Source organism: Anarhichas minor, unplaced genomic scaffold (assembly GCF_050575085.1).
Source record: "Anarhichas minor isolate MPS153535 unplaced genomic scaffold, ASM5057508v1 ptg000030l, whole genome shotgun sequence".
NCBI classification, from domain to species: Eukaryota; Metazoa; Chordata; class Actinopteri; order Perciformes; family Anarhichadidae; genus Anarhichas; species Anarhichas minor.
This window is the reverse complement of record NW_027466476.1, coordinates 8,725,031-8,855,663: the sequence shown is the minus strand read 5'-3', so window position 1 is coordinate 8,855,663 and position 130,633 is coordinate 8,725,031. Positions and strand designations below refer to the sequence as shown.

The 130,633-nt window shown below is 41.9% G+C and overlaps 5 protein-coding genes across 5 annotated transcripts; 2 read left to right on the top strand and 3 right to left on the bottom strand.

The window, feature by feature from the left end:
- Positions 1–9,110: 9,110 nt before the first annotated feature.
- cabp7a (calcium binding protein 7a) lies at positions 9,111–26,731 on the top strand. The gene is made up of 5 exons (XM_076104862.1): positions 9,111–9,216; positions 23,471–23,614; positions 23,736–23,848; positions 25,522–25,672; positions 26,601–26,731. The coding sequence occupies exons 1-5, from the start codon at positions 9,111–9,113 to the stop codon at positions 26,729–26,731; spliced, it is 645 nt and encodes a 214-aa protein (XP_075960977.1).
- A 16,967-nt stretch (positions 26,732–43,698) lies between these two features.
- LOC142964618 (transmembrane protein 17A) lies at positions 43,699–46,191 on the bottom strand. Its single transcript, XM_076105017.1, has 4 exons — positions 46,065–46,191; positions 45,513–45,619; positions 44,325–44,438; positions 43,699–44,019 (listed from the first exon to the last, which is right to left on the bottom strand). Exons 1-4 carry the CDS (start codon positions 46,189–46,191, stop codon positions 43,699–43,701), a joined length of 669 nt encoding a protein of 222 aa, XP_075961132.1.
- A 949-nt stretch (positions 46,192–47,140) lies between these two features.
- selenoe (selenoprotein e) lies at positions 47,141–49,186 on the bottom strand. The gene is made up of 4 exons (XM_076104925.1): positions 49,079–49,186; positions 48,780–48,856; positions 48,425–48,503; positions 47,141–47,412 (listed from the first exon to the last, which is right to left on the bottom strand). The coding sequence occupies exons 1-4, from the start codon at positions 49,184–49,186 to the stop codon at positions 47,269–47,271; spliced, it is 408 nt and encodes a 135-aa protein (XP_075961040.1). The 3' UTR covers positions 47,141–47,268.
- Positions 49,187–61,975: 12,789 nt separating this feature from the next.
- On the bottom strand, positions 61,976–79,669 carry scarf2 (scavenger receptor class F, member 2). The gene is made up of 11 exons (XM_076104789.1): positions 78,957–79,669; positions 76,652–76,710; positions 76,463–76,564; positions 74,797–75,316; positions 74,058–74,276; positions 73,229–73,357; positions 72,797–72,885; positions 71,304–71,418; positions 70,864–70,961; positions 64,424–64,579; positions 61,976–63,192 (listed from the first exon to the last, which is right to left on the bottom strand). Exons 1-11 carry the CDS (start codon positions 79,064–79,066, stop codon positions 61,976–61,978), a joined length of 2,814 nt encoding a protein of 937 aa, XP_075960904.1. The 5' UTR covers positions 79,067–79,669.
- A 2,627-nt stretch (positions 79,670–82,296) lies between these two features.
- prodhb (proline dehydrogenase (oxidase) 1b) lies at positions 82,297–93,542 on the top strand. Its single transcript, XM_076104786.1, is given in 15 exon segments — positions 82,297–82,502; positions 84,855–84,889; positions 84,978–85,127; positions 86,147–86,211; positions 86,305–86,421; positions 86,537–86,610; positions 87,099–87,180; positions 87,732–87,824; positions 88,703–88,769; positions 88,772–88,845; positions 90,331–90,408; positions 90,410–90,498; positions 91,447–91,545; positions 91,644–91,732; positions 92,722–93,542. Coding segments are annotated over 15 exon segments (1,509 nt in total). The 3' UTR covers positions 92,913–93,542.
- The last annotated feature ends 37,091 nt before the right edge of the window (positions 93,543–130,633 follow it).

The window sequence follows — 130,633 nt, the reverse complement described above, 5'->3', positions numbered from 1 at the left end:
GCAACACTTTGGAAAAGTTAGAGAAAGTATAATTTGTAGGTCTACGATGTGTCCCTAAGGATGTAGGGAAATATTACCAAGTTTTTATTGAGAAATCTGAGCATAACTGCATGATTCTTTTCTGCACAGGTTGATTTGGATGTACACATTTAAAGTAACATGGAGCTACAACCTCCCATGCACTATGCTTAATGACATTCCCCCCGAACCCCTTAAGAAACTTGAGCGTTTTCATCTTTAAGCACTTCCGCCGGGATACTTTCTGCCCGCAGGAGCACTGGTGCAAAGAACATTTTCACCAGTGTCACAGTTATCTAATCAGATTTCACCTCACGCTCACTGAACTTGGAGTTTACTTAACTTTTTTCAAAAGGGCTAAATTCCCTCGTGGTTTCGCTTTTTCCACTGCCTTCAGTGTTGTCTTTCATTTCTGGGTCATGAGACTGAAAAACAGACTCGGGCGTTTTTTGATGTGTCGAAACGGTTCCTGTAGAAAAGGTGTGTAAACACTCGGCAGCTCACTCAGGAGGTAAACATGACGAGGCTTTCTTACCCTAGTTTCCTCAACTTTGATGTTTGGGAGATGGCATTAACATTCTGGAGGGAGAGCGAGCTCGGTGCTTGTGTTCATCAGATATCCCTCAAACTAGGGGCTTAAAGCAGTAAAGTCTACCAGGAGTACTGCTGTAAGTCCTGAGTGTTTCTCGTGTTATTCCGTTGCTGTTGCGACGCCTCAAGCTGTTGGTAACACGGTCAGTCTGACATCACAGGGATTTGTGGGAGAAGCTGGGGGCGAATGTGTGACAGCTTTTTAAAGGACGATGTCTCCTGCGTGTGTTCATTATAAGCGGTCTCAGTATTGTGACTCTGGAAGGACTAACGAGCATCCAAATTATTAAAAATTTGATGAATGCACTCATAATGGAACAATACGTTTTATAAAATGGCTGGGGGATAACCATGCACTGGCCAGAAGCACATGGGTTTTCTCATTTTGATGAATAGTGTCCTGCATGATATATGCACAGTTTTATGTTGCAGTTAGCTTGGGCTCATTTGCCCCCAACTCAGCTGCAGCGCTGAGGTGCCATTTGTCCAATAACCGATAATTAGTAAAAGGTTGATCAAATACTGGAAACTTCAGCTGTTTTCATGTTCGAGTCGAGGAGACTTTAGTCAAACCGCAGAAACCTTTCTCGAGGCAGTGGAATGATTTGGCCTCCTTGGATCACGCGATACACAGTAACACCGCTGATTATTGCACGCCCGAGGTGTCTTATTTCTTTAACAAACCTGCCAAGAACAAGAACGTCAATATTGACTGATTCTGCAAAACTGGATGATGTTCAGTTCAACACTTGTCTTATGTCCGATGCCAATGTTTTTTTGCAGTTTCTGTGCATGGTATAGGTTATTGTTGTTAAGGTTAGGGAAAGATCATGGTCATGGCAAATAAGCTATGGTTAGGGTCTGGATACTAAGTTTGGGGAACTTTGAACCTAATAAAAGTCTCAACTAGGAAGTAAACACCCAACAAATGGTCATTTTTTTGGACATCTGTTTGTGTTCCCACTGCATACAAATTAAGAGCAAGATATTTCCAGTCGAAATGCAGGCAACATTCCTAAGATCCTGAAATTGTTGCTTGGCCCATTGACATGAACCTGCAACGGAACCAGACTCTGGGTTAGAGAGAACTTAGGGTTTTACAGAAGTCAGACGTGCTCAATGTTGATGTGCCACCTTTATTTCCTGCCTCTCTACACACAGGGCATAGACCGCCTTGAACGTGGGATTTATTCCCGTTTTTGTGATGCACATTTAATTATTTCATCTGGCAGATTCTTAACAATCTTCCTGCCTGTCAATAACTGTCAAGTCTGTCAGTGTTGTAATATGGGCTTTGTTGAATCCCTCTGGTGACTTTTATCATCCTCACTTACAAGTCAGGGTTCATGATTGTGCCCAGGAACAGTACCTGAACAAAAGTCAAACATTTTGTAAATAGAACATTTAGTATTTTGCAAAAACATTTAATTTTCAGAAAAGGTTGTTCATCTTTTCATCAAATGGATGTGCTTCATGTGTTGCAAAGGCTGTATGTCTAATAAGAGAATACATACTTTGCCAGAAATACATATCAAGGTAAAATAGTAGACATGACATATTTGGAATGAGGCCATTCTGCCAATCTCTCTTTTTTCTTCCCTCACAACAGTACCTCAAATATCCTCAGAGTCTCAGGTTCCTACAAAGGCTTGCATGATTTTTATTTGGAAGATCAAGGGCCTATTACTGCAGGGACCAACCAGCCTGCATCTGCTTGCCACCAGGGGTTGCTATTTTGTTTCTTCCCCAAATAACGAGGTTTTCTTTGCTTCCAAATCCAATATTTTTTTCCTCCTACACCTCCTCCCTGCGGTAGATCCCCAAATAGCAAAGCAGCACTTCAAACAGGCATCCTCTTAAAAACCATCAACGGGGTCCAGCTCTGGACTGCCCAGCAAAAGGAGGAGGAAGGAAAGAGAGGGGGGGGGGGGGGGGGGGGGGGGGTATAAACAAGCCAAATCACCTAGAGAGTACATGTTTGGGCCTGCAGTGCAGCTTATGTTGATCCTGCAGCTTCATTCAGCGCAGGTGCCCACTGGCATATCCATAATTCCCCTCACTGACTGGAACTCCTCTTCCCACAGACAGAAAAGCCATTTAAGAATGGCGGCACCAGGCCAGCCATGTCCGGTAGAGGAGAGAGGCTTTCAATTTTGGGGTGGCCAAAAATAATTTCAGCTGGGTCTTTTAATTACAGAAGTTAATACTGTTGGCCTTACTTTGACGGTTTCCAAGTGGAAGTTTTGCGAAAACAGAAATGACCGATTTCATGGTGTCGAGTGTCTGGTTGATTGTGACACTTTTAAAATACAAGCAACACTTTGTATTGTATTATAAGTGGCACATGCGGATATGGGCCTATTGCTCAAATTGTGCAAAGTTGAAACGTGATATCCTGTGTATCATGTTTATTTATTGCTGTGGATTTTGCATTAATTTAGAACACTGACCTTTATTTATAATTCTATTTTAGGAAATACCATCTTGTTTGGAAGATTCGTTTGGATTATTATTTATTTCATTTCATTTCAGGGAGAGTGAGAGATCAACTGCTGGGTGCGCTGACGCAAAATATATTGTGAGAGAAGGCAAAACATATAGCAAGGTAACTCAAAAGGTATTCCTCAAAACAATGATCGCCATCCTGCCGTCATAGTTTAGGTTCTTCAAGTCTCAATAGCAAATGCATTTTTCACATCTGGAAACGGATGTGCAACTATCCAACAAAGAATGCTGTGTGAAAGCCTGAATAGTGACATATTTATTAATAGTTCTCATAGACACATAAACGTAATTCTTTGGCTTTTGGTATGTTGTTTTATTAGATATATTATCAAGAATAAAATCAGTACCAGGCTCTGTATAGCCTAGCTAACCACACCCACATGCTCAAAAAACCCAACCCAGCATAATAAAAGTTGTCTTTTACTTTTTTAGACATAACTTTCTTAGTCTTTATTGTGCATCAAAATGTTATTTTTAATGATAACAAATGAAAATAAAAGAGTCATTTAGGATGTGCCAGTCGTACAAGTGGGCAGGCCAACTCGCAATGCAGCGCAATCGGGCAAAGTGACGCACATTTCCTCATACGGCGGTTCATGATATCTCATGAGAAGCTATTTTTTGTGCGTTCTCCTACGAATGTCAACACGACCGGTCAATGTGCCTGTGAAAGCCCCTGCAGTGCAAAACTTCTTTAGACAACAATACTGTTCTGGTTTAGGAAAAGATTGTGGTTTGGTTTAAAATAGGTATGCTTGCTACGTAACTTACCTCCCTTTGTTTGACAGTCCACCCCGACCTCATCTCTACGCAGACATTGTCGTCCTCTGTACTACATTACTTGACTTCCGTAGAGGCAGACCTGCACATGGCTCACGATTACGTGGGATAGATATACCTACGAAATGTAATGCACTAAGTACAAACGACGAATGAGGACAGCCTGAGTGACGCAAAGCAGAGCAGTAATGGCAGACATTTGTCAGCATTTCAGACTCCCAAAAGATCCTTCTTGTGATGCAGACATTTTGTAAATGCATCACCTAACAACATTACCTAGTTCAAGTGCCGAGCTTTAATGACATGTCTGTTCAGGGGATTGTGAAATGACCACATTTGTCTTTCCTGCTTCTCCCAAACAGAAAGGGAAAGCTTTTTCCTCCCTCTATCCCCTTCAGTCTGCAGCTCTCTGTGGCTCCATGCTTATAATCCTGGAGCCGCTCAATGGGCTCCCAGTATGGGCCATTATTCACTCCAATACTTTCTCTCTGTGCTGGTCAATAGCCAAGCAAGTAGTCAGAAATGAAAAGGTTTATTTGTTCCATGGGGCAGACGGATCTGACCGCAGGGGCAGCACCACACCTTATGGAATCTATAGCGTCCTTTTCAGAGGAATGACGATGGAAATATCCTCGTATTTTTTTCCCATATTGCTTTGTTTATTTATTTGTTGTCATCCAGGCAATTTGGCGGAAGCTATTTGTTTTGAAATATGGTAAATCTTCAGAAGTAATAACTTCTGGTAGGTAGCCTGACATGGAATTGCAGTCTTTTTCTCCCTTTTTATCTGCGACAATTCAATCAGGCAGCTCGACTGTGAACCTGGGCTCATCTCTGTACTGCGTCCTTGTTACAATCTCGTCGACCCTTTTCTCTTTGCTTATCTGAGGATGAGAGTTGGGCTAATGATGAAGCAATAGGGTGAGCTATTCACATACAAAATGACTCGCATGATTCTAGTTGCAGTTACCATTCAGGGACTATAAGCACTTAAATAAACAATAAGTTTTAGGCTTAAATTTGCAACTTTAAATCTTGGAAAGAGAAACTTATGAGCAGATGAAGGCAGCAAGACTTCTGCCAGACTGCTGTAGGGGGACGCATAGTGAATGAGAGAAATCTAGGACTTAATGAGAGAAAGATTGGACTCTTGAATCCGCAGTGCAATCATTTGGCTTCAGAACACTTGGATTAGATTATGCCTCTGAACTGTTTGGAGAAATATGCAGGTCTCAAAAAGAGCTTGTTCAGGTACTTCAGCTAATTGAGACTCGTACCTGCTGAGTTAACACTGGAATTAGCTTTTTAGATTTACTTGAGGGCGAGTAGAAAACGACAACATGTTTATTTCTGGATGATTTTTTGTATATCTATATATATATATATATATATATATATCTATATATATATATATATATATATATATATATATATATATATATATATATATATATATATATCTATATATATATATATATATATATATATATATATATATATATATATATATATATATATATATATATATATATCTATATATATATATATATATATATATATATATATATATATATATATATATATATATATATATATATATATATATATATATATATATATATATATATATATATATATATATATATATATAACCAGAACCTGATAGACCTTAGCCTAGCAGGGGGCAATCATTCAACATTTTCAGTGACAAAAGATCCATGTGACGTATTGGAGTTTGAACACTGCAGCTCCCGGATTCTGAAAGTGGTCTGACCTTCAGAGTTTCATCGTGTTGAGAGGGCTTTAGGTAGCCTGTTTTTTTGCGGAAACAAAAGGTGCCACATGTCACCCGAGGATACAAAGTTGCTGGTGCCCTTTTGCGTCCAGCCAGCGGTTGTTGGACACTGCTGACTGTCACACTGACACCGTTGAGCATTAGGAAAAGCCAGCCAACACAGTGGATGGTTTTATGTGTGGAGAATGTTGCAACTCAGTAAAGGTGTTTCAAGTTTAAGTTTCAAGTTTATTTCAAAGGTTATATAACCAATTTAGACATTGCAGCTTATAGCTAATCAGGTTCCTCCCCATGACAGAGGTTTACAAGCCAATTTCCTGCACTAGGCACCGACCTAAAGCTGCTTTCACACCCCCGCATGGCAACCGCCCTGACTACCGCCTACCTGCAAGAGCGTCCCCCCCCAAATTTATTTTTTAATATTTCCCCAAGAAAATATGCTTCTGGTTGTCCTTACAAGTCGCTAGCACCGTGTTGTACAACTCCGGTTGTTCAGACACAGGATTACCAGCTCCTCCACGAGGCGCTGTCTTCTTCCACCCTCTTCTATTTCCACAATAACCGCCCCCTTCTAATTCATTGGCAGAAGCCAGGGTGGCAAACGCTTCATATGCCTACTGCCGTCTTCAAAACCGCTTCTCCTCTTTGAAATTACTGGAGGCGGTTAGTTACTGCTCGGCAGTGTGAAAGATCCTTTTACCTGGATGCTTCTAAAACCTTTCTTATAGACAGCTTGGTTGTATTTTTGGGATGTCAACCTTGTTCAAGTGTGAAGAGAATGGAGAGATCCTCTTATCCTAAATGTAGCTATAGTTAAGGGAAAACAAACACAGGACTTTCACCCAGGTGTTGCACAATTTTAAGTTTCACTCAGAGTTTCACTTTACAGTTATTTTAACCCAAACCACATTCTTTTTCCAAAACTTAACCGAGTGGTTTTCTTGCCGAAACCTAAGGAAAAGTTTTTGTTTGAATTTGCAACGTTAATCACGTGTTTACTACCACCGTAGTGAAGCGTGAAAGTCTGACGTGCTACCCAGTGCGTGCCTCGGTTACGCTTTCCGCATGGACGGTTGCACTGACATGAGCTGAAGCAGAATTGTGACGAGAAAACATTTCTCCTCGGGGCAAACCAGTATTTCTCACTTCTACCACCAGCAGCTCCTCAAAGTTCTTTATCTTCGCCACCTGTCCGCGTAGTAGACAGGCAAAACCCGCAGCATGGACCCCCACACGCAGGGTCGTGTCTGATGGTGTGGTTCACCATAAATTGGGCAGAAAGTAACGTGAAGGGGTCTTGACCAAGCGTCAATATGTGACCAGTTGGGAATGAGAACAAGTTGCATATTATCACCTAGTAAGTGAGCAAACTTGTTGGGAAAGTGGCTTATTTTCACAAGCAGCAGTAACAAAGCAACAGTACCGTTCATTTGGAGTCGTGTTTGTGGCCACATACAAACATTCCCTCTAATGGCTGTTTTTGGTCTGTGACAACTCATGAGGGAAATAACAAGCCTTTTAGCTGCACAATGTTCTATTGTGTTCACCAACTAGAACTTAACTGTGCCTGCTGTTTGGTTATGAGCAGGTAGTGTCCTATGGGTTTCTAGAGTGTTTTCACTGAAAACAGCTGCCAGCTGCGGCTGAAAACAAAGCTGTGAGAGCAGTCAGAGTGAACCAAAAACAAAAAAACTGCGAGTTGGACAGCTAAACATTGAGCTGTAAATGCAGGTGATAATAATAAATGCCTTTTACTGCTACGTTCCTCAAAAAACAGATCCATAGACCCGTCAAATAACATGTTATGGCAAGATACCGTCAGGACACTGTGGTCAATGGTTGTTTTTCTCCATAAGAACACTGTAGAAATCATGAAAGATACTTAGTGTATTGCCCCAAAAGCAAAATCCCACCGCAGGTCCCCCAATAGCCATGGCTGGCCCTGAAACCGGAATGAAAGACAGAGAAAAAGAAAGATCTTTTTGAAACCAGCCTGACATGCAGCCTCCTTCCACAAGAGAGATTTCAGGGGGTTACGAAAAAGACAGCTATCAAAAATTCAAGTGGCTCCATTCAACATCGGCCTATTACATCTCACCCCCAACTGGTCAGCCAACCATGTCACTTGCAATGTACAACAGTTCATTTCAAAAGGTCGCTCTGCACAGACAGTGGTGCAGCAAAGCACAACTGGAGATGATGTGTGACAGGAAGACATATTTAATTTTTAACTCTGTTCTCCCCTTTATTCTTTTTTTCTCTTACAATATGAGACACCTCATTCTAGCCAACTAAATCAACAGTAGATGCAGTTTTTCGTCACAGCAAAACTTAATTCGTCTGTAGCTTTATGGATTAAGCAAGTGGCGTTCAATTGAGTTTTATTATAGCCTCGGCGCAGTAGGCGGAAATCAACCCTATACACCTACAACACATGATCATCAAACACACTTTATGCTTTCAGTCTAGCGTCGGTGACTAACCGGAATGTGCACGAGGAGAGTATTTGAACAGAAAAAGAAAGAAAGAGAAACAGGAGGGGAGGTTTTGACTGAGGGGGTGTGCGTTTGTGCGTTATGCGGGAGGGTTTGCCTACACCCATATGTGCAGACGTATGCATGAGAGAGACGGGGGTGAGACGGGAGAGAAAGAGGAGACTGTCTAAATATCACAGCTCCCTTTCACGAAAAGCACTCCTTCATTCCTGCAACTGAGGATGGAACAACTGGATCGCAACGCGCCCCCGTACCCATGAGCAATTAAGAGCGAGCGAGCAATTGTTGTCTTTTAAGGTAACGAACGCGCGCGTACCTGACATCTCTTTAACGCTTAAGAGTGCACGTTTAGATACATTTGAGGCTTTTCCCCTCGTCTATCTTTTTAAGCGTGGCACACCGTTTCTGTGGATTATGTGAAGGTGGCTGCTCGATGCTGAGAACGGAGTGCGTCAAGTGAGCGCACGTATCCAACAAGTGGATGCATGGAATTGCTCGCAGCAAGCAAACGCTGGGACTAAAAACACAAACAACCAGTGCATTGATGAGCTACAAATCTGCGTACCGATTGATCGGTGTCTAATCTGCAGATGTGGAGCTTGTCTTGGTTGGTGGTGATGTATATATGTGCGCATTGTCTCGACCTGAGGTAGTTTTGTGTGACTTTGTGTATCAATCGGGACATTTTGTAAGACAAATAAAACTGCAATGAGGTAAGACATCCAACATTTTATTTCCTCAGTCATTGACCAAAAGCAAGATTTCAGCGGACACGCTGCGGTATCCACCGCCTCCCACCTCACCCCTCTCCCCCCATCCATGGACTTGCTTCTTCGTTCCCTCGGTGACCGTGGGGGGAAGTTGGGCACCTCTCTGTAGACATTTCTGTATGACGAGTGCGCAGGTGGCCACCAAAGGTCGCAGCCATGCCGATGCATCCAGTCACCTCCACGTTGATGTACCGGGGCATCTGCACCATCCCCGACATGCTCTACACCACCCCGGTGAACCTGCCCGAAGACGAAGTTGAAGGTGAGTTGTTTCCTGCTCGCGCATAACCCGGGGCTGTTCAGAGGTGTTTATTCATGACAGGCATATGTAGGCAGATGTAGTGTCGGTGTATGTGGCTGTGGTCAGCTCCCATCGGTGGAGCTCATTCATTCAGCACCTTGGACAGCGCTTGGAGAGAGAGATTATGTGAAAAGTAAGATTTACAGCTTAAATACAGGCCTGTTTTACGGTTTTAGATTTATTTTGAAAACCCCTGTTCTTTCTGATGTTGTAATATGAACGAGAGAGAGAGAGAGAGAGAGAGAGAGAGAGATAGATAGTGCAAAACTAATCACCCACTTTGTTATCAGTGTTACTCTCAGATCAGCTGTATTGTTTCAATTTTGATTGATTGGGAATATAGATTTGCAGCTCATTCAGAAGGTTGCTCACATGGTTGTGTGCTCCAGTGTGGAACTGATTTGGTTAGTGAAACAAGGCATCCCTGCACCCTTTCTGTCATTAAGTGTTGCTTCTTCAGGACAGCGGTGATGCATTGGCTCTAATTAGCAGAAGCTGTTGGTGGACATTTGGTTCACGTAAGCCCAGTTTCACTGGCTCATTAAGTCTTTCCACACATACTTTCTGATATTATACATTTTTTATTTAACAAAATTGTTGGTGGCGGGGGGATGCTAAATGATTCAACCAACATCTCTTGATTTACTTAAATCCTTAAAAAAACAATATAGAAAAATTCCAATTCTATAGCACGGTAGTGGCACCTGTGTGCCAAAGGAGCATCCTCCAACAAGCCTGCTGACACATGACAACCATTCTGAGCGATTCAATTATTTTTTTAAGGATCCTGAGAATATTCATGCCTGCAGCACTTGTGATGTGAACCTGCAACATCTGTACATTATCATCCCCGCAGCCACATTGTTCGAGTCCCAGAGCGAGTAAGTTCTTGCGTTGTTGCCGTGTCTTCAGTGCTGTGACACCGTGCGGCAGCAGATGTATCCCTGCTGAGTGATTTGATCACTGCGACTCTCATCCTTGTTACCTTAATAATGCAAACCTCATTAGGGAAACGATGCTGAGACACGTGGATCTGAATGGTCTGCGGTAAAGATTCAGAGAGCTGCTCTTTTTTGTGCATATGTGTGAATTACAGACAAGCTGGGCCTTGTGGGAAACTGTGTCAGTGGATGCTGGTGCAGAACTCCCCAGGGAGGAATCAGAAATTAACTGTAAAATGAACCAGGAATATACACACAATTACACAGCCACACACTCCTTTTTTTCCAGAAACACATGTATGGTAGAGGTTTACATCTGCAATACAGTTGGCAGGGAAATTCAGTGCAGTGATTAGACTCGTTGAGCGGAAGAGGCCAAATATGAATTGGTTTTAACTCCTGAAAAGGTGTTCAATGAACGGCCTCGGTATTTGTTACATGACACCTGTTTCAGAATGCACACAGCACCAGAAACAACAAGAATGGGTGCAAGATAGATCAAGCTGCTTTAAGGTGCCATTGTGCCTTCTGTATTTTGCCATTTTTTTTCTTTTCTTTGACAGCCATCAAACTGAGCCTGTGATAAAAAGAGAAGTGTCAACATGTCAGCGCCAAAAGCGATCTTTCCAAGATATCATGCCCACTATTATAGCATACCATCACTCAGCGCTTTATTGTCAAACTTGATTTCCAGTGTACAGAGACCTTGCATGGCAGAAATATATTAGATGCACAGAAAAAACAAAGATGGATGTCTCACATTTCAATCTTTTTTTTTATTGACTTGAAAAGATGCTTTTGGTTGTTGAGATTGAGGAATCTCAGTTTCCTCTTCACCCTCCCACTATAGTCTACAGTCAGCTGCGGGTGCAATAAACAGACAGCGCTTCATTTTGACTTCAGTTAGTGGAATCCACTTGTGCTGCCTTGCTGCAGTCACATTGTCGCAAGACAAAGTGATCCGTGTGGGCTTTATAGCTCAACTTATAGTGGCAGTTTGACTGGAGAAGCAATGGAGGCTTTGTGGGGTGAATAGGAAAGCCCGAGGTAATGCATGGTTAACAGCAGTGACAGTGCCTTCTTCAACTGTTGTCGAGCATTAGTGATCCCGCGGGAGGGATGTCTTACAGGTTGTGAGAGAGGCAGACTTTTTAAAGCAGTGTCACCGAGGAGATAGTTACACAACAACAACCTTCTGAGGATCACAGCTTTTGCTGCCAGATAGCAAACAATGGGAACAAAACAAATGAGAAAGTGACTATGAATATTTACATTGTGCCAAGATTTATGCTTTCTGGAACAATCCTGCCTTTACCTTTCTCGTATTTGTAGCTGCTTAAAGATGGACAGTGCTACAAGCAGGCAGCTGGCATCATAATGCATTTTTCTCCAAAGAAATTTCATGTTGCACGATACATTCACCTCCTTATTGTACGTCTTTTATTTCTGCTATGATTTAGAAACTTCCTAAAGTGGCCAAGGCCCCCTTTAATAGTTCAAAACATACTAAACATTTTAGGCTTGATACTTAATGATTCTAACTAACTTCATGATTTATAACATATTCCTCATGAATATGATTTTGAACTGAGAAGTCCGCTATTACTTCTGCTTTGGGTCAGCCGCAAACATGTTTAAATACACTAGATATTATATGCTCCATGATGTTGACAGTACTTTTTATGCACCACTTTTGGTTTAACACAGCGGCCTCCTGGGTGAAAGTCCTGTGTCTGTGTGACCTGGTAACTATAGTGGATTTTCTCCTTCTTTATAATTGTTATTATGGTTTGTAGAAACGTGCCATGCAAGCATTTCTTTTCTTGTCAACTGATCTGCGTAATAACAATGCTTTCTTTTGCTGCATACAAGGCCTGCGCATTTAATGAAGGTAACAAAATGTGGAAGGGTTACCACTTCAAATCTTTTGATATAATGGTATTTAATAAGGTCAGAAGAACAGAAGTAAACATTTAAAATGAGAACAATTTTGCAATTATTATTATTATTTTTACACATGCAGCAGCAGGATCTCTAAGAGCCAAAACCACGAGGAAGTAAAGCCAATTTCAACAGAACATACAATGTCCTTGTGCTTCCCGGATTGCAGATACAGTAAAGGTTGATCATTTTTAAATCATAATATCAATTGATCAATCTTGAGCGCAAGTCTGTGTCTCGTCACCGCTCGCATCTCTTGAGAGACGGACGGGAATTGCCTGGAAGTGTCACATACATCAGCTCGGCCGTCAAGGAGACAGTGCTTTGTCACGAAACGAAATAGCACATTAGTGAATATGTGGGTGCGAGTGCATGTATAGGGACTGGAGGCTCAAACCCTATTGGCACGCATAGACAGGGACGCAATTTTCAATTACTGGCTTGGACACCCAAGGGATTGGACCAGTGGCACCATACTTTGCGGCGGTAAAGGCTGTCAAAGCTATAATTGGATCAAAACGCTAGTTTTCTGATGCTCTTTAAGCCCGTGTGTATAAATTGAACACTCCATATTGGGCTCCACATTCTCCATTTCCCCTCCTACACAAGAGGGACGAATAGAATAACTGTTGGTCACATTACCGCAGCTTGATATAGTTTAGACCTCCTCCACCACTAAAACACACGCACACACAGCTCAGTGTCAATATCACTGCAGGTGAAATTAAGTGGGTTGCCATTTCCACACTGCCTAACAGCAGCCCTATTGGAAGCCGCCTCCAAATAGTCCCAGGGCCGAGCTTAAAGCATTTGTTGCAGGTCCCAGAGTGAGGCTCATGTAAGTACACGCCAGACGCCAGAGGTTTCCTGTAGAAACAAAGCAAAAAATAAGGCAGGATCAGAATGTTTACATCTTTCCGAGAAGGTCATGATCAGGGCATTTTATTTATCAATCCAGTTTTAATCTGCTCGCTTTCCTTTTATCCTTTCTAACTTTTGTTATTGGTAAAGTTGTAGAATCAAAGAAAAATAGAATGATACATATACCAATGTCTGCCTCTTGTTCAACCACTATGCCTTGTGTCCACGGGAATAAACTTCTTCAACAATTTATTTAAAGAGTTAGTTCCCATAGATTCCCAAGAGAGTTGTCTCGAAAACCTCAAAACACCTTTTTTCTTTTGTGACCAAGTGTGGAAACACAATATATTCATAAATAGTCTATAAATGCAGATATTAAGGTAAATGAATACATTCGACATACATGAGCGAACTGCTAGAAAAAGATGAACAAAAGGGGAATTTGCCTTTTGTCTAATAATACAAATGTTATGCTTTAAAACAGGAACATCATTTATTAGGGAAGTAGCAGAAGTCGCAAATGTGAATTCATCGTAAAAAGCTTAATATTATAACCAGCCCAATCTAAATGCTAGTTATTCTTGTTCACATTACACAAATGCAGCAGAAATAAAAACAGAAAAAGGGAAGCCAACAGTGGAATTGACTATATTTATATATGACGTGTGTCATATTTAACACATACCCTTTTTTCTGCAGAAGGAAACAGAATATCAACCATTCATCAAAATACAATGTCAATGTATGCCAAAATGATGGTTTTATATCCATAAATATGGTTAATGACACTTGTTTTTTTTCCACAGTCAGTTCCAGTTACATTGTGTTTGGTTGGGCATGAATGCCTTCTTTTAAATCACTGTCAGGGAAACATAAAAGTGATTCCCGCGCCAAACCTGTAACAGAACCCCAGCAGGGACAAATCTCTCAAGGAGCATTTCAAGCTCGAGTTGTAACTGTCTGCGGAAATCGAAATCAACGCCGCCTGCAAAGTTATCTCCATTTGTTCACGCTCGTGGCAAGATAAGGGGCTTTCCTCGTCTCCAGATCGAACACAGATTGGGTTGTCACTTCACCCCGGAGACAGGAAGCTAAGATGTTGGAAACAGGAAGTGATTGGATTAATGTAACCAAAGCAACTGAACCCCTAAAGATGGTGTTTACATTCTTTAATCTACTTTGTGATACAAGCAATGGTGGGAAGGTCTGCCTCATCTTATTACTGAATAGGAGACTATCAGCAAGTTTACGTTATTTCATTCATTTTGATATGGAGTCAAAAGATGGTTTGCAGTGGAGATGAAGTTCAAATGAATGGGGGAGTGGCAGTTTCGCCGCAACACCTAATTAAGAGTGAGTGCAGCCCATTACACAATTCCCTTTACAACTTCAGAGGAGAATGGGGCATAGGTGATTGAAATCTGTCCACCAAAGGGGACATTGAGTATATTTGTTTAGATCAATTTATCACAACAACATGGAGACCTCCTCAACAAATGTATTTGGATCACAGCTGATGGTGAATTTAAAGTGTGTTAGAAAAAGAAAAAGCTCAGGGGTGGCAGTAATGCAAGGTTGAATGTGAAACCTTCCAAAATATCAACCAGTTACACTATGATACTGTAGGAAAAGCCTGTATGCCTAAAGTCAGTGCCCTTGGTAAATGTACTGTACACTCAAAGAACTTTAACACTACATGTCATTCATACACTGATGTCAGGGGCTACCATGCAAGGTGTTACGGCCATACCCATTCATACACCGCAGGAACAGCCTGTGGGAGCAATTTGGGATTAAGTGAGCCACAGTTGCCCGAATACATAAATATAATTTACCTAATGTCCTTGAGTTGTAAATATGCCTTTAAGAATATTTCCTCAAGACATTCTGACTTTTTCAATTAAAAAAAATAAATAGTTGAAAAATGTAACACATGCCTCTTTTTCATCATTTTGAGTTGTTCCCTTGGCAGAGTTTTGGAGACATTGCAAATCGCTTTGACTGACAGCCGCTCCAAAAAAAATACCGACACCACTGTGTTCCTAATGGCGTAAACTGCCTGTGAGGCGATCTTGATGTTTCTGCTCGACTCCTACTGTAGCTGCAGCAGAAAACATTGACTCATCCCTTTCGCCCCGAGGTGGAGGATTGACTTCCATTCCTTTTGGAACTACTTACATGAATACAAATGAAGATATTTAAAGACACCGGCATCTGCATGGCAAGACAGAAATTATGCACATAACGTATTGCTGGTGCAGAATCAGTGGGCGTTGTGGGGGTGGGCTTCCAAGGGGTCAACTGCGACGTTTTAAAACATGTGCTGCTCAGATGATTTTTGATACGCCGGCTCATTTTCACGAGTGGGGAGTGTGCAAAGGATCCAGATGTGTTTGTTTACCAAAACCAAACACTTACTTCCCTCCCCTGTTCATTTCAGCTATTGACTGGTATTAGCAAGACTCTCTCCCTGGGAGCCAGAATTAGTTCAATTATTGTTCTCTTACAGAAACAAAAGCACCTTGTTCTACCCTTAAATTGGATCCCCGAAACAAACTGCTTCCTCTTGCATAGACGAGAGCTTTTGATACCTTCATACGGGACAAAAGAACAGCTTCTCATCAAAGCATTCTCTCTCTGAAATAATATTGAAACAAAAAAGCGAATCAGGCAAATAAATGAAGTGTCTTTTGACTGCCAAATCACATTACATTTCCACTTTCTGCCTTTCAAATCCATTTGATAATGTAATAAGTCTCGTAAACATCAGTTCATAACTCTTTTGTTAAATGATTAACAAAGAAGAAAGACGTGCGGCAACAACAGCAACTGCCTGCTGTAATTGTTCAATTACGCCAATGCCTATAAAGCCTGCAACATATTCAGAGGTCGTTGTCAGAATTTGACTTGGTGGTGTTGGATTTATGGATTTGTATTCTTCAAAACACTGAAGCATTATGGTGAAATAATGCTACATGTGTGTGGAGGGGAGGTGATGGATCTGTAGTGAAATATCAGTTTGTTCTGTTAAAGTCCCTGAAAAGCCTCTGAGGCTTTCCTGATTATCATGAGATAAAAACACCAAAAGGCATAAAAAAAAGGGACTCAAGCAAGACAGGAAGATTAACTTCATCCATTCTGGAAAAGGACGCAGTTCGTGCCGCCCATTAAAGCACCCTGGCTCGTATATATTCAGGATGAGAATAATAAATCTCACTTTGTACGTCTTCCCGTCACTCAGCTCAATCCTCAACTGTTCCCGCTCTACCTGCATGATGGAGAGTCGTTTTATACAATCTGCCAAACAGACGGACCGGCAGGAATGGATTTCAAAATGGCTCTCTCGGCTGCATCACCTGCCTGGATGAGACGGGTGGCATTTGAAGAAGCTCTGCTTGACATAGATGGTGATGAAAGTGTGAGAGCAGAGATGGCTGGTTTCTAAAGGGGTGAAGGGACCCAGCACCACAGCCGGTGAGCCAAAGGTTTTTATCCGTCTTGTGAAACCGTTCCTTAATTAAGGGTTTCAAAAATAAAAAAGTGTGATTTTGTGGAAATGTTGTGCAGTTATATTATTAGCTAAACCTAGAAATGAATGGTATTCTGGAAATAACCAGTGAAAATATGTTTCTCCATTTAGTTTAAATAACTTAAAAAGGTGCAATGTGTAAGATATGGCCAGAATGTTGGCAGAAAACATAAAATGAACATTAAGAGTTGTTTTAGTGTCTTATCCAACTCTCCGCCAAAAAGAAAACAATTGTACTATCCCAAAATGTCAAAAATGTTCCTCCAATATAAAAACTGGTTATATATATATATTTTTTAATTTGAAACAGATGCAGACTATAAAACAGAAAATCTGCTAAAAGGTTGAAGAGGGCATTTGATATTTTCCAGTGCGATTTTAATAGTGACCACCTTTTGTAGTTTCTCTGACATCCAGATCCTCAGTTAATCAGTTACTGTAATGTGGCATGAGATCCTACCTTGCAAAGCTGGGAGTTGATGGAAAACATGTGGTGTAGATTAGCGGAGAATATCATGAAGTGCTGTGATCACGGCTGTCGAGTAGGTTAAAGTTGAGTCATTTATTCCCATTTTGATCGATTGCCATGAAGGAGTGGATCCAGCAGACTTTATTACCTGTGAAATTACCTGTGATGAGTTATGGAAGGTGAAGCGCTCTTTCCCCTGGGTAATATTTCCTCCCTTTGATGAACAATACTGCGAAGTCTACACCAGACAATAACGAAATCCAGCGGTAGAAGAGCGAGATCCATAAGCGAGTGCGTATACGGTTAACGTGGTGGAACTGATGAGGGAGCGTTGGAGAAGCTGAGCGGAGGCTTTTGATTGTTCACTTCTGACCTTTGTTTGAGGTGCTTTTCATGGCTTTTCTCACTGTGGATATTGGCCTCGCCTCAGCATGGTATCGGCTGTGAGGATGACAACTTCCAGCTTTGAAAACATAAGAGCGAGGGAGGAAACAAAACAAAAAAATCAAAGACAGATCAATGATTCCCCCTCCGCGCTGAAAAAAAGAAGGAAAGCCTGAAATGAGCAACAGAGACCGGCTAAAATTTGACGGCCTTTCACTCACTTCAATCATTCAAGGTCAAGTGGGGTTTATGAGGTCGTCTCTGGGATTTTTTCACATTGAGAATAAAGCACCTCGACCTTTCCAACTTTTTGTCTCTTGCAGTTTGTCCCTGTGGTCGTGGCAGTGTTGCATTGGCGAGGTTTAAGCGCTTCACATTTCATAAAGGGAGGAGGTTCTATCCAAACCCAGATATGTTTTTTTTCCCTAAAGGCACAGATGACTTACACTCTGCCATATACCCCTTATGAATACTCCAGAGCCTTATTAGAAGCCTGTTATGGTCAAATTCAAATCTTCCGGGTGCCCAAGTCAGCCAATATCCAGCTAAAGATGGATTAAGCTTGCTATGGGTGTTTAAAAATAGTTGCCTAAGGTTCACACATACACCGACACACACAAACAGTATTTTTCTCACACTGATAAGGTCTTACATAAAGAGTGGTGAGCTGCAATTACCGATCCAAAGCAGATGCAGGTCTGACTGAGGCTAAGAGGATTTCTAGTCCTGAAAAACAGGCCCTGGATTACATTCACGGACACTTCACCACAACAAAAGCCCCGGTATTACCCCGTTCTGCTCAAAGTGCAACGCGTGTAATTAGCAAACGTTTTCACTGGTGCTAAATTTTGCCTGAAAAAGGGGTAAAGCTTTGCTCCAAGTGAACATTTCCCATGTGATGCGTAGCTGTTCTGTGAAGACGAGGAGAGTTCATTTCACCCATTTTCTAATGATTACTCTTTTCTTTATTAAAAAACACCCAGAGATGATGACATTCTTAAAATCTTCTTCACTCCATCTCTGCATCCTCGAGTGTCTAGTGGAAACTGTTGCAAAGAAAGTGGATGTCATGCCCTTTGTCATTGATGCTTCACCCTCGTCATGAATCCAAGCACCTTTCCATTGCTCCATTTCCAAGTGATTCCTGGCTTTGTCTAGTGCTGCGTCTCTGCGCTGCAGCAAGCATCCAATGCAGTTCAATGATGTATACAACAGTGTACGGGGAGAGCAGTGCGATTGGAGTACACGATGCACCTTTCTCTTGAGGGAGTTCAGCTTCAGATGCTTGCTCTCGCAGTACACGATCTTGACTTGGGCTTTTCATTCTCTGTCTGATCACACCACAGGGGACCGCGTGGCATCGCATCTTTGAAGGCCAACAAGCACCTCTCTACATCAAAGCAAATACCACATGCTTTCAACAAATATATTCACATTTCCCCAGTGGAGAGACTCAGTTTAAGATGCAACAACAGCATCTTCTAAAAATAATTTCATAAATTGTTATTGAAGCCGGAAGTGAGATTATTTTAGTAGGAAGACTGAAGCAATTATAAAATTTGCAGGAATTTAGTAGAAAAATAAAATGATGATTTAAATTAAAAGACAGGTTCATCACATGTCCTGCTGTTATGCCAGTTTAAATAGTTTAAAAATAGGTCAAATTTAATTTTAATAGACATGGAGAATTACTCGTTGCCGTTAGTATTTTGGTTGATTCTCACAGCTCTCATCAACCCATTTTCCAGCAGCAGCTGTTTTAAGCAAAAAAGAAAAAAAAAAAAAACTCGACAGACAGACGAAATTAGCAACTAGCTGGAGCTTAATTAAAATGAATCAAGATCGATTTTGATCAATTAATCATTTAAATCATAGATCAAATAAAAAACGACAACTTTTCTTCGGTTTCAGCCTCTCAAATGTGAGGATGGATGATTGTAGCAAAATAAGCAGACTTGGACCATGTCATCTTTTAAACTATGGTATAACCAAGAGGATTACTTTAACAGGTGTAATGGGAAAACGTTGTATACGACACAGTATGGGGACTCAGCCAGCAGTGTGTCATTGTGGCCAGCCCGAAAGATCTCTATCCACCGCTTTATTAGTTGTTTTTTTTACCTCTGATTTGTTTTGGGACAATGAAGGTGGATTATAGCTGACCCACTGTTGCTTTAATTATGTGTGCCGAGTATTCAGATCCATTTATTTCAAGGCTACATGACTAACTGGTGGTGAAATTTTTCCAACTGCCTCTCCTTGATTGGTCAGAATAATTCAGGCCTACACCAATATCAGAGCTATTCAGTTGTTTTTCACCAGAGCATTTATTCACAGTCAGGGCGTGAGAACATTATTGATTCTGACAGGGGAAGTTTTAAATTACAAAAGAGTGACTGTGGGGGCATTAGCGTGGATGTGGCCCATTTTTGGGCTCATCGAGTAAATTGAAAATGGAAGAATATCCTTGTCTCTCTGAGGACAATTAAGGCGGATAAACTGTGAAAGAGATAGCAGCACTCTGTCTGGATGGCGTGTGGTCAAAAGGAAGATGATTAGTCAGCCTTTTTGATTAATTGGAGTTGAGGTAATGTATAGTCTGCTTTACTTTAGAGACTTGTCAGTACATTCTAGTAGTACTCTGTCCTGATAAAGTGTTTTTGATAACATAATTGTCATGGCTATATTCCAGCTTTACGGTTGTATATCTCTCTGGACTTGATAAGCCATTCATAATCATTTCCGGCCCATGCTGCACTAAAGCGTTTGTATTCTGTAAATGGTTCTCGACAAAGTACACAATCCCCCTTCAACAAATTCTGCCCGTATTTCATGACAACCCAATACTAACTTTTAATATCAAATATACTATAAACCACTCACAAGTCGGGATGCTTTTGCTTCACCTTGGCCCTTGATCAATAAATAAAGCTTTCAGGGGAGACGGAGTACTTACTAAAACTGTGTTGGCACATTATTTAAGAGTGTGTTTTCCTCCTGTGTGACAGCAGCATGTTTTTCTTTTTTTTTACTAATGGAAAGCCCCCCTTCCTAAAGTAAACAGATGGAGCTGGGACCTCAGATGGATACTGAGGTATTGCTATTCTATAAACAATAGGATCACAATCCAGGGAAGGGAGGAAAAAAAACACAGCTGGAGGCTCTCAATGATTCAAACTAAGACATTTTGTTGGGAAAAAATGTGAAGAATAGCTGCTGCAATGTCATCTTGCTGGGTTTTATAAATTGCATGTCCAGATGTAATCCATTGTAATCCATGATTGCAAACTACCCCTCGTGTCCCTGTGGCACGGTTTCTATCCTGCGCTTGATTAAAACAAACCCGTTCCTGAAGCCCGGCAACCACATTATCCTTCGAATGACACGCCGTTTCCTGCCATCACTGAACGGCAGATATGTTTGTCTCGGACTGTCATGCTGCTGATTTTGGCCCCCGAGGCTCGGCCGCTCGTCGCCGTTCTGACACTCCGGTAAATCACCGGAGCAGCAATTCCCAGTTTCCACAAGGCGTTGGATTGATAAAGTTTGTTTAGTGGTGCACTTCCGTGACTTAACAACAGCTAATTGGCTGTCAACTAAGAAGGGAAAGTGATTTCAATTCAAATTTGAATTCCTGTCGCCTAGAAGGTTGTTATTTTGATTGTCAGTCAATTGTAAAGCAGAGACGTTGTGCATTGTTTAGCAACAACATTTAGCTCATTTGTTTTCATTATTCATTCAAAACCCACTACTTTTTTTCTTCATTTAAAAACTTGTCTTTAATTTGATCTGTTCTGTCTAACCTCTGGAAAATACCGTATTTCCCTGAACCATATCACACAGGCCAAACGTGACTCTTACATGACTAATGATGCAATTCAAGGCTTCTGATTCCAACAGATTAGAGAGATTACAGATTTAACATGTGATTTACACCGTGCATCATCCCCATCTTAAGATGCATCTCCTGCTCTGCTCTTTTGTGTGCTAATCAGGCATGTGACACGAAGATGTGGCAAGTCTAAAATTGTAGGCGACTCGGTTGTGGATGTTACTGCATATAAATGAAGGGATTCAGTCCCTCATGAAGAGTAAACAAGCAGAGGACGAGGGGAAATACGCAGTGTGGCTGAACTGAGGAATTAACTGCTCAAAGATTTCCTGTTGTGATCGTGGCTATGTGTTAGCAGGGGGGGGCATCTTCTGCTCTCGGAGTTAGAACCGTGTGTCCAGTACTCGTCTTTATGGGATTTTATTTTGCTGAGGTTTAACTTTCTTTGGTTACTCGGGTGTTGTAGCCCTCTTGTCTTTCTTCTGTTCATCTCAAACTATTCTGCTGTTACTGCTGCAAGTAACGCGACGCACATTCCTCCAGTTTTTCATCATCATGTTTTGTTAAAGAGGTACTTCAGTTGTTTAGCGTTGCACTTCCATAAAGTCACAAGAGACATGGTCAAATGGTCCATATCAGGGCAGCAGAGGGGGATATTTTGTAGTACATTCATGAGTCGAGGTAGCTCGTGTAAAGGCTGAGAAGCTTGGAAGGAGTATGGGAGTGTGACTAACGCATGAACTGGACAGTGGAGGTGAGATTCAACATGGCAGTGTGTTAGGAGACAGAGCAGCTAGCAGCTACAAAACACATGAATAAAAACTAAATCACTGATCAGCCCACACCCAGAATTCATCTGCTGCTCTAAACCCAGAACAGAATAATATCACACTTGGATGCTTTTGTTAACCACTATTATTACCGGCTACACAATTAACCATAATTGCCAAATTTGAACATGATGTTGATGATGTCATCGGGGTTAGTTCGTTAGACTTTAAAAAGTTCCCTCAAGAACCTCGGCAGACATTACACAACTGTTCTCACAGGTACTGTGTGCTCTTCATGACTACAAAGCTGATCTGTGGAAAACACAAGTGGAGTACACCTTCAACTGACAATGTACATGGGCATTTCTGAGACAATGGGCCCCTGCAAAGACATGCAAAAGGGCCCACCACGTCCCCTACATCCCAGCAAGACACACAGACTTAAATGTTGTTTTACATCTCTTCGTAATTTTGTGTCTTTGTAGTTTCTCTGTATCTCTTTGCAGCTGTTTTGCATTCTTTATAGTCTTTTTGTGTCCCTTTGTTGTTATTTTGTGAGTCTCCTCCTGGTTGGTACGTGTCTCTTTGAGTTGACATGTTCTAGGTGAAGGATAGGTGCGTCCCTAACACTTTGGGCCTGTGCCCGGTAGCCTCGTTCAGTGATCCATCCATGTATACAGCAGCAAAGCTGACACATTAACATATTAAAAAACACAGATCATTTACTTAAGATACTCATTTTTTGACCGACAGATTAGATATTCTAGAACACTTTGTTACATTCATAAAATATTATTCACCATCCACATTCTGTTATTTATTTTGGTCCATCTTAAAATCATCTGTTCAGTGGATGGTAGTATGAGTGATCCTTTCACATTTGATTTGTAGTGTCAACTCTTGGTTTCAGCAATCATTTTGAATTGACAGTAATTGTTTCAAATATTTGGTATCATCTAACCTTTTTGTGGTTCATTTGTCTTCCTTTCGAAGACATAGTACGGATGGGAATATAGGAAATGCAACCACCAGAATATTACACTTCCCACACCTTGTTTGAAGGCATTACATATTCTTGTAAGGTTATTTTTGGCACTGAATCTTTTTAGATTTTGGCAGTACAGAAAATAAGACTTTATAGGTTTGATCCATTCCCACAATACAGGGACATTAGAGAGCATTACTTTATAATGTATAAAACGTGTCCTGATCTCAGCTCTTTGTTCAAGGGTATTTATCTTATTTTGGCTCTTTCTTTTGTCATTTTACTGGTGGAATGTGTTCTTCTGAGCTGCCAACCCTCATATAACTATGACTCAAGCACTGATGCGGCATAACAAATGTCTTTGGTGCGTGGAACATTTCCCACTTTCATATCCTGCTCAGCCGTAAGACTTCAGCTCGTGTGTGTGTGTGTGTGTGTGTGTGTGTGTGTGTGTGTGTGTGTGTGTGTGTGTGTGTGTGTGTGTGTGTGTGTCTTCTCTGCAGAGATCCGCGAGGCTTTTAAAGTGTTTGACCGTGATGGGAATGGGTTCATCTCGAAGCAGGAGCTGGGAATGGCCATGCGCTCCCTGGGCTACATGCCAAACGAGGTGGAGCTAGAAGTCATCATTCAGAGACTGGACATGGACGGTGAGGCAAACAAACAGCTTGGATTTTATTTGCTTTGCTCTCTATTTGCCCACAAAACGGGACTGTAGTAGGCAGTTAAAAAACCAGCGGCAATAAACACCAAATGTTCCTCTTTTCGCAGGCGATGGCCAGGTGGACTTTGAGGAGTTTGTCACTCTTCTGGGCCCAAAGCTGACGGCAGCTGGGTTGCCAGATAAGTTCAACGGCACTGACTTTGACTCCGTTTTTTGGAAGGTGCTCATTATTCAGTCACTCATTTTCTGCCTATTAGTAAGAAGATAGACAGCAGCTGTAGCAAACCTCCAAGCGCAGTAACATTTAGCCTCTGCCACAGTGCGACTTTAAAGGAAAACCAGTTTTAATTGCCGCATGCACTGGGTTGTTAATGGCATGATTTATATCGTGGAGAAGTGTGGATTCCCTCATCAAGACTTTGAGTTGGTATCTCCGCCTCTTCGTGTGTGGCGACAGTCTTATTACTTAGAACATTAAAGTCAATTTTTATGTAAAACAGATATTAATTTATTTACGGACGCCTCATTAGATAATCGACTGCTCACTTTGACAGCGGGATGAAATTAATGGGATGGAGCTCGTGTCTAAGTCTCCTTTGTTGTAGTTACGTGATAACGGCGCCAGAGTGGCTGTCAGAAAGTGAGGCTCCAAATCGAATGTGAAAGAGAGGGGATTTGTGGGAATTCTTGGTGCAGTCAGTGAACGGAAAAAGAATCATAACCACAGACACCTGCTGGGAGAGTCAAGAAAACCCGAGGGACTGTTGCTAAGGCTGCATTGCCTCACATCACATTATATAACAGGATGGTAGTTTCAAGCATGTGCTGCTGGATTGATCGCACAGAGCCTCCGGTCAGACTGGTGAGCGGGGCTCAAGCGGAGCAGAAAATGAGAAACATAGATGAGCTTTCCAAACAGGCACAGACCCTGGATTGGCAGTTTTGGTGTTAGTCATTCACTGATTCTCTATTTTATTTAATTCTACTTTTACATAATGCCAGTGGTGGAATATACTTCAGTATGATTAGTTAGAAACTGAACTTCCATATTTTAATTCAGCTACTTTAAACTTTGATGCATTTTTTTTTACTCCACTGAATTCATGTAACAGCTATAGTACCTTTGCAGAAACTGATTTTATATACAAAACACAAGACAATGTATTAAATACAATGTATTGCTATTAATGTACCTAACATATATCATACACTAATGCATTGGTAATTACGGAGTAATCCAATTATATAATATATCGTATGATAATATGACACCAAAAGGAGCAATAAAAAATCGAATTGTGCCCTTTTACTTTGGATGTCTTACGTACACTTTGTTGATAATACTGCTGTCTGCATTCATGGTGAAATTTTGAATGCAGGACTGTTACTTGTAATGGAGTATTTTACCTTTACTTCAGTATTTCTTCCACCACTGCATAATGCATTAGCATTTGTAAAAAATGTAGTAAAAAGTAGTTTGATAATTAAATCCATCATATTCATGATCCAATATTTGCATTTTTAACATTACAAGTGAAAAAAACAAGCGAGTTAGATTTTCTACCATGTTGCAGGTTTGAATCAGAAGGTGGAGTTGGAACTCAGTCGTCCAGCATGAAAACCACGCCGCTTACTAGACTAATGGGAAATTCAACTGGGGGGGGGGTCTTGTACTTCGATTGGATGTCTAGTTGGTCAAAAGCTCCTTTTCCTTAATTTGTCTAAAAAATACATTTCGGATAAAGTAATATTTTCATAATCTGATTAAATGTACTGTATACACTGCTATTTAAGCTGTTATGTGTGTGTGCCGACATACTGTATGTGTTTGTAGATGTCGTGTCCACCAGCCTGTGTCTAAGTTAATGTTCAGTTATGTGTGTCCATCTCCAGTGTGACATGCAGAAGTTAACGGTGGAAGAGCTGAAGAGGCTCCTCTATGACACCTTCTGTGATCACCTTTCCATGAAAGACATCGAGAACATCATCATGACTGAGGAGAACCACATAGCGAACCCTGACGACTGCCAGGTGGATATAGACAGTAAGGAGCTCATATACTTTCAGAGGCTTCTGCTGTTCATGTGCTGCTGATGATGCTACAAACGTCAAGTTGGAATTAAACCGGGGACATTACAGCGATGTTGCACGCATCTTAAGATACGAGCAGCATCGCTCCGTGAAATTTGCATCAACCATGATATAGGTTTTATTGGTGTGTTTGAAAGATTATATGACCATCACAAGCCACCATATGTTACAAATATTATTTATGGAAGTGATGAAGGCCCGGTAAACACTCAGTTGCACTGTGTTGAGCAGAGCACGTCTAATCCTAGTGAACAGACATTGTGTGTAGTCTGTCACCACACAACATATTAATAATAATAATAATAATGTCTTTTCGATTGACACATTACAGATTTCCCCTTTTGAAAATTCCTCACATCGAGAACTTGATAGAGTGGAAATGACCTCTGGAGGAAACAGATAAATCAAAAGCTAAATCAATTTTACAGTTTTTTTTTCAGTATCTTGGACAAAAATACAAGGTATATACAAACACAAGGTACACTGGATATGAATGTTTCTATTTGTAAATGTTGTTTTGTCTTGGTTCCTATGGTGCATCAGACTATATTCTGCAGGTATACTTCACCTTTTCTCAGAGTGCTAGTGTTTTGAGCATCTTTTAATATGCCAGTCAGGTGCCAATCCATCTGTTTGTTGTTCCAAACCTGCAATCAACATTTCAATCTAGATGCAGTAATTCAGCGTACAGGTGTGAAAACTGATTTTCTTGGCAGTATTCCCCCTTTGTAATTGTACGTGTGTAATTGTCAAGGCTTTGTGATGAGTTCTGTCATTCGAATCGAGATATCTTTCGAGCATTAAATAACACCTGATTGAACAGACCTTCAGGTAATGTTTTTCCTCTTTTCCTCCCTCCTCTTCTTTTTTCCCCCTCCCAGCTTCCTGCCCGGCGCAGCATGTCAAGCAAACTTGTGTGCGCAAGAGCCTGATATGCGCCTTCGCTATTGCTTTCATCATCAGCGTCATGCTCATTGCAGCCAATCAGGTGCTGCGGAGCGGCATGAAATAGGAGCAGCGGTATCTTCAGCCTTGACCACCACCTAAAGGCTGCCTTACAGATAAATGACTGAAGAGATCATGCTTAAAAAAAACAACAACAATCACACAGCTGTAAAACAGGCCGGCATACGACTGCAAAATAACTGGAGTTACAGGACACTACATGTGGAGGAATTTGTCTTAGTCTGAGACACCGGTGGACAGATGACTATACATATCACTCTTCGTAATACAACATTTAGTATCCATTAGCTATGTGCATTTGAGCAGTGTTGCATTCAGTGTGGTGGCAGCTATAAAGAGAAGTGTAGTGACTGTCCAGTTCTGTATTTGTCTATTGTACCATGCGGTATATTATAAACGAGTAGAAAGAAATATGTGAAACATTGTGGGGACATTGGAGAAAATGTATTCCTGAGGCTGGAAGGTGTTGTTATGTGCGAGGTCTGGAGTGCACGGCGCTGTGGAGATATTGTATGCGGTGCAACTTTGTTCAAAAACCACTTGGGAATGACAACAGCTTGGTAAAAAGCAAATAATAGGGTTTGCGGGGAGGTGCATGCGATTGTGTGTGGATGGTTTCGCTCATTCACAGGCTGCAGGGCTTTAGTTTGAGCAGGGTGAAGCAGGTTAACAGCTCACAGGAAGGACGGTGTTGAGGTCTGAAAGGATAGGTAGGCCGGCTGGTAAGTGGCTGGACATGATGCAGCAAACACTCGACTCTCTCTCTCTCAACTGCAGGGCTTTTGGGGGCCTCAGAGGATGACCATCATCTATGCATGAAATGCATGGATTTAGTCGTCTTGACACATTTGTAAAAGTTCTTATCAATGTATTAATCATTATGACTGTGTAACAGCTGTTGTATTACTTAATGACAACTGTGAGCAATTGTGTGTGCGGAGCGGGGTATCGGCAATCACAACAAAAGCAAACCATACGACTGCATGAAAAAGAAGGGCTGCTTTAGAGTATGATCTTAAAAATAGAAAAAGATTTTCGGGATTACTAAACTGTGGACCTTTTGCCTCGCCGGCCGCCTGACGACCATCCACTGCCACCCAAGAGCAAACTACTTCAAGATGTGTGTCACTCAACCATTTAAAGAATATGCATCAAAACTGATCTGGTTGGTAGTGCGGATGCAAAATGTGCAGGAATGAATTGTGTTCCTTTTCTTTTGTTGTTTTTTTGTCTGGATGCATTGCTATTAGAGCAATAAATGTGTGCAAAATAGACATCTCTCAATGCTTTGGACGGACACGAATCTTGAAAAACTTGGACCTATTAACTGTCGAGGTCAGAAAAGTTTCTATAGCACTTTTCAAATTGAGGATTTGGCAATACAACAGAGACATTGAGGGAACCGCCCTCTTGTTCAGTGAGATGCCGACAGATGAGTGGGGGACGCGTGTGCCAGAAGCTGCCCAGTGCATTGAAATCTGACAGTGGCCAAATGGTGTAAACTCTTGCAATAAAACATACCTATCTGTGAAGCACCATGAATTTCATTGGGTGTAGTTTAGGTTGTGCATGCATCTGTGTTAGGTCTGTCATTATCAATGTGTATTGTATATAGAAACCAACTTCAACCAAAGCTTCGGAGGGTGGGGGTGGGGCGGGGGAGGGGGTGACGGCAGAACTGGGCCACATAACGAGAGCAAGCTCAGTAAACAACTGATGAAATTAACATTGGAATTATTGAGAAGGAAACCAGAAATCCTGCAAGTCCGACAGTCACTTGTCACGCGTGTTCTGATCAGTAGACCTTCATCAGGAAAGATTTAATCTTACATAAAACCAAATTTGAATTTTTGACCAAAATGTGTGGCCAAGACATCTTTGGAAAGCCAAAAGAGAAAGAAAGGCCCTTGGAAATGCCCTCAAAAACGAGATACTGCAATATAGGGATGTAAATAATTCACAGCTTATGAATATCCCTTTTTATCATCTCTATTGGCTCTATTGACGACTCTGTCGCCCAGAGCCAGGGCGGGACAACGATTATCTGATGTACCCGGGCAATTTATCAAAAGTGTCAACTCTGTGGGGAACACACTCAAAACAAAACAAAAAAACGTTTATTAAAAGATACCCGTTTCCATTTTTGTACTTTAACATGTGCTGCAGCGCACAACGGCAACTCACCGCCATGATTATTCATCCAGTTCCTGATATAGTTTGAAAAATTTATTTACCATAGATGTATCTATTTTTGTGATAAGAATATGATGGAATAGAATATTAACTGGCTGACAAATTATACTGTCTCATTCGTTTTCTATTATATGAGGGAGCATTTCATTTCAAGTTATAATCATAATTTGATTTGTTGCCTTATTCTTTGGCATTGTGCATAAGCATTAAATACACCAATCATAGATTTATTATTTATCACCAGAGCAAAATGTGCAAACCAATTTATTTTTACCGATGAAAAAAAAATGTATGAACATGTTGATAGTCTACTGAATGTTCTATTTCCATTGTACTGTACTTTGATACTTGTTTTTGAATCTTGCAAAAATGTTTATTGACGATGTGATATCTGTTCATCGACTCCACCCGACGTTCTTCTTCTATGTCTGTGGAATGGTAATTCAGACAAATAAAATAACGACCATCATATGTCCGGGAAATAGTTCTCCATTTGTCAAATCCTCAATCAGGGAGCTTGAGATGACTTTATGAAAAGCTGAGGGTGAGTTTGACTGTATCGATTGGCATGCTGACATTTCAGATTGAAATCCATGATGGGTTTTTTCAAGGTTAGCTGAATCCATGGATTGCTATATTCCATTTTCAGATACCCCTTTGGCTTAGCAAAGGGGTTTGGGCCCCATCTGTTGCATTTATCCCAACAAAATTGTCTCATATATCTCCTTTGTCCACTAGCGCTGGTCTATGGCAGTCTAAAAGTCTTTTGGCAGCCATCATTTAATCAAAATAAATGCTGCTTTATAAATACCGCATACAATTTTCCATTTAAGTACCGACTTTTTTCATCATGTCATTGCAAAAGGTACATTAAGTAAACAGCCACAACTCTACAGTTGTGCCTTTCCCATGAGCTACGGTGGCCTGTAAAGGCCAGTAAATCCAAAAGATACATCTTGTGAGGCAGTTCTCCATAAACATACACATATTGGAAACATAACACTGCATGTTCTGTACATTTGGAAGTAAACATCTCTGCCTTTTTAGTGGGTAAATGTTGTGACACCTGTCTCTTGCTCACAGCACCATGTTCCATCTTTGAGCTGCTGAAAATACACGTAGGTGGGTGAGAGGAGATTAGGAGAGTGTTAAATTGCCAGGAGGCAGAGAGTTTGTGTCCCCAAACTGAGTTTAAACCAAATCCAAACTCCCCTTGCATAAACGATTCCACAATTACATCAGAGCTTCGATAATTCTTACTTCGTATTTTGGGGAGATACAACACTGGGCAAAAAAATGTGGGTGGTCTCAACAGGTTTAAACAATTAAACCCTTCAAGCTCTAATTGTCACTCCAGTAAAAAGATGAGCTTCTCTCAATGTGTTGACATTTAGCTATTAATAGTAAGTACAAGGCTACCTTCAGACTGCAGGCAACATTTTGAACACTTTCAGATGTTTTATATTATTGACAGAGCATATTTAAAAAAAGGTATTTCAAAGTTGTCGGATATTTTATTTTTTGGTACACAGTTAGATCATATGTAATACATCCTGAAATAAACTAATCTAGAAAATATATTAAAACTCCATTATTAACATGTCACATGTCATTTTAACCGCCACTAATGTCCCAGACGTAAGCCATTCAAAAGGATCTTTAAAACCAGTTTTAAACAATACATCAAAACTCAAAATGGGCTCAGCCAAATGCAAAATCATGTAAATTTCTATCTCAAGCCATTTCTAAATAATTATCTACTCCTATCGGCTATAATGCACAACTTCAGCATATTTGCATTCCGATGTAATTTTTCCATCTTCGCCACAGACGCCGTTCAAATCTCCCAAGTGTCAATCCTGCATAGTAGATTAAAAAAGCAACTCCCATTGTTGAGAGTCAGCAACTGCAACATTCCCGCAAAATCAGACAACAGAATGACAATTGATGTTGCATGTTATTGATGCCTAAAATAGAAAAGGCTAACAAAGATACAACTGCAGCATCCTGTCCCTCTAGGGAAGTTATACATAAATGAATATATTAGGATGAAAACCTTATGTAAGAAATACATTTGTGAAGAAAATATTTGCAGTTGCGAAGACAACTGAAACACCTGGAGCGACATTTCTATAGCCGCTTCTAGAGAGCACTTTCATGCATTTTACCATTATGAAGAAGGTCACCATCAGAAAACAGATGACTGACAATGATTATTTTGTGTCCTTTACTAGATTTTTTTCCCGCCAGACATGCTCCACAAGGTTCCAAATGGCAGCACAAGCCGTTACCAGAATGATTAACGGTTTTGTCATTCCTAGAGGGAGAGGAAATAGGAAAAGTATTTCATTTATTTTGTCTCAACATTAATCAGTCACTGAATGCCTCAAGGTGAACACTGGTAATCAAAAGGAAACAACTGGCATGACATTCATCTTTTTTTTGTGTGCGGCGTAGAAACATTGGAGACACAAAAATAGAAAACCAAAAAAAAAATACTCGGCAAGCTGCCGTCATTGACCAGCAAACCATTACGTTGACCCGATGATCAATGGAGGTCAGAAAATGAAGTTCCACACAAACACATAAATCATAGCAGAAGAAGAGGAGGCGCTTGTTAGTTTCTACATGGTGGCAGAGAGCCAAAGCCAGGAGCCAGTTTTATCCCAGATTCCTCTGTGGGATCAGTGACTCATAGCAACTTTATTACTCAACTGCAGGGTTCAGAGAGAGCTCCATTGCATCAGTCTGTAAAGGGCTCTCACTAAAGTTCTGCATATTGCCAGTGCCTCCGTGCACCCAGGGACCATCTTCCTCCTTGGCAAGAGCTTAATGGCTTTATAATTCAAACTAGAAATACTACCTCGCAGTTGTATGACTCTGCCAACCAGTCAAGTTGCAGTTTACGTCATGTCAGTCCAAAATGTCATCATTTCATTATTTTATCTCATCAGACATCTATTAAATTGTCATAAAAACATGTTTTGTGATGTCAACCTGGTATAACCAAAATCATACCAGGTCATCCTTGAGTCCAAGTGGACGTCTGTGCCAAATTTGAAGAAATTTCCTGATGGCACACACAGATAATGGACCAGATGGATGGACGGACGACCCAAACACATAATGCCTCCGGCCCCTGCTTTTCGCCGGCGTGGACGCATACAATTTTCTTGATGCTGCTTCAAAAGAACAAGCCAAAGTTTGACATGGTTCTTAATACGACTTGAAACACAGATATGGCATGAGCCCAATGGGGTCAGACAGAGGACATGATAATGTTTCCAAACGTTTATACCCATGAGCTATGCAACCCCTTAGAGGAAGTTTGTTAATCTCATCACGGTGGCACAAACAAAATGGGCAATTGAGCATGTTTTCCTCTCTACCATACCTAAATAAGCACTAGAGCTTAGCCGATATGCTGCAGTACCAGTGATGATCAAATGTATTTCTGGAATGGAATGAATTAGAGAGCAAATAAAAGTTTGTTCTGGGGATCTCCGAATCTATAAAAAAACAAACATAATACGATGCATGGATAAGCAAATGTTCACATGGGAGGACAGCAATGTTCATGCTGGAAAACACTGAATGTTAAATAGCTGATTGCTTGATCGTTTGCCAGTCAGGTGCATAATGTGCATTTGTGTGCAGATAGTGAATGTGCATGCAAAGTAAATCTGAGATTCAGCGTCGCTGTGAACCATTAAAAGGCTGCAAGTTGTTGTTTCAGCCAGTTCTTTCAATCCTCCTCGCTCTCCTGGGCGTCTGAGCACAACAGATGATTATCATTTCCCAATAAAAGGTGCTAAACGCATTTGCACTATCCATCCAAGTAAATTGTCAAGGGACCGTCTGCGTTGTTTGTCAATCACCATCAATTTGCTGCCCAGGCTGCATAAAGAACACTGGTTTTTGATGGACACATGGAGCAAGCCCTCCATATCCGCGGTACCGAAATTTGTATCAGAACATATTGCAGTGGCAGATTTCAATGGAGACATTAACGGTGACATCAGGCCACACGATGATTTCCCACGAAGCGTGAGTGATTAAAAGGACTGATTCTCACAGAAGCAGCAGAAAAATTGAGACATTTCTCATCTATTACTGACGAGCTCGTTTAGCCTCCATAGCTGAAACCAGGGATCTGAGCACATGAATGATTTATTGTTTCAATCTCAGATTTCAGTGAGGGCAGAGTTAGAACTGTTTAAATGGGCTCTTTAAAGACATTGTATCACCCACGGTAATTAATAGCAAACACAAGGTGCAGAAAACTAAAACCATTTAGGGAAGTTCAGAGTGATCAATATTATCGACCCAAGTTATTGTGGGCCACAAATGAATACACAGCTCTGTAAATTAGATCCACTTTTCTTGCTCTATACTACAGACACAAGGCTTTGGTGTGCTTGCTCTACAAATCTAAAATGTACAGTAGCTATTGCTCAATCGCCCTCAAATAATTTTAGCATACTGTTACACCACGTTTTGTCTCTCAGCGTCTTGGAAAAAGAGCTGTTGGACTGAGAGACAAATGAGAGAATTCTACAAAGAAAACAACCAGTGGCGGTTGGTCAATAGAGGGCGCTAGCCACAACAACGGTATAAATAACAACTATACAAATTGTCAATATTTGTGTTTTTGAAATATGGAATCACCCAGTAATATGTGTAAAATATGATATCTGCGGTAAATATATGCTTTTCCTGCACGTCCTCTCCGTGTGTGCACGTCTCAGCAGCTCTGGGGCGCTGGAGAATCTTTTCTCTGATTATTTTTTGAACATTTGCACAAATTAAAGCCAAGGTGATTATAAGAAACACAGGAACATCAGCCTTATAACAATTCAACTAAAACTGTATGCTAACAAACAAGTTCCAATAGGCTTCCACTCAGCCAGACATAAAAGCAGCTCATCTCCAGACACTTTCCGCTTAGAAATCAACAATCATGTCTGTCCGGTTCAGGCTGCCACTCCCTCCCACCCTGTGCCCCCTTCCAGCACGGTCACACCTCGGGAGATGAAGAGTAATCAACAGACTTCCAGGAAATCAAACAATGTTATATTTCCTGCCCGGACAAGATGTCATTGAAGTTGACCCGTAGGTCAAGGCCAGTTTGCTTATGTGAGTGAGGATCCGTGAACCTATGTGATGCCATCAGTGCTGGGCGTGATGTCGGGCCAGCTGCAGATGTCAGGACTTTCAGCTCTTTTTTTCCCTCTTATTATTGGTTATTTATTTATGTTTTTATCTATTTTATGTTCGCTATTTTGTGACAAGAGGAAGAGTGTTGGTATTTGTGTTTGCCATTCAGAGGTGTCAGGCTGCGGTGCTGCAGGAGGCGGTCACACAAGGTACAAGATTAGAGAGCGACTAGAAATACAAGGCTTTGTACCGTGTGCTTCCTCCACAAATTCTAAATGTACTAGAGTTACTGCACAACCTCAGGTATTTATCTTATTCATATTTGAACAGAAAGCTCCTCTCTCTCAAACAGTGACACCACACCTTATAACATCCAGCAGCAAAGGAAGACACCTGTATTGATTAAATGTGAATAATGGGCTTGGTCTACAGGCTCCACAGATGCAGAGGATCCGGGTAATGTGATACTTGCAGCTCAAACTTTTTTGTTCTAATGCCACGAAGCAACTTTCATATAGGAATGAACGGGGCTCCGCCTCCAACGCTGTATCCAGTTCTCTTTATATGTACATGGTATACATACTGTAAAGGTTAGACCTGTCTAGGCTTATCTCATAACACACCCAAATCACTTTCTAGGAATGTTTATTTATGAAAATGTGTTCAACATAAGTTGTATAAACCATTTTCTTCTTTCACCAAATGTGGTGTGTTCAGAATGCAAGTTATGATGATTTTCTTCAACATCGTCCGACGATGATTTAGAGTTTTAAAATCAGCAAGTTCAGTGGCTGCTTGTGACAATCCGGTCTTAGACGTTGTCTCTGAAACTGAGTTTCACTCTGCTAATCGGACCGTAAACAACGTCTTGATCAGGATATTCGCTGGACTCACTCGAACCCCAGAAATAAAGTACCTCAAATTTGATTGAGGTATTGTTGCGGTTCTTTTCTCCATCTGCCTTTTGGAGCAGTACAGCACATAGTGCACCATTGGGGGTGGCTTTCCTTCCTCCCAAATATTTTATTATATTCAAACTGAAACATCATCATTGCAGTCTCTAGACATCTTGCAATCATGCCGTAATGACCTATATGAGTGGTTTCACTGTTTTCATAATCCATCTCAGTTCTTTAAAATGTCCATCACTGCCTGCCAGATACCAGCGTCTCATGTTTCTGTCCGTCTCTGCAATTGTCTTTAGTGGCATTATCATTCATGTCATGGTCATGGACCCCAGCCAAGAGCTCGATTGGATCAGGAGTCACCGAACTTCCAGTTTTAATTGAATTGTAGACGCTCTCTCCCCAGGAGTCTACCAGTGGCCCCCGGCTATAAAATACTAGGCAGAGCATTAAGAATATGCATGAGATGGTTAGGGTGCCTTAACTGGAGGCTTTAAAGCGGTTAATAGCCAGTGAATATCAATACATTATTTCTCAGACATTTTCCGTGGTCAGAATACAAGTGTCTTGGTTTCAGACTGAGGAAGAGCATATAAACAAACCATAAATATTTGGAATCTATACAGCTTGAATCAATATTTTATAAAACATATTCTGCCCATGAATTTTAATCTCTGTGTGAATGAATGAAAACAACCCACAACTGGGTAACCCCCCATCTAGACACTATAGTGGCCTGTAAGGCGTCTAAACTCAAAAACAAGGAGGAGTTGTATAAGACGTCATACAGTCTTGCCAAAAACAAAACCGAAGCTGTCTGCCTGCAAAGCAACGCCTGAGTTGCAGCGACGTACAGCAGTGTGTGTACTTTTTTGTTTCGTTAGCTGCTTGCCGAACATACTGCAAACTGTTTTCTTCCCGTTGCCTCTCCAGGCACAGAGTAGTGGATGAGGGAAGTCGGAAACGCACTGAGCTGTGTTATCACTAGTGGACCCTACCGGCCGGGAGCTGGTTAAGAGTGGTGAATGAGTTGTCAGCAAGCAGTCAATGCCAGTATAGAACAGGCAAAAAAGTCTTCTTGAGAAAGTGTTAGTCACCGCAACCACAAGAAGTCCGTGAGCATGCAGCGATAAAAGCATCTACATAAATTATAATGCAGTTTGCTGAGAACGCACATACACACGCAACCGATTGCATGATCCTCCTGGCGGAGATAATTATCAGGCTGCAAAATACTTATTAGGGTTTTTTTTGTCTTCAAAAGCCTGGCATCACTACTCTGCCATGTTTTCCCTCAACTGTTTGTCAGCTTGGAGTCAGTTCGATCAACCGACTAGCTATCACAGTTAAAACATGTTTTCCATTAGTGCCTGTGGAGAATTCTCAGAAGCTCAGCGGCTATCGCTCCTGCTGTTCCTGCCCCCGACACAAACACCAACACAGCAGAACATTTAGGTTCATATGAGAGTACTTCTTGGTGAGTTAGGGATTGTGAATCATATCATTATTCCAAAATGTATCAGAGTCCCGTCTGAATCAAATGCTTGGCAGGCCTGCGACTGCTTCCTCCCAGCTTGGATGTGGAACTCTGACATTAAATATAAGGGCCCAAATGAGCCTTCATAGTTATATTCATAGTAATTTCATCAATTTATTTTGAGAACAAAGAAAGTAAAAATCAAAAGACACAAATGGCAGGAGATTTGGACTTCCAAGTTCATACAGAATAAGCAATATGAGGTTTCAGAACTTGCTTCACAATGAGAGGAAAAATACATTTTTGATCGTTCAAACAAGTTGTCCATATCATACAGTAACAATTGATGCCACAAATACTGACAGATTATGTGATGCCACATCAGTGTACCTGTACTTCATAACTGACATATTTCTTATGACAAATTTAAGATTTTTGACCCTCCTTTTAACCTGCCTGAAGCAGGCCAATGGATATATTGAGGTGATGAAAGATGGATCATGTGCTTAGTCCTTGCAACAGAAGGTTACTGTATAGATCCATCAAGTGTCAGACTGGAGTGTCCTTGAGAGAGATGGTCAACCCCCACCTCCTCCCTCAATGCAAGACCCTTTGATCATCAGATACTATAAAAGGGCTAAACCAATTCACACCTGCTCAAGTACAATGTTCCGGTCATCCGTACTGTGATAACAAGTCTTTTCTCTCCGTATTGTAAATGTACTATGGTTATGTCCGTCTGACTCTTGAGATATGGTATGTATCGTCTCTTTTTTTCCTCTCATTAAAGAGGTTGTTTTGTCTGTGTTCTTCCTTAGTTATTCCTCATCCAAACTGTCTATTGTTAGACGATGTCATATGCTGTACAGATTGTGAAGCCCTCTGAGGCCAATTTGTTAGTTTCGAGATATATCATTAAATTGGCCTTGAACAAACTAATAAAAAATGGGGCGAAGGTGGCTAAGTGGAGAGCAGGGCCGCCCTTCAATCAGAGGATCGGCGGTTCGATCCTCTGCTAAAAGCGTCTGCTAAATGACTGTAATGTAAAACAGGCTTTCAAATGTAAACTTAACTGACCTTTGGGAAGAAAGTATGTGTCAACATATGTGTCAACATTTACATAGTGTCTCGAGTTTGCCAGACAGAACATAACAAACCTCCCTCTCATATAGAGAGCAAACTCAGGTAACATGCAAATGGCTCTATTCAAAACCCTCTCAAATTATAGAAGAAAAAACAAACAACCATAAACTGAATATAACAGCCTTAATGTGGTTTGCTCTGAAGCCAGTACATTCTCCTGTGTCATCAAGGTCTTCAGATTCAATACACTCGCTCCTTGATAAAATATTAATCTGAACTGTATGGTGAGTGGTCATTTAAACCATCGGGAGAAGTGAATTGCCCTGCCATTCCCCCTCACCCAGGTAATCAGACCCAAATTGAAAATATCCTGACACCAAATTGAAAATATTCCCTGCCTGCCAGTATGATGTCACATTTTCTACAGAGCCTGCTGGCTGTGAAATGTGGAGAAAATATAAGTGCTTTATGAATGAGATTTGAATTTCATCGCCCAATCTCATTTTGAGGCAGTAATTGGCCATTATATATTATGTACCTCTAAAAAGGCGCTTCGATTGGATCATAGGAATGGCGTCAAATAATTGAGCCATACAAATGTTCCCATCAACTACCATATTGCCATTTCCTTCAGCGATATATGGGGAAATGAGTAAGAAAAATTTAACTGGGAGGCTCACAGCTCGACACTCCCTGGAGGTCTGCGGAACGGAGGCTCACAGGAGGTTCTCGGAGGTATTTTCCTTCAGTTGCCAATGGAAACGTTTGGGCAGTTGTAAATGTGCGACTGGTTTAATGAGTTTCGTTACTGGCATAGCAGACTTAAAAAGGACCGGTTCACCCACAAATGCAATAACCACATTTTTCACCTGTAGTTTGTCTGCTCAATTAAAACACGAGAAATTGTACACAATGATAAATTAAATAGATGAGTTGAAATAGTATTGAGTATCCCTCGGAACTATTGTCAACGTTCTGACATACAGTGTATGAGAATGGCCATAGAGATGTATGAACTGGCCTCAATTAAATGCAATCGCTCCCACGTTCTGGTTAATTGGTATGCAATACGTGTATAAACTGAAAGCCATCAATGAAGACCAGCATTTCTCCAAGCATGAAGTTCAATGTACAAGCTTCAATTAGGCTACCGCTACCGTCCATTGCTAACCTTGAGGTTTTCCAGGGCCTTCCCATTGACCAATTAAGAGACTAGCTCTAAAGAACTTTATGCTGAAATCCACTGAAATCAAATATTTTTGCTCTGCTTGAATGTTCCGCAGGCGTGTTTAAGTTTTAAGAACTCAGAAAAATCGGTTTCCATAAATGATTTTATAAATTTACATGTGAATTTTTCAGATAAAAAACCATGCTTGCTCTGAAACGGATTTTATTCACCCACTCCCTTCATATAACTTGGGATTTGCCAACAAGGAGTTTGGGGTTGTCCCATATACCAGAAGAAAAACTTAAGTATTGGTTGATTTTGGTTACACAAAACACTTTCCTGGCAGATGATTGGGTGGATTTGAGCATTTTGCGGCACCATTCTTATTCTTTTTAAGTAAGAAAACATTTTCATGAGTGAATCAGTCCATTAAACAATCGTGGTGTGTAGCAACGTGTCATCCCATTTTATGAATGAAGCTGAACTACAATAGTTTTTGAGGGTTACAGCTCTTCACCACATGGGATTAAGGGGACGGGAACATTTCCAGGCTCTTGGCAGGGCGGGCGAGCTCTCCACCATGAGGGATTACCGAAATGAGCGATGAGGATGTCGCTGTGATGTCTTTGATATTTCCTCCTGCTGGCGCCAAGCACAGCCTCATCAGTCGCATTCTATGATTACCTCTGAGCTGCCTGCACCCAATCATAATTAAGGTGATGAAGCCCAGCTGACGAGACGCTGCGTTGCTGTATTGTAGAAAAGACGTGAAGAAGAATCAGAAGTTGCACATTTTCAAAAGGATGCCAAAGAAAGCATTGAGGGAAACAATATGTTTTGCAAGATAGAGAACATTATGTCCCCAGACTATAGGAGACTATTATTCACCACACTCCACCAAAGAAAGGCAATTTGATGAGGCGAAAAGTGCGAGGCCCTTCAGATGTGACCACTGTGCCTTCAGTTGGGAATTCCTATTCCATTTTCCACCACCAGCTGGTTAATCTTCTTCCTCTCCAACAGCTAATAGGAGTCCATACTTAATTAAAACCGGACACATGAGAAGCTGCATGGGTCACAGCATCCTCGTGAACACACAGCGCTCTCTGGGGAGCGGCGAGCGTGAAGGCCATGCTGGAACACAGAACAGACTTGTGTCATTTTGAGATAGAAGCTCGACATCGGGACCGTTATTTCTCTTCTCATACATGTTCAACGTATTTTAGTTGACCATGAATAACGTAAGTCTGAGGAGGGAAGAGACTAAATATCGAGCAATGTTCTGAGTGGCATTTAAAGCAAATCAGTAGATGACAATAAGATTAATTAGGATTCCTTGGTATAATTACTGCCAACTAATGAGAAGAAGAGCATCACTGCTCTGATTCCTGCAGCTTTCTAACAATTGCCTCCTTTTTTCCGGCGTCTGTCTGCATGTTTGTTTTCTCTTTGGCTTTGCTGAAGAGGATAAACATGTTGAAAGTGACTTCTCCCTGAGCTCCTCGCTTGTCTCAACGTCTGGCATGATGGGAAAGCTATAGGCTCTGTTTGCAGTGAAAGACTAGTCAAAACAAATGGTCAATTGACACTCTTTCCTATTGTGTGCTGTGAATCACATTTTGTGGAGTGTAAAGTAATCTTTAAAATCTGATCGGATTTAAAAAACGGCAGCATTTTCTCAACGTTAGAGAAACCTCTGCGATGGTTGCACCAAACCCAGCATCATTCTTTGATGTTGGTGATTATTAGAGTCGACACATGATAAGTGACCTGAGCAGACAACACAGGTACTGACAGACAACAAACAAACTGCAGTGGCTGAAAACCGCTCTCTCTATATAAACTGGGAAGAGCTAATGAGGGACAGGGTGCAGCTGGTCAGGCAGGTGAACAGAATCAGGTGATTAACGATGAGGGAGGAATATCAAAGAGCAGGAAAAATGACAGGGCCTAATGCTAAATGAATATATGTCAACTTTTAGATATACCTGAACAATATTCATGAACACCATTTATCTTAACTGCAAACAAAGGTTATAGTAGAAGTAGACTTCTCTCGAAGTCCTTTATACATATTGTTAAATTCCCAGTTGAACAATATGTATGTGATGTGTAGGCTGTATAGATAAATGTGTGTCTACATGGATATGGAATTATGTGTGTATATATATATGTAGGGGCACAAATTTATATGTGTATATACATGTTAGGTGTGTATCTGCATGATTTATTTTTAAGACTCAAACGTGTGCAGTCCGAGGAGATTACTGTCCTCCTTCATGGGACAACAAGACGTGCCTGACACTAATAAACACTGAGTAGACTGCTCATTGTCTCTTTCATTTCATATTTGTGCTAAAACACCAAACCGAGTTGCTTCATCATCAACACCCCACAAAAGGTAAACGGGTTAAATTCAAGACATTTGGAGCATTAATGATTGGGGTTAAAGGGTAATGTGTTCATCAAGACCACTCATGTGTTTGGTGCCACTTTACTTATGAAGTCATGGTACACTTGTTTCAACCACAGACAAGACAAGGACATAGTCACCGTGACATCGCCCATTGGGTCCATTTGGTGGACTCAAGTTTGGTGTTTTGGCCATTGCCATCTTAGTTTTTTGGAACCAGAAGTGACACGAGAGGGTGAAGCGGAGTACAACCCAAAGCTGAATGAGACATTTTTAGGTGACCAATATGTTACAATTATCATGAAAACTGAAAACACAATGTGAAAGGATTAATGTTCTAAGATGAAAACATGGAGAACTCCCAGACCGTTGAATCTGTCAATCACAAAGTAGCCACGCCCTAAAACATACCATGCTCTATCTTCCATTTTACTCTAAAAGACACTGTAATTTATTAGATGAACATCATGCTGTACTGAAGAAGACTTGATACTTGCGATTGTGACCATAAACTCATGTTTACAATATTTACTGAGGTAATAAATCAAGTGAGAAGTAGGATAATGTTCTCATAGACTTCTATACAATCAAACTTCTTTTTGCAACCAGATGAGTCATCCCCTGATGGCCATTAGAGAGAATGGAAGTTTCAGGCAGTTCTGCATTGGCTTCACTTTTCAGAGACGGAGGTTGCCGCCACCTAGTTTCAATCCTTTCATTGTTCAGGTTTTAACTGTAAGGACAACCACTACACAGATATAAGGAAAGTAAATAGGTTTTCCACGTTTCCTCATGTGCAGCAATATGTAAACTCACATTCAGGTTATCTTTTAAGTAACCACTTCCAAAAAAAGTGTCCAGCATGTTACATCCTCCACTGAGTGTTTTTCTGTTCTCAATGAACAGTGCAGCAGCCACTGCAGCTTGTTGTATCCTGAATGTAAAGTAGAGAGGGTAACTGTGACTCTTCCATAACCAGCTTGTTGACTATACTTAGTGCACCTCTCTGTAAATAATGTCTCACCAGCAAAGAAACAATAGAGCACCAAACAGTAGCTGTTAGCTTGCTGTGAAAACAAGTGTGACATCTGCAGTGTTTCCATCCAAAACAGGCGAAAGAGAGGTGCAGACAACGAGATATGAAATCGAGTTACAGATTATCAAATGAAACATCATATTCATGTGTGGACAGGCGTAACCTTTATTCTACAGCCAGAGGGTTTCCATGGATCAGCACATGTGGAGCATGATAATCTGTTCTTGTTGGACTTTGCAGCACTGCCAAACGCTCCCCCCATCCCTCCTCTGGTCGCTGACTGCCACTGTGTGGTCATAAATATTTAACACAATTCTGCTGCAGTCAGGTTTTAAAACTGTGTCAGAAATAAATTAGATTCTTGCATCCCACTCATCAGACTGTAATGGTAATACTACATACTAAAGGGACGCCTTAAAAATAGGTAGGGAGAGTTTAAAGTAAGTCTCACATTGTTCCTTCCAGAAACAAAAGAACAGGTTGTTCTATGTACCTGCTAATCTTGTCTCAGGGGTAAAAGTATTGAATCTAGCTTTGAAAAATGCAATTCTGTTCTACCAACACTTCAGAATCCATCATCCATCATCATTAAAGAAAAGAGAAAAATCTAAAAACACTTTTTTGATGACAGCAGCTACAGGCGATGTGCTACTTTGTGTTTCTGAGGCCCTTTTGTTGTTTGATGGTGTATTTTGCTGTGTTTCCATGTCGCTCCATGACAGCTTGGCTGACATGGTGTCAGGTTTTGACATTTAGAGTGCGACTGAAATGGTGTTTTTCATCTTTTTTTAAATATCAACAGCAAATGTCCCATTCCAATTGTACAAGCTTTTTTCCAGAGATATCGTTTAACACCAGCGATCAGAAGTCATACAGAAGATATGGCACATCGGTGGCCCAGAATGCAATGCTGTTACATTTTTACAAAATAGTTGGATAGTTGCATTTAAGTGTTCACAATGCCAAGTAACAATCTTGCATTACTTCTGTGACAGTTGCAGAGAGGTATTTTGGGAAACTTAAAGCACAAATCGCAGAATGCTTGTTTCCATCCACGACTGTACTTTTTAGGAGTTGGTTGATCGAGGTAAGCAGCAGGAGGCGCCAATTCTCCAAGAAAACCAATAAATAATAGAGTGCAGCAGGGCAATCCTGGAATGTTAGCATCACACTGGTTTCCCTCAACAAAATACAGATGGGAGTTTTCCATTGGAATTTAGATTATTCCAGAAGCCCGTTGTGTTGCGTTTTGTTCAGCAAGATAACATTTTTTGAAGCCTGAATGCAATCGGCAGAAGTAAGATGCTAACGTTAGGCTATAAGCAAACTACACTATGGTCGCATAAGCGTGAGTATGCTCAACGAGGCTGTGAGGCGGACTAGGAAGATTTTGAGGAAGATATATAGATATAGATATATAAGATATAGATTCAAATCTTTTTAAATTTTCGTCATTTCCGTTTAGGATTTTTTTATGTGCAAATTGAAAATCAAAACAAGTAGATGGAAACACACACAGAGAGTAAACAAAAAAATGACAATACCTAAAAGTGTGTCAGTAAATAAAAACAGCTTTTAACTTTAATGGTACATATCATGGGTGAGTGACATGGGCAGCACACTGCGGTGGTAGGGCAACCCGTAGGCGGGGCTCATCCCTGCGCGGTGGAAGCTCTCCACCTTGCCAAACTGGCGCAGGTGGAAGAGCAAGGTGAGCTTTCGGGTCATGGTCCTGAGCGCCAGGAAGGAGGCCAGGATCTGGGCGAGCAGGAAGAGGAGGTAGAAGGAGTGGACGGCTCTCTCTAGAGGCAAGATGATAATTCCCTCATCGGTCAGGAAGAACAGCAGCACTGGCAGCTGGAACATGAAAGACAGGAGCCAGAAGGCTGCCAGCTCTGGCACCTGATGACAGGGAGCGAGGAAGGGAGGGAGAATTTTGGATTGGTGCACGGAGGCGATGCAAAGATACAGTAGAGCAGTCAGGCATCGAGTGCTTCGGTTATATCCACATGAAAGCACAGACACACACACACAAACACCTGCACGCACGCACACAAACTCAATGGACAGTTGTTGCCAAGGGCTGATTGTTTACACACGCAGGCAGAATACTTAAGCAGCCACACTTCCTCTGCTGCGTTATCCAGGAGACAAGTCCACAAAAGAGCTTTGAGTTGTGGTTCACGGAGGATGTTGGTTTGAATTACCTTTTCTTCAAGGTTGCCAATGTAGCCCAGATGGAGTCGGACCAGCTCAATGACTGTGAGGAGGATCATCCCGGTTATGAGCAGAGCCTGGTAGTACCCGGGAAGATAATAAAACTGGAAATAAAGCACAGCAGGTATAGGTATGAACACATCTTTTTTACTTGCAGTTCACAGGACTTCACTGTGCAGACAAACATACCTAAAAATACTTTACCCTGGTTTGATCCAAGGAGGGTTAAAAGAGGAGTTGTCACGCCTCTACAACACACAAGCAGCCGAAAAAGGCTCAATAGCTGGCGCGCGATCACAGAACATGAGGACGATTGATTCGCTTCACTGACGCATCCTCGGGGAGGGTGTCATAGTAGTCTACTTTATAGGTGGTCAATTATTGAAAAGATATTGAATTAGAAAACATTCTGTTGTATATCGGCTGCCATCCATTTGAGTGCTACCGAGAAAGTTCTGTCGTTTAAGTGCTGCATGAATTGCTCTCCACCAGAATAAACCGTCTTTTGATTTGACTATGTTTGTCCATACGACACTAATGATGCAACATGACTGTCCTATAAATGAGCTACCGATCAATCCTTGAGATCAGATTTTGTACACCTCCTGGTTGTTGTATAATAAGTCAATGTGAACCCAGAACCAATAGGAAACAATTCATGTTTTTCTATCCCTTGGACCAAGACAACTGAACTGAGAACAACTAAAAATGAACACTCCTTTCCTGGCTCTAAAGTTGTCTTAGCATGTTAGCTCAATGCTGTTCCAACTGGCTGAGCATGCTGTAGTGCACCAGCATGCTGCACCTCCTGCTTGTAGCACACAGTATGCCTAGTGTGTCATAGACACCGAAATGTCTTGTAAATTGGATGCATCGTTTTGTACTGTTGTTTTTGTGTTTTTTGCTCTATTTATTTATTTTTCTTTTGTCATCATTGCATCATTAATACCTTCTTGTCTTATTTATTACCTCAGGCAATGTCTACCTCATTCTACAGAATGCTTTCTTTTATCTCATCTATTCATCACTCACCTGGATTTGGTGAGTGAAATTGAAGGATCTAAAAGATGTGAAAATGTTTGCATATATTGCCAGCAAGTTCAATGACTCCCTCTTTTAAAAGGATTCATCAGGGGTTTGTTTTATGATTGATATTGCTTCCCTACCACCCAACTAACCTTTACTTCCAACATGAAAATGGCCGAAAACCACCAGCAGGGAAAATAAAACATGTTGAAGTACAGAAGCATCTGGAGGGGAAGGTGAGAAACCAGCTCGTTCGCCACTGCAACACAAATAACAACAGCAGGCTGTATAAAGACTTGTATTCATTATATCTGTGATTCACTATTAATGTTTTCTTCAACTCATCAGACAGTTGCTTGGAATACAAGTTTCCACAATTTAGATTTCAGGGTTTCTGTATTGCAGACATCGTTTGCAGAGGGTAAACAAAGTAAAGTACACCGCTGATGAAAAGGGACCTCTATTATAACTAATCCACAATTACCGGCACTGCAAAGGTTGTTCATAGTAAGCAGTTAGGAGCCAGTAAGCAGCATTTTTCAGCTGTTGATGAGGTCAGGAAAATAAAACTTTGTCATATGACTTTTTAAAGTGACATACGACCAGTAATACATCTTCTTAATGTATTCTACAATGTTATTTGACATTGTACAGCAGTGTACTATGCTAATATTGTAAAACATTGTGTGGAAGCAGTGACCAACCAGAGGCGTCCTCCTGCTCCCTGGTGAAGTCGCTGTCTGCTGTCCTGTTGTTGGTGAACACAGAGCCTCCCATATAGGCCAGACCGATCTGCAGGTTCTCGGGAACAGGTGGGTAAAACACAGGCATTGTGGGTAAAGCCGTCGACCATGACCGAGCCGAGGAGTCAGGAAACGGTAACGGTCCACAACTGTGCTTGTGTTCCAGTGTCTGCTGCCAATCCTGCTCGTCTTAAGTCACACAAGAACACAAATGCACGGAGGATACAAATGGACACACAGAGACGCATGCTGGCAGACTCCGCTGCTAATCAGATTATAGCGAGGGAGGCGGGTTGAGGATTAGGGTGAGACAGCAGCATGCCAGTTTGTTAGGAAGTAAGTGGCCGTTCATAATGCACAGTCAATTTGTTTATCTCGAGAATTTTGTATCTGTTTAAAGGGACAGTTCACCCCAAAATCAAAAATATACATATCTGTAGTGGTATTTACCATATCAATCTCAATAGTTTAGGTGTGAGCTGCCTAATTGTTTGTCTGTGGAATGTCTTGAGTAACTGGGACAAGATTTCTGGAAAAAGTCATTTTTCAAATGTATTTTTTTGGCACTTTGAGCCCCACAAGCCGAGTGCCTAAAATATATATATGTATATATATATATATAGTCCCATTATTAAAGATGAGAAGGAGGAAATCTCTACTGCCGATATCTCCAAAAGGCAACTCACAACAAAGCAATCGACATTGATAAATAGTAGTACAGATAGGAGGAACATTTTCAAATATTGGGCTGGACTGTCCCAATTAAGCTTTACAGAAATATAATATAAAAAAATAGAATAATACAGTTTATTAAAAGAGGAAAGGAAAACTCTAATTTTACACAACAAATATCGTCTTCTTATCCCTAACCTCATATTTATGTTTTCAGTGTGTTAATACTCTGTGCTGTTTTAATACCATTCAAGGTTGATAGTATGGAAACGCCAGGCTCATTAAAAGCATCAATCCACTCATCGAGGTCTTTTACAGCCTTCTTTTTAATTTGTAAAGCATATAAAAAGAGTGACATTGAATAACACACTGCACGCTGCACCCAGCCAGCAAGTCCTCAGAATGGTGCCTGGCCTATCGTTTTGGCCTTGGGGCCCCACTCGTCATTAATGTGACCGCGGGTGCAGCGGCAGAGTTCGGCCACAAGGTGTCATCACAACTCGTCCCTGGGGGGGTGCAGGGGGAAGTGCTGGAACTCCTCTGGCACCTCTTCCCCTTTCTGGGACCTCTTGTAGAAACCCAATGAGTCCAACAGGCTGCTGATCTCCTCTGCCTTCATTTTCTCCACGGGAACAGTCTGACGTGTCGGGAGGGAAACACACACACACACACACACACACACACACACACACACACACACACACACACACACACACACGCATTTGGACGCATGGTTTGAGGCTTAAAGGCAGCAATGCAGCGTAAGTTACATGTTTGCAGAGCAGTAGGTGTTTGCAAACATACAGTATCTTCGGATTCACTTCAGTTTATTCTGATACATTAATTTGGTTTACAAAAATTTGATTTTTATTAAAACTTGTTCAGTCTCTGCTGATATATATAGTTCCCTCCTGCACATTTATTTTCATTTATTTGTTTTCAATCATTTTGTCTCTGGAATAAATCTTCATATAAAGTCAATTACAGTCTCAAAGGGCGCCCACATCATGAAACAATAAATGAAAACAAGAAACATTAGACCCTTAATGTGACAAAAGAAACTCCTTAAGGCTTTATGAGGGAAGATAAAAGGTGGAAACCTCAAGAAAGCAGTAAAGTTTGAGAATAGCTGACTTTAACACCACAGCAGGGGCTCTTTGTGCATGTAGAAGAGGCGGACGCCAAATCAATTAATCAGTATTAGTTTCAGTGGAGAGTTTTATTGTCTCACACTGGCCTTACTACAGATTCATGGGCTTTTTTTTTCCAACACTGACGAAGATTGAAAGTCAGTTGGAAACACTGAACAATTGTGATTTCAGGACATAAAAGTGCTGTAATGCATATCAGCATTCATACCAACTATGCTGTTTCAGTCCAAAAATATTGCTCATCTGTCAGAAACTTCAATTTATATACTTTCTTACTCTCCCCATCTGTTTGTTTTTAAATTATTATTATATCTTCTTTTGTAATTCTGTCTCGCTCTTTCAAACACACTCGGGTCTGTGTGACTTGGCATCTGACGGAGGATCTGAGATCAGATGCAGCAGTCCTATTACTGAATGTGTCTCGACATCCTGGAGCTCCCCAGATAAGCCCCATCACAAGGCGGATGTGCCCCAAAGACCCCCGAACTCACATCTCACCTTTACCACCTCGTCCTTTTCATTATAGAATATCAGACGGGGATTCTTCTCCTCCGATGAATCGTATTCCAAGTTGTGGCTACACAGGAAGGAGAGGATCAAGGGAAACAACAGGTATAGGCAGTGTGGTGAAGAATAAAGCGCATGCATCTGTTTTTGCTAGACTTTAAGGCTCACTCAACATGATTGCTACTTGGAAGCGTTTTGGGGAAAGCTCACAGAGCTGGCAACAGACTTGACAACTTGCTTGAAACATTGTTTTGCTCATGAAAGGTCATGAGAAAATCTGTGTTTTTTTTTTGTTTTTTTTTTGGGAAGATCAGGTTAACAAACAGCCTGAGGAACAGAAGGATACTATAAAGCCCAGCGCTCCATTAGAAAATGATGGAGCTCGGGCATTTTCTTTATGCCTCATCCGACCACACTGGGAGCCTGCAGGGACGACAGGAACGACGGTTGTTAAAACAAATAGCATTGTGCACGCTTCCTTCTATGTAAACAGGTTTCGTATCTCAGTAGGAAGCATACTGACATGACAGCACATGGTTTATCCCTCATCTTACTCATGCCCCCCTTCGTCCACTGTCCTCCTGTGTATAATTTGAGACATGGCAAGATATGCAGATGTAAGTTTGGATTTCTATCTGTACTCACCAGCAGTTTTCCTCTGGCAATATCAAGCTTCTCTTCAACCTCCGTGTCGTTGTTGCCGTCTGATGCGCTAACAGCGAGAGCAAAAGTGAGCAGCAAGAAGGCCCACATTTTATTTTTTACAAGTATCCTTAAGTGCTTTTGCCGAAGTTATAACCAACAATATGTAACCCGTTAATCCACATGGACAGTTTCTCAGGGTGGACTAGACCATGACACATTCCTGTAGGGGAGCAGTGCCCTCCTGTGTTAGATTCTTTAGTTTCTTTGTTGGCTTTCTATCACAGTCTTTATAATCTGAGAAGAAGGTCGCTGGTTAGCCGTATTGTTATTTTGGCTTTTTGTCGGAGAGTTATTAGGCTGTTTTTGATCTCGCAGTGGCCATGCAGAAGACCCCTGGCTTTATGGTTTATAGTTTCTTCCACATCAGATGTCATCGGGGGTCTAGAGAAACCACACAACATCTGTGCTCTTATCACTTTTTCCCATGCAGTTAAGTTGCAGGTGGTTGATGGCCACTAAGAACCAGCCACGCTCTCATAGCTGCTGCACAGGTGTCTGCACTGATCCTCATTCGTCCCTTCTGTTAGAAATATCATTTAGACTCATTCAACTCAAATCAGCACATCACTCCACACAACATGTATATTATATTCACAAATGTAGAACAAAAAATGTTCTCAACTTAACTGTAACAGCTAAGTAACACAAACTGCCACTCATATGAAACTCTGACATTTGAACATTGTGTGTTTAGTAGATTATATTAAGTTTAATATATTTTAACTTTCGATATAGTACGCTTACTCGTTTTTCTATCAAGATTATATGAAACCATTTGTATACAGTTATTCTTAATTCTGGTCATCGGGTACGATTCCCCGCGAAATAAGACCAAACTATTTACGGCACGCAGGTTCAGCAGGAACTCCAGCGGGGCCTCCGGCAGCGATCGGTTTCATTTCGCTGCTCTGCCGGTCCCCGCTGAGAGCAAACTCTGACACCACATTGCTGGAGAACCAGGCCATATTTCTGGGCCCACTGGAGAGAAGGGAGGCACGGGAGAACCAGAACCAGGACTGGGTAGACTGTTAGACCCTGCTGCAGTAAAACAAGAAGTTTTCCAAAAGAACTCTAGCTCTACTCAGAAACACTACCACTTTTGTCGACAGGGACCGCCAAAATCAACACAAAATGAATGTTCCTCGGCTAACATAAAGAAGGAAGGAAACAAGGGGAAAAGATCAAGCAAGTCTCAGTTCGAGCAGATACCAACACCTCTTAATCTCAGTAATCAACTTGTCTTATTGTTAAATTTATGCATTTTACGGGTTACACGTCTTAACTCTCTCTTGCCAAACAGAAACGCTACACAAAAATGCAGCGAGAAAGCAAATAAATGTATTTCCCCGAATATGAAATAATTTATTTAACTCAAAATTCTATGCAGATTAAATCAATGATATCATCATGTCCTGCGTAATTTAAGTTTCTGCCAAACTGTCTTCAAACACATTTGTTTGCACCAATGCATTCTGTATCCTGAAGCAGTTTTGCAGACCAAAACGTCAGCAACGGAAACGATGAAATAACATGACAGACCTCCAGTGCATTTCTTTCTCACTGTGTTGCATGAGAAGAAATGTATAATTCCTTTGTGCACTTGTGTATGAAATCAGACCTCATGACAGCACAGCACATTTGCACTGCGTTAACACCCTGAAGGGGGAAAACATCTCTGCCCTCCCAAGTTTACACAACTTCTGGGCTCCGACAAAAAAAGCAACTACATCAGGTCACCACAAGAGAGCAGCAACACCCACATGTACACTTTAAGGCAGTTTGGCGGGTAAAGTGTACTTGTGAAGACGTAGCCACAGACAATTATGTTTCCAACAAAAATAAACCATTCCTGCCTGGAATGCTGAAGCAAAACCATCACTCTGTCTCTATCTTTTCCAGACACAGAGCTCTGCAGCCCAGAGTCCTGCGCTCTGCATGTACTATTTGAGATTATGTGTCAAATGGCAGTAAAACAGTCCCCCTTTTTAACAGGGTTTCCTCCCCTTGGCAGCCATCGTAAATCCGTGGGCCTGTATGCTTCCCGAACTTATTGTTTCTTTACGTTTGCAGCTTTGTGTTTTAAAAGTTCCACTCCCGTTTCTCACAATGCATGGATCGGCCTGAAGGATTTTAAATAGTTGATTTAGAGAAAGAAAGGAAGAGTCGATGAGAGAGGGGAGAAAGCACAATGAGCAGTGGGGGTGGGGCTGACTCCTCGGTCTATATGTGTGGATGCACACCATATGTGCTCACATTCAGCATGTTTCAGCTTACATCATGTGGTGCATGCCAAAAAGGGGATGTTGTTACGATAAATTTGCTGACAAAGTGGAAAACACAGTCATTTATAACTAGAGGGTTATGGAGCAGAGACGTATAGACGACGAAGACATTTGCAAAATTCTTACTGAGCAACTATTTTTCAACACTTGCAGCTGGCAAAAGATCAAACGCTAAAACATGCACCTCACTGTAATCCTGCCTCCCTCGGAGAGCTTGTTACAAAGACGCACACACTTCCTGTTTCTCCAAAGCACCGGATGCTGCCTCCCAGCCAGCGGGATAGTAGTAGTAGTTTGTGTGTCTGCTGTCTAATGATGTGCTCGGCCATTTGTGAGAAATATTCGGCTCTGGTGTCTATTTCTCTGTGCTTTAAAGGGAGACATGCATTTATATATATTTAAGGATGACCAAGGGAGATGAATAAAAATATAACTGAGTATAAACAGTTATCTGTGTGTGTGTGTCTGTGTGTGTGTGTGCTTTTCTGTCTGGAGCCTCGGGGCAACATGGGGGGGAAGCCTGCTGTTTGTTTGCCTGCTGCGCTCCAGTCTGCTTATAAAGAAGAGAGGCAGTGTTGAAAGAAGTAAAGGCCATGTGGAGGGTTTCATTCACTAAAGATACAATGTGAGTGTGCTGCGCTGTATACTGTACAGGGTTCAAGGAGCAGAACATTATTTGCTTTACTTCGAAACTTAGTTTGTCCAGCACAATACATAAAATAGCATCACATCTGGTTAAGAAAACTAAAACGTTACTGTGTGGTCATTGTATTATTGCTTCGAGAGGATAATACTATCGCACATCAAGGACATCCTCCCAGCAGACCTGGACAGCCACCAGTTTGCGTACCGAGCAAACAGATCTACGGAGGACGCGGTCTCACCTGGAGCACCCTAACACATACGTCAGGATGCTCTTCATTGACTTCAGCTCTGCCTTCAACACCATCATCCCCCATAAACTGGTGCATAAACTCAAAAACCTTGGACTTTCTACATCACTCTGTTCATGGATTCTGGACTTTCTCTCAAACAGACCACAGAATGTCAGGATAGGGAACCTGACATCAACAACCACCATCCTGAACACTGGTGCACCGCAGGGCTGTGTGCTCAGCCCGGCCCTCTTCACCCTCTTCACCCAGGACTGCTCCGCCACATATTCCTCCAACACAATGGTGAAGTTTACTGACGAGACCACTGTGGTGGGACTCGTCTCATGACGAGACACACTACAGACAGGAGGTCCAACATCTGGCTGAGTGGTGCTCGGACAACAACCTGGTCCTGAACACCACCAAGACCAAAGAAGTCATAGTGGACTTCAGGAGATCCAGGAAGACCACACCCTCTCCACTCTACATAAGTGGGGAGGAGGTGGAGAGGGTGGACAGTATCAAATTCCTGGGGCTCCACATTACTAAAGACCTCACTTGGTCCCGGAACACATCACACCTGGTGAAGAAAGCCCAGCAGAGGCTCTTCTTCCTGAGGAAGATAAAACAAGCTGGCCTGTCCCCTGCACTTCTGGTTAACTTCTACAGAAGTGTGATCGAAAGCATCCTGTGTATGTGCTTTACTGTGTGGTACGCCAGTCCCCAGGAGGGACCTGGCCCGGGTGGTTAGAACAGCACAGAGGATTGTGGGAGTTACCCTGCCTGACCTGGACACTGTGTATGCTGGCCATCTCCAGAAGAAGGCCAGAAACATCTGCACAGACACCACTCACCCGGGTCACTCTCTGTTTGTTCCACTACCATCAGGAAGGAGATACAGGACCATCAAAACCCGGACTAACAGGCTGAGGAACAGCTTCTTCCCCAGAGCGGTTTCCTCCATCACCCCCCCCCCCCCCCCACCGCCACCCACCACCCCACCCAGCTCACACCGGACAGTGCTGAAACAAATATAGTCAATAACACGACACTGTAACCAAGCACATTTTTCACTTTGAAGCCATTGATGCCTGTGCTTTATCTTGTTTTATCTTGTATATATTTATTTAATGTCTTGTTTTTAAATTGTCTTGTCTTAATGTTTTTATACACTTTTTAACTGTTGCTGCTGTACTGATGAGTCGCCAACTCAATTTCGTTGTGTGTTTGTACAATGACAATAAACATCCTTATCCTTATCCTCTTAGGGGGGAGAGTATACATGGAAAGACTATAACTTGTGTCATTCTGTATATTGTTAATCTGCAGTATTTGATTGTCATGATATTTCTTCATGGCTGTGACTCTCTTAAAAAAGATACAGATTGAATTAAAACAACGAAGCAATAAAAAGGGGAATTGAGTTAAATGTCTATGCGTGGCACCAACCGTAAGCAAATTCACAGCTCATGGAGTAAACGAGATCGTCGCTGAGTTTGATTTAGCTTGCGTGCGGTTGGCTTGAACCTACAATAAAATAAGTGGCTCCAATTCTCCCCACACAGGGAGGCCGCAGAAGGCTGCGAGGCGCTGCTGGCCTTGGCAGAGGATCTGTGTTGTACAGGCACGGATGACAAGGATGGTTCGCTGCCAGTGACCTTGTTTACAGGGTCTTTGTTATGTTGTTGGTGAAGGTGAGAAAAGGCTGAAGCTTTTTACTAATGTTACAGCCTACAAGTAATTACAATAAGCTCCTCCTCAATCAGATACAACAATTATGGTTAGATTCTTTAAATAAGTTTTGAGAGACTTCTTAGATTGTGATATTACTTTGCTTACAATAGAATGGTGTGGCATTTTGGGAAATATTAGCTTTCTGCCAAGATGATTGATATAAAAAGGAATAAGGAATTCTCTGCACCCGGCCAAAAGAAAGCACATGATCCCACGTATAACTGTGAATTGCCATATTTACCTGTGGAGAGAGCCAGGCTAGCTGTTTCCCCTTGGCGTTATGCTAAGCTAACCAGCTGCTAGCTCCAGGGTGAAATCAGTCTTCTCATCTGACCCTCAGCAAGAAAGCGAATAAGCTTATTTACCAAAACTATTTATTCCGGTAAAATATCTGAATACTCCTTCCACCACTCCATACAGTGGTGACTATTCCGCCACTGTCCAACAGTTGGCACCACTTGCAGATATGAATATGATGATTGTATTTTTTATAAGCAATAAACTGCTTTCGACTTTTGATTGAAACACTAGAGTGCTGCAAGGATGAGTCCTAAAACCCAGAAATGCGGTTCCATCGTCTCAAAGTCAATGGGTGTGTGAGGCAATCCCTCCATCACTTATGCTCTGAATGTTTTAATTCAACACCTTAAAGGATTCACTTCACTCATTGTATGTATCACTTCTGAAGTTTGGGATGTAATATTTATATATGTATACACTGATACTGATGTGAAGAAATGACCTGTGATTTTGAAAGCTAGTGACCTGTTAGTGTAACAATCTGGGTCAAGGTGCTTTGCTAACATACAGTCACCATGCTAAAGTGTCCTGCAAATCATTGATGCCTAACCATCTCTTTGACGCTGCTCTGTAGCTGACCCTGACCTGCCTCCCCGGGGGGAGGTATCACATTGCTGAAGCAACAAAAAACACAATCCATGTCTTCTGCGATCACATGCGAGAGCTACAACAGTGTTTACAATTTAGCAACGAGAGCTCATTTTCAAGAATACAGCAGTGACAGTTTGCTGCTTTTTGTACAATATGTAGGTCAAGTGGGAATCATTTCACTGACAAAGATTCAAGTGTTTCCATAATTAAATTAGGGATCAGGATAAGGCGATAGTTGCGCCTCGTATGTGACATCATAGCGGACGTGAAGGTTTGGCGTATGAGGTGGGAAGGGGGCGAAGAGATTTGCACCGATGGATGCCCAATTGCTGGCCACATCAGTGGAGCCGGGGGGCCAGCAGACAGCAACCGCTGTTCCCCTCCCTCTAATCTGTGTCTGGGTAATCAGAAACACATGGCTCCCCATAATGGCTCCAGTGTTGTCCTGTGAAGTAGAACAGGGCTGTAAGGGTCGGGTACACACCAGCACAGAGCCACGGTGACGGTAAATATACAGCTAACACTTTCCTTCACATGCCAGTGCATACCAACTGCATGCACAAAAATGTATCCCGGCATCCATATAAAAGCAAACGCAGCCTCTGTTAGGCTGCTATCAAATTGAGTCCAACCACACAGGCCGTGGATAGGAAGGGTGTGAATAAACCTGACCTGCATGGCCTCACAAAGAGTCACAAAGCAAATCTGATGCGGTTTGAAAAACAGGGAAATGTTCTTGCAGGAGAAAACTCCGCATCGACATGTGTTTCTGAGACTGGTTTTGGCAAAAAAAGTATTTGGAGTGTAAATTTGCGTCTCGAACAACAAAGCTGTTGTAAGCTACAGTTCGTCGGTCGCAGACAGGCCTGATTGTCGGGACATTTGGGGTTCAGTGCATGAAAACATAAGCCATCTGCTTATTTTCCTTGGGTTTGGGCAGACACATTTGGTCTTGTGATCATTTTCCGTCTCAATATCTGGAATAAGGCAGCAGCGTTCTCCCTCTCTCCCCGCTGCTCCGGGTTGGAGTGAGTGAGAAGCAATGAGGGGGGAAAAAAAAACGTTGGATCAGCCTGTGGAATTATGTGAAAGCTGAAACCTCAAGCCACATTATGAAGTCTGAAGTCCCACTTTACTGCACAGATAGCGGATGGATGGGTGTGTGAGGGAATAAAGGAAGGGGGGAGGGAGGAAGGAGTGAATGAGGAAGGAGGAAAATAAGCTAAAACATGAAAAAAACATGAGAGTTTAAAAGAGAGAAAGGAAAGGAAAAAAAAAAGCATCTGACTGATCTGCTTTCTATTAGCCATCCAAATCTTCCCCACTAATACTCATTCCATAGAATTATGCTGACAAAGGGGGAAAAATCCAGGGCAATTTGAAGCCCCAGACAACTTTTTGCACACCCCTTCATGTGAACGAAAAGGGAAAAAAGAGAGAGAAAAATCTCCACCTGGATAGAAAACGCAACGGTTGCTTAATTACATTTCTGGATATTTCTATTCATTTCTATTTCCACATTTACAGAACTTGTCAAGATGAAAACTATGTGTCTTCCAGAAGCTCTACGTCCGAACACTGCTGGAATGATGCATGGGTCCATCTCAAAGTAGTTTGACATGTCACGGATGACGCAAAGTAAGTGGACCTCAAATAAATAGCAGTTTACGGTATCATACATTGACCTGAAGCACAACACTGACAAGTGTGTCCATCCCAAACTGGGTTTCAGCTCTTTTGACCTTGTTTAAAAACGTTGTTTGTCTGAGCATCTATGTGGGAGGTCGGGTTGTTGTGTGGTTGCTCTTAATTTGCGCATTAAGAGCTGCTTTTCTTGGTCGGTGGCCCTCTGCAAGGGAGTTTCGGGTCTATTATAATGGCAGTCTTAAATCGCAGAGTGAGCAGATGTCACTGGAAATCTATAAACACACATTTGATGCTGCCTCTCTTCCCCATTCTGGTCGTGCGCTGACCTCAGTTCTCAGTGGTTTTGGCTCAAGAAAAGCACCAGCTCCATTTCCAGTAAATGTCATTTCATAGTTGCTGCATTTCCACAGTGCTGAGAAACAACATTTAACGTGTGAGGAGGACTGCAATTAGACGGTGTTTCTCGCAGACAGCGCGTCGACAGGGGTAAGAGAAAAAAAACAACAGCTTTTTCAAATCTCCTCTGCTCGTTTCAGATGCAGAGAATCCGCCAGGGACATGAGCGCTTTTTGAGGGGGAAAAAAAACGTGCTGCAGCAGACATACATCTATGTCAGACAATGAGTCGGTGGTTTGAACACTAGAAGAAAAAGCTACTCTTCAATTGTAAGCGTCAAAACCTCAGACTCTGTTACATTGTGGTTTTTCAAGAAATATCGTATCTTGGAGAGACTGCAAACATTTCAGCAATAGGTTTTCAAAACAAATAAGGGGATTTGCGCAGAAAAAAATGGCTTTCTGCCACCGCATGAAATCCTGGCTTTGTTTCTCGAGCATATCTATCCATGCACGCTAACAGACGTTACTTTCCACTGAATGCCTCTTACAAGATTTCAAGCTTAACCCATTATCCATAACTTACATGGGCACCGAAAAGCCGCTCTCGACCGACTCCACGGTAGAATTAATGTTTTCAACCCCTTTCAAGTGTAAGTCGACTCCCCTTTTTCTTTCTGCTTTGCATTGCAGAAAATATTTGTCTTTTCCCCCCTCACTCATAAATTTCTTTCTTCCTCTTCTTGCAGGGACTGAAATAGCTTCCAGATGTGGCTCCAATCTGTTCCCGTTGCCATGGAAACACAGGGACTGGAATAGGTTTTCTGAGTCCAGGGCTTTTGGCTGACTCATCGGGCCCGAGTGTTAAAGCCTCGCTGTTTCTATAGACTTGGCACACCGAGAGCGCCCCTGCTCCAAGTCATGTTTAGACTGGCAGCCCACATGTCATCGAACCCCGATCCCACACTCCTAACACTGACTTTTTGACCAGGTTTTGCATTATCCTATATAGTCGACCCCTTTGTGTTCCTTTGTGTTGCAGCGTCACAGCGAATTTATGTTCCACACGTGAACCTTCAATACAACAAGGGAAATATTACTCTCAGCTAACTGCAGAGGGGGATATGAAAAGGCCAAGTTTCATAATCATACACAGGCCTCTCCCATTTAAACCCATTCAAAAGCAGCAGGCACAGAAATCCATCACAAGTCATACACATGCTAAATCAACACGGTTTATCCTGAAACGCTGCGCAGGGGCGACACGCAATGCACATTTCCCAAGCTGTGACTTTCTCACAACATGTGAAGGATGAAAAAGCCAGAGAGCATGTGTTGGTATGCTCAGCTGAGTATCTTCTCCATCTGCGAGTTGAGGACGGGCAGATGGAGGCAGTTGTGTCAACATTCCTCGTCATCCTGGCATTGAATCAGACTTCGAGCCACGGTCACATGAAAAATGGAATGATTTAGGGTGGGTGGGTGGGGGGGTGGTGGGAAGTGTTGTCTGACAGTCTGTATGTGAAATTGTAAAATTCAAAAGAAGATTGATTTGGAGACATCAAGGTTGTGGTGGGTGAGTCAGACTCAACACAAGATCCAAAACACCATTCTGTGGTTATTTGAGCTAAATGGAGCATGTTCATTATAAACTTTAGCACCGTGTTCCCCATCTTACTTTAGGGTGTTTGCATGCTGACATTTGCTTATTAGCACTAAACATAAAATGCAGCGGATGCTTATGGGAATGTCATTAGTTTATAAAGAACTATATTAATAAACGAACAAACAATGGGTTTTGGGGCCCAACGATATTGTTGGAAAAAACGATATTGCCACCCCTTCAGCTATGGCTTTAGCATGGTGCCGTCTTTCAAGATGCTGATGGAAATTATTAAATAGTTTAACCTGCCCTAAAAACATTATCTTCTTAGAATGGTCCATAAAAGGTCTTATCTGCATCCAATTGGCGTTATCATCAATCAAAATATGCAAGTCCCTGACAAGTCCAAAAGTGGATAACAGCTCTGAAAAATCTTAATACAACTCAAGATGTGTGTACAATCTCCACGCATATACACAGCAAGTAGATCACCATGTCAAAAGAGCAAAACCTAAAGCAAAGCTGCTTCGCCTTCTGCTTCCAATTACCCATCACATGACCTATCCATCCATCCATCCATTCATGCTCCTGCATTGCCTTGTGGCCCAGTCCTGCTATACCCCTCTTCTCCCTTCCAAAAGAGGACATATATGCAGCGCGTGATTACCTCCTTAGCACAGAGTTTCCACTGTTTTTCCCCTCATGAAAGGAGCCTTTTGTCACCCCCATCCTGAAGGAGCCAAATGAAGAGTTCCCTGGTTCCCTCAGGCTCTTTGAAGAGCCGCTGTGACCGAATGACTCCTCGTCCCTGAGACTCGGCAGCCCAGAGTCACAGGAAAGGGTCAAATATCAACCAGCATTCGTATGAACACTATAAGATATGTATGTGTATTACCCAATACCTGCCTTTTCACCATAGTATTGTTCTAGTTGATTGTATGCTGGAATAAGACATTTATAGAAATAATGACGGATTTTTAAATTTTTGGTTTGACTAGAGCTACATGTATTGCTTTTTTTATTCCAAAGAAGTAAATAAGGGAAACACAAATTGAATGACCATACACAAAATGGAAATCAAAGTTGCCAAAAACAAACCACAAAAAACAAAATATACCTTACAGTTGGTAACGTTTTTGCAGCTTTTCAGGCCCTTCTTTACAAAAATGCACTGTACGCCAATAAAAACAGGCATGGGCCAGTCAGATAAAAATTGCCACTTCATAATTACACAATGTTATGGTTTGAGTATATGCAATTGTTTCAACAGTGGTATCATAGTAGTATTGTACAATCCTTTCTGTATTGTTTTATGGGAGGCAATAATAACAACTGGAGGGAACAAGGTTACAGATTTCCGGTGGAGCTATTAATGCCATATAACTACACTCTGCGTCATGCAGTTAAGTGTTACACAAACAATAACATCAACAGAGAACAAAGCCAATGTCAACTTTACAAGATGGAAAGTACTCATACTGTAGGTTTGCTTCAGAGCTCAAAATAAGCAACATATCAAAAAAAGCAAAAACAACATGAAAGCCAGTTCATTGACACCAATAAAAACAGAAGAACTAAAAAAGTCATATAAGCACAGCTTACAAAGATAATAAAAAAGTACACAATGTATACAAGTTGAAAAAATAACCAAAACGAGTTGTACCTTGATAAAACACAAAAAAAACAAGACCATTTTTCAAATTAGCTGTGTTAATGTAATATATTCTTCAGCCCAAAACATACCAATGGCATGTTAACACACTACCTGTCATCCATTGTTCATAGCTCATGTTTTGAATGCTACTTTCCAAATAGCTATCCACCAACAACTGAAATAAAAGGCTTTTTTCCTCAAATTTAAGAATCCCAACCCGCTACTCATTTTGGTTTACATATTTTAGGATCAACATTTAGGAAAACATGGCTTCTTTTGCTTTAACTGATCCACAGTTGAGGCACATTTTAATACTCGAGGCACGGTACCATTTAGCCTAAAGAAAATGAAATTAAGCACCCTGTTACTTCAGCACGAGTCTACTAGTTTAAGATAACACCATCCTTAAGGGACAAACCATCCTTGGCAAGATTTTTTTCCTACACAACACCCGATGGCATAAACAAATACATGTGAAATGGGAGTAGCTCAGTTGGCAATATTGTTTCCCTAGTTTCTCGACAAAACTAAAAGAACAGATAAAGACACACGGCAGTCTCCTTCTGTGGCCAGATTTGTAGAGAATACTTCTAAGAGTCATCACTTCAACAAAAACATCTATTGTATCTGATTTGTTGGTATATGCCGTACGTTTTTCTTAAATACAGCATACAAAAACTGCAGATGTTGCTCTATTACAGAGAGAGTGAGTGAGTTTAAAGTGATTTACAAGCATGACATAAAGTGAGGACATAGAATACCTTGAGATTTCATTTTTGGTTTAGTGGTTTAACTGACTGAATAAAACGTACAGCAAGAGCACATTCTGGTGATTTGGTGTTAGCAGAAGTATGAAAGAGGTTTGAAACAGCCCTTTCTGAAGATCAAAGAGCTTGAATGGGTTCTGAAAAACCATGTCTGACATAGTTGGACAAAAGAGGGCTAAGACTTTAAATAAAAAAATGTAACATTTCTGTAGGTAAAAGCCTTGAGACCAATGCTAAAGCTCTTCAAAGTGACTCACAAGCACAAAGGACAATTGTCCTAAATGCATGACTTGCATACTTTGGAGTGCCAGATTTTGTTTATTAGAGAGAAGCATTCTTTATAATGTGGTATGTCAACCTGAAACTGCTAGAGTAGAAAAATAGAGACCAACAAAAAGTGTTGCTCTTACTTGACATAATTAAGTTGACCTTCTTCTGCAAAGAATAGCCTTGACATAAGGAATGAGGAGGGTAGCTTAAGGTATAAAACTGTATTTATGCATGTTGGCCCACAAACAAAACAAAAAACAAAACAAAATAGCTTGCAATACCCAGAGGATCTAATTTTCTTGTTGTTTTTAGTACCCTTAGTACCTTTGGAGAGCGTGCATAAAATAATAGCTATTTTTCTGACACCTTAGTAAATTACAGTTATGGAACCCCAAAAAGCAATCCATATATAAAAATAGTGGTGGACATACTGCAGAGGGATAGAGATGAATGAACTATGGATTATGTCTGTGAACCACTGTTCTGTTGTGTCCGGCACAGCCACAGGTTGTGGTGTGAGCTTGATACATAGTCGTTACACAAAAAGGGATTCTTGAAATGAAATACAATGGTGTATAGAGGTCATTATAATACAACTCACCAATACGACTCAACTGCACCCTTGATTTAGAAGCAATTCTCACTCTTGACCGGTCCTGGAGTCGCAGCACACTCAGAAAATGTTTAAATTCCTTGATTGAAAAACTACGAGGTTCACCTTCCAACAAATCCATTTTAGTCTCTTTGGTATCCATCACAAAAGTTGTCTTTGAGAACATTTATTTCACTACCTGTGGTGGCATTATGGCTGTCTTTTGCTGGGGTGTTTTACTTTCCGATGTATCCAAAGTACCCTCCTTGCCTTTCTTCCTGGGTGGCTTTTTCATGGGAGTCTTCTTTGGTGTAGGATCAAACATCGGGTCCCCTGCCCTTGAGCCGTTCAAGTCCTGCTTCTCCGGGCTCTTGGCTTCAGGGGTCCCGAGGTCAGTGGCGACGGGTGCCACCATCTTCTGGAGGCTGCTCGAGGTGGGCAGCAGGGGCTTGGTGGAGCCCTGCTGGCTCAATCCACTGGAGGGGTTCCTCTTGGCTTTCTGTGGAGGTGTTGGCTTCTCCCGGTTTCCTTTGGGCGTGGAGAGCCCATTGGTCTTCGTCAGACCCGTCCCCTCATTCCTGTTGATGCTTTGGGTTTTCTCCTTGAGCTGAGCAGCCAGGAGTGTGGCCGCCTCAGAGTTCATATGAGGGTGGATCACCTTGGGGCTCTTGGGTGGCTCCTTGGGGGTCTCCTTTGGACTTTCAGCACCCTTCTTCTCAGATGAGGAGCTGTGGAAGTTACTTATCTTCTTGAGGGCATTATGAACCACACCATTGATGTGCTCCATGTGATTGGGACTGCTGTGCTCGTCCCCAGACTTCTTACCTCGCAGAGGTTTGTGTTTGCTGGGAGAGCCATTGACGTCTGCTTCCTTCACCTCTTGTTTCTTCTGTTGCTCACGACTTCTCTCCTTCATTTTCTGCCGCTCCTCGCTCTTGGCCGAACCATCGCTGGAGCTCCTATTTTTCTCCTTTGGCACAGCAAGTGCCTTCAATCCCCCATGCCCCTGTTGGTCTGGCTGGGGAGACCCTGTAGTATTGCCGTGTATCCACGATACTTTGGGCTTAGTGGACGGGTCTGGAGGGCGTGGTTTGGGCTTGCCAGGTGAAGGTGGAGGCTTTCCGTTGCGCTTTGCCTCTGGTGTAGGAGTGCCATCCCCATCGTCCTCCTTAGACTGCTTGGAGAGGCGAGCGATGCGAGCGTAGAGAGCCACAGTGGTGGATTCAGAGCCACTGGTGGAGCCTTCGCTGTCAGAGGACTTGAGCAGGGGCTGCTCGCTGCCTTCTGGTTTTGTGAAACTGGTGTCTTTCAGGGAGGTGTATTCCCCTGCATCATCCTCATTAGCTTCTGGCTTCTCCGTTGGTGGGCCGGGGCTGCCCTTCTCTTTGCTTTCGTTTATAGATTCTGTGGATCATTAGAAGACCAACAGGTATTAGTCCAAGATTAGATAATCAAATAATTTAAATATCCTCTCAAGTGATCAATTAAAGTGAGATCATGCAATTGACAGAAGAAGTAACGCATTCTCTCTTTATAAAATTAAAAGTTAAATTCATAAGCAATAACATGAAACCATGGCAAAATGACACTTAGGCTTTTGCTTAGCAATACTGTACAGCTATTATTGGCCTGGTTAGTTACTGGCTTATAGAGGCTAATGCTTGTAATGTTACTCAAGTTTCGATATACTAGATATTGTTTGTGTCACTGACATTACCCATTCTCTACTTGTGCACCTGTTAAACTGAATTCTAGATTTGTCATTACCCTGCTATTAGCACACCGTATGAGACTGCTTTATATCGATAAAAAGATTGTTTAATTTCAGTTTTTTTTTTTTTGGTTCAGAAACGATGAGATTCAAGATATCCGTGATTTGCAGAAACATACAATGCCAACATTTTACTTTGGCGACTGGGTTGCAGCCTTTAAATCTAAACAATGTGATTTATCTGTTACCTTCACAAATAGCAGCAACACACATGATTGAAAGACTGATACATGTACCACTTAATTTGCTAATTTATTTACACATACTTGGGACTGAGTGTCTCCAATGCGACAGATCCTATCAGTGCCGTTCTAACTCAAAACCCTTTTGTGATGTTTACAGCAATTATTTTGTGCCCGAGGCTTTTTACTCAAAATCAATTGTTTCTAAGGCCTTGGACCATTCATGAGAAGAATGAGAACTAAACCAAACTAGAAAGAGAGCACTAAAATAAACATCAATCACTCAGCACGCACAAAAATCCCCCAAAACTAAACCTGACTTGCACTGTCAGACATCCAGAATAGAAACTGACGGAACGGGTGTTTTCCATCAAACTTCAAGGAGTTAGTCACTGTTTGGATTTGGGCCATGTGCTGACTTGACCAATCCATTTCCTGTTTATACTCGCCTTGTTCTCGAAGCAAAACCTGGGTCTAGATGGCATATGATAAAGAAACTATCTCCATAATGAGATTTACAGAAGCGGGTGAGTCACTCAACGGTCACACTGGGGAACTTGACTTCTTCACTGTGTCTATCAGTGTGTGTGTGTGTGTGTGTAAAGACCTCATGCCAAAGACAAATTAGGGATTCATGTGCGTCATCCTAGATAACTGTTTATTTATTCTAACGATGACTCACCTTCGTGGGGCAAACAGTAAACTGGCCCCTCATCTCTGCTCTCAAAGGAAGAGAAAGACTCTTGGGACGACCAGGAGGAGGGGGAAGGCTGCTCAGCCACTGAGGGGGGCTCGATGAAGCTGCAGTTGAAGGTGTTCTCTGGGTCGTGGTGTGCTACTGAGAACAGAAAACAAACGCAGAAGCCAAAAGGTCAGCCAGAGGGTATTGTACCATGTTACAAGAACAACAGTCTGTTCTCACTCACTCTCACAACTGCTGCAGAGATGTAGAAAGTGTTGGTTTAATTGAGTCTGTGGAAAAACTGTGCTTTTTAATTGGTTTTGAATTTGAGTTCACAAAGGCTCCGACATTATGGGTTTTATAAGCAAATGTAGATATATTCTTTGTGTAAGCTTTTTTTATTTATTTCATTTTACAGTTTTTTTCTTAGCAGGTTAAAAGACAAACAAGAAACACATTCTTAAGCCATAGCTATCGGGTCTGCAGCTACTTGTTGACCCAAACAACAAAAAAATGCATTCATTTATGAATAAATAGATTATCGAGGAGTATGTGAACTATCATATAGTGTTATGTTCGCAATAAATGAGATGCGAAAGCACACACTCTATATCAAATAATTAAATTAAAGTGAAAATATAACAAAAAACGCTTGAAAATATGACGTTTTCTTTATTCGTATAATTCAGCATTTTGGGAAATATGCGTCTCTATCCGAGAGTGGGATGAAAAAATCAATACCAATGTCATCTCATTAATTAGAAAAGCAAATACATACAACTTCACCTAGCTTAGCATAAAGACAGAAAGAAACAAAAATAAACATGTAGTACAGTATATACACCTGCTAGCCTGTACACAAGAAGCATATTCCCCAACATGTGAACTATTCCTTTAATAATGGAGACTGTCATTACAACAGCAATGTATTGTATAATATCTAATATACAAATAAAGTATGGAGTTAAACTGCAGCGATGGTGATATCATCTCTTATTCTGATCTTTTAGTATTTAGGTGTTTGCAAATGGGTTCTTTCGTCATCTTCTATAGAATCCTGTCCCATAACAATATGTAGGTCATGTTATGTTTCTCTCTGACTGTCTGCCTCGCTCTCTCAGTCTTCCTCCCTTTCACATACTGCAGCATTCTGCTGACCCTTCTGTCTCAGGACAGCTGTGGTTTCCGAGGAAAACTTGAAGCTGATCTGGCGTGAGTTTTGACTGAAATCCTTTTGGGCGTTACCTTGACATGACCGACCACATCAGATGCTCCTGTTTACATGCTCGCTGACACATGGGTCGATCCAATTGTTTAGACCTCCAATAAAACCTAGGTGGAAGAAGTTCCCTAAAACTGTGCCAGAACCCTGGCCAGGAACAAATCCTGGCTCCTTAGCCGTTGTTGTTTGACTATAACTAAAAAGATGAGCTATTAAGAAGCTCTCTACGGCCGGATTTTTGCAAACTTGGTGACTTGTAGAAGCATTAAAGCTGTAAAAACTGCATTTACTTTGTATTTTATCAGAGTGTGGGGACGTTATTTTCCATAGCTTTGTTTACATTTTCAATCCATCTCCCTTTTTTAGTGTTTGACATGCATGGACTTTTAAAATGCTAACAAACAAGACAATGTTGATCTTAATTTCACTCAAATACACATTACTTTAGCAGATGGTCTGTTTAGAGGTTCCATTTGTGTGTTTATTGTTATGTACCAATCACCAAGCCAAAATCCTTGCAAGTGTTCCTGGCAATAAACAAATTCTGATTCTGACCATAACATGTAAACTACAGATATCTGCATTATTTTTCATCATAAATCGGTCTGTGTATTAATGTTCATTCTCTTGCATCCTGTGTCCATCCACCTGCCCCACAAACACTGGGATCAGACCTATGTTCCCTCAGCATCATCCCTGGCCCATGCTAAAATCGGTTTATAACTTTTTTTAGATATCTAGCTAATAATATCCAATGACCGACAGACAGTCTGGCAAGTACTTTTACGTTGGTTAGGTTTAGACTTGGGGAATGATATTGGTTAGGGTTAGGGTAAGAATATCAGGGTAAGCCAATCAGAGGCAGAGTAGGGAGGGTCATGCCTTCCCACAGTAGGAAAGAAATATCTCAACCAGGGAGGTCTGATGACTTTTATTTTTAAAAGGTTGTCAGACAAATGGGACTTTGGACATTTAAAGAGTAATCAAACTATTGATCATATTTGGAATAAAGGGATGTTGGAACAATGGCATGGCACTACTGATCTGAGGGAACTAGGGCTTAGGGAACAAATGGCTGAGGAAATATATGTCTGAGAAAACATAGGCTTCAGGAAACATAGAGCTGAGGGAATAGGGTTGAGGAAACAGGGCGGAGGAAACATTGGGCTGAGGGAGCATAGGACTCAAGGAACATAGACTTGAGGAAACATAGGGCTGGGGAACATACTCCCACTATTAAGTCATGGTCAAATCAGAACTGGTTCATAGGTGTGTGTGTGTGTGTGTGTGTGTGTGCGTGTGTGTGTGTGTGTGTGTGTGTGTGTGTGTGTGTGCTACATTTTTTAGTTGTACTGACATGATTGTACAAAGCAATTTTCAAGGACCCTGATTTGTTTGTTTTCCTTGAGGCTGCTGAGTTTTATCTACTTTTACAAATGATAGATTTGAACTGTATAAGTTACTACCACAGAAAATCTGTTTTAATGTCTTGCTGAGATGAGAAATAATACACAGAAGGTAAATCTATATTGCTACACTGATCGATATTCTTACATTTATTCAAAAGAAGTCACCAAAACCTCTAAACAACATATGTTTCAGTTTGACAGTCTAAAGTATTTGTGTTGCTCGTAGGGTGGATAATGTCAATACAGGTGCAACATTTCTACAATAAGCAAGTACAGATGTGTGTAAAAGTGGGAAAAAAACAACAAGCGTTTCACTATGAATGCAGAGGGGACTTCCCTCCAAGGGCACCCATTTATGTGATTATTTAAGGATATCCTGTTTACAACAATAACGGCACCCTGTTCTCTCTACATGTGTAGATAATGTTGGACTTTTGTGGCTACAAGAATGACCCCAAAGTCTTCCATCGCACTACTATTCTGATTGGATTAACTTCAAAAAAGAAATCAGCTGTGTGTGGATGTGGTAGATTAATAACAATATACAGAACCCAGCAAAATGTTTACCCAGAGGTGTGGATGACAAAATAATATTTTGCTCGAATTGGTGCATTCTCTGTCTTCACTCCTGCCTGTGTGCAGGGTCAGCAGCAGGCAGATAGGCAGAGAATCTGAAGGACTAAGGAATGTAGAGCAGCTAACCTATGCAAAGACTTCAGTTGAGTTAGTCAACAAGCTAACACATGGGCATTTTTTGCGACATTACTTGTATGTCGTGATGAACAACTGCTGCCCTTGAAAGTTGCTCCCTCCAGACTGTGGGTGTAGAGGGGCAGATTGTTCTGCAGACTGGACGCCACTGTGATCCCTCCTTACATGGAGGCCAACACACAACAGGGCATTATTGACACGTCCCAGCTGCAGAGCTCCGCCACCACAGTTGCTCAGTGGGGGGGATCCGTTAACAGGCAGAGGTAGTCCAAAGGCTAGAGGGCTGGGCTGGGACAAGAAGGTTGCTAGTTAAAAAGCCTGGTCCAGCTGTGGAAATCTGGACATAGAATGAGGATATTAAATGCCAATAAGAAGAAGAAACAATATGTTTCTGCCTGAAATAGTCTCTAAAACCAATGCAGTACACTAAGTGACATCCAACATGTCCAATCAGTGACGCAACCAATTGCATTCATTTTCAAATATTCCTAAAACTCAAGCTGACTTTTTTTCTTTGTTCCATCTTAATTACTTCAGGGTGTGAGAAGGTTTTCTTGAAGCAGCTCACATCTGCATGAAAGAGGAGTTGAGTGTTGCTGCAAACACATTTGCAATAACAGCCAACTTTGCCGGGATAAATAAAGATAGAAAAACGCAGGTGGCGCTTCTTCTCAGCCCAAATCCGTGGGTAAGCATTTGGACACAGAGGATGCAAGGAATGCAGGACAGACGTGAAACTGTTGGGCGTGGAGTAAATATGCTTAGAATGGAATGCCAAACTACAAGCAAACAGCCTCAGTTATGCCAAGGGGCGAATAGGTGACAGTGTGTTACTGTAGCTTTTCCTCTGAGGCTAAGTATGCTAACAGAGGTTGTTGTCTTCCTTCCTTACTTCCTCCTTGTTCCTTTTTATATTTTGTCTTGCCACATCTGTTGCGACTGACCCTGATGTGGATAAATCACAGTTCTGACACGGGCTGGGGTAAATTTGACCACTTCCTGTTTCCAGCCCCATTGGGCCCCCTCTGGAATGCGTGTGTGCAGGACTGTGTAGCCCCAGTCAGAGTTTTAGTTTCTAAATGTTGGCAGACCACACTTCTGTGGGCAGCCCAACAGAAAGCAGAGTAGCAAACATTTGAATAGGACAAACCAGGAAGGACAAGAGAGACGAACACTAGCGGTGATAGATTTGACTTTGACTGGTATTGAGGTCTGTTCTCCAATTTGACAGGTAGATGGTGGTCTTATTTGTTTTTTTAAGATGCAGAAAATAAAGCATAAAAATGTATTTTTTATCTGTTTGCTAACAGTGAAAACACATCCCAGTATTTTTACGTAAAGGCACTTGGCTAACATGACGTTGCTTTGTTACGCCTCTGGCACATTGGTTCACATAGTCAAGCTCTCCACAAACAAGCGTATTAATATGCCACAGTGTGACGACAAAGGCAACTCTGTCCCAGTGTTGTATTTTGACCGAGGCATAATAGAGACAGATCCTATCTTAAAGAATCAGCTGGATAACCAAGGAGGCACATGCTGCTCAGACATGAAAAAGAAACCAGGTCATGAACTTCTTCCACAGCACACTGACTTCAGTAGAGCCCTTTTAAAGAATCAAATAACAGTGCTTCACATTGAGGCTTAAGCTGAAGCTAAGATCAGAAAGCAGCGCAACACTGCTGTGAATATATCTGCCTTTTTTGTGCATGTTAGTGTATGTCAGCGTGTGCCAATGGCTAGCTCGTGGCCTGCGCTCTGCACTCATAAAGCAGTTATAGCCGATAACGCCCTCCCAACCGACAGCGTCATCATGGAAGCGTAAAGCTTCCTCCTCAGGTAACACCGTCAACTCTGGCAACGCTGTTGCCGTTGTTTGCACTCTTTGCACCGCTAGCTGCAAGGCATCGCCATGTTGAGATCTCTGTGGTTGCAATAGATATGCTCTGAATTGCATTTTGAGAACCTTTAAACAATCAATCATTTGTAACAGAAAATCGAGAGCACACTCACACGTTTTATCTGACCAACAGTCCAAGGGTTTCATTTACAATGACAAACGGGCAAAGGCAGCCACTTCGACAAGCTGGAGCCCAAGGAATGTTTCACTTTTTTCTCTTGATGAATTACTTTTACAAAAAAATTGATCATGAAAATTGCTGTACATTAACTTTCTGTCAGTGGACTAATTCATTAGTTGACTAATTGCTTTACCACTACTGCAAATATCACCCCTATATTCTGTCAATGTTAGCTACACATTATTAATCTCCTACTTCAGATTTTTTTAAGAAATCCAGATAATTGTGTATTTATAAACTGTTAGAATTGTTTTTGAACGATGAACAAAAGCATGTTAAACTGCATCTGGTGGGGTTTAAAAGATCATCATATCTCCTCTGTCTATTATGAAAAAAGACCGGGTCCGCAGACAGATCTGACACAGACCACGAGACCTCCGCATGGAGCGGCAGTGCCGCAGCGTTCATCCAAACAGTGCGGCCTTTGATAGCGCGTCACTCACCACCACCCGGGGCCCCCCGACAACCACGGGCCTTCTTTTAATAACACAGCCTGCTCCTCGGCCCAAGAACAATTTTCTTGGGGGAGAGGACGATGGAAACGAGTAAAAAATAAATGGGGGAGAGAAAAAAAGCCCCAGTTTAGGGTTGTAATAATATGAACACATGGCATTTGAGGGTGCCAAGAATAATAAGGGGCTCCAAAACCAGTGCATTCCTTTCAAATGAAACCCCATACTCGCCTGGCAGCCACCATACACTTTTCAACCCTATTCATCATCTAAGAGGAGGACTAAGGTAGCGCTGAAGGAAAATGCACACTCTGACTGCCAGTCATTGGTGTCATTGTCTCCGCTGTGTTAAACTGAAGAAAAAAGCGTAGATTACCAGTGAAACCACCGTTTTCATATCATCCGACACCTTCATGTCAAAATGTGAATATCATTCGCCTAATAATTAAAGCTAAGAGTGATGCGGCTTCAGCAGACTGTGCTGTACAATGCAAGATGATTACATGAAACACAGCAGCTTCTGGCAGCACTGCGGTGGAATATGAGAAAGAGTTTTTGGGCTTACCGACTACTTTGGGAAGTTTCTGTCGCCTCAGTGGAATACGGGGGAGTTTAGTGCTGATGCGGCTGAATCGTCCACACAGGATCCGCTTGGCTTTTTTGCTGTTGGTAGAGTTGTCTTGGTTAGGACTGAAAAGGGATGACGCCATGGAAACCCAAATGAATCATTCAAAAGAGGCATATTAAACCTGGCCCTGTGCCTCTTTTTGAGGGCCCAGGGCTCACATTGCTACTCGCACAGTAATGTCAATATTTAAAAGTGCTTTAAAATATTTTTAAATGCATTTATTCATTTAACAAACTGGTTCCTGAGAGAGAGAGAGAGAGAGAGAGAGAGAGAGAGAATAGAAAGAAAACATTTTCTTCTGTTTTTATAACCAGGGCAAGCTACTCGAGCCCTCCTATCACGGCGCGTAGAGGTGAAGACACCGATCCGTCACTCACTTGTGGTCGTCTTTGTGTCGACACAGGCAGCAGCAGCACAGCAGGGACAGGAGGACAATCAGTAAAAAGGAGACCAGGGTTCCAGCCGCGATCACGCCCATCCGCTGGTTGGGCTCTGAAAGACGAGATGCAGTGAGTTCTGGGTGTGCCACATTGGCGCAGCAAAACTCTTCATGCCAGTTTCAACAAATCTCTCTCTCTCTCTCTCTGTCATCACTAACACTAGAGACCGTGGCACATAGCAAATTAGTATGATTTACCAAACAAGTGAGTTCAAATGACTCGAGGAGAGGGTTATGCTCACTGTATAATCTTTATTAATGTGCCAGTTAGCTTTGATAACAAAGGCAGAGCGCTGTGTTGACATTAACAATTGATTTTCAATAGCTGCTTGGCATGAAGCATCTCTGAGGAATGTTGCAACAGGCTGAAATGCACTGCAAATAATTCACTATTAATCTTATCTCCCTGCAGACATTGGACCACTTACGCTTTAACTGCTGATTTCCTGCGAGCAGCTTCCTCCCCTCACCCCCTTCTTTACTACGCGCCCCTCACCATAACTCATCGATGATTTATCAGCGCCCCTCCCTCTTCAAGTGGGATACACCCCAAAGATAATAGGTGCTGTAATTGCGTGAGCATGGACGCTCGCAAGGACAGATGACACCCGGAGAGAAGCAAGCCATCAGTTAAGGGGTGAGTAGCGGCGGCCCGCGGGTCTTTACGCTGTCGCATAAGGCTGAGATGGATTGTTGGGCAGTCTGGGCGTGGCATGTTGTCACTGCTCTGCGCTCACAGCTGGATAAAGAATGGGAAACGGTTTGGGGAAAGGTGACGAGGTTTCATGATATCACTGACCAGCCTGCCACCGCCCATCATGTCCACTTGCCAAAATCCCTGCTACCTTTGTGTTCTAATCTTCTCCTTGCATGCCTCCAAAGATCTCCTCTTTCCAAACAGTGCACTTTTTTTTTCTCTGTCTCCCTTCCAAGTTCTCTTTTTCTCTCATATTTTCTCTCTTTTTATTTCTTCTCCTTCTTCCTCTCTCTCTCTCTCTCTCTCTCTCTCTCTCTCTCTGGCTGGACAGGAACAGAGCCAACAAACACAGCCATAAAAAGGACACCGGTCTGGGTCTGGAAACGCTATCAAGGCCTCGCAACGTTAACTCTCCCACTACACATGCTGACCTGAATAGATGTGTTTGTTGGTACTCTGTGCGTACAGCCAACTATTAGACATTTTAATACACAAGCAGCACAAGCGGCATCTGGCTCTTTGAACAAACAGTTCAGAGGGTTATAATTCTTTTGGTATGTGTAGTCCGACTAGGAAATAACTATCTGTCTCTGGAAAAGCACATTATTTGGAAAAAGAACACTAGTTACTGGCTACTGCTGATCACAGAAACCTCTTTAAAAACACCATAACTACAAAGCATGTGGTTGCTCTTTAAAAAAAAAGGAGGATTTTCTTACGGAGATAGCAAGCACCAGACACAGGATCACAGTTCTTGTCATTGCAAGAGCAGGTTTGGTTGCAGTTCACTCCATACTGGCCGGGTTGACAGGTCATATTGCAGCTTGAGCACAGACAAAAACAACATCTGTTTAATGTTCAATCCAAGTGACAGATGCATGAAATAGGACACAGAAAAAGAGAAAAAGGCATAAATGGGATCAGTTATTTGTTCCAGGCAAAATGTGTCCTTTGATGGAAGTTTGTAGGAATTTCACTTTTGTATTTCAAAAGTGTTTTTTATCAGTATCTGTAAAATACGCCTCAAAGCACATGCTCGCTTATTCAATTCCCAAGATATTTAAGTGTGTGACAAAAGTAATAAGCAAGCCATCAGCCATTTTCACTATGTATTGTAATGCATAAACATGAGGGTTTTTTTGGGTACGAGGTGTCTCATGACTTACTAGGTGCCATAAAATCCCGGGTCACACAAGCACTCTCCGGTGACAACATGACAGATGCCGTTAAAACAGTGACTGCAGTTGTTCTCACAGTTCTCGCCATATGTGCCGTTGGGGCAGCGCACCTCGCACCTATCAAACACAAGAGGAATGTGGTGATTACAGTCATTTTCAAGCTCATTATTGCAGTATGGAAAACGGTATCACAGTAGCTACTTGTTAAAGGCACTGCCATTATGCTTTTTATGTTGATGATGAAGGTCTGACTGAACAACAAAAATGCATAGTTTTGCAGGTTTCTTTTCATCACATGTCTCATGGCAGTTCGTAAAGTAGTCACGATATGCAATCTTTTGGGGCGTGAATTGTCCGTTTACTTTGTGTTGCTCGCCACGACCTTTTTTTTCTGGACGACATTACGCTGCAAAACAAAATTTAGCTTTATGCAACAAAACCAGTCAGGTAGGTTTAGAAAAAGCATCACGGTTTGGCTTTAAATAGATACGTACAGTTAGGTTTAGGCAACACAACTTTGGGACACGCAGTGTCGAACAGCTGACTCGTAGTTGAAAGTCATGCTCCACCTCCCGTCCCGTCTACTAAAAGTCTTTCAGGATATTTAATCCTATGTCACGTTGATGCATTTAATTTGTGTCCACCAAAAAAAAATAAGATCCTAATTGGCCAATTGGCATTGTTTACGTGCTGAGTGAAATTCGTGTCCACGCAAACAAAACCAACCGATTGCACTTTGTGACTATTTCACGACCTGCCATGATACAGTGCTGTTCATTTACACATTTCTAAAATTGTACTCTTGGTGTTTCCTTACCTGTCCCCAATCCAGCCAGGGTTACAGTGAGAGCACTTGCCATGAATGGGGTCGCAGTGGTGACCGTCTTTACAGGAGGGACACACTTCTTGGCAATTTTCGCCAAAGAAGCCTTTGGAGCAGAGCTGGTCACACCGTGTCCCATTCCAGCCCCTGTCACAGGTGACGCAGCGCCCCTCTGTTATCTTACAGGGCTGCTGGCCTTTACAGTGCCCACACCTGTGGTCAACCAAGGAGAACAGGAAAAGAACAAAGCAATTGTCATTTATCTTGTTTACATGTCTTCTTACTAAAACTGTTTAAGGATCTGAAACCAGATGGACAGAATCTGTTTGTATGCTTTGAATTGTTGCTTTAATGATCGTTTAAAGAGGGCGATAAACAACACTGAACTCTAACCAAGCTCATTTCAGTTTAAAGCAACTGTTTCGTGTGAGAATGTCACAGTCCATGGAAGGTAAAGCACTTCACTTGAATTGCTTCTACATGTTTGCTGATGATGACGGGATAATGTGAATACCAACTCCCAAATATCACTATATTATTGCTCAATTAAGTAACACAGTCAGATCTTTTTATGGATTATCAACTGCAGCATATATCAAATCTTATTTCTGACTAAAACTACAGAGCTACACCATTCGGACAAGGGAATTGAACATTAGGCATCTGTAAAACTGCATGTTTCCTGTGTTTTTTATGTGGTGCATTTGCTCTCTGCTAAGATTTTTTGCCCCACCTGTTCCTGCAGTTTTGACCGTAGAACCCGGCAGGACACGGTTCCCTGCAAAACCTCCCACGGTACCCTGGCGTGCAGGTACACGAGCCGTCCGCTTGGTTGCACTTGCCTTTGAAGCAATGGCAGTAACTTTCACACCGCGGGCCCCACAGTCCCTCTTGGCACTGGCAGCGTCCCGTGAACTGGTCGCACGGTGAATTGTTGCAGTTACACTGGATGGCACAGTTCCTCCCCGTCCAACCAGGATTGCACATACATCGCCCCGTCTTCGCATTGCAGATGGAGTTGATGCTGCAGTAGCAGTTGTTGTTGCACAGGGGACCCCAGATGCCGGGGTGACATGTGCATTTGCCCGTCTCTCGGTCACACTTGCCCTTTTGGCACATGCAAGGATACTCGCAGTTAAGTCCCCAACGATTGTGGTTGCAGGTACACTCGCCGGTCAAGTCGTCGCACTGGCCGTTGGGGTAACAATTACATTTCCCCTTGCAGTCAGGGCCCCAGTACTGGGCCGGGCACTCTGTTAAAAGACAGTGCACTTGTCAGGAAATGGGAAACAGCATTCTGACTCGTCATATAACCTTGAGCAATAGTAAGAGCCTGCAGCTGGCGTGGCCAAACTACGGCTTGTGGGCATATTGCGGCCTGCTGCCTGTTTTTAAATGGCCCATGGTCGAATTTTTTTAATAAACTGGAACATGGCTTGAGCCTATTTCGAATATATTTTACTGTATGTACATTGCACATCTTAGTTTAAACACTTGAATATATCTTTGTGGAATTATCTCTGTCAATGTTTTACAATTTCTACCTCTCCTGTTCGTTACATCTTAATATTAGACTTACAAGTTTACATCTGCATCGTCTTTCAAGTGGGCGCTATGCCCATGAACAGAACTTTAAGTAATTACATATATACACATAACCTCAGAATATTTTTAGTGAGCACTCAGGCCATGCACTGTATTAGAGCTTAAAAGTGTTAAATTAATTTAAATTAAATTTAAGAGCAGCAGATACAGTTATAATTCATGTAATATACAGCGTTGGCACACCAATAAATGACTGTAATGCCAAACGTTAGACTGTTTACTATAGAGCTGCATAGTTATTTTGATAGAAAATTGTTTTGCCCTGGCACATGCGGTTTTCTGGTCTAGAAACAAGTATTTTCTTGCAGTGTAACTGTTTGCAGTCACACATGTTCTCTTGTTTGGCCTTTGCGATTCTCTTTATATCAAAAAAGGTTTGGCGACCCCTGGTCTACAGCCAAGCTAGTGGCTCTGTGAGGCTTGTCCGAGGCAGATCGGAGCTTTGTGCTAAACGGCAGCATGGCAACATAATCACAACGGCCACGCTAACATGCTGATATTTTTGCAGGTACAACATTTACCACTGCCACCATCTTTGTTAAGCATGTTAGCAAACACACGCTCATTTCTTGGCAATCTATCTAATAATTGTTGAGATATTTCAGTGACCTTTAGAGACAGAACAATGTTGCCTGCAACAGAGCAATACCTCTAGCATGGTTAAAAAAAGACCCCAAGTGTGCTATAGTTTTAGTTCTAACACTTGTATATTTAACAGGTGAAAACATTCTATTTAACACCACAGATGAGAGGCAAAAGAAATGCTGATCAGGAAAATGAAGGAAACCCCTTACTAGTGTCACAGCTAGCTCCAAAGTATCCATGACGACAGCGACATTCGTTGGGCCTGACACACACCTCATTTTCATTGCAGGTGAAGTTGCCTTCGCAGAGAGCTTGGGTGAACAAGAATAGGCCGTGTTATTCAACTGGCTTGCACAATGAGCTGCTGTACTGATGAATGTTGTCTGTATGGTACATACGTGTCGGGCACTCATCCCCTAGCTGCCCCCATCCGCTGCAGCACACAAATCCTGGTGATCTGGAAAAGAAGTTGTGACATTGAGAATGAGAGGGCGATGATGAGGAACCTGGCTACAGTGAAACAAACACATGTCAAAGCAGCAGCATCCACACCCAGCTCATGCCTCTTTGATCTCACAGTTCTTATTCATGTGGCTGCAAATGTATGCAGGGGATTGTACATGACGCATAAACTTTGAACATGGTTGTATAACTGTCTGAATTTGGGTCATGTGTACACTTAGAAGCCCTTAACCCCTGAATCTGTGTAGTTTATCAGTTTCTTTAAGCTCCCTCAGCCTTTGGGGAAATGTGAATATTCAGAGACAATATTTTGCAGCCGAGTTTTCAGGCCTGTCAGGAAAGGACGGATGCGTCTCCTCTTCCTCCCACGCCTGCGACCTCTGCGGGCCCCCTGCAACACGTCAGCTTCCCCTAAAGTGTTTGAAGATGGCAGTTTGCTTTCAATCAACGAGCAGGGATCAACGCCGTTATTTATGCTGCCAAAATAGGCGCGTGGTAGAGATCACAGGTCTATGCTCTGTGTGCTTTCACTTGTTATTGAAGGTAGCTGATTTCTAAATAAGCCTTTTACCATTTAATGTACATAACATGGCACTGGGTTCAGCTTTTTGCAGCAGTGCTGTATGGACAAACTCCAGTCAACATGTATGGAGCTGACTCTTGTTGCCCTTTTTTAAAAACACACAGCCAACCCGTGTCAGCGCCAGAAAGAAAGGTTGCAGAATTCATTAGTTGTGTGGAAGCATAGCTGCACTTGCGCTGCTGTTTACCTTTCATCATAAAGAATTGTTCAACTCCCTTTGCCAAGAAATTCAATAGCTGCTCTTTAACTGATTCAAAAATCCATTTTTCTGGATCAGTGCTGAAAGCATCGCATTCAAGTCATAAAAAGAAACATAATGGAAAAAACAGGCGAGTGGAAAGTTCACTGCAATGAATGTTGAATACTGGAAGGAGGGCAAAATGTCAGTGCTTTATTTATGTTTCACTGGAAACTTCACAAAGCACTAAAGGCGATATGTTTCTGGTGAATGAAGATTTGTTGCTCAGTGAAGCAACGAACAATCTACGAGAGATGACAGCGCAACGGGAACTTTTGAAGCGCAGATCTTGATTACATTTCATTGTGACCGCACGAAAAGATGCAGCCTGTGGCTTTTCAGATCCAAACACTGTGACTGCTTGTGTTTCAAGAAACAAAAAGGTATATAGCCTAGTAAGCGCATGGTTCCTTATCACACATCTTTTATGGCATATTGGAGAATGAGCCCTCGAATACATTTAATGTTTCTCGTCTAACACAATTTCAAAATACATAGACATCAGTCCAACAAGTGTGGATGCTGCAGTCAGCAATAATGGGCCTGGGTTTGTTTTTTTCTTTTACACTAGTCGCTCCAAAGGTTCAGATATAATCCTGGAGGTCATCCAGAGATGCTTTTTGGATACCTTAACTTTTGAGAGAGAGAGAGAGAGAGAGAGAGAGAGAGAGAGAGAGAGAGAGAGAGAGAGAGAGAGAGAGAGAGAGAGAGAGAGAGAGAGAGCTGTCTAGATATGTGGATTCCTGGAATACAATACTCTGACTTTATTTTGAAATATCAACTGTCAACTAACATGTGCTCCTTTTAAACATGTCATAAACTTCACACAAACAAAAGGTAACTTCTAAAAGTGCAGTATCAACCAGATATGCGTTATCAAACTGTCACGAATGCTGTGACTTTGAATGAGAGCGCCCCCTACACACTCCTGTTCCAGATGTACACATCTGTATAGCTGCTTTCTGTAACGGACTCCTCCTCCTGCTGTACGGCGGACCGGGAACACGTTAAGTGTAGAAAAGAAAGAGCTCACCGTGAATATATGCAATGTGGTAACAACAATGCTTGTTATGAACGTGAAATACAAGTTTAGGCAATTCATTCAGTGGTTGATTTCAACTAGTCTAATCATTTAGTGAAAACCGCTATTCAGGCATTAGGCAAACACTGCAAAAAATGTCAATATTTTTTGTGTTTTTAGTGTGCTCAGTTCTAAAAAAAACATTATTTTTCAAGGAACTCAAATATACGTGAGGAATGAGATGACAGAGGTTTTTGGTTTATAGTGCAATTTAAACCCTTAACTTCAAAAAAAAGTAAAGAAGAATGAGGCAAAGATGTCACGAGAGAAACTTCCAAACAAGCTGATTTGCGTTAACAACTGCTGCTTCAAATCCTACTTTTCTGCACGGATGCTTACCCAGGTGCTTTGCATACATTCCTGCCTTTGGGATTGAGTTCTTGGCTGAAAGTGGTGCAAAAGAAGAGACAAACCACCGCAACAACAGCAAAAGAGTTCTTCACTTCCATTGTACAAGCAGCAGCATCCTTCTAGACGCCGTTTCCACTCCGCATTTCCCTTCTCCGAAAAGTGACGACGCTGGCTTTTCCCTGGTCTTTAAACACTCCGATTTGTTTTCACGCACATAATCCAGATGTGTCTGCTTGGTAAATATCAAACCCTTTCCGTTCCAAAAAGATGATTGAACAAACCCTTGCAACCATCTACGCCATTGAAAAACTCAGCAACTTCAAAAAAAAAGTGACTAGCGACAACAGTCCCAAGGAAAAAGCTGGAAATAAGTCAGGAAACCAAAACTTGAAAATCACAGTATTCTTGATACACGCTGTTCTCCTATAGTGCGCAGTTTATTCCACCAAAGTTTCTAAAAGAGGCAATCGTGCAAAGCCCGTTGGTCCAGACTCATAATGAAATTTAAAAAAAACAACGTTTTTTTCCAAAACAATGCCCGCAACGCGCGTGGAAACGTGTCGATATGATGATATTCTTGTAAAAAAAATATTCAGGCGAATCAGCTGCCTTTCCGTTTGTTCCTCTCTGAGGAGAAGCGCTTAATCCGTAACTTCTGTCCTCTCTTGCGCTCTCAGGAGTGGCAGGAGGGAAATTCCTGATTTGTTACTCTATCTTTGGCTTTGTGCGCCATGCGTGCGCCACCAAATTTACATAGGCCTGTGTGCAACAGGGTCTGTTTCAGTGGCCTTGGTTAAAACAATGACTTGTGGCATAATTTGGTATTTTAATAAACAAAAAGTTCACGTGGGCGATGAAGGAAGAGCACAGTTTTTTCACAATGAAAATGACCACTACCGTCTTTATCATCATTATTGATAATTGCGTACTTTAAGCATCTGTGAATCGTCAAATTTAAAATGACAAATTTGTACATGTGGATTGTATTTGCAGTAAACTACTTTAATAATTTAAGGACGTTTTTAATTGATGCACGAGGAGAGTGTGTGTGCCTTTGTTTGTGTGTGTGTGGGGGTTGGAGGGGCAGCAGTGTACTAACTATGTTAGACAATAGCTCCCCCATCTGTTAACACCAACGAAGTTATTTTGGCATATGGCACCTCCTGCAAAAAGTGCAAGGTCTCCTGACCAGTGGAAGCTAATGAGGGGGGGGGGGGGAAGGGAAATGCATTTATTAAATCTGATGTAACATTATAACATCCAGTCCAATGCCTTGTTCTGGCACAGTGCATCTTCTCTTCTTACAGAGACAATCCACAATATGATTGTCAGGGGCGTTAAGGGTTTAGGACCAAAATATAGTTATTAATCACCCCTCACAAAATGTTATGACATTGGCATAATCCCTTATCCATAACAAAACCCACAAAAACGTATATACTGTATATATATATATAAGTTATATAATGCATGTGTGCTGTTATGCATGTAAAAAGTTCCAGTGAAGAAATGTGGCACTTAGTTAGCATGAGATATTTTGTCTTGCAAATTATGCTGAAAGGTACTCGGGTGCTGCTTATATGGCCACAAACTAAGGCCCCAAATTATGTGGCTGACTAATGCATCAGCCAATCACAAAGTGCATGAGGAATGACTGTGTTAAAACAATCAGTTTTACAAGACATGTAGGTCCTTTAAGTGAAAGTAGCGATGCCATAATGGATACTCATTCCACTACAAGTAAAAGAACAGCGCTTCACAAAGTAAAAGTGGGTTTCATGGGTTTAATCAGCCAAATGTACTTCATAAGAGCATCTCTTCGAACATACTTCTGCACTAATGTAGTCAGTGTGATGTTATGGGTGAACTGTACAGTGTAGCCTATATTCAGTCTAGTCTCTATTATGTTTTTCTAGTTCATTTATCATTTAATGATGCATCATCTCTTATGCTTTAGGGATTTATGCATCTTCACTGCTGTAACACTGCTATTTCCCATCGATCCATCCTTTTGTTGAAGCTAGTTGAGGTAGAGCTAACTGGTAACTTGCATATGGAGTAGCCTACCACTTTACAGATTAAAGTAAATAACTAACTTGTGTTTTAGTGCAACGAATATATACCATATTTCTACTTGCATCAAGGACTATAGAAATGCTGCTTCAAGGACAATATAAATGTTTAATATACACACACACACACACACACACACACACAAACACATATATTAGGTTCCCTGGGTTGCAGTGTATGTGAATGACATCATTTGACAGGAAGTACACATGGACCAAAGTTGTGCCTAACAATGGAATTCAGTTGAGAAAGTACACCACCAACCTGTCTGTTGTCTATAACGAGGGGGAAAAAGTCTTACAGCAGTGCACCTATGACGTCAAAAAAAAAAGAAGTTTGGGAGTGAAAAAACAACTCTTGCGTCACAGGCTGTATCCACCAACCGAGTGATGCTCATGTTTTGGCTTCCTATCGGCTTACACTGAAGCGTGCGCAGCTCGCACTGGTTGCGCAACTTGGCCGCACCGCTGATGTCTACCTCCTGCAGGCTGATGTTTCACGTCAAAGCCGGGCCAGCTCTCAAGCGGTTCGTCCTCAGCCGAAGACTCCGGTCCTCGACCTCCGCGACACTCCGTGTGTGCAACTTTTGACTTCAGGTAGACTTTAATGTGTGCACCTCAGGTTTGCTTATGGTAACGCCCACATTTCAAATTACGACTTGTTTTTCCAAGTATGCAACCTCTCTGCAGCCCATGTTACATCATTTAGGCTTGATCTCAGATCATTTTATAACGTTATAATGTCTTATCTAGTAATGTCAATACACTGTATATAAACGGAATGGCCATACGACACACTTGTGGTGCATATGGAGAGTCATTTCATCGACTTTTGCAGCACTGCAGGTTCTTTCCTTCCACACTTCTCACGACTTCATGTAATCAATGGAGAGCTTGGCTGTGGTTTGTGAAAGCAAGTAGCTACACAGAATGTTAAGCAGTAGTAATATAATCTGGCGAAACACAGATTTTTTTAGTGTAGCTGTTACATTTCATATGTTGTCCCTGTTTTAGTCTTTAGCTTGAGGGTAAGAACATTACTTGAATTCCTTTGCTTACGAAGGATCAGCGTGTGACTGTTCGTAGTCTCTCAGTGAAACCTGTTGCTTTCAAAACCGGTCTTTTCTGGGACAGAATGACTCACTGAAAATACCCTGCAGTAAATGACATGTAGACTAAATTATGAGCATTTTAAACACCTGTCAAAAAAAAAACCATGAACTGGTTTTAACGTCCTCTCCCTTTCTGCTCAGATAATGGATCTAGGTAAGAAGATCCTGGGCGAGCGAGCCTTCAACCAATTCATGAAGATGGCGTTTTACGGCCAGTTTGTCGCCGGTGAGGACCACGTGTCCATCAGGCCGCTGATCCAGAAGAATCAGGCCTTCGGCGTCGGCTCTGTCCTGGACTACAGCGTGGAGGAAGACATCAGCCAGGAGGAGGCCGGGCAAAAAGAGATGGAGTATGAGAGTATTATTACACATTTCATGCAACTAAACAGGATTTCAGGATTTGAATAGATGTCAACAGTTGGTATTAAAGTGTGGAGGAATCATTGGTGTACAAACATACAGTCAGCTCAGTTATATAAAGATTAAAAGAACTTCATGTCTCGTTTTAATTCTCGCATCACCTTGCAGAGTATTTTCCACTTGCTTCATGTCAGGTTTATTTTAATATGCCTCACAACCAGGAAGTAAACACTCTCCACAGCATGATTTGCTGGCTCAGTCGTGGCCCCTCGCTCTGGATTGGCTGGCTGGAGAGAAGTTCTCACCCGGTAGGAATCCTGTCACATGGGGTAGCACACAAGGCAGTGTGGCTATTTGATCCGTGAGCTGATGTTAACTTGGATGACAGTACCGACCTTATGCGAGCCGTCTCTCTCTGGGCCGAGGCAGCAACAATGCTACTTAAGTTGTAGCTCTGGGCGTTCATGCATTATGAGTAATTAGGACATCTCGTAGTCCAAAATACATTACGGACCTTTTTTTGGCCTATTTAGGAGTCGCTTCAACGTCGAATCAGTGAACAGAAAGAAAGTAAAGCGAATATTATTTGGAGCCTTTTTTCATTGATGTTAAAAAAGACAAATGCACTTGTCAGGTTTACTTTGCATGTGTGTAAAAATCAGCCCAAAGGGCAGATCTTATTTTGTCTTTAAGACCGACTTTTTATCTATCTCGCACAGCATCTGTAGATTCATAAAGGTCAGACGTAGTGAATAAACAAGGGTGTTAGGCGGTATGTTTATGTTTAAATCTGTTGACGTAAAGTGACTGCACTGTCGTAGTTGTTTTATCGTGTTGTATCACAAGCTGTAAGGAGATAAAGCTACCAGGCTCACCTTTCTTGTATTTCAACTGGGTGTACGTGTTTCTTTTAATACCATACCACCAGTAAGAAGATATCACTGCTTTGCACGGCTTTGATATACTTTGTCTTGGGGATGTCTGCTCGGAAACATCAAAAGAAGAATCAAACCTCAGCCTCGAAAGCTTTTGTTTGGTGAACATACACCTTCAGACGGTAAAGCAGGAGGACAAGATACTTTAAGCCAGCTTGATCTCAGACAGCAGGGTTTGACAGGCACTCCCAATGATCTGCCAAGATAGCAACAACAGCATTAGCTCCTTCCAACAGAAAGAAGATTTAAGGATCAGAGGCCTCAGGCCTGGCTTGATGTTGAGAGCATGATACTTACTTATGCCAGGCTTCAGTTCTGTGGGCCATTTACACTGAAAATACATAGCCCTGATTTACACTTTGGATTTTATTTATGCATTCTTTTGAAGGGCCGTACAGAGTTTATGGTAAAAAATAAACTGACATAAAACAATACATTATATTAAAATATACCTTCACATGACAACATTTTATTAATAATCAGTGCTTCTAGAATTTAAGTCATGGATCAGTTACAACCTCAACTGGAACCAGTACTGACAGGGTTTTATCACCCAGCTACTCGGTGCTATGTAAAGCTCTGAAATGTTTAGTTTTATCTTGAAGTCCGCATTATAAATAAATCGATCTTATTAGTATTTTTGAGTAATCAGTAAGTCTAAAATATGTTGGACACTAATGAAGAAATGGCCAGAGCCCAAGTTGATATTTTATAGTAATTAGTTTTATCCGACGAATGGTCCAAAACCCTAAAACATTTAATTTACAATGAAATAAAACAGAGAATTGGCGAATCATCACTTTTTGAGAGGCATTTTTCCTTAATAAATGAGTATTGAATTCAATAATGTGTTGATTATTCTCATTATTACTATTTTTTTATTCAAAATGAAGATAAAGAAAACAGTACTTAACAAGTGGCCTTAGCTAAACGTGTGTAAGACGATACAATTTATGTCAATGTCCAATAAACTCCACTGCAGTTAAACCCACATTTTGTACAATAAAAGTGCCAGACAAATGGCACGTAATGTTAAAAGATAACTCCCCTCAGTTCCCTGGCTTTCAACCCTACTGACATCCCTAATGTCAAGCATGCTGAGTGTTCAGTCATCCATTTGTTACATGAGCTCCCCAGTTCCCTGAGATGAGGGGGGGGAATAGGTCAAGTGTGGTATGATGCTCCAAACTGCCGTCTCTGGAGGGTCAGCAGGCTGACAGCAGGACAGTTCAGCATATATAGGGTCACTCAGCACAATGTCCGCCTCTGACACGCCGTTGCCACAAGGCCGAAATGTTCCAAATTTAAAGACATTTGCTGTATTTGTGACGTAATTTATATTTCCAAAACTGCCCAAATACAGCGCAAATTAACTAATTTTATCCTTTTGTATTTCTTCTAATTCAGCTCATGTGTATCCGCTGCAGAGAAAGAGAGCATAGGTAAGACGCCTTGTTTTGTTCTCATTTGTGGACGCAGTGTATGATGTAATTAGAAGTAATAAGCATGCAAATGTGTTTTCACCCCCAGGAGAGGACCACAGAGAGAAAAAATACAAAGCACACAAACAGTTGGAGGATCGTCGCGGGGGTGTGACTGGAGCCCGCACATATTTCTACGCCGATGAGGCCAAATGTGACCAGCGCATGGAGACCTTTATCAAATGTATCAAGGCTTCTGGTGGGTCAATAGAAGTAAAACCTCAACAGTTATACGACTTTGCGATATGTCGGCTTTGACACATTGTGCTAAAGCTGTAAACTCTATTCTGGCTCATGAATATTTACGATCCAGTTTCTTTTCATCCCTCAACCAGCGGACATGTGGTCCGGTTCTCCACTCCATTAATTACATACAGCAGAGTCTTTAAAGCCGAGATGACCCTTTTAGATCACATCGCCGGTCATATTGTGCACCTATTTAATTAACAATATATTCAAAAAAAGTAAAAAATTATAATTTTGATCAAAATCAAATCATGTTTTCTGGAATACAGACTTTGCCATCTTGGCTGTTTTTGCATCCGATTAATGGAAGTTACCATATTTGGAATGTTTGGAATATTTGGAATTTGGAGGAGGAGTGACGTAGTGACGCAGGATACGGTTCTGGTAGCGGCAGCGACCTGTCAATCACAGGTAGCCCGCCCTAAAGCACACTCCGCTTTATGGTCTATTTGACTCTAAATGGACCATAATTTGGTAAATGAACATCATGCTGTATTGAAGAAGACTTGAAACTAGTGATTGAGACCATAAACTCATGTTTACAATATTTACTGAGTAGTAAATCAAGTGAGAAGAAGGGTCATTTTCTCATAGACTTCTATACAATCTGACTTATCTTTGCAACCAGAGGAGTCGCCCCCTGCTGGCCAGTAAAGAGAATACAAGTTTTAAGACACTTCCGCCTTGGCTTCACTCGCAGAACCGGAGGTTGCCGCCTGTACTCAGTGTAGCGCAATAAGCACGCCCACTTTTCAGAGGTCCAATCAAATGCAAAGCATTACATTTAAATCCCTCATGTAACTGTACAACGCTCAAATATTCAGTTTCCCTGAGGGATATGTCACAGTACAGAAGATAAAGACGCTCTAACTTCCGTTTCACTGGGTCTTAAAGCATTCATTTACCATAATGTTAATCATTTTGTCTTTAACTCATTTGATTTAAAAAACTTCACGTGTGTTCAACTTCTAGGTGGGAGTTCAATGGACGGTTTTTCTGCCATCAAAATGACTGCTCTAGGACGGCCTCACTTTCTGGTAGGCACTAGAGAATGATAAAAAGGTCAACACACTAGTTTAGCAGATACTCTTGTGGTAGTGGACTGACATTTTTTTTTTTTTTTTTTATAGCTCCAGTTCTCAGAGGTCCTGGTGAAATGGCGGCAATTTTTCACCTTCCTGGCATCACAGCAGGGGGAAGACAGCGCTGAGGCCTTAGAGCGGAGGCTGGAGCTGAAACAACTGCAGGTGGAGTTGTTTTTCTCATCTTTTACATCCGATGTCATCGATCATCTTCACGTTCCCATTTCATATTGCAACACTTATGTGATATACAGTACGTAAGCTCTTTATGCTCATCTAGGAGTTCCTGACCAAACTGGGTGCAAAGGGTGACTTGCATAGCTGGTTCATTGGCAAGAAAGAGGAATCTCCAGGGTAAGCATCTTACCGAAATAGATAGAAAATATCTGTAAAACAATGTCAACGTTACACACAGAAAATACTTCATTATATTCAAGGCAATTTACAAGAAAATTAATTCTGTGAAAAAAGTATTATTGCATGGATTGAGTTGCTTTTTGCAGCTCTTACCATAATTTACTCACAACATTAAATCACAATTTTATCACCACTTTTTTTCCCCAACATGTAAAACAAAATACAATATAATATACTATTTTTTTCTTGATTCATGCATCTTCATAGTTCACTTCACAGTACGTGCACAGTATTGTTCAATATATTTGGCAATATCTTTTAATATAAATTCCGTTATAAAGTCACACTACCCCATGAAAAAACGGAGAAAAATGTGTGACTTCAAAAAACAAAACAACAAAAACAAGATACTGGTCACATGTTTCACTCACTAATACACTGTTGCCATAACATACATGATACCTTTCCATCTTCTGCCTTGACAGAACCATAGACATGCTCGACTGGAACAGCCTAATAGACGACAGAACGAAGATATCGGACCTGCTGGTCGTCCCAAATGTAGAGGTCAGTAGCATAAAACACAGAGAGACAAATCGACTATAAATAAGGGGCAGTTTAAAGAATATCCCAGAGTCTTTAAATGTAATTCATTTTAAAACATTGTACTTATTTATTCCTTGTTGTCAAGTTGCCCTGAAAATAAGTGTTTGTCCATACAGTTTACTCTTTTTCAGTTTTTTTGTGATTAAATAGTTTGCTCCTTGGACCCAATACGAACAGCAGTGTACAAATTACAGCTATTTATTACTTTTATCAGCCCCCAAACTTGCCATTAAAAATGTATTTAGAGTTTCAATTTATACTCAACCGTCTCCGTTTTAAAACTGGGATAGCGGAGATGTCAAGTGTGGAGCACTTGGCTCTGAGCTGCCTCGTTTAACTGCACGTCTACAAAATTTGGCGAGTTACGACATATCTGTTGACCTCGGACTAAAGACAGCTGAAGAGCTCAACAGGGGGATAAACTAGGAAGCACCAATGGGTGCCATGCTGTGTGGTATTTGTCTCATTGGCATCTCATGGGGCACACTGACACTCCCGGGTTGTTTGCTCAGCTAGGTGAGCTGGAGCCTCTGCTGAAGACGTTCACTTCAGAGGAGGAGAAACAAATGAAGAGGATGTTGCAGTGCATGGACGTCTTGGTCAAGGTAAACTCACAATAACCACAAAGACGGTGCAACGATCTAGCTGTGCTTTCTTGGTAGCATCCGACTATATATTTAGCTTTACATGCTCATACAGTTTCTGATATGAATATATTTTTCAGTGTGTGCAAATGTGTGTACAACAGATAGCGGGTAAAAGCCGACCAGTATTGTACAGCGGTGCCGTTTTAATGCTAACCATTGTAAGCATAAGCACAATGACACGTGTTCTGCATTATCTGTATCCAAAGTCACAATGTGTTCGGAACTGGAGGAGAACCCACACACGGACAAAGGGACGCAGCGGGAGACATTTTAAACATGTAATTGTAATTTTCAGTAGAAAGGGAATCGGCACTGAGAGGGGGAAATCCGAAGGGCGATGCTGCGGTTGCGTTGAGGGAGTGAGGCAGGGAATACGGCGAAGAGTGGCTGGCATGAGCAGGCTGAGTGTATTTACAGGCTTGATAATGTGAGCGATGATCTTGAGACACAGAACGAGTCGTTAAGCGAGGCAAATAAACACGAACCAAATATCAGAAACGTCACCGCAAAGGTCAAGCGCGAGGATTTTGGCTACAGACCGACAGAGAGTTGGAGCAGAGATAAGCTTTATATACTGTGGTTGATGAGGTTGATGGAAGGCAGGTGTGCCGGCTGGGCGGAGCGCCGAGCTGACGAACCACAGGTGAGTGAAAGTACAGCCGGGGGCGGAGTGAGGAAAGCCACGCCCACAAACACACTCCAAGGAAACAAAGGAGAACACTGGGGAACAGTTCTAACACGATGTATCTGGAGACAGAAATTTAGCAATCACAATAAAATATGCTTTAGTTAATACAACTATTATATACATTTCAACTATTCATTTTTTTTCCCAGCATGCCATTGAGAATGGTGTTCGCCTGATGGTGGATGCAGAGCAAACCTACTTCCAGCCGGCTATCAGCAGACATTAGAGATGCAGAGGCTCTACAACAAAGAAAAGCCTGTCATCTTCAACACCTACCAATGCTATCTGAAGGTCAGGAACTTCCCAGTGATTGAAATGTGTAAAATCACATATCTGCACACAATGCTCGCAGACACACCAGTTCTAAGTGTCATGGTGGAAGAGCGTGCCGCTGTGACGACTCGTGTAACTCCAAATGTCAACGTGTGAAGAGATTACAGTGAGTCAGCTGTGTTGGGGATGAAACAGGGACATGGCCAAGAAGAGGATAACGTTGAGGGGGATTTTGCGGCTTTATTTTGATTTTCTGTAAATACACCATTTCAAATGAGAAGCTGTTTAAGTCACAGTAAGAGTTTCATTCATGGGATTCATATCCTTTTTTTCAAACCGTATTATTCTATCAAACGTTCGTACAGCAGGCTTACCACATTGTCACCTACAACGTACGGTATTGTGAGGTAAAGATGACACACACAACTTGTCGGATAAAATATAAGCGTATAGATTATCGTGGGTCCCACTTTGTCACAAGTTGCTTCACGTAATGATACACCACTGCTTTGTTGCCGATGTCACCAGAAAATGACGTGGTCACGGCTTGCGCCTCTACAGCGAAGGCTCCGCCGGTGGTCACGGCACTTTGTCACGCACCTCTGGATTCTTCCAGCAAGCATTAACATGAAACAAAGGTTGAATATCCTGTAAGCAATTACCTCGTTTCAAAATAATACATTTAATACTTGACTTCTCTCTTAACAGGGATTGCATAAGGGCGATAAAGAAGTAAATACAATATATGAGTTTACTGTTAATATCAATTCCTCCTCTGCATTGAGGAGGTCCGTATAGGGTGTATTTGCTGGTAATACCTATTTTGTTAGTATGCCCTTTGGCATTTCAGAGACAGCAACAAGCAGCGCGTTGAGCATTAACGCCTCTGTGCCTGCTCGTAGCTCGCACGCCATCTATAATAATAACAATAATAATAACTTTATTTATAGAGCACCTTTAAAAACAGCATTTACAAAGTGCTTTGACAGACAAAGCAGCAAAAAACAAGGCAGAAACAGAAAGCCCCCGAGACGAGCTAAGGTAAGAGTTATGGGGACCCGCGGCGCGTTGTCTCGCACTGATACAAACAAAGCTTCACTCCTTCTGAGAACACACTGTGCTCGAGTCGGCTCATCTCTGTCCTGGTCTCAGACCTGGACATGCTGTATGCATAGAGTTGTCGGTTCGATATTTTCGTGTGGATTATTCGTGTGTGTGCGGGTAGTAAAAATGCTGACCCGTGCATCACTATTAGGTGAGCTAGGCTCGGTTAGGTAGAAGAAGTAGACCCACATAGGCTGTAAGAACAGTAATCCAACTGTGTTGTGCTGTAATGCATAATTTGGCTCTGTAATAGTTGACTATTAGGTCTACAGTAGTTGGTAAATGTGTTACTCTGCTTAGCTCAATATTGAAAATCAATTTACATTTCATGAACTAAACTTGAAGGACTTGGTTTTGGTTCATCTTTGCTAAAAGTGTGAATCTTCTTTTGCTCTGCAGGAGGCCTACGACAACGTTACAATGGACGTAGAATTGTCTCGACGGGAGGGTTGGCACTTTGCTGCAAAGCTGGTGCGGGGGGGCCTACATGTATCAGGAGCGGGAGAGGGCCAAAGACATTGTTTACGAGGACCCTATAAACCCTGATTATGAGTCCACCAATATAATGTAGGTAAGAGCCAAGGCTCGATTCTTTGTTTCTTCACAGCTGCCCAAATGTGCATCTGCAAAGTGTGATCTGTTTCAGCCAAGCCCAGCTCTCTGTCTGCCACTACAGCCTTTTGCCATTGGATAGCACTTTGGAATTAAATGTGTCTTGCACACTTTTAAAAATAAATCGTGCCACCCTGCTTTTCCCACGAGGTTCAAAGATTAAAACTGGTGACCTTCGAGGCACAAATCTGCTGCACTGGACAGCACAGTTCATTTCAAAGGAAGCGGTCCTTCAATCAGAGTCTCTCCGGGTTTAACTACTTGCGTCAGCAATCTTCCACCCTGTTGAGTAATCCTAGTGCAAGTTACAGAGGACCATCCAGCTGCAGGGCTGCTGTGGTTTAACAATTTTCTTACATTCCCCTCAGTAGGTTTAGGCAATCTCAAAGGCATCACCCTGTGGTTATCAATATGTTTTTCACAAAAAGAGCAAAGGCCTCCCTCAAGCATTTGATTTAGAGGTAAACATGAAAATATGAGAGACACAAAGTTTAGCTGATTTTGCTGTACAGCACAGCAGGAGGTGGGAGTTCAATTATGCAGATGATGGTAAAGCGAATGCATATAAACACAGCCACACCAGCAGGAAAGCAGAACACGGAGTTCTTCCCTGAATGGATTGGTTCAGATTTTATGTAAATACATTCAGTGTTTTTGGAATACTTCACTGATTAGTAAAGATAACCCTGCAACACACATTAAATCAAACATGCTAATAAGTGATTCCTTTGGACGAGCTATTCAGCAAGGTAAACCGCAATGTGCAAACTTCAGACACGTTTAGTAGAAATCAAGTGTGTGTGATTCACACTTCGCAGGTAACAGTTCACAATTCCGTCAAAGACAGTAGTGCCATTAAATTGCCGTCCTTGTGTGCATTTGGATGTCTGTGTTTGCGTAAAGGTGTCTGGACTATGTGCTGGACGAGATTGCCCTGACCAGAAATGCCAACGTTATGGTGGCTTCCCATAATGAGGACACAGTGAAACACACCTTGAAGAGGTACGCTTTTAATCATACCGCTGTTGAAAAATACACTTTCAATAGTTGTTTTTTCTTTTTCTCAATCCGTACACTCTCTCTCTCTCCCTTTTCTTCAGAATGAATGAGGTGGGTCTCTTAGCCAGAGAGAACAAGGTGTACTTCGGTCAACTCCTGGGCATGTGTGATCAGATCAGCTTCCCACTGGGTGAGAGAAAAACACACGCAAACACAACCAACAATGACTCGGCACGATCGCTGCTGCCCTACATAGGGGACGACTTGACGGTTTGAGGTCAGCCATCGCGGGATCTGTATCCGCTGCCGTCCCCTATAACTCTCAGCTGTGTCCTGAGCTTCAAACCCTTCAGCTGCACTATATACCCTACAGGCCACTCGGACTGCATGAAGTGCACATGTAGAAGTCAGTCTGCAGCCCGCGAGGTGACATATGATCTGAGGCGCTTCGCTATTGATGAGCTGTCTTAAAGAAGTGCTGCTGCCGGCTCTCACCACTTTGTTTGTCAGTCAAAGACAGACACGGAGGTGGCAGGCAAGTTGTCTGTCAACGTGAGGCTCAAGTTGAAACGGCCTTGACCGGTACTGATGTAAACAGACTCGCGTGTACCTTTGCGGTTTTTCTCGAAGGACAGTGCTGTCTTTGAATCTTGAGTTGAGCTCTTTATTATTTGCCTATCATTTACGACACCTTTTCCTTTTGAAAGGTGCCATATTCAGTGTTCATGATATCGTTTTCAGATATTCTGTGGCCCACAATGTTGTTGTCATGACTTTGTTTTTATCTCGTCGTGTTTTGCGAGTAATTGCGGATTAGTTGAAGGGACGTTTATTTCAATGAGTCAGCCCCGTCACAGTCACATTATGAGAGCCTGACTGGCAGACGGCAGCAAGCTCCTCTAATTCGAATGCGGCAAACTGAGGGTGCCCGTGCAAACGCTGCAAACCTGCCTGATTAGAAGGATTGTAGCAATCAGTCGGCGAGGGGAGCCTGTTGAGATGGCGTCCAGTGGTGATGCGCTCTCTGGAGCTCCTCAGAAATAACTGAAAATGTAACTAGCCAATCAAAAATCACTTCTTAACAATCTTTCTGAAGTTATTTGTAAATAGATATCTTACCATCTTCATTCATATCATGCCTTCTTTTCTTTCCTCCCATCTCATCCACTGGGACCGCAGGCCAGACGGGCTTCCCCGTCTATAAGTACGTCCCCTATGGGCCGGTGAGTGAGGTGATGCCCTACCTGTCTCGGAGAGCCCAGGAGAACCGAGGCTTCATGAAGGGTGCCTTAAAGGAGAGGGAGCTGCTGTGGAAGGAGCTGAAACGCAGACTCGCCTCTGGGGAGCTTCTCTACAGACCAGTGTACTGAGAAAACAGAAGAAGAGACAGAGAGGGTGTCAACGTGTCGAGTTCTTTTTTTTTTTTTATCTTCTCTAGTTGACGGCTGCTGCTGTGGCTGTCTGTTCTGTCTCTTGCTCTGTGCAGCTCTCCCTGGATGTACATCTCTCCCGTTCTACCCTGTCCTGGAGTTTTTCACGCTGACGGACTCTCGTATTCTGTCTCTGCACAGTGGGGTTCCTCGCTGTTACACCTTCACCTCCATCTTTTCTTTTGTGTACTACCCATGTCCTGTCTATTTATTTTCCTTATCCGCCTCTGCATCCATAAGCATTCCTCATTTTGTCTTCCCATTGTCTATAGAGCTCTGGTATCCATCAAGTGGGCATCTTTACTGCTCCAAAAGGACTCCCTAAAATGTCAACGAGACCGGGGCGGGCCTCTCTGTTTATCACCCTATTCATCTCGGAGAGGGACAACAATAATAAAAATAACAGTCTTGATTTAAATGGTAGTAAAGGAAACATCAATATTCCCCCCCTATATTAAAGTTTTTTGACTCTTGGACAGCCACGGCGTCCCCGAGGAGGCTGCTCTGCACGATATTTGTGTGTGTGTGTGTGCTGCGTTTGTTTCATAAACAGGCATCGTTTTCAAACAGGCAACCTCAATGAGAGAAGTACAAACGGCTCCTCACAGCACATCCGTCTTCTTCTAAGAGTGCAATGCTTTTGTTATTGTATTTACTGGAGGAAGCTATATTCTTGGCCGCTGAGGCGTTACAAGAGAACGCACAGCGTTCAGTATTCAGCGGGTGAACCTGCCTTTTAATACAGACGCCTGCATGTCTGGCAGGTTGTTTTGCACAAGGGAATAATAAGTCAGAGGTTTGCCTTTTGGTCTTATTCCACGTTGATGGATTAACACTGCAGTCGTTATCTTTGGCGATGTAAATACATTTGAAGCAGGTAATTACATTTGTTGGTTTTACACATCTCACTGTACGGACCTGTGATATTTCTCAATGAATAAATATGCGCTGTATGAGTAGCAGAAGTCTACTTGCATTTTTTTTTGTGAAGAGGAGAACCGGGTGTTGTTGACTGCAGTATTGTAGCTGTGAGCTATTGGCACAGCTTGGGCTGTTTTGGACGTAAATTCTCGTGACATCTTCCACTCGGTTATTGATACACAATTAGTATTTGAGACAGAGGGTAACCACGCTTCATGATAATTATGGCCTTGTCATTTTATGGGAGCAGTCAGTGCTCTGTAGACCATCATTTAATTACCCATGATGCTAGGCTCAATACAGATCACAGAAATTGGACGCATTAATCATTGCTCAGAAGAAACTTTAGTGGCTGTTAAGTTTTACTGAGGCGAAGCACCACAGAGCTGTCACCGCTGCTGTATTCTATCGGTTTAATTAAGAATCAGGTCTAGTTTTGATGGAAGATGTGCCTTTGGGTACACATTTGCCAACAAATCCCTTCTTACAGGGCATTGGAGTTTTCCTCGTTAGCTTCAGCCGCAAAGCTGATTTAGAGGACACTTTAAAGTGGGAAAAATTACACACGAGTTCCAAGTCAATCAAAACAAGCCAGGGGCTCAGCATATTCGTTGGTACTTATCAACACGTACCTCCACTTTAAAGCACACGTGCATGTAATAGAGTCATCCGGGGTTAATTTATTTTACGTAATGAATGTTGACTTTGTATAATGGGAGATGTGAAGGATGGCATGCGAAACCGATTTGTTCGGGCTCCTCGGCCATTGGTTCCACGCGGTCTGATGTCTTGGACGGTGTGTTTGGCTGTGCCCTTGGCTTTGTGGTTGCAATGGGACCTCAGAGCATTGAGATGCTTTCCAAAGCACAGCTACATTATGACGTGACAGGCCCTGATTTGAAAATACACCGATGATTGTTCTTCAGGTCTCGGAATTTGGTAAGATTTGGCTTTTCTGTAGCACAATGGATTGAGTGGCTTGCTGCTGCTGCTGCTGCTGCTGCGTTCCAGCAGACACTTAATCTCCAATCAGCGTTTGTGTGCCAATAGATGAACTGATAGGAAGGAGTGCGACGGCTTTGTGCCGCCCAGGAGTATTGTGTATTTTTATCTTTTGACAGCGAACGGAGAGATTACTGGCTCACAGTGCACAAAACGGAAAACTGGGCCCGTGCTCATTCAATTCAACAATCATGCCCTCAGTAGTTAGGTAATGTTAAAACTTTATTTCACTCCAGCAGGAAGGCTGAGAAAGGTAATTCATGAAAAAAAAAAAACTCTGCTTACCCTGTAAAACCAAACTAAACATTTACATCAAGGATTTCATCTTCTCACCGACATTTCAGTTCGAACCACAGACGAAGAATTGGTGAGAATCCATCAGTGTACTCCTACATATGTGACTGTAGCAGTGGCAGTAATGCTCACTAACTGCCTGCTTTTTAAGTCATCATTACTTGCAAGGAGTATTCTGCACTGCTGGTTACTGGGTGTTTGAATCATCTGGTTCTTCTCTACAAATATAACGTCAATACAGTGGAGATGAAGGGACAATTCAGAGAGAGCAGCAATAGACAGTCGACTGTATTTCCCGACATTGCAGCATAATCGCAGCATCATTTCTACATGGCCAGTCAGAATGACAAGCACAGCATAACTGAGTATATTGGCATCAATGAAAATGCTGCAAGACACGTCAATATTTTATTTTGAAATCTGAGGCAAAACTTGGCTCAAATGTCTTGACAAGGAGAAACAAGGAGAAAGGAGGTTGGTAACTTTCTGCAAGACAGTGACATTTCCCCAGTAACAGCTTATTTGCTTTCCTGTGGAGAGTGAGATCAGAAGATCGATACACCACTCTCACGTCTGAACAAAGAATATGAAGCTACAGCCAGCAGCCGGTTAGCTTAGCAAGACTCCAGGAAGTCACCGCTCTGGCCAAAACATCGTCCACACCCGGTAAAAAGAATAAATACATAAAACTAAAATTGCACAAAATATAGGTAAAACCGGTTGAACAGTGTATTTTAGAGATACTGGTATGTGTATTTTGTTACCAAAGGACAGCGCCAAGCTAGCCGTTTCCAATCTTTGTGCTGAGCTAAGCTAACTCCTTCTGGCAGAAGCCTCATATTTCGAGCGTCGAACTGTCCCTTTAATATAATGTTATGTTACATAAGAACAGACAGCTTTAGACCAACCAAATCATTTTGATACAAGGAAGGAAAGTCGTCAGTAGCAACATTATATTCAAAATATCGCAGCAATGGATGACTTTTAGCCTACATCTCAGACCGAGCGATGTGTTTCAGACAGAGGGGGAATACAGGTATATTCAGACTGACAGAGAAAAATAACGTGTTTATTCAACATTAAAGCATGTTAACATATTACAAGTACGAGCCAAAATGAGCATATTATTTCCCATTAAGCATTATTTGTTCCTGTAGACTTGTTTGCTTTGAATCTTCTTTTTGTGTGTGCAAGGAGTGTTGACTACCGTAGCCTGAAGCTGTGGAAGCTTTGACTGTTTTGCACATGAACAATGTGACCTCCGACCAAAGATTAAATCTCTATTAAAACTAATGATATTTCAGTCTGTAAAACGTGCAAAAAGCAATTGATGTGCGGAGATGATTTTATATAACAAACGAATATCATAAGCTTCCGGTGATCCAGAATTAGTGCAGGGAATAAATCAAGAGCCTGTGGAAAACAGCTTCGGCGAAAAGACAATTTCCCGTCTGCCATACATAGAAAATCTCATGGTGGACAACTTTGGGTTCCGGCAGTGTTTTATTTGACTGCGAATGACTCCAGCTGTGTCCGTTATGCTCATCTACATAATGTCAAACTATTACTGGCTTGCTTCACATCACCACCTGTAGCCTACTGTCAAGTTCAGCTTCACAGCTATTTCACTGACGACAGCAACCACAAGCAAGCGGATTGAGTTTTCAAATGGTGTCTGGTAAATTAGCGCGTGTCGGTCCTGGCTAAGCATGTCGCACATCCACATGTAATCAAATAGTCGTTTGATCTTACCAAACAGCACTGCAAAAGACTTCCATTTTGTCCGCAATTCTCCTTTTCGGCTCAGTCACATGGCACTTTTTCACTGCTTTGCCATTAATTATGTTTAGAAAATAAGGGAATCTGTGTTGTTCATCACAGCTACTTAGTGGGAAATGTGACGAATCATTGAGCTAAGGTGACCTCAGAGCCTGGACCCCCGTCCTGCACTGAAGGAATCCCCCTGGCCGCAGCACGCTCTGATGTGAACCAGCGAGTAAACAAATGAGTCGTAAACACAACAGATGGGACAGGCGATGACTAATCTCATCGGCCCCAAATAGAGAAGCAGAACGTAGCACCAACGATCAAAAACCGAGGGAGAGCGGCAGAGAGGGGAGAGACGGAAAGTTTGTGTTTTCCGTCAAGTGTGCATGACGGAAAACACTTTTATTTCACACACCAAAGTGTCACATTGTGCCGCCTCCATCCGTGTCATCACTGCTATCAAAAACAAATCACCGAAATAATATGTCAAATCGGAAATAGGATGCGTGTGGCAGAGCGTTTTATCATAGGTTTTGTGACAGGGAGGGCTGAAAAAAAAAAGGCAAGCAACATATCACACGCCTCACACATCCCTGAAATAACTTTTTATAATTTTTCTTCCAGTCGGTGCGTCATCGCTGACTGGTTTGTGTTTTTAGTAATGTCATTCGGAGGCGAGTAAAGCTGTCCAGGAAGAATTAACAACACAATGGCCGTGACAGCGGCTTCTCAACCCTCATGCCCTGAAATCACCAGTAAAGGTGGATGACATAAAATAAGTCTTGTCTCAACTTCTTACAGTCTGCAAATACTCCCCCAACACCTAAAGCTTTTGTTCTGTCCTCATGACTGGCCCCGAAGTATAATAGATCATTCAACTGCTTTCATCTCCTCTCTTTGAGATGCATTCTGGTTTGCCTTTGAAAGTGATAAGCGTGGTGCAGCACGGGTGAGCCACGACTGGATGAGGAAAAAAGAAGACGAGAGGTTGTCTCTCTGTGTGTGGGTGTTCAAGAGGAAGGTTCTTGGAGAATGCCACCAATGTAGAAAAGGAGCAGAGCAAGCAATCCGTCACAGCCAAACGACCTTGTTCCAATTCTTGAATATGACCGTGATGATTTCCAGCGTTTGCCCCGACACAAACCCACGAGAAGACATGAAGGCACCCATGCACCAAGTCGCCAGGAACACATTGTTGGCATTGTATGTTTCTACCAAACCACCGATACATTGAATGTTGCCAATTTTTCAGAGCAAGTAACATTGTATATCGAACGACTGCTATTCTAAGTGGTATAACAACGAGTGTGATCGTAAGTGAGAAAGTCCACTGAAGGTGGATGGTTCGGGCTAGTGGATGAGTCAAACAGGACTTTCACCCAGGAGACTGCTGTCCACGACTCACGTGAAATCAAAAGTCAATGTCTTTACGCTGGTTATGTAACACTACATTATCATTTTTTTCGTTACGTTGGTAAGTATTTATTCCAACACTAATCGTGGTGTTTTCTCTAACCGTAATGGTCCTAATATGAGATTGAGAGCATTTATATTGCCTCTCAACGGCTCTCGACAAAATCCTTTTTCTGGCGACTGAAATGTATAACCACATGTGCCCACGCAAACATAAAGAAAACGTATAGATGTGAAAGAACATTCGCTCACAGTCAGACATTCATGCACTGTCAGTATAAGCTCACACAAACACATCCTCCTGCAGCCACACACAGTAGTCCTCCCATCAGTTCCCATATCTATCAGTCTGGGGTGAGAGATGATTTGGAGCGCCTCAATGTTTTGATCATTAGTTTGGACTCATGGAGTGCAGCAGCAGTGAAAAATGAGACTGCTATCTCATGGCCACCTGTTCTTTTAATAAGAAAAAGAACAATTACCCATCACAGGATGGATTGGCTACCTGATGCCTGGGGAAGAAAACCATGTTAGTGTGTGTGTGTGTGTGCTTGGTTGAGTGTTTATTTGCCCCTGCATGCGTGTACACCTGAATTCAATTCTGCCCATATACTGTATGTCTGTGGTTATGTTGTGTATACACAACAGAGCCGGGATAAAGGTGACACATACATCTTCGTGGGGTACAAAGATCATAGATATGTGTGAATATATATCAGGTAGTGGAGAGTGAAAGCCTATTTCTTTACCACATACCCTGCAGGTTGTCATTTTCTTCACAGTTTCAGCTGAGAAGACATTTTTGCCCTTTGGTGAGAAATGCTGGATAATTGAATTGGGTTTCTAACACAATGCTCCAACCTCATTATATTTTAGTGTAGCACTTTGACTCTGCAGGTAAGTCAGACATGCACCACTTTAGCATTATTGGTTAAAAAAGTTCAGAGTTAGCACAGGAACAAAAACATCAGTGTGGCTGGTTGTCTGTTGGTCTATGATGACAAAAAGTCACATTTGCAGATTGGAACCTTTACAGCTAATACAAATTACAACATGGTGGAAGGTCATCATTTTAAAAGGAAAACTGCTGCCTCCTGATGATGATTAAAAACCGGATATAAATAAACCACAAATGAGAATGTGTGTCCATAAAATAACAGCCCAGTAGTATATTGGACAAATCAGCACTTTAAGGTTTACATCTGGTGATAATTGTGTGCTTTATATGGACAAAGGCAAAAGGCAAGGATGTGGGAGTTCGAGAGGTGGATGGACGTGTTTCAACTCCGACTTTTATGCAAGAGACTGAAATTAGCATCTTTCCACAGACCTGCCCATTTAATTTGCTTTTATTGACAGTAACCACGATTTTTCCCTTTTTGTTGGTTAAACCGAACCGTAACCATAGTTTATTAACCATGACCACAACTGTTGACCGTAACCAAATGTAGCTGCCATGCACGGATAGTGTAGCATAGCAGAAAAGTATGGGTGGGCGGATCGATACGAAAATATGAATACTACAGACACACGTCTCATTCTGAAGATTTCGGTACAGTCTTAGAACATTCACTGTTCCAAAACAAATATATGTTTGCACTGTTGTAATAAAAAAAAACACAACTTTTCTTTGTTCACACAATGAATTTACAATAAGAAAACATTCTGTGTTGATTTACTATTTAACAGAGGAAAACAACATGGAAGTACAAATGCCGCTTTAAATAATAAGTAGCATCGGTAGCTGCGATTCCGGCCTTGTATTAACTGGTGAAGGTTCCAAACCAAATGCGGCAATTACATCCCCCCCCAAAAAAAGGCATTGCATGTGAAATTTACAGTTATTGAATGTAATCCAGGATTTCACAGAATCATTGCTGTTTTGTTAAAATAGGATTGAAAAGTTACATTTTGTCAAAGAAAGCTCAAAATATAGTTGAGTTAGTTGATCATGCGAGTATGTTTTTTGACATAATCAGGAAGTAGCAAGAGCTGTCGTGCACAACACGATTAAAATCTCTGTAAAATAAAATTGATTTGGTCGGACACATTTGTTGAGATTGTCCTCACCATAAAAATAAAGAGAATGCTTAATGCTTAGTGACCTGTGGTGGTCATTTAAACCAGAACCTCTCTCAGAAGCAAAGGCAGAAGCAGTGTGATGTTAATTAATTGCCTAAATTATATAGAAATGGCAGGTCAGAAAACGCTCATAGTCGTTATTCAGTTATGTCGTTATTCATTTCCATTACGGTCCTTTCTATAAATAGTATTAGAATGAAAAATGATATTTCCTAATACTATTTATACACACAGAAACACACACACACGCACGCACACACTGCTTTGCATACGTGTGTGAGCATTTGCCTTCAGTCCGTTTCAGTGAATGTGTGTAATTGGATACATGTATGCCTATAGAAAGCAGCATGCTGCCAGGAGAAAGCGGCATGACGCTCCTTGGTTTGGGCTTCCAATTGTCATGCCAGAACAGTAGGAGGAACATTTACCGGACCAGTGATGCCGAGATGAAAGCAGAGAGAGTGGAACAGCCAGGCTGGTTTTCTTGCTGCAGACAAACAGCAATCGACCAGATTGGTGTTTGGGTTTGTTGGGCGATATTTCTGAGGTACATTTGTGAAGGCAGCAGAGCTTAAACCAAAGTAAATCATGTCAAACTTAACCTAAACCACTTCCAAAATGTACCTGTAGAGCAAAATCAGAAAAATATGTATTTCAAGTTGGGTGAACTGAACCTTGAATTCAATAATTTGCACTTATTTACGTATGATACTAATTTAGTATCATGATGTTTTTAAAAATATCTCGCGATGTTTCTGAGTTTCAGCAAACAAAACCCTTTACAGGTGTAAATCAAAAACTTAAATTACTACAAATTCTTAAAATCGGCAATGACTGATTTCTTCGCTAATGTGAAGAAACATTAGCATTATTTTGAGATTTTGTATCGCTCCACTTGACTGGATGATTGTGTAAGTACAGTTTTCTCTCTCTTGACCACCTAGTCGCTGACTTTGTCCGTCTTTTGATTGGCACTGGGCAGGTAACCAAAACAATTTGCTCAATGACGCCAGAACTACACAGAGCTGAGGGTACCGCACACTAAGGTGATGATTGACCCTTTGCAAGCTCTGCTCCCCGATGCTGTACTGTCAAGCTTTCAGAGATAACATGGAGACCCACACTGTCACTAACTGCACATTCTCACTCCCAACTTTAAAAAAAAGATGCTTGGTTAGTGACCTAAGCTTCAAATAATGATGCTTTAGGTACGCCACTGGCATTAGTTTTGTAAGTGTCAGGGATGGCGTGTCAGTTGCCTATCATTAGACTCATAGTGTCCTCTCTAAATAAACTTCCGTCATAACAGAAAGTTTGGTTTAGGTAACAAAACCTCTAGGTTTAGGGAAAGAGCGTGGTTGACGTTTACTTGACTGACTAGCAACTCACGTGTGACCATCGACACTTAAGACTGACGTGACACAATCTCAACGTTTACTTGTAGTCTCCTGGACCAAAGTTCTGCGTTTGCTTGACCCATCCACCACCACCTCTCCCACCCATGGACTCGCTCTTTATACCACGTCTAACCGTCCGTTGTTGATGGGTTTGGCAGATGCTAAGATATGATTGGCCGGTCAGCTTTGGAGCGCAGGACTCTGTGGGTTCATCAGAAAGCGACACATTTACATACAATAGGTAATGTGATCCAATTACTTTACTATTGTGTATATCTGCTTTAATTTCAACTTACTTTATGTTTGCTTTATAACGATAATATATAATCTACCTCGTGATACAATTGCATTGAAAATTTGATAAGCATAAATTCATTTCTAGCATTTCCTCCTTCTCAAGTGAAATATGAATGCTTAACTGGACAGACTTTTTCAATCAAATAGCTTGAATGCAGATTAAATTATCCTGAGCCATTCTTTCAAGAACACAATGAATAACTCAATGAATTAAATGGGCGTCCTGAATGAAGTGATTTGACCCTTTAATCACAGGTCTGGTTTCCCATTGTGATGAGACTTTAGAATGAAGAAACATGCTATATACAGTAGATGCATTGATTGAGTTAAAAGGGAGAGCAATTAGGTTAGCTGAGAGTCGTGTCAGCAGCATTAACTTATTTGATTCTTCTCCAAACAGGATATGAATAATTGCTTGTTATATTTCAGGATGATGAGTCAGAGAGCGCCGCCCTATTCTTACACAACCTCAGGCAGAACGTGACGCGGAAGCCCATAAGAGCACTGATTTCTTTTTTTCCCTGGATAAGAGAGCCAAGTCTGGCACATCCTCATTGATTTCTCCCTCTCTCCCTTGTGTTTGTGTAGGCTCCGATTCTGGGAGCTGCAGAAAGAGGGCGTGTGAAGGGAAAACAAAATGGACATCTCATCAGTTCTCGCTCAGCGCTTCGGACACCCACAGCTCCATTGTAGCCGTGATCATGCTGGCCATGTGAGGATGCTGAACCCACACACGCTGTTGTTTTTTTTGCCTCGCCGGATGCGCTCAGTAGAGGTGAGCCTCTGGATGAAAGCCCAAGCGTGGAAAAGCAAAGTTGTCCCGGTGGCAAACACTAGGGGGCAGAAGCAGTCTTCACGGCCCTCACACAAACCTCGACTTGGCTGTGTGTGTGTGTGTGTGTGTGTGTGTGTGTGTGTGTGTGTGTGTGTGTGTGTGTGTGTGTGTGTGTGTGTGTGTGTGTGTGTGTGTGTGTCTGAGAGAAAGAGATCCTCAGCAGCATCTTCTCCTCCACAATCCTCAGTCCTAAAAAGCCCCTTTTAAAAGGCTGTATGAAATTCGTGCTTTCAAACTGACCTATTTTGGGAGATTGGTTGCTTGGCTTCTCTGAATCTTTCCGCCCTTATATTCTCTCTTTGCCCCATGAGGATTTTGAGAAGACAAGAGGCAATATTGGCAAGTTGCTGGGTCATGTTTAAACACATGGAAGCGCCAGCAATAGTTTGAGACCGTGGGTACTAAAAATAGAGCCTCTTACTTTCCATGAATTAAAGAACATATGGCAGCTACGCACATACACACACACACAGCCAGGGTGCATGCACAGAGAAACACTTTCTTCTTTTCTCTTTCCCTCTCTTCTCTGCCGTTTCATGAAGCTCCTTGGAAGTCCAAACATGCCAACATTACTGGGTGAGAGCACTCCGTTTCCACAGGCATGCATCATAGTAAACACAATAATCCCCTCCTCCATGTTTTATGGATTAATATCATCTTTATTCATAGGCATAGCGGGAAGACTGCTGTCGTGCTTGTAAAGGGTTCACGCACACAAACACACACACGCATACGCATACACAGACTGGCAATGGCACAGTGTCGTGTGGGCCGGTTCGAACACACGTGTCCTTTTCTTACCTCCATGATGGCAATGACCTGTGGGTGGCAGATTGATTTTGTTGGGCGAGGGAGAGAGAAACAATCAGATCAAAATGGAAGAGAGAGAGAATAAGCAAGAGAGAGAGAGAGAGAGAGAGAGCTCTTCCATTTTCATTTGATGGATTTAAGTCTCATTCAAAAGGACAGACTTATGACACATGGGAGAGGGGTCCGCGTTTCCTTGCTTTTATCTGCGGAAGTACTACAGTGTCTCTTCTACACGCACAACACACACACACAGGGTTGTAAAAACACTCCCGCACTCTACTGTCCTCTCCCTCTCTGCTCTACACACACACACACACACACACACACACACACACACACAAACACCCCTCCAGCACTCATCTTTCCTCTCTCTTTCTCTCCCCAGTCCTCTTCCATCTCCCCTTCTTTTCTCTCAGATGTGGCTCCGGCTAACAAGCCCGGGCTCGGGGGTTGCATTAGTGAGGTCCTTGGTCTCTGGTCCCCATCACTGAGCTGGAGGAAGGGTTTTTCAGAGCACCGCTATCTGACTGATTGCCTGTGTGATAAAAGAATGAAGCTGTTAGGAGAGGAAGAGGAGTATCATCATAACAGCCTTTTTTTTTGGGGGGGGGGGGGGGGGGGCTGCAAGTTGGGCTCCAGGGGGCAAGATTGTGCCACTGATTTCCTCGCATGCACTGTAGCTAGACTGATAAGACACAGTGAAAGTGCAGAGGGGCTGGATGTGTGTTTGTGAGGGATCTTGGTGGCATTTTGTGCGCAAGCATGGTGTGTGTGTGTGTGTGTGTGTGTGTTTGTCCCAGGCGAGGATTACCTTAGCACTCATTATCACTCATGGTGAAGATCATCATTATAGCCCTGCCTGCCCCGAGTGGCTCCCCGACCTCCCTCCAGTTACTCACTGCTAATACCCACACTGGTCTGAGATGCGCCGCAGGCTGCGGCGGCGAGCGGCAAAGGGCACACGCTGTACATAAAGTGAGTACAAAAACTGCAAGATAACACAAAGTATTTAGCTGTTCATCCGCAGAGAGCACACGTCTCAAAAGCAGGCCGCTGCTGGTATTGTTTCGTCTGAGTGAAAGCTGCTTAGGCCTACAAGCTGCACCAGCGGTTTACAAATCTGTCTCTGGAAAACAATTTCGCTCTCACAGACCTCCCTCACGCTCATTGTTCTCAGTCTCCCGCGTCCCATGTGGCCATTTCAACCAGCTCACCCTTGATCTCACTTTCTACCTCGAATGCATTGTCCCCCCCCCCCTCCCTCCCTCCCTCCCTCCATCCTTCCGATGGAAGGCGCATTGAAGATCTATCGCTTTTTGTGATGTAAATGCTGCTAGATGTAGCGCACGTGTATGTTAATAAAGGTAAATGTGAATTCAGCGATGTTACTGTTGTTTACTCCCATTTCTGGCAAGGTGAAGATGAAAACATTCCAGCAGCGGTTCGAAGGCTTGAAGGCAAAAAAATGTCAGATGAAGATAGAATTCTACTTTGCAGCGGCACAAATGCATTAAAGCGTGAATTCATGAGGCTACAGTGCACATGTCATCATCCAATTTTGACTATGACTAATGTGATTGTCGTGATCTGGTTCCTGTTTTTATTTGGACCACTCGAGAAGGCTCAGTTTTTCTACAAACAAATACCCTTACTATTTAGTTTCACATTGAAAAGTTACACTTCAGAAGCACGGAAGAGGAAAATACTATGAAGTCATGAAATATATGCCACACAGTAGCACAACCGGGCTTTTGTCACAGCAACAAAGTGAACCTTTTCAACCACCTTCTCTTCACCATTTGTCAAAAAGTAATCTTGAAACGCTGAAAGCTGTCATCTAGATCGCATTGCAAGTTGAAATATAGTCTTTAAAAGTACAACAGCGTTATTATTCACGAGTGACATCAAGTCGCATTTCACCTACATTTTAATGTTGACTGAGGAAAAGTTGTGGGTTGTGAATAATCGTCATCTCCAACAGTTAAGTTCTGATTATCTTGCCGCACGCCCAGAGAATAATAAGACGAAGCAGCCCACACAAGCAAGACAGAGAAGTACTGCTAATGCTTTTCATGTGCTTTCAACATGGTTTAATGAGAACTTGAGCTGTTGAACATCGTGTTTTTACAGCCTGGCCTGTAGCCATTGAAACCTTTAGACCCCCCGTATGCCTTAAGTACTGAATCTGATGAATGAACTTCAATCACTCGTTCGATAACGCCAGCGTAGAAACACATGCTTCAGGGGATACTTTCTTTTTTCTTTTTAAATGGAGAAAAAAGAAAAAAAGAAAAGAAAGCCCTTCTTGGTTCTAATGCTATGCTGTGTTACGTGGCACATAAGAATAGAAAAGAACCCAAAGGGCACAAAGGAGGCAGCAACAATGGTTATTGTCTCAGCTCATTTGACAATGACATATGGAGACAATCCTAGACGGAATGTGTTTAAGCACCTCCTCTGCTTGTTTTCCCCTCCTTTTGTAGTTTCTCCTTGACGAAAGAACCTGTGCAGGAAATGTCTCCCGACGCCGGTGGAGCTCCGGTGGGAAGGAGCGATGAGGTGTGGCTGAGTCGAACGAGACTATTTCTAAATGTAAACAGAGGCATTCGCGACCACTGAGTCGCATCTGTCTTTGTCTGCGGATCTGCCTCGGCGTCTTTTCCCCACACGCCGCCCCCAAAAATATTCACCGACACGCAGGCTCACACATAAATTCATCTCGCTCTCTATCCCATCATCCCTATTCACGCTCCCTTTCAGTTGTTTAATCACTGCAGAGGATTGTGGGACACAGCGTTGATAGAAGAAAAATAGATATTGAGAGAGCAGATATTGGCTGGGCGGCAGCAGACGCAGGTTGCAGTCTCAGCAGTCGCGACCTTAGCCAACCTTGAGGTGGTATTCAAGGGAGATATAGAACGCCCCCTCTCTCTCTCTCTCTCTCTCTCTCTCTCTCTCACACACACACACACACACTCAATTTCAATTCAATGTCCCTCTCTTAACTCTGCTTCACTTAAAAAGTATACAGTGTTTTCTGTAATCCGCCCACCTCTTACGCCGTCTCTCCCTCCCCTCGTCACGCACACTCATACACTCACACCAGACTAATCTCATCAACTGTAACACCTAGCGGAAATGAGTCCCTCCCTGCCATTACCAGCTGCCACATGTACAAGGATCTGTCACGTTGTACGTTTCTTGTTCATAAATCAACGCTTGTTTCACTTCTCTGTATTATTTTTATGGCCAGTTCAGGAGAGCGTTTGTATTTTTTTTGCTATGTACACTGGCGGGCCTATACTCAGTTACCTGGTTAACTTTGCCCGGTAAAACCAGGACCCCTGTCAGATCAGGAACATAGGCTGATGCTTTCTGGGTTGTAGCCAGGACATTTATTCAGATACCTCAATAAACCCGATTCTCGAAACAGGCCATGGCGTAGTCACCATGAGATACGATTTCATAAATCAGAAAATACAGCCATAACAATAAGACATGGAAGCGAAATAGCCCAGAATCTCTATATTGATTAGTGCATGAATATTTGGCCTAGGTTGTCTTGCCTTAATCTGGCTGTATGGTGAACAACATTTTGAATTGCACTTTTATTATTACAATTATTACTATTACAATATTTTATAAATACTATACGGGTTTTGTTTGGTTAGCATGATACATGTATGTAAATGCCTGTAAAAAAACAAGAATGAAAGCAGTGATAATTGTTTTCTGGAATTTTAACCTAAATTATGTAATATGGTCATAGCCTTTGTGTGACATCACCCATTGGTGTCCGAGGAGCTGTTGTGAAGCTCAGAGGTATTGGCTGACAGACCCGCGTTTGGATCCACCCTCATGTGGCCATTTGAGGAACCGCAGTTTGACACTTTCACGTTGGCTAAATTTATCAGCGCCGGAGGTTGACGCTTGGATTTTAACAACCCAAAACAGAAACTTAACCTTTCGAATCATGTAGATTACTATTAAAAAAAATCACAGAACCCCAATGGATAACTAAGTGTGGCATGTTGAAGTAACCTGACAAAGAGTTTCATGCACTAAAAGGTCACATATTGCCTCGACTTCAGACAACTAGAAGCAGCTGAGCTGAAGAACAGTCTGACGCAGAGAAAGAAAAGGGATTAACCGTTTCCCCCAGGACAGCAGGATACTGAACTGACTGAGGACGTGTGCATGCTTGTGTGTTTAGGGAAGGCCTATCTGTATTCTGCTCACTTCCTCTGAATGGATGCAGCCGGTAGGTGGAAGGTGGTCTGGCATTTAAGTGTTTGACACTATCAGCGGTGTGTGAGTGAGTGTCAGGAGTGTGCGGGTGTGCAAGCGTGGGCGAGAGGAGGAGGAGGAGGAGGGGCGGGCGGGTGGGCGGAGGAGGGGGTGTGTTTGTGTGAGTGTGTGTGGGCTGGTGGCGGGGGGGGGGGGGTAGGGATTTCCACTGAGCCACAAAGCAGATGGTGCAGATGTGAGTAGGTGTTCTCAGTCTCAGCAAGTCCAGGTTTATCCAGCATTCGTGTTTAAGTCCAGGGATTCATCTCCGTCTCCCTCTCCATTGAGGATTCCGCTGCTTGCTAGCTCATTACTAGCCTCAGGATAAACTGTGAACATTTGTACACATACAGCACACTGCCAGGCCACACATTGTGGCAAAGTTTAGCTCGGTGAAAGTACAGGATTCAGATTGTGTCAAAGTGATGCATCACCACCTCGCATTGCTCATCACACAGTGGAGGAGAGGGGTTAGGTGTAGGATGAGAAAAGGGTTTGCGTGATTGTACCTATTTCTAAAAAGAACTGTCGAGGTGTGAAGCTACCGACAGCTCCACTGCATGTGTGACTGTGCTTTATGAAAATATGAAAGTGGATGCTAATTCCTCATTATTCCTCCATGTCTGAGAGAACAAACGATTTTGCCCTTGCATTTGGTGGCTGGAATAGAGAGGACAAAGAGTCGCGTTGTCCAACCTATTCCAGCTTTCAGGTGTTGTGGAAATAAAGTGGTAAGGGCTATGGCATCTGACATGTTGGACCATTGTCCAATCATGATCAACCATTGTGGAGAGTAATACGAATGGAATCCCCTATCGGGACCTCTCAGCTTGGAAGGGCAATTTCCATCATAGGCTACCCCGGGACCCCTCACAGGATCCGAGGTCCACCACCACAGTCTCACAAAATACTGTGGGTGATGCCATATTACATCATCCAAAGCTGGATCACCCCCCTCCCCCCCACACACACACACTTCAAAACTCATTCCAGCGCCACTGTCCCCAAATATCTTTTTGTTAACATCCTTGACACCATGGTGGTCGGGGAAAAAAACCCACTTCATTAATAAATGTATGAAACAATTACTCCACAAGTTAATTATTTAAATCCTCCATGAATTAACCATCCAAGCAATCAGCCACATATGAGTCAGTCAATCGCTGTTGATCCATTAGAGGCATCCTACTCCTTTCTCCCGACACCATTCTGCCCTTCTCCCATCTCAATAGATAATGGAGATGGGAGATCTACTGTCGATGCAGCGTCTGTTGTTCCGGCCTACAGGGTAGCCTGGGGCCAATTTTCATCATTACTTGCATGTTCTCAAAGTATTCTACCGTGGCCTGTTCTTGACACGTTGGTGGATTTTTCAGTATGTCAGGTATAGGCCTGTAATCAGCTCAGACATAATGTGGCCTCAAGAAATCCTGTCTTTGCTCAGGAGACAGCCATGGCTCACCTGGCTCGAGTTAAGATCAACGTGGAGCTGGCTGGCTGCAAATAATGGGCTTCTTCCATGTGATTATATCAGGTGGCATTTAGAAATGTGTCACATTTAACCTTTATTGACCAGCAGAACTTTCACAGCAATCAGGATTATCGCGCCACTGGAATCAACTTTTGGAGTGTTTTAATTTAAAATTCAATTGATTCATTAAATATAACAATTATATATTCATTTAAAGGTCACCTGCGGAGTTTTTGACCGCTAGTTGGACTGTAGAGCAATATTTTTACGAGTGGGCTCACGTTTGGTAAGCACAAGGACGCACTTTATGTGCACTCGGCAGAATGTTCTGTTGGTTGCAAATGCCAAGAAAGAAGAAGAAAATGAGACTCAAACATGAATGTCAAGAGTGGGTTTCAAATTAACAAAAGAAAATGGCTTTGCAAATGTTTAATGATGAAGGAAATGCATTCAATTTGTCGATGACTGTAAACATTCATTGTTTGCATACAAGAAAACTCCACAGGGTAACATTTTGCTCAGGCTACAGGACGTTTGGCCCATTTCATCCCTGATTCACCCCTAATTTAATTATTAATTGGCAGATTTAATCATATTTTTATTATATATTCCTCTGCTTAGAGTTTTTTGATGCATTATTTAATTGAAAAAGTGATTCAATTAGCTATTTATTAACCATGTATTAATTGTCTATAATTGAAATAAGTCTTTAATTATTCTGATGTCACACTCCAGGCTTCATAGTTTTTACCAACACAGCAGAAACTGCACCAAAGGAAAAAAGAAAATGAATTACACAATCCTGTAATGGACATGCACAGAGAAGTCGTGTCTTAACATGCAAGAAATAAAGTAATGTTTTAACTAGAGATGAGTCACCTGCCTAATTAGGGCAAAGATTCAACAAAAACATGTCAAAGGGAGGTAATTGCTTAGTTTTACTACTGTACTGATCAGCAATCTACTGCACCACTGCAGATACATTAATAATTTCTTTTGCTATAGGGCAGGCAAAATCTTACCGTCTCTTTGATTGACGCAGTACAATCTATCCATATTACAGCCTCTTTACAACATAATAACCAAACTGATTAACCCACTAAATTGCACTTTAGCACCATCTGATATGCATCAGCGTGTGTGTCAGATTACGTTCGGCCATTGCTGCAATATGCTCCTGCTCTATGAAAACGTCCTCGCTTTCCTTCCTTTCATCAGCTCGGTCTCATTGTAATTATCATCCTCCTTCCTCCATTTCTTTTCCTGTATTTTTTATTTCCCTTTTCTCTATATCTTCCCTTCATCCCCTCCTCAGCATATAACTCTGCTCACTTCCATCCTCCAAACTCCCACAGTCCTTCTCTCCGTGTGTAATGAGAATCGCTATGACCAATCAGAAGGGCTCCTGTGGTCCAGGGGACAGAGACCGAAGCCCAAGAGCGGCGACACGTTCATTTGGGATTGATTCACTTACAGTGCCCTGCCTCCCAGCCACCACCAGTAGACAGTCAAATATCTGACTGACGAATGAAAAGGCGATCGAAAAAGAAGCAAAGAAACTGCACACAGGAGGTCTTAATGGATGTCGATTGGACCGCTGAAAGGCCAGAGGCACTGATGTTTTGTGTGTGACATTTTAAAACTGTTCTTTGACCTTTTTGCCAATTTGTATACATATTAAACATAAATACAAATGTGGTTAAATTCTATACTGCTTTACAAATATATTTAGGAGGAAATGTAATTGCTGCCTGGGTTACATTCATTGGCAATGTTTTCTACAATCACGGTGGCGTGATGAAATAAATGACAGGGAAATGGCAAATATGCGTGCCTGTGATTGGAGGACGGTATTACTCACAGAATCCAGTTCAGGGCGGAGCCTTTGTGAGTTAGAACCTATTGACCCAGAGCAGCATCTGGAAGTCTGTCTGAGGTAAATTGTTTTAAGCTACTGGAAGCTATATTATTGGGTTTTCTTAGCTACACAGTGTACTGTATATGTCCTGGGCTTTTATTTTGAAAGGTAGGAAAGGAACGAGCGGATCTGGTCTGCATTACCTTTGTCAAGGAAGAAAGGAGTAATAAAGTGTGGGGTCTTGGTTCAGACTAGTAGCCTCTGTGTTGTGCAATAGAAGTGTACATATTGAATATGTCCGTTCCACACAACGGGTTTGGTTGATGCCTTTATTTACAACGCAAATGTTTAGAAATATCGACCCAAGTATATTTTGTCGAGCTGTGATGTTGATATTTGTTATTTGTGCCATGTTGTGACAAGTGAAAAATTCAACAAAAAGATTCCGATAAAAATATTTTTATATTAATTCAACTCAAGCAAGTGCTTTATGTTTGCTGAACATCACTATAAAAAGCTGCACTAATATTTTTATCCAAATAACTAATCCAAAAACGGTATGAGTAGATTTTATTTGCATTAGTGTAAATTTGACAAAGAGTAGTAATGTGTAATTCATATGAAACCTACCTATTTGACCCATTTGATTATAATGCAAAATACATGTTGTGTACTCCTGTCTTTCTGTCTTCATGTCCTGCTCGTCTGCTCCACTTTCTTTGCCTGTATTACCTGTCAACAAAGGGACCACTAAGAGCATCTACAGGACATACAGAACGAGTGCCTCTTTGTGCATGGGGCTTTGATGATATGATTAAGATGTTAACTCTTCAAAGGACAAAATGAATCATTCATTTCTTCCCCCCCCCCCCCCCCCCCCCAAGTAAAATGCAAAAGAGGTCCTTATTCCTTTGTTTCATGTCAACATTTGTAAGTTCAAGTCACCTTCGAGTCTGCAGCTGGTACAGAACACAGGATTGGATCGTGTTTTCAATGTCACTCAGCAAAAGGTTAATTCACTTTGCTTAAAGCATCTAAATTGGAGAGCTTCTATGGCAAAAGACATCCAATTAGGTAATGCGACACACTTTCTGGCAGCCACTATGATAGGCCCAAAGCTCTCGGGCAACAACAGCTGGGAACAGCTGGTTGTGTTACTAAAAATATGAATTGGCTCTCAGAACTGAGCGCACACATCGGCTCTCTTTGACTGGGAGCTGATCATTTCACCTTTGATGCATCAAATCAATTTCTGCTTCCTCAGCTTGTTAGCTATAGCTTGTATCAGCATCCTGTTGTGACTGCGTCCGATACGTTTGTTTGGCTAGTTGTAGAAGCTGTTGCCTGGTTGGCATCGGCAGCAGAGTGATTACAAGCTAAATGCGTTGTAGCAACAAGCAGATTGTTTATTTGAGGTGGAGCAAAAGCAATAAGTCCAGCAAGCCGGCTGTAAAACGGTTTACATGCATCTGCATATGAGGATGGTGCATCAAAGAAAAGAAACAAAACGTTCTGTGACTATTTCTTTTGTTCAGCACTGGCATTCATTGAGTGCACCTTCTGGCAACCTCACTCATTTACCTATTCATTACGCAGCCATTCAATCACCTTTTTACTGTCTGTCGTAAACTCTGCATTGACAGTGTTTCTTGGGGCTGTAATCTCATTCGGCGTTTCTTTTAACGTCACAGTAGCCTATGCCATTTCTTTTAGAGAATGTTGCTATTTTTATTTGATATTCATGCAAGGAGGGATTATTGCATTGTGTAAACCAATGGGAGAGCTAGAGGGGAAAGGAGGTTATATGTGAAGTGAGGTCTCTTTCCATAGTTGGGACGTAAAATGGCATGCTTGCATAAGCACATAGAGTACAATGATGTAGACATATTATAAAAATAGACACACATTTCTCCCATTTACAAAGGCAAATCCTTTCACACACCCAAAACACAAATCTCTTTGGATGGATATCCAGTTACAGATTGTAATTGATAAACACATGTGCCCAAATTGATTATATTAGCAGCCCAGTTTATTAAAAGAGCACAATAGAAAATGAACTAAATCCATGCTTATGTGCAATAAAACGTCATGGCGCATTAGGAGGCAGTTAACGCTTTAGATTACGCTCACAGGCCAATCACATCTCTGTCAATACTAGCAGGTGGTGGCTTCTCAGCCTTGTAATGAGTCCGTCATTCTATATGGATGGCTTGAAGCTACGCGTCAGTCAAGTGTGGCCCAGCTAACCTCATATAAGTGCCACCGCAGGGGAGCTGTGACACCCTTACATGCATAATCTGCTATTACACCATGACATGTGTGATTACAGGCTGTTCGAGTGCAGTGGAGGACCAGGGCACCAAGCTTGGCAACAGAGGGGACAGCTTGACTCAGTTTTTGGCACAATGATCCTCAATAATTACATTGACATAATGGATATACAATTGTGTGACGCTAAGAAATGTCAAATACGGGCCGATTGATTGGCCTCAGGTATTGCTGCTTGCGCCTTTCCCGAGAACCGCACATCTGAATATGTCCCGTGATCTCCGGTCGCTCCAGTCTGTCCTTCTTTCGCTATCTGTTCTTAAATGTACTGTAACAAGCGACGGAGAGAGCGCTGTACCCAGCATGCCTTTCAGTGGTGTAATGGTTATTATTGTAGCGAGCGACTGAGAGCAAGCTATGCCCAGCATGCCGTTAGGCGGTGTGACAGCTAATATCGTAGCGAACAATGGAGAGCGAGCTGTACCAAGCATGCCATTCGGTGGTGTAACAGTTAATAGGGGTTCCCCTCTCAATACACTACACAGTGTGAAGGCTACATAACTTACCACCAATGCATTTGTCACGTAAATCTCAAGAGCTCACACTCCACACTTCCTTTGCGTCCTCATCAATACACAATATAAGTGTGATGTCGATCGTACGAACGGTTGTCGAGAAAACTAACAACCATTGAGCCAGTTGAGCCGTTACAGACTGAGACTCCTTCCATTATAGTTAGACATTCATATCCTATACATCAAGTCTCACACAAAGCATTGCTTACTATTGGATACTGAGCAGCTCAAATGAATCAGTCAATGTGGAAATGTGGTTTGGTCTCATTCGTGGTTATTTAAGCATGTTAGGCAGATATATGGACAGATAGAGTTTGCATGACCGTGTTCCGGAGTACATGTGTGTTTCCACACATGTAATGAGCAGAGTGATGATTAATGACAATTATTATACCAGGCTGCCAAATTGTTCCCACTAGCTCCTAAGCTGACAAAGGTTAGTGCAATTTAACCTCTGCTCATTCTCTTCCCCTCCGGACCAAATGCAGCCTCGGCGAGACTGATTACACTAAGAAACATGCATAAATCATACTTTGTCAATTGTTGGGCCAATTCATTATATTTTGCACCCCACTTGGCTTCGCAATTACATTGATTCACACAGGCAAGTACAATGCACAATGGGTCTGTTTACCCTCAGTATTGTCCGTGCAGGTGCCAATTACTGCACCTGGTAGCCTTAATGCTAACTCTGGTTGTGCAGTATGTGGGTGTGTCGGCAAAAAACCCCATTACACGTATGGATCATGCGGGATCATATTTGTCTGGATGTCTTTACACTTGTGTTTGTGTGTTTCCAGTCACAAAAAACGCAGTTTGCAGCCAAACACTAAATGTCACCACACACCTCCGCACTTTCCTCCTCCACATACCCCTCCTTCTCTGGTCTGGAGAGGACCAACGAGGGCCGAGATTCCACATCGAGCCAATTAAGCTGATGGGTAGGCGCTGCGCTGGCACGAGCATATGTTTACGATCTCATTATAAACACACTCCATGTGCTTATTGAGGCCGCCTCATCATTATTCCGTGCAGAGAGTAATTCCCAGGTCCTTAATTTGCAAACGCACTGAAAATAGCTAGCCCGCCAGGAGAGGAAAGCCTACCTGTGAATCAGAGGTGGTGGTAGCAGGTCGTGATGGTGGTGGGGAGGGAGATTGAAGCCCTGCGGCATTGTAGGAGATGCTCGTTGACCAGCTGCCGCTAATTAAAGATGCTTGAAGGTGTAAAATTTGGGGGTTCCCTGGCAGCAAGCAGACGACATAGCTGCACATAGGGATGGGTTTTTTAGTTGGAAACTACTCAAACCACCCCTACATCAGTCACGGCAGCCCTCTTTGGCATGCTAAAGTTCTGCCAGAATTTTGGTCTTATGCCAAAATATGGAAAAATTATAATTGTTTGGATTATACTGAGCACATGGAAGGACATATGCAGTGTTTTCTGTAGATGTTTGGAAACTTTTACCTGATGTAAGAGCTTGTCATAATTGAATTCCACCATACAGTAAACAACACAAATCAAGATGACCACAGCCACAGTCTTTTTGTGAAGGTGCATACAAACTTTTCACATCATCCTTTCAAGGGTGCAAATGCGAGTGCAGATGTACTTTCACTCAAAATAGATTTGGGGAGGAGTAGCACTAAGAAACCCCAGTGTCCCGTGTTAATGCATTTCCCCTGTCTCAAGGGAGGATCTTTCTTCCCACAGTCAGGTGTGACAGCTATGGTTGCCACCTGGTTAGGAAATAAATAAAAAAAATAAAAAAATTCAACAGAGAATATGCAAAAGTTGGTTAGTTTTTGTTCCACAAACTCTTACTGTATTTTCGATACATATTTGTACGGAATGTGAAATTCCCAAAGCATACGTATATGGCTGTGGGATGAGAATAAAAACAAGTATACTGTACAATAATATCTACATTAACGCACCGTTCATGCAGAGAGGAAGCCCAAAGTTATCAACAAAAACATGATTCAACAACGTTAAGCAGAGAAGTGGACCAAAGCCACAATAATGAAAAAAAGAATAACCGAAACATTAAAAACAAAAACAAATGAATAATAAGAATTATAAAAACCTTAATTTTGAGGAAGCAAACTTGTTCCAGTGAGCTTGAGGAAGGGTATTTTAAGTTTAGACTCATAGCCATGGTAGAACAACTACTGTTTCTTTCATTTACTCTTTATTTCTTTACAATTTTGAAAACAGAACTGCACAATGACCTTCACAGCCATGAACTTTAACAATCACAGCCACCTGTGAAATTTAAAAAGAAAATGCCAAAATGGAGGCCCTATTACACGTTAAACATGCTGACTCTGGGATTCTAATTGCACGCAACACGCAGGGTTCAGTTCTGTACTTCGCGTGCAGAGAGCCCTATACAATATCTGCAGCTTACACTCTTCTGCAACTGCCACAGCTGGGCCTCTCACCTCTGAGTCATGAATATTCATGAGTGTGAAGCATGCCGGAATCCTGTGAAGCATGAACATAATAACACAAGCAGGAGACTACATCACTGTAAAGACACCCACATGATTTATGCACATGCTTTCCCGGTGGAGATTGGCTTTTCCTTGCGGCAATAACAGGAGAGACAAACTTATTGAACTTGGGAGGTGAAAATATAATTTAAAAAATACTCTAAAAAAGAAGTTTTCCTATATAATATAGAACGGCCTTGGAATTAACCTAAAAACGAGCCATGTCCGGTGCCGTGACAGTCAGTCACTTCTCCCTGGAGTGGTTTAATGCTGATATGACAGAGTTTAATCTTGCGACTTTTCTCAAACTCATTGCTTTGATGTGTCGGGGGGGATATGAGTACAGTGGAACTGCACCAAATTTCACCTGAGCCTCCACAAAGGTTTCGGTGGCACCCCACAGCAGGCATTCCACACAGTCACCTTGATTGGCTCAATAGGCCGTGAAAACCAGCCAATGGCGTTTTCACGTGCAGTCCTCCTTTAACGAGGATCAGCAGTCAGCCAGCCATTCGGTTGAGAAGAGAAAGTGAATCTCCATCAATAATGATTAGCACTCCGTCTCACCCCTTCTCTCCAGCTGTATGAATATAGATGGTTGTTTCCTCTCCACCAATATACAACATAATCATTTCTAGTGAACTGTCGAGTGCTGAAAAGATACGTTTAGCATTAGCCTACTTCACTGGAGCCTCGGTATTCATGTCCCGCGTGACACCGAAAATCAGTGTTACTTACTAAGTTATTGTAGATTATATAATGTTACTATGTCGCTTACATAACGTAGCCTACATTACGTTTAGCCCACGTTTAGCCCACGTAACAAACGTATATGATCCAAACCAAGACCTTTTTGTTTATAGGTAAATAAATACACATCTGAGCAGACAAATATGACATGCAGACTTCCCCAAGGCTGCATTCTGGAGCCTCTTGGCTCAGATGACGGAAAACAACATAAAAAAATTGCATAATTATGCAAATGTATATAGATAAATACATAATACATTTATATAGATATCATAGCTTTATCACCAGTGGACTGTGGTCCAATACAAGCACTGAATAAGTGCATTGAACAATTCAACGATTGGATGTGCCAGAATTGTCTTTCTAGACAAAACAAGGTATTTGTATTTGGAGCCAAGCAGGAATTCAAAACCACACACCGAGCCAGAAATTTTGGTTTCAACAGCCACATTAATACACAAAGTCAGCCTAATATTACCTTTAGAATATATCAAGGATTAAAAGATTTATGTCTCAGCAGGATTTGGGTAAAACTTGTCCACTCATTTATCTCTAGTAGACTCTAGTACAGTAACGGTGTCTCTTCAGGTGTCCCAAAAAAAAATCGATTAGACAGCTGCAGCTGATTCAGAACGCTGCTGCTCGAATCCCCACTAAGACCAAGAAAGTGAATCGCAACACACCACTTTTAAGTTTTTACACTGGCTTCCAGGCTGTCAAAACATTTATTTCAAAATGTCACTGTTGGTTTATAAAGCCACTAATGGTTTAGGGCCAAAATGCATCTCTAATCCTCCATCCAGACCTCTCAGGTCATCTAGGACAGGTCTGCTACCTGTACCCAAAGTCAGAAATTGAACACAGAAAAAGAGCGTTTAGTTTTTATGCACCGTATATCTGCAACTCTGTTTTTTTTTTTTAAATAAAGGCAAATACTTTTATGTTTCCTGCTGCCTTTTATTAAATCAAATGTTTTTTTTCTTATACTGCAACTTTTGTTCTTGTATTTTACGCTTGTCTCATTCTTTTTCAGCTTGTTTTATTCTGGCTCTTTAATGAATGTTGTAATTATATTTAAATGTCCTTTTGTGGTGGGTTTCTTTTGCACTTTGCCTCAATGTGTTTGATGTTTTATGTTGAGCACTTTGAATTGCCTTGATGCTGAAATTTGCTATATAAATAAACTTGCCTTGCCTCCAGTACGTTTCAGATACGCCGGTTGACCACATTTTTACAGAACCCCTGAGAATACAACTGTTGTTTCTGCTCGTCTTTTGTCAGAATTAAATCTTACCTTCGCTTGCCTCCAAGTGATGCAATTCCCCGAGGAGTTGCTGGCAGGCGAGCAGATATCAGCCTCTGAGCTCTCAGCTCATTGCCCACCGGCAGCTGAGCAGGCTCTGCATACATGGCTCATAGCGTGGGAGCAGCAAATAACATGCCTGTATGCTGAGCCCATAGAGTTTGATTGTCAAGGTGAACGGACACAAGAAAATGAGGTCCTTCCCACCCACTGAGCTAGTTACATACCTTCCATTTTGGATGCAGAAAGCTTTAGTCCATACATTGTAAATATCAACAAACATTGAGCGGCTTCAAAAGACCCAAGCTGGGGAAAGGCAGCTAGTCATTTTAACATATTAGGCGTCTGATTGCCACATTAATTTTCTCATAGCTTCAGACATGGTACAGAACTACATTTATTCACCCACTTAGGTTTGCACAAATCATATTTATGCCGTGCCGTGTTGTACATATGCATATACAGTCTATGATTCCGCTGGAAGGGAAACCAATTTCCCCACTGCACCGTAACTAAAAGCGTTTGGAGAAAATAGAAAATGGATTGCATTAATGTGCAGTGCACACTGCGTGGCAGAATGGATATTGAATCATTCCTGTGGTCCCCCACGAGCACAGGGAGGGAAACAAATGAAAGCAGTCAAGTAGTAAGTATAACGGCGCCCGTGGGAACATACCTCAAAAGCCCACATTCTGTAACCCTATTGCTGTCCAGCGACACGACGCAGTGGTCAGTGGTGGGGAATCAGATGCGATGATCATTCCAAAGATCAGCGATGGATTATCAGTTTTTCCTCTGTGAGCTCTGTCTATCTACTTCGGAGTGCGTGTGTGTGTTTTCTGAGTGAAATTTCTGATAGGGGCCCCTTCTGGCGACTCGGAGGCCAGAGGTCCCTGGAGAGAGTGCATCCCTTTAATTCCTCTAAACAAATAGATAGCGGGTTCGCCAGAGCGCCTCTGTGGTGGCACAAGACCAACAACACACAGCTGCCTGGCTGGCTGCAGACGATTCCCCTCCAAGACATGCTCAGGAGGATGGAGATCAGAGAGAGAATCAGAAAGAGACAGAGAGAGAGAGAGAGAGAGAATGTGTGCGAGAGAACACCGAGTGCTGCGACGGGAGAGAGAGGGAGGCAGACAGACGGGGGAGGAGAATGGGAGAGGTAGCAGAGCAGCATAGAGACAAGCAAGCGAACCTGAAGGACAGATGATGTAAGGTGGGAACGTGTTTATGTGTGAGAGAGATGCAGCAGATATATGCCTGCTCCTAAAATTGAAATGCATCCAAGGCAGAATACAAACTCCTTCATATTTCTATTCCAGACGTTTGCAAACAGACAGATAAACCTATTTTTAATCAAATAAAAGTCCAACCACATTTCATTCCCAATACCTTTCATGATCGTGAGCTCACGGCGCACATTTGAACTTTTCCTCTCACGTATGAAGCCATTTCCACCACAGCTGAGTAAATATTTGGATTTACATTGAATGCGACATCATGCTGAAACTGACATTTATTTCAGAGTGAAATATTGTACTGTGCCGTTTTTGCCAGCTATAGTTATTAGCTATGTTTCAGATAAAGATTTTACATATAAAACATGAGATTATTAATGTGATGCATCGTAGATTGAACTATCCAACAGTATACAAAGTGGTATCTTTAATCATTAACCTGTGTGATGAATTCGGACATTAAGTTCAGTTTTCACGGATTTATTACATTGACTCCCATGTTGGTTTAGGGTGATGCCCTAAATTCTATTTTAAAACGGACAGTTACTCAACAGACGTGAGTTTTATCTGTAGATACATAAAGTATCTATTGGCAAATATATACATAAAGTCCATAAAAAAGTACTACGTAGTGCTTTCATCCCATGAGAGGGATGATAAAAGGTTGAAATGCTTTTTTTTTCTGCATCAGTAATTGCAATTGAATCTATTGTTATAATATATATTAACTCTTATTACTTAGTACATTTCATAAATGAATCTTAGCTAGTGTTTTAGTAAAATCTTTTACTGAAGATTCTACATATGTTTCCCATGACGCCCACATGTAAGCTACATGTGCATTCTACAAACACTTTCACACTTAATGTCAAGTCAATTTTATTTAAATATCCCTAAATCACAAATGTGCCCCAAGACTTTAAAGAATCTTAGTTTGGATAAGGAAAATCTCCGTCCCCGAAATCCCACATAATCTCATACCGATTACACTATACAGGGGGCAATGCCTATAGCTGCATGATGTAAAACTGTAGCGAAAACAGTGCAATCCGGCCGTCACATCATGCATTGAGCCGAGTCATTGACTGTGGCGTTATCGTTGCTTAAACAGATGGAGCCGGCATCTCTTTGTATCTCGCAGGGTAGGTCACCAAGCTCACCAAAACAGTTTTAATTAACCCAGATCTCTGTAGGGTGAGTTTCTCCTAATCCGCATGTGCTCGCGGCTTGGCACCACCACCCGCTTGGTGTTACGCAACTCTTCCTGCCAGCCAATAAATGCTACACACACACACATACCTCATCTGCCCTCCCCTCAGGTTGTTTAAAGGAACAATCTGCTGTGGAACATTTCAGCTCTGGTAAAATACAGCTTTCGGCTGTAACGTATACGTTTCAAGGTCTATTTTGTTATCTGCTGGTATGTTTTTTTTATTACTGGGAATAACCGATCACAGAGTAATGGCATGTCAAAAACTTGAGAGTGTATCCGTAATAGAGTTTAATGGGAAAAGAGATGACTTCTCTATTCTGGAACATCAATAGTAAATGTCAGGCTTTGGTGTCATTCCCTCAATATCAAAGAGCAAAGTTTTCTTTCCAGTGTCATACTTTTGCACTGATATTGGACTGTCAAACCACCACTTCTTCATTTCTCTGAAGCCCAGAATGCAATGCAACACACTGTCACTTTTGATAATGAGTCTGGAGAACAATCTGGTAAGTAATTTCATCGCTTTACTATGTTTCTGCAAATTTGCCTCCAAAGTGATTAAGGATGTATTAAGGAAGAACATGACATTAAATTGAGTTGCTAATTCATAACAATTGGCAGTCATCTAAGCTAAAGGGAGAACTCAGTGTCACGAGTCTGTCTTGTCATCAGCTCTTTATTAACACTTCATACCTTAGCTTGTGCACAACTGAACAAATGTTGCTTTCTCTAAGCTGTTCACAATTAAAGCCTTTAACTTATTTGCAACATGCCTCACCTGAGGAAAAGGACATATTGTACTGTGGTCTTGTTCTCCTCATCTCAGACAGGGTTTCAGTTTCTTGCTGTATAGGTTGTAGGTCAGCCTGTAGACAAGAGTGCAAGCTGCTCATACTCTGGAACGTTTTTCTAACTGCCCAGTGAATCAACTGAATTTGATCCCGAACACTAGTGTAAGCACTCTGAGATTCAATTTCCTCTCAGTCCAGCTCAGAAGACCTTTTTGTCACTGCAGACATTTTGACATACGTTACAGCAGAAACTAATAACTCGAGGGCTTGGTGCCATGTATGTGAGCCAATGCAAGTAAGGCAACATTGATAACATCAGGGACTTGGCAGTGGCACAGTTTAATGCAATGCATGGCATTATCAGTGTTATAATGTAGGCCTATGTTTAATAAGTCAATCTGAAAGAAAAGTTTAAAGGAGATGTATCATGAAAAACGTTTGCAATGTTGTGCACATACATCTGGGTATCTGCAGTGCTTACCAACCCACAAACTGGAGGTTTCTTGTCAGTTTCTTGTGGGCTGCTTGGATCAGAAAACATGAGATTACTACGTCACATGCAGGCTCGTTAGAATATACCACCCCCACTCGGAGTATCTCCACCCACACGTTGAGAGCTACCTTTGCGAAGGTGCATCATATATTTTTAACAGGCCAATCAGAGACGACTGTGCTTTTTTCGTGAAAGGAGAGACAGCCGCTAAAACGGAGCCTTTCGAACCGAGGGTGAATACTGGTATATGCAAAATAATGCGTTTTGTGAACATTAAAGCATGTAAACATGTTCTAGTAGAAACCCAAAATACATGTATGAACCCTCAATGTGCATGATATGTCCTTTTTATAATTTTGGTTTGGCCAGAATCAGTCAGAACAGGAAAATTGCGTTTTGTCCACCCCAATCACAATGCCTGTGAGATGCACCAGAAGAGTACAAATACTTCAGATAATGCCTCCTTCTACTGACAGAGCATTGACATATTGATGGTATGAATGGAACACATTTTTCTTGTATAACAGGATATTCCATTTGTCGGTAAGCATACATGTATGGATGTCTGAAACGTTCCATCTTGACAGGTTGTCCCACATTTTACTTCCAGCAACCTGTTATCTGCTACACTTACTCTCGGGCATGGTCTAAGTGATGGTTCAGGAGTCAGAGAAAAACGGGGTCGAGGGGAACATGACAGCTGGAAAAAAGAAAAAGAAAAAAGAAAGCAGCAGCTCTGTCTGATGCTATCAATGAGGAGACAGGGCAGGTGGTGCAACTTCAAAGCAGCTTAGATAGATGGGAGATATTGTCTTCTGAAAGATGGCATGCTTTGATACGAATCAGTGCAGTGATAGTGACATCAAAGTGACGTCTTTAATGCAAACCATGGATGATCTTTATCATGGTTGCATGGATACAGATCACCAGCAATTAAACTGTAAAAGCCATGTCTTTAATTATACATGGACAGCGCACATTGTTTGTAACACTTTTTGCTTTTAACCATCGTTCGTCTGCCGTGTCCTTAATGTGGGCAATTAACATTCTGGATGCATTTTCTCACTTTATTTCAGCGATGCATTACATTCAAGTGGTTTTGATTTTGCTGTTCTATTTTGAAGGCACATTTAAATTGTGATTTTCACATCTCAGGTTCAGTGCTCATCCACAGGCACAGAGGGCCTTGCTGCAGCTTTCCCTCTAATGACACTGCAGCTTAATTCACTCAGGTTTGTGAGCCGTATTCAATACGTCTCACCGTGTTTAAGCACAACAGGAAGTGATTTTCAAAAACCCCTGTGAGTGTTCAACACTGACAACCACTGTGAACACTTTATGAGCTTAGCTAAAGCAGCAAACAAACTACAGCTCTCCCCATGTCACTCTCTCAAGGAAACCATTTTAGTTAATCCTTGTCCCATAGACCTTGGAAGGGGGGTAGGGGGGGGTCCAGAAATTAATTTAACCACTTTAAAGTCCCCTATTGCTACAATCCATGACTTCATTTCTCACTAGAAATCTTTCCTGAAACCATTACTCTTTGTATCGCGCATATCTGATGGAAAGTCAAGGGGCTTGCAACATATTACTCTCTCTCTTTAAAAAGAGAAGCCATCACATTTTCTTAATTGGACCACTGCTGTAGCTGGGATAGCAGTGTGTTAATCTGGTGGTTTGGTACTTTAATCTGCTTCACATATGGTCTTCTGGATAAACCAGACAAGCTCTGCACATTGCTACACTGGCGGTATCAACATGTATTTCCCTCAGCAGTGATAACTATAGCTGCAATTAGCCAGAGTCAACTCTCATCTGTCTTCACAACACTTTCATTTCTGTCTGACACCCTCACACTCAGACAGTTTCTGTCACTTTATGTGTCAGCATGGAGGAACTATGGGGCGAATTCACAAATAATTAATTAAAGACAAAAGATACTGCGGTAGTTAAAGACCTTAAAGCTTTGCAGCAGCACAGAGATGCAACTTAGTTGGCAGAGCAGTTAAGGTTGCATTTGACTTTTTGCGGGAGCTTTTAAAATTACATGGTTTCTTTTTGTCTTCTTTTTATAGATTAAGTGGCTGCAAAAGTTGCACAATCACATGAATTCTCCCCGGAGTGTATAAAGTAGCTTTCGGTTCATTTAAATCAGGTTGGTTGTCTATCTGTGTATTAGCGTGCATCCTTTTGTGCCTCTGCTTGTGTCGCCATGTGCATCTTCTGTCTACAGCCAGATCACAGGTTGGTTCTTGAAAAGTGGAAAACCAACCTTGTCACAATATCCCATGTAACAACAGCGCAGCGTCTGCATCTGTGAAACTTAATTTAAGGGATGTCGCTATGGCTCACATAATTCTTGGCATGGTTGACTCCATTACGCCACGAGTCAGTACCATTAATTCAAATATTTCCCCCAAAGAGGTCTTCATTCCCCGAGTCACCGCAGGGGAAACATATCATCAATCATGCAATCCCATTGAGCTCTTCCAGTTCGACTTGCCTTATTGTTCATGGGCTCACAGATTCAGAAGCTCCCCTGTGACATGGGACTCTATTGGCATCCTCAGCAATTTGTAAACTCAGAGATGGCATTTATTCAGACATCTAAATGCCATGATAATTATCTAAAAAACACTCTTAATACAAATCAGGAGATCATTAAAATATTAATATGGCATGAGGAGTGGCAGGATAGATGATATGTTAACGTAACATTTAGTTCCCCAGTTGATTGCTTGTTAAAGCCAATAAATAAGCAGTTCATTCCCAATCCGGGTCATGACAACAAATTTGGAAGATTCCACATGTATCTGACAACCTTTCTAAATGATAGAAGTTTATATAAAATGGTTTTGCTCTCATTTCTGAGGCCTCTAACTGGATGTTGTTGGGATTAATCAGCAGACTGAGGGTTTGCGGTTAAAAGGTGGGCTGGATATCCTGTCTGTTGGCACATATTTTCAGACATGATAGATGCAGTAGGTACAATGAGGAGAGCTTTTTTTTTTGAAAGCAGGGATTAACCTCCATTGGTTGTAATTAGATGAAGCAGTCACTTCCACTCCACCACAATGGATTTGTGTACCAGTGGCTCCAAACATGCTGGTGCTCCATTTTCTCAGGGATTCATTTATCTGTGTTGAGTGCTCACCTTGGACATAGAGCTAAAGGAGGTAAATGGGCTCTGTGCCAGGGTGTTTAGGATTTGGCACTGATCTGTCATTAGACCCCTACTTCTCAAACCACTACACACACACATACATATGTGCTCTGAACCCTTCCTGGGAAAGGCAGCCATATATCATCGCACAAATGACACAATTCTGCATCACTGAACACTTCACATACTGTAGTTTTTGTAAATCACATTGGAATTACATTCAATCAATTAAAATGTTCATTGCAGATAAACAGCAGAATATCATCAGGCAGAAAAGTGATGATCTTCACATTGTTCCCTTTCATTTGACTTTCTATTCACTTGTAGAGTGACCTGGTGCAAAGATGCTCAAAGATAAGCCATCAGTTAATGGCTGTTGCACCTCGTAACGGCAGCCACAGAAAGTTTGCTGATCCCATACCGCCTCGCCTCCATTGCCGGATCAGCAAACTTTCTGTTGGCTCTGTTGCACTGGTTTACCCCGCTGGCCTCCAGCACACCTCTCAAAAATACATTTTTATGAACCTCTCCCATGGGTGTGTGCACTCCATTGTTGTGGTTGTTTCCATGGTGCCAAACTGATCCAGATCCACACATTGTTCTTCATTACCTATAATGAAAAACTCTGTACCCTGTTCATCTCTTTCCCCCATCATGTTCTTTCCGGGGCTCCGTAAAGCAAAGCTTAACCTCCACTGGCTATAATTATGTGGAGCAGCCCCCAACACTTTTGTGAAACATATTCATGTACCAACAGCTTAAACCTGCTGCTGGTGTCCATTTTCTCCGTGAGTCATTTGTCCGCGTTGAGGACTCAGCTTGGACAAGGAGCTCAAGGAGGTAAATGGGTTTTGTACGGGCGAGTTTAGGATTTGGCAGTGATATGTCATTAGACCCCTGCTTCCAGACATGCACACACATTCACACGTGTGCTTTCCTCGCATCTTGGATAGCTTGTAAGTCATTATGCAGATGACACAATCCTTCATGACCGAGACGGAACAGCACACCATCATGTGCCATTTTCTTTCAAATCGTTACGCAGATGACTCAATCCTGCATCACAAACGGCACACTGTCATGTCTGTTTTTTCTATAAAATGTAGTTTAATCAATATATATGATAATCATTGCAGATACAATTAACCTGGTGCCATTTAGATGTTCAAAAGATGGTCTACGGGAGTTCTGCAAATTTGCAGCACTTTAGAAAAGCGGGATGAGGGTGGTTTGATTAATTCATCTCCTGGATTGAACAAAGTGTTCTTGTATGACAACCACTTGGGTCAGAATGGATAATCTCTCTGCTGCAACAAAAAGCACACATGGCCAAGAGCTAAACAACCCATCCACCATACAAGCCTTATTTACCAGCCACAAAACCAAAGCTGCCACTTAATGAATCAGCACATCTTCACAGTCAGCCATTTTAGAAGACGACAATACAGCATTAAAATCCATAGTTCCATTGGAGACAAAAAACCCAACGTGGAGGATTATCCGTTCAGCAAATTAGGCCAAAGAAAAACAGCTAATGTGTTAAAATTGGAGAGAAAGGAGAGGAAGACAAATCTTTATGGGTTGAACAAGATACAAACAAGCCGATAATCCGCTTTTAACAAGATGAGTGATCATGGCCTTTTGTCAGTGCGTTGAAGCTGCACAATCAATGGTGGTGATTTAGCCCCCCCATGAGCTCCAGGGCCCCCTCTGTAGCAGATGTCTGGTCTTCGTTTATCAGGCACATGTTTTGCACAAGACAGCGCCTTTCGCCCGTGGTGCAGCTGATCAGAACTAGCGGCAGAGGGGTTGAGAGGAGTTTAGAGGAGGCAGGAGAGGATGACTGTGGGGGCAATTGGTACAGACAGCAAAGACAAAGAGGACAAGAAGGAGGAGGGAAACACTAGGGATGTAGATTCGCAGGGAGGCAAAGGCTGAAGGCTCTATATTCGTCCACTGGCCCTGCTGTCGGGTAAATGCCATCTTTACAGATGAGTCTGTAGCTGTTGGCATTTGCAATGTACCTCCTACACTTTATTCTCCTCTCCTCTTCGCTTACGTATTCTCTACACTGTGTCTCATCTTACACAGGCTCCGCCGGGAACAGCCCAGGATTGACATTATCTAAATCTGGTACACTTTCAGAAATATCAATAAGTAATATTCATGTTGGAAATCAGAGTCGGTTAAGTAAAAGGTGATGGACAGGAAACATCACACTCCGAGGTATGGTATTAGTTTATTTTTAGCAGCAGTGTTGTGGCCATTATAGGCTACAGTATTTCCCTTCGCCCACACTGTTAAACATAACCACAAAATAATTCCCGAGACAACCCATCAAGTCAATGCTATTCCCATATTGAAACAGACAACCATGCGGGGAAAACTTCATTGTGACTTCATTTGATTTGATCATTGTCGGTGAGACTATTATTGAAATATTGTCTCGTTCCTGTTGGTAGTTGCGGATTCATTATTTATTCATTCATTATTTTGAAGCAACTGCAGTCAAACCCAGGCTTGAATGTCCATTTTAAGATTTTCCTTTTTTTGCCAGGAATAACCACAAGCACACTCAGATGGGGACACATGGTGACAGCACTGTACTGACTTTATCAGCATATTATTCACTTTTTTTTGGTCATGCGCAATTTAGGTTTCACCCCGAGGCATCCAAAATGTTTTGAACATTTGTGTCCTACTAAAATGAACGGTGCCTCTATAGCAATTTTCTCTGAAGGCCATGAAGCTCATGAAAAATAGATTTTGAAAGCCTTGAAATATTTTTATTCTGCCTCCAAACCTCTCTGCTCATACAATAGCAAAACTAACAATAGATGTATTATTGAGACAGGAAATGCCTGACAAAAATCATCCTCTGCCTCCAGTAATATGAGTGATTGTCCCGAGGGATTTGAAGGGAACTGTGAGCACACCCAGAGCTGGAGCGTCCTAATAACATTGCCCTGCTTGCTCTTAATTCCACAATATTCTCTCTGTTGTTATTGTCCATCTCTGAGAATGTAGGTCAGAGGCAGGATGTTGATGTTCTGCTGAGAGGCAGATTTACACCGCCGCTGAGCCTGTCACAGCCCCTGACTCGATGACTGACCGTCGAGTTCACACCTATCCTCAGAGATACTGACAGAAATTTAATTTCTCTTCTTCCTTCAGCCTTCTATTTACCCTGTAGAACAAACGCATGTTGGCTCTTCGCCTCAGCTGCAGCCATTATTATTGCATTAAAGCTAATGGAACAGGGTTCCTGTTGCTCATCTTAATTGTATACCCTCCTGCGGAATATGCAGCGCAAAACACTCTGATGTATAAAAACAATACACTCACAGCACCCTCCCAGCCCCGCTCAGAGACCTACATAGTTGACACCCTGTCTGTACTCGATACGTTTCAGCCAAATTTTTCTATCTACATGTATTTAGTGTCCATCAGATACACTTTTGGTTTGTGTCCACAGGATCCCTCATTTCCACACTTCCCGTTCATTGTCTATGTAAGCAACCGCCCAATGCATTGAGAGACGGGCCGTCTCGATGGCCGCTGCTCATTCTGTCAAGTTGAGGAGTAGGCTACATTACGCAAATCAGCGGTGTTCGACTCGCGGCTTCTGGAAACTCCAAGAAAATATTTAAATTAACCATCGGCGATCAAAAAAAACAAACACACTTCCCTCACGCCCCTGTGGACACGTACCATTATACTGCTACTTGACTTGAATACAACTTTCTTCACATACTTGCTGATGAACAACTCAAATCATTTTTAGGCCATCAGCTATCTCAATTTCTGAATTCAAGACAACATTGATAATGTTGTCTTCTTGACAAGCTGTTTTTTGCCCTCCAAGGGCCTTGAATCAGACAAGACAATATTATCTTCTACATAATACTTGTCTGCAATATCTACTGGTGAGAGCTAACAAATGTGTAGCTTACCTGCCTGAGTGTCAACTGAGCTAATGCAGATTGTATAGATGTAAGCCTGGTGAGACAGTGGGGCAGAAATGAAGCTGAAAAGCATGATTGGGACAGTCACCGGATCTCTTTATGTCAACTATGCAGTATGAGGCTTTCATCAGATTTTACCTTTGTACTACATGACATTGGAACAAGTTACTGATCAGCAGAGAACATCTGAGTAAGCATAAGAGAAGTACAGTTTAAAGCTGAGAAATTGGACTTTTAGTATCAGCGGCCATGAGACATGGAGAAAACATGTTACAGTTAAATCTGTTTGGGATACAACTAATTAAAACTAAAAACAATTGGTAATTTCATTGGTCATATGTCTCAAAAAAAACTGGCAACTACATGTTCAGCTTTTCTTTGTTTTAGTTGATAAACTGAATATCTTTCAGACTTATTTTGAAATGACAAAACTATTCCATGACATCACCTTGGGCTTTAGGACATTTTTAACTATCATTATAGTCGTGTAGACCAAATGATATATTGAGAAAATGATTGGCATATTAATGGATAATAAAGGTTAGATCCAGTAGCTGCAGCCCCATCCATGTCAAATATCAATTCATTTCAACACAGATAATAATTGGGTTTTAAGTAGACATACCATGGATATGGAAATAGTGTATTTTGATACTATATTTGAATAGTGGTCTTGTAAGCCAGACAAGAAATAGAATACTTTAGATATATATTATAATCATCAACTACAATTCCCGTAGTGCTTCACTGTACAGTCTTCTATCCCAAGAGCAGTGGTGGACATTGAACTATATTCAATGTTCTTAATGCTTAGTGACCTCCATCACGCGTGAGCATGGATTACAAAGATGATTTAAAAAAAAAAAAAAAGGATTAAGACCCTGGTTGTCAAACGCTCACAGCATGATGGAATATACTATTTTCATCTCCTGCGTATGCATTGACTGACTTGCTTGAATGATCTTGTGAG

Excerpts from the sequence above, each read along its gene's own strand:
- cabp7a (XM_076104862.1), top strand. The coding sequence starts at position 9,111 with ATGCCGATGCATCCAGTCACCTCCACGTTGATGTACCGGGGCATCTGC. Across the intron at positions 23,849-25,521 it reads TTGACTCCGTTTTTTGGAAG|TGTGACATGCAGAAGTTAAC; the intron begins GTGCTCATTATT and ends GTCCATCTCCAG. Across the intron at positions 25,673-26,600 it reads CTGCCAGGTGGATATAGACA|CTTCCTGCCCGGCGCAGCAT; the intron begins GTAAGGAGCTCA and ends TCCCCCTCCCAG.
- LOC142964618 (XM_076105017.1), bottom strand. The coding sequence starts at position 46,191 with ATGCCTGTGTTTTACCCACCTGTTCCCGAGAACCTGCAGATCGGTCTG. Across the intron at positions 45,620-46,064 it reads GGAGCAGGAGGACGCCTCTG|TGGCGAACGAGCTGGTTTCT; the intron begins GTTGGTCACTGC and ends TTTGTGTTGCAG. Across the intron at positions 44,439-45,512 it reads TTTTCATGTTGGAAGTAAAG|TTTTATTATCTTCCCGGGTA; the intron begins GTTAGTTGGGTG and ends CTTTATTTCCAG.
- scarf2 (XM_076104789.1), bottom strand. The coding sequence starts at position 79,066 with ATGGAAGTGAAGAACTCTTTTGCTGTTGTTGCGGTGGTTTGTCTCTTC. Across the intron at positions 74,277-74,796 it reads GGTCAAAACTGCAGGAACAG|GTGTGGGCACTGTAAAGGCC; the intron begins GTGGGGCAAAAA and ends GGTTGACCACAG. Across the intron at positions 64,580-70,863 it reads GAAACTTCCCAAAGTAGTCG|TAGCACACCACGACCCAGAG; the intron begins GTAAGCCCAAAA and ends TTCTGTTCTCAG.